Source organism: Equus caballus, chromosome 15 (genome assembly GCF_041296265.1).
Source record: "Equus caballus isolate H_3958 breed thoroughbred chromosome 15, TB-T2T, whole genome shotgun sequence".
NCBI lineage: Eukaryota > Metazoa > Chordata > Mammalia > Perissodactyla > Equidae > Equus > Equus caballus.
In genome coordinates, this window is record NC_091698.1 from 52,811,830 (window position 1) to 52,956,008 (window position 144,179).

General features: G+C 41.2%; 2 protein-coding genes and 3 long non-coding RNA genes across 12 annotated transcripts in view; 4 read left to right on the top strand and 1 right to left on the bottom strand.

The window, feature by feature from the left end:
• Positions 1 to 10,307: 10,307 nt before the first annotated feature.
• LOC111768088 (uncharacterized) lies at positions 10,308 to 24,992 on the top strand. The gene is made up of 3 exons (XR_002800125.2): positions 10,308 to 10,529; positions 23,667 to 23,788; positions 24,784 to 24,992. It is a non-coding gene; the product is annotated as an uncharacterized lncRNA (long non-coding RNA).
• A 1,264-nt stretch (positions 24,993 to 26,256) lies between these two features.
• On the bottom strand, positions 26,257 to 94,117 carry AFTPH (aftiphilin). 8 transcript variants are annotated; one of them, XM_070235367.1, is made up of 11 exons: positions 93,813 to 94,062; positions 80,976 to 81,101; positions 64,307 to 66,264; positions 51,748 to 51,899; positions 49,450 to 49,576; positions 48,978 to 49,034; positions 45,718 to 45,834; positions 40,189 to 40,249; positions 38,581 to 38,664; positions 34,601 to 34,724; positions 26,257 to 27,391 (listed from the first exon to the last, which is right to left on the bottom strand). In XM_070235367.1, exons 3-11 carry the CDS (start codon positions 66,230 to 66,232, stop codon positions 27,235 to 27,237), a joined length of 2,805 nt encoding a protein of 934 aa, XP_070091468.1. In that variant the 5' UTR covers positions 66,233 to 66,264; positions 80,976 to 81,101; positions 93,813 to 94,062; the 3' UTR covers positions 26,257 to 27,234. The 8 variants fall into 8 exon arrangements, 6 of the variants coding, with proteins under 6 accessions (XP_070091468.1, XP_070091470.1, XP_070091469.1 ...); XM_070235369.1 differs by lacking the exon at positions 80,976 to 81,101 and adding an exon at positions 32,186 to 32,284 and having other exon boundaries at positions 93,813 to 93,950; XM_070235368.1 differs by lacking the exon at positions 38,581 to 38,664 and having other exon boundaries at positions 93,813 to 94,074.
• Positions 61,199 to 72,994, top strand: LOC111768087 (uncharacterized). Its single transcript, XR_002800124.2, has 3 exons — positions 61,199 to 61,285; positions 67,961 to 67,995; positions 72,729 to 72,994. It is a non-coding gene; the product is annotated as an uncharacterized lncRNA (long non-coding RNA).
• On the top strand, positions 93,260 to 94,396 carry LOC138917611 (transcription initiation factor TFIID subunit 4-like). Its single transcript, XM_070234841.1, has one exon. The coding sequence runs from the start codon at positions 93,260 to 93,262 to the stop codon at positions 94,394 to 94,396; it is 1,137 nt and encodes a 378-aa protein (XP_070090942.1).
• A 48,631-nt stretch (positions 94,397 to 143,027) lies between these two features.
• Positions 143,028 to 144,179, top strand: part of LOC138917671 (uncharacterized) — a 4,064-nt gene continuing 2,912 nt past the window's right edge. The window contains exons 1-2 of the long non-coding RNA XR_011426015.1: positions 143,028 to 143,311; positions 143,926 to 144,155. This is a non-coding gene — a long non-coding RNA (uncharacterized lncRNA). The remainder of the gene's footprint in view (positions 143,312 to 143,925; positions 144,156 to 144,179) is intronic.

A 144,179-nucleotide genomic window follows, 5' to 3' on the forward strand; every position in this document is an offset into this window, starting at 1 on the left:
TTCCCCTATTATTAATATTTTGCATTATTTTGTTATATTGGTTACAACTGATAAGCCAATATCGATACATTATTACCTAAAGTCCACAGTTTCCTTCAGGGCTCGCTCTTTGTGTTGTACAGTCCTCTGGGCTTTGACAAATGAATAATATCACATCCGCCCTTACAGCGTCATACAGAAGTTTCACCACGCTGAAATGCCCTGTGCTCCACCTATTCACCCCTCTCCCCTCCCCTGAGCCCCTGGAAACCCCTGATCTTGTTACTGTCTCCATAGCTTTGCCTTGTCCAGAATGTCATATAATTGGAATCATACAGTATATACCCTGAAAGACTGGCTCCTTCCATTTAGCAATACACATTTAAGATTCCTCCATGTCTTTTCATGGCTTGATAGCTCATTTCTTTTTCTTGTAAGATTCTGCTGTCTGGATGTACAATCATTGTTTATCCATTCACCCGTGGAAGGGCATCTTGGTTGCTTCTAATTTTTGACAGTTATGGATAAAACTGCTATAAACATTTGCATGCAGGGTTTTGTGTGGACATGAGATTTCAACTCCTTTGGATAAATACCTGTGGGCATGATTGCTGGATCATATGGTAAGAGGATTTGAAAGAAGCTGACAAACTGTCTTCCAAAGTGGCTGTACCACTTGCATTCCCACCAGCAATGAATGAGAGACCCTGCTGCTCCACATCCTCGCAAGCATTTGGTGTTGTCGGTGTTTTGGATTTTAGCCATTCTGATAGGTGTGTAGTAGTATCTCATTGTTGTTTTAATTTACATTTCCCCAAAGACATATGATATTGACCATATCATATGATCATTCATATGCTTATCTGTCATCTGTATATCTTCTTTGATGAGGCATCTGTTCATATCTTTTGCCCATTTTAATTGGATTTTTGCTTTCTTATTGTTGAGAAGTTCTTTGTGTATTCTGCATGCCAGTCCTTTATCAGATATGTGTTTAGCTAAGATTTTCTTTCAGTCTGTCTTCTTTTCATTCTCTCTCTTTTTTTTAAAGATTTTATTTTTCCTTTTTCTCCCCAAAGCCCCCCAGTACATAGTTGTGTATTTTTAGTTGTGGATCCTTCTAGTTGTGGTGTGTGGGACGCCACCTCAGCATGGCTTGATGAGTGGTGCCATGTCCGAGCCCAGGACCCGAACCAGCAAAACACTGGGCCATCGAAATGGAGCGTGTGAACTTACCCACTAGGCCACGGGCCCAGCCCCTCATTCTCTTAATAATGTCTGTCACAGAGCAGAAATCTTAAATTTTAATGAAGTCCAACTTATTAAATTTTTCTTTCATGGATCATACTTTTAGTGTTATATCTAAAAAGTCATCACCAGACTCAAGGTCACCTAGATTTTCCCCAATGTTATCTTGTAGAAGTTTTAAATAGTTTTGCACTTTACATTTAAGTCTATGATCTGTTTTAATTTTTGTGAAGAGTGTAAGGTCTGTGTTTAGATTCCTTTCTTTGTTCCTGTCTGTTCTGTTGTCCCAGTACCATTTGTTGAAAAGACTATCTTTTCTCCATTTTTGCTCTTTTGTCAAAAGTTAGTTGACTCTATTTGTGGGTCTATTTCGGGGCACTCTGTTCTCTTCCATTCATCTATTTGTTTATTCTTCTTCCTTTACTAGCTGTCTTGATCACTGTATCTTTGTAATAAGTCTGAAAGTCAGGTAGTCAATCCTCCAACTTTGTTTTCCTCCTTCATTATTGCCTTGGCTGTTCTGGGTTTTTCGCCTCTCCATATAAACTTAGAATCAGATTGTCAATATCCACAAACTAACTTACTGGGGTTTTGACTGGAATTGTGTTGATCCTGTAGGTCAGGTTGGGAAGAACCAACATCTGAACAATATTGAGTCTTCCTCTCCATGAACATGGAACATCTCTCCATTTATTTAGATCTTCTTTGATTTCTTTCATCAGCATTTTCCTGTTTTCCTCATACGGATTTTGTACGTACTTTGTTAGTTTTACACTTAAGTGTAAAGTGCTGATGCAAATGGTGTTATGTTTTAAATTTCAAATTCCAAACAGTCAACATTTCAACATTCCAGGCAAGAATGAGGCGACATCCTGCCCCTCTGACAACTTCCCATTGACGTTACACTCTCACCTCCTTCGCTGGCCAGTCGGCCCCTCCAACCTCATTTTTCCTAAGCATTCTCTTGCTTGGTGCCTGTGCTGCACCAGCCTCTCTGACCTCGGGCCACCACTCCATACTTGGTTCTGCCTCATGACCTTTGTATTTGCTGTTCCCTTCCCCTCTATCTTTATATTTCATTGAACTCTATGAAATTACCCTTTTTTGTGGACCAAAAAAAGGTTAAATATCAGTGATTGCATAGGGTTCTCCTAATAGGTCCCACTCCTGCTCATCCTCCAAATCTCAGCTCAAATGCCACCACCTCGGAGTGGCTTTCCCTGACCCTCCCCCACCCCCCACCTGCCAACCAGGCCAGTCACTCTCTACTCCCTTCCTAGCGTTCTCACCATGTGAACTCATCTCATTTATTGGTTTGCTTCTTTGTTTCTACCTGTTTTCTTTCCTGTAGCATATAAACCTCCTGACAGCAGGGACCTTGTCTTGCTCAACAAGCTTCTCAGCGACCACATGGGCTGGGGGACCCCAGATATTTGTACCACCCTAGAGAGGGGAAGCCACTCCACCACCCTCAAAACTTGACTGATGTAATTCCAACCAGCTCTCCTGTTGGGAGTGGAGCCTGATTTACCTGACACAGAACAATAGGGAAACATGATATTTTTCTCCTAAGTGTTCAGGACCAAATTCAAACCCACCACAACTGTGTGGCTGAGCAGGAGCATGGACTGTTCAGCAAAGGGATTCTCTTGGAGGCAAAGAGGACCGAGAACCAGCTCCGCCCCAGCAACTCCCATGTGTTTCCTTGGCCGACACCTCCTCCAGCCTGTCCCCTACTCAACAACAGAATAGTGCTCCTTACACCCCACTGTGTTCTTCTAGTTCCTACTCTGATCCGCAACCTTTAGTGGCTGCCTATTGCCATGAGGAAATATCCAAGCCCCTTTTCCAGGCTTCTGAGGCCCTGCTCTCTCCTGCCCACAGACTCTTTCTGGAGTCCCCTTGCCTAGGATGCCTCATGCCCTCCCTGCCTACCAGACCCTGCCCATCCTCTGGAGTTCTGCCATACCTCCTCCCAGAACCTTCCCTGTGGCCTGCGCATACAAGCTCCTGGGGGCCTCCTGTCAGTGCCCCGTTAGTTTGCTCAGCTCACAGGGTTTCTTTGAGGATTGCTGGGGCCTGTTTCAGAGCTCAGGCTCCAGAAGAACAGGGACCGAGTCCAGGGACTGTGAGCGCCAGCCAGCCGCTGAGTGTGACTTGTTGGAAGGGGAAGGAGGGGAGGCTGAGGGGCCTCCCAGCGGGAGAGGACCTTTGTCTCCTCCTTGGTGGGGCCAGATACCCAAGAGCACACCAGCTCAGAGAGGTGGGGCGTGGCGCCCTCGAGGGGGATCCAGGCAGCAGTCTCCCCCCCTCTCCAATCTCTCCCTCCCCCAGTGTGGAGCTGGCGGGGTTGACTCAAGTGGCAGGAAAAATGTCCCCCCCTTCCAAGCTGCTGCACATCTGTGCCCAGACAAAGCCAGCTATTAATCCTAGCCTTTGTGTGAGTGTTTGGGTGTTGAATTCCACTTGGATCTGCCGGCTTTTGGAAGGGGAGATTGGAGGGGATTTAGTGACAACAAAAGGAACCCACTGAGGGGCATGGGAGGGGGCCAGGGGAGCTAAGAAACCCGAGTGCATTCACTCTGAGCCTGGTGAGGGCTCCTGGGAGTCCAGCTTCGGCCAGAGCCTAGCAGGGCTCCCAGATTCCCAGGGTCTGAGTCACAAAAAGGGGCCACTCCCCAGAAGAAAAACACCAACTTTGCAGGCTTACCTTCCACTCCAGATGCTGCCTGGGGCCATGGCCCCAACCTGACAGGGCCTGGGCACTGCCCCTTTCAGACTGGGACAGCCCATTGCCCAGCCGAGTCCAAAGGTGGGAGACAGTAGATAGGGACCAGGCGGAATGCTGGAGCCCCATGGACTCATCTAGATCAGGCAGAACCTCAAAGCCACCAGGAGTCCCCAGTAGAGTCCGCAACACAGCAATAAGGCCAGAGGGCCTGAGGCAACAGGGAATTCTTAGGTACCTGGTCCCAGCCAGAAGCCCAACCTGCAGGGAATTCACCCTACACAAACCCTAACAATGGCTCAAGCACCAAACACTCAGATTAGCCTAGGACAGGGTCCCCATGGGTGTGTGTGTGTGTGTGTGGTGGTGGTGGGGGCTGAAGACCTGTAGCACTGGCAGGTGTGACTTGACTAGATCACTGGGAGAGCAGCCTGGGGCATAGACTGACCCCTCCTGGGTGCGTGTGCCCCTTTGCTTTGTTAATTTCACTTTTTTAAATAAATGAGCTTCCCTCTGTGGGTGCTTGACTCCAAGGTTCACCGAGCTGTCAGGTCTCACCACCAAGGACAAGTGGAGACACACCCAGAACTTCCTCTCCTTTCCCGTACGACTGGTAATATCAATAGTTGACTGAACTATCACACTGTGGGCCAAGTTCTGGTTTAGCTGCTGGGCAGGAATGCAAAATGGGGCTGCCTCCTGACACGTGTGTGCTCAGCTAAGCTTCCAGGCTTATATAACTATTTTCTAGTGGCTGTTAGCACATCCATGGATGTTTTGTTGTTGTTGTTTTTTGAGGAAGATTAGCTCTGAGCTAACTACTGCCAATCCTCCTCTTTTTGCTGAGGAAGACTGGCCCTGAGCTAACATCTGTGCCCATCTTCCTCTACTTTATACATAGGACGCCTAGCAGAGCATGGCTTGCCAAGCGGTGCCATGTCCACACCTGAGATCTGAACCAGAGAACCCCGGGCCACCCGAAGCAGAAGGTGCGCACTTAACCACTGTGCCACTGGGCCAGCCCCTCCATAGATGTTTTATGTTATCTTAATTAACTCTAGAAATAAGAGAGTGAACTCGAATCGTTCATTCATTCATTCATTCATCCCCTCACTCATTCAGGAGAGGTGAAGTCATGCCAGCCCACCAGGTCCTCTGCGCGGAAAAACCCCAATGTTCCCCCAGCTCTTTCCTGGTCTTTGGGGAAGGGGATTTCACAGATGCCCCACGTGCTGCTGTAAAGGCTGTCTCCTACCTACACTGTGTCTGAGGACCCAGTCCCAGGCAGCCCTGCTCTGAGGAGGGGTGGAGGATATGTGGGCCAGGTGCTGCCTCCAGGGACCAGCGCCTCCTCTGGGTCAGAGAGCAAGCACAGCTTCTCCAACTCCCAGATAGAACCTTCTAGAAGACCATGAAACCACTCTGTTCCCGATTTTGTCAGAGGGCATCCTCACTGTTGCTGAGGAGCCTCCCCAAGCCTAGGTGACAGGCCCCGGCCGCTGCACTGACTGGGGAACTCTGTGCCTGGTGGACACCTCGCTCTTCACTGAAGAGCTGCGTCACCTTGGTGTGAGCTTTCCCCTGGGTCGACAGTGAGGGGCTTGGAGGCACGGAGGTGGTCATGGGGGTTGAGAAGGTGGGTGAGTGGAGGTGGTTTTTGATCTCTCAATCCTACATTGTTGTGGGGGCAGGGGGTGGTGAGGAAGTGGCAAGATGAGTTCACAGGCCTTGGGTGGCTCTCACACATCACCAAGTGGACCGCAATCAATGGAGTTACTATGAGAGGAAGGGTCAAGATGGCCACCAGTCTCTGAGTGTGTTTATGGACGGAGTGACAGGGCACATGGGGAAGGGGCTGGATCAGGAGCCCTTACCAGGTATGGCCTCCCAGGCAATAGGTCCAGGCACGGAGCCTAGGAAGACCCTTCTGGAGTCTGTGGCTCTGGGGCTTGGTTTCTATCTCCAGTTTCCCTGGTCACAAGGGCCTCACTGAGGGTCAGGACAACCAAAGGCTCCCTGTGTGTCTGCCCACCCCTTGGGCAGGGAAGGGTCTGGCTTCCCAAGTCAGAAACAAACAGAAGTGCCATTCATTGAGTGCCATGTGCCAGATGGCATGCTGAGCCCTTTACATTGCATTGCCTCAGGAAAGCCTCATAGCCACCCATGACGTCTGCACTATTATTGTTCTCATTTTACAGCTGTGCACACTGAGGCTTAGAGGGGGCATGGATCTGACCCGAGATCACATAGCTAAGCAGAGATGGAGCCAAGACTTCAAAGCCTGGGCTCTTCACTGTGATGGGGACCCCTCAGACCTCTGGATCCTCCTCTTCTCCCCCAGCTCCGCCTCCCTCAGCTGTTTCACTGTCTTCGTTGAAGACTTCACTTCCTTCAGCCCAACAATGTGGGAAAGGCCTGGAAGAAGAGGAAAAATCCGGTCTGAGCCTCTATTTTGGCTTCTTGGTCAAAGATGAGATGCGGAGAGCAGGACAAGTGGTCAGGGGACTATCTGGTGATTTCATTGCTCCAAGATGTTGACTCCTCCCCTCCCCAAACAAAATAGATTAGAAAATTTTGCTCCGGAAAGTAAATTTTTAAATTAAAAATACATTTTTTTTCCTTTTGACAAAACCAAGTATGTCCTTTGTAGGGAAAAACTGGAAAATACAGAGAAGCAAAAATAAAAATGTCAAATCCTCACCTTTTTATTACTCAGGTGATAACTGCTAAAACCTTGCATATATTTTTGTAAGTTCCTTTCTAAGTGCAGACACAAACACACAATACACTTTTTCATACTTTATTTTTCTAGCAAAGCAAAAATGTTATCATTATTATTTAGAAACTGCTTTTTTTCACTCAATAATTTATCTGAACATCTTCCCAAGTGGGGGCATATTTATTCATCTGCTACACCCACTCAATGGCTGTGCAGCATTCTCATCTATGGCTGCACATAATTCATTGAACTAACCTCCTAATGTTAATTAAATATTTAGGAATTTCCAATATTTTGTTCCTGCTATGATTAAGAACTCTAGTTAAAATCTTGGTATATCTTTATCTAGAATCTTGAAGTGAAACGGATGGCTCAAAAGGTGTGTCTGTTGCCTCCTTTAAAAGATCCTTGAAAAGTATCTTTTACTTTTAGAAGATGCCCTGGGGAAAGCTTGTAGCCATGTATTCTCATAGACCAGTTTAGACGTTCCATCCCACCTCAACACACACACACAGACACGCTGTTGCCATTCCTGGGAATATTCTTTCATTTAAAAAAACCAGGTTGACAATTTGATACATGAAATGCTATCTCATGATTGTTTTATTTAGCATTTCTTTCATAATTAATTGGGGTCAACAGTTTTTCATGTACCTATTAGCCATGTTTATTTCCTCTCTGTGGATTGCCCCCATTCATTTCCTTTGTCCATTTTTCTATTGGAGCATCTTTTTAACACAGTTGTCTTATTTAGGTGAGTAGTTCTCAACCCTGGTGTATTAGAATCACTGGGAAAGACTTTTTAAATGAATGAAACAGAGAGAAAGAGAAGGAGAGAGAGAGACAGAGAAAAAGGAAGGAAGGAATGGAGGGAGGGAGGGAAGGAAAAGGCCCCATCTTAGAGTAAATATTTGGTGGAGCCTGGGTATCAGAATTTTTTTAAGTGTCCTTGTGGTTCTAATTTGCAGCCATGGTCGTAAAAGGACCCTGGTTATACACTAGATTTTTCTCACTGTCTGGCTCCAAATGCTTTCATTGCAGAATCTATTTCATATCTCTGAAACCCAGTTTTCTCTTGTGAAAAACGGGCAGCAGAACTGGGAAGAAATACAGACCCCCTCCCGAATCTATAAGTCCTGCTGAATAGGCCCGAGTTTCAGGAAGAGGGCAAGGCAGACGCTGTGGTCAGGCTTCCTGCCAGGTGGATTGGAAAAATTAAAAATGCTCGCTCAGGCAATTAGACTTTCCCTGAAGACAGCCTGAGCTCTGAGTGGAGGGGGATAAGCCTGGGATTCCATGGACCATGTTTGTTTCTCTGTTGCACCCACCTTTAGATGCACAGCAATCTTGCCCGCTCTGGGGCTTCGAGGTTTAGAATTAAAGTCTTATCTGAGGCATTTCATCTCCTTTCAGATGTCAGCATGAGGGAAAGGAGTGCGGGCCCAAGGAATTGAGTCCTTCAGGGGAAGAACTATCCCCCTGGCTCACAGCCCTGCCAGGGTGTGGAAGGGCTCGTGGGGTGGCGCCGGGGCTGCCTCCACCTCCTCTAGTCCTCTCAAAGGGTTTATCATATTCTCAAAACAAACTTATTTGAACTCTGCTAAAACCCCAAGGATCTGCATACCTCCCCACCCCCACACCTCTGCTCCAGCCTAGTGCCGTTGTGCAGGTCCCACCTGGGGCACAGGACGGGATGAAAGGGTCTTTCTGGTGAATCAGTCAGGAAGGTCCCTGGAAACCCCAGGCTGGCTTGATGCCACTCCAGGTCACGCACTGCTGAGGCCTAGGAGGACAGGGACTCGGGTCTCCCAGGTGCTGCTGCACCTGGAGGTGAAAGAATGTGTTCAATGGTTTGAATCCTAGTCCACTTGGTGCCAGTGTGTGCTCCTGAGCCTCAGTTTCTTCATCTGTAAAATGGAGACAGTAATGCTGATATTCGGAGTGGCGGAGAGGACTAAGAGAGCCGTATGTGGCACATGGCAGACTCTCAGTAAATGCCAGGGGTGCTCTGTGGACACCCTTCACGCCCTTTCCCTACCCTCGCCACTCAGAGCGCCCCGTCCAGCTCCGGATCCTCTTTTTCATCCCCACGTCTCCCACTTGCTCCGTTGCTCAGGGGCAGAGAGGTTCGCTGAACCCATTCCACACCAGAAGCAGCACCCCTCCACCTGTGCCCAGCGCCCCGCCCCGGGCCACACCCAACCTCCCTGCCTTCTCTTTCGCCCTCTCCCTGTGAACCTGACACTCCCCCTCTCTGTTCCCCACAATCTTTGTGCTTTCCTGCCCAGACCTGACTTAAATTTTTCCTGTAAATCTAATTTTTTTTTTTTTTTGATGAGGAAGATTGTCCCTGAGCTAACATCTGTGCCAATCTTGCTCTATTTTATGTGGGATGCCGTCACAGCATGGCCTGACAAGAAGTGCTAGGTCTATGACCAGGACCCCAACCCGTGAACACCTGGCTGCCCAAGTGGAGCGCACAAACTTAACCACTATGCCACAGCGCTGGCCCTTAAATCTAATTTTTTTTTTTTTTTTGAGGAAGATTAGCCCTGAGCTAACTACTGCCAGTCCTCCTCTTTTTGCTGAGGAAGACTGGCCCTGAGCTAACATCCGTGCCCATCTTCCTCCACTTTCTATGTGGGACGCCTACCACAGCATGGCTTGACAAGCAGTGCCATGTCCACACCCGGGATCCGAACCGGTGAACCCCGGGTTGCCGAAGCGGAACCTGCGAATTTAACCGCTGCACCACCGGCCCGGCCCCCCTCTGCCCTTTCATACACTCAGAAGCAGGTGGGAGGGTCACCTGGGAGATGGGACTCGAGGGACCTGGCCAACCTAGCCCAAATCTCCCCCCCTCTCTGATCCGGACCCCATCATCAGAATTACTCCTTCAGGTGAAGGGCAGAGTGCCTCACAGGTTGCTGGTGGTAAAATGGACTTCCAGTTGGAGACATTCCGCTAAGCCACAGCCGCTGGGCTGACCTTCGCCGTCACCAGGTTAACGCCGAGACTTGGGCCTCAGGGACTGTGGGACACATTACAGAGTTACGCGTGTTTTAAATTTTACTGAAAACATGATGTAAAAAAAACCAAAGAATATTCTGGGGGAAAAGACAAAATATGTCCACATCTTTTTCACTTTTCCACATTTTTCTGGAACAGAGAAGTATTCTCTTCTTATGAAACGGGAATAACCTTTAGATCGCTATCTTCAAATGTATCCCAAACCTTCTTGGATAGATTTTCCTACAGCCGGTAAGTGACATCCACAAAGCAAGGGCGCATGGTCTCCGGCAGAAGGCTGGATGTGGGAGCCAGGCCAGGTGCGCGAGGCCATCACAGCGGAGTCAGTGCTTTTCCAGCTCCGTTGTAAACAATTTGGGATTTAATCTAAAGAGATGCTAAGTGGATCAATTCTTTGAGGAAATTTGTGTCAATCTCTAAGTCACTTCTGGTGATGATCCAGGAAAGACAATTTGTATTAAAGCTCGCAGGGCTGCCCGCAGGAACCGTTCTCCCTCCCTCACCAGTCAGCAATCAGCAGAGGTGAAGGGCTGCGCAGCACAGCCGCTAACTGAGGGAACAGAGACAGGAGCGGTGTCCTCAGGGAGCTCAGTCTACCCTCCCAGACGGAGTCGGACAGGCGGTGTCCGCGCTCCAGAGCAGCGGTTCTCAAACTTGGGCTAGCGCGACCATCTCCCGAGGGCCTGGGCCAGGCAGCTGGCTGGGTCCGGAGATTCTCACTCAGTAGGTCTGGGCTGGCCCGAGTCAGCATTTCTAACAAGTTCCGGGGGATGCTGCTGCTGCTGCCGGTCCCGGGGCCACACTTTGAGGACGCTGGCCCAGGAGGTCAGAGGGAGAGACCCGGGGATGGAGCGCTGAGGAGACGGGACCGGGCTCAGATCCCGGGTGGAGCGGGGAGCGAGGGCGCAGGCGGAGGGGCCGGCACGGAGGTGGCGGGGGGCGCGGACGCGGGCCCGGGGGCGCCGACAGGGAAGCGGCGGAGGGAGGCTGCCAGCCCGGGCGCCGCGGCTTGTGCGCCCCCGCGGCGCGGGGCTGAAAGGCGAGGCCGCCGGAGGCTCGGACGCTCGGATCCAGCGGCCGGGGCGGCCCGGGTGGCACGGGGGCTGCGGCAAGGCGAGCTGTGCCCAGGGAGCGGCGGGCAGGAGCCTCCCCGGGCCACCCAGGGCGCCGTGGGGGCCCGCGCGCCCTCCCCCCGGGCCCAGCGGCCAGCCCCGGCTGCGTGCCCCGCTCGGCTTCCAGTCCTCCGCGCCCCACCCCGGACAGAGGGGCCAGTTGGAGTCCCACGCGGCGGGACAAAGGCGCGAGGAGGGATGGCCGCTGAAGCTTCCCTCCAGAGCGTCCAGACTGACGCGGTCCCCGCCTCTCAAACGCTTCCTCTGTCCCAGCCGCCTGTCACTGGAGCTCAGGGCTCCGAGTCACACACTCCCCACCCCCAGACCACTGGCACGGGTCTAGAGACCTGGATTCTCTCTCCAGGGCTGCTCCTCCCAGCGACGTGGCCTTCAACAGCTCACTTCGCCTCCCTAGCCTCAGTTTCTCCTTGGGTAAAGCATATGGGCTGGAGGGGGATGGTTTCTGAGGTTCCTTCCAGCTCTAGAGAGCTTTGATTCTCCACTTTGGCGTTTAAGTGGCGGGTGCTGGGGTGCGGTCTGAGGCAGGGAGGGGACCAGTGATTGGAGACAGTCAGGGACTCTGCTGTGGTGCTGGCCTCCAAGAGTGGGCTGGCTGAGCCCACGCCCCTGCACCAGGAAGGCCCCATGGGAATCCCCTCACTATCTGGGTGCTTGGTTTGCAGTCACGTGTTGCCAGAGGATGAGGGAAGGAACAGGAAGGAACATGCAGGCTGGACTGGAAAATCCAGCCGGGCAGGAGATGGCCCATACCTGTCTCGCACTGGAGGCTGAAGTCTTGCTTGGCCGTGGCCTGGTCCAGGGATGTGGCTGGCACTGGGCTGAGAGCTCCTGAGCAGAAAGTCTAGTAGCTTTCAGCTTTGAGGCCTCACAAATGTGCTCCCAGGACTGTGTGGAAATGACATTATTTTAGACTTAAATCCATTTTCCTATAGATTTACTCAATGAGTTCAAAGATGCTAGTTCTTAATTTGAAAGCTTGGCAGCAGCTTTCAACACATTAACCCAAAGGCCTGCATGTCCTCCCCAGCCCACCACCTCCCCGGCCCCGCCCTGGCAGGGAGAGAAGCTCCCACAAAGTGTCCAGATGGTTCAGAGAAGTGTGTAAGACAGGCAGATTGCAAGTGGCAGAAATGTCTCTCCATGTAGCTTAAAGATATATGTACATATATAATATATAAATATATATAGTGTTTTATGTGTATATTTGGCTCACAGAATGTAGATAAAGGTTAAATACTGGTAGGAAGGGTAGAGATGTTGGGCCCTGAATGCAGTAGGACCCTTTGATGGCAGCTCCCAAGCTTAACAACTTGAAGTCTCATTGCAACTTTTCTCCAAAAATCTAGAGCAAACCACACAGAACATTTGGGAAAGGTCTGTGGAGGCCCAGCCTCTTTCACCCAGGGCCTGAGTCCAAGGAGAGGCTCCTGTGGACCAGAGCCTGGGCAGGGCACGGAGAGCCTGCTTTCTGGTAATGGCTCTGAGATACAAAGACCTCCACTCCCCAGGACTGATGAAGTGCACACAGTTCTCAAGCTGGGATATGCCGGCCAATTCTGCTGGACAACTGGGACCAGAGGAGCAGGGACAGTTTCCCTGAAGGGCTGGCCACGTGGGAATGTGACCTGTTCGGCACAAGTGTCCAAGGCCATTGTGTGTAGTGGTGCGGATTGTGCACTGCAGCTCCAGGGCTGCCATTGGTGCTGTTGACTCTGTGAAGGCGCCCCCTGGAGTTGTGCGGTACACAGTGCATGTGGCCCTGGAGGCATTCTTGTTTCTTGTCCGGATGACTGGGCAGTCTGATGATCTTTAGAAACAGAGCTTCCTGTGGTAGCTGCACACACGTGGTCTCATGAAAGAGACACCAGGCAATGGGACGGTGACTTGATTTCTCTAGGAGCCACGCCATGCTCTCCAGGCTTGATGCGCTGTGCTGGCCATGGCTGTAAACGCGGGTGGAGGCCTTGCCTCTAGCCCTGCCTGCCCTGTGAAGCCCTGAGAGCTGCCTCGTGGCAGCTGGGGACATTCCAGGAGTGGAACAAGTGCTGGATTGGTAGATGGAAACCCCGTCTTCATGACAGAGGAGCCATGTGACCTTGGTCACGTGTTATTATCCATATTAGTTTCCTAGGGCTGAGTAACAAATTGCCACGACCTAGGGGGCTTAAAACAACAGAAGTTCTTGCTTTCACAGTTCTGGAGGCTGGAGGATAAACTCAGAGTGCCAGTGGGGTTGGCTCCTCCTGGAGTCTCTGAGGGAGAAACTGCCCTGTGCCTTTCTCCTAGCTTCTGGCGGTTGCCAGCAATCCTTGCATTCCCTGACCGGCAGACACACCTCTCCAATCTCTGCCTCCATCTTCACATTCCCTTCTCTGTGTGTCTCTCCTCCCTTCTTCTTCTCCCTCTTTAAAAAAATTGAATGGAGTTGAGTTTTTAATTTTGGAAAAATATCCACAGAGTAAATTAAATCCATTACCATTTTAACCAATTTTAAATGTATGTTCAATGGCATTAAGTGCATTCACATCCCTTCCTCTTTTACAAAAACACTTGTCATTGGATTTGGAACCCACCCTAATCCTGGATGATCTCATTTTGAGATCTTTAAATTAATTACATCTGCAGAGGCTTTTTCCAAGTATGGTCATATTCACAAAGAGACATCTCTTTTGAGGGGGCCACCAGTCAACCTAGTCCAGCCTCCAAACCTCAGGTTTCTCATCTGTGAAATGGGAATCTTCGTACTTGCTTCTCTGCCTCCTTTGTAGGATGGTTATAGGGACTGAGGTGCCGTCTGTGCCGAGGGGTTGGTGGCAGTAGGCCTGACCTGTCCTGTGTGTGGCCCCTAATGAGCCTGGTCTCCACACAGCCTGAGTTCTGGCCCTGAGGAGATTCCCTCTCCCCACGAGAGAGGCCTCTTCTGCAGAACTGTAAACAACAGGCCACTTTGGGTGGGGGCAGGCTGGGGGAACTGCTTCATTGATCTCTCTACCCATAAAAGGCTCTCCTGGGGGGACCCCCATGACTTTGATGCCAAAGGGGGAACGAGAGTACATGTTAACCTTGAGGCCAGGGCTCCATGCCCACCTCCACAAGCCACCACTCCTGGGCTGGGGGCTCTGGAAGGAGGCAAAATGATGGGGCCGGGGATAGGACCCCTGCTTTTTGGCCCCCAGAAGCTGTCCCTCAGGCACATTCATCTGAGCTTGGTGGCCTTCCAGATTCCCACTGATCTGTGCTCGACTCCTACCCTGGTCACCCCTGCCCAGAGTGACCTCTCATCCCTCTGAATCCCTCTGACTTTTCTTTGGCTCTCAGCCCTCACCTCAGGGGGTGTGCAAAGCATGAGATGACCCTGGGCAAGTTGCCCAACCTCAGTTTTATCACCTGCTGAATGGAGATAATCACAGTAGATACTGCAGGGGCGTGGTTGTGAGGCTCAAGTGAGATAACAGAGTTTCAGAGGTCCCATGGGCACACAGACCTGGAGCCAGATCCTCGGGGTTCAAATCTGGTGTGCTGAGGGTTTGGGACAAGTTAACAACTTTTCTGGGCCTCACTTTAAACATCTGTAAGGTGAGATGAGAATAATGCTGCCGACCTCATAGGACTGTTGGGGGATTCAATGAGCTAACACACGGAAAGCACTTTGAATAGTGCCTGACACTCACTACATACTAGGTAAGAGCCAGCTATTATTGTTGTTGTTGTCGTTGTTATAGAGCTTAACGCCAACCTGTGCAGATAGGAAGCCTTCAAGAAATAACTTAAAAAAAAAACCCAAAACCAAAACACCCCAACCTGCATCCTCCTATTGGGCCAGGCTTCTGGGTGGGATAGGGGTACAGCAGGAGTTTGACACAACTCTGTTGATTTACTTGTCCCAAAAGGCTGGCAGTGCTGTCTCTGTTTTTCTTTTGGTGGGGGGTGGGGGGTGGGGGTACACTGATGAAAGGTGCGAAACTGAGAAAGCTCTCCCCAGAAAGAAGCTCAGAAGCAAATAGTCACAACACGTTGCACAGACTTTCAGGGGATCCCGGGACCCCCTGAGGGCCAGGGTGAGAAGCCCCTATTTAGATGACACACCCTCCCATGTCTCATTTGTTGTTTTACTCCAACAAACGAAAGCTGGCCGTCCTCATCGGGGCGGCACCCGCACCTCCCCCGAGGCTCCCACGTCTCCCACTCCCTCTCCCCAGGCCCCCGGCTCAGGGCCCACTCCAAGCCACAACCCTTGGCTGGGAGTTGAATACAGCACCTGCTCAGCACTTGAGGGCTAAAACAGAAAAAGAAATAGCAGACTCAACTTTTAAAAAATCAGACAGAAGGAGTCATCCTCCAACCCAGACGCCATAATTCACAGGCTCTTATTTGCTGAGTGGGACTAAATGGTATTTATGGCCAAGAGGCCCTGGACTCACCCCGAGTTGAGCGATCCAGGAGGTGCCCAAAGTCTGGCGGCAGTGAGGAGAGACCCAAGGGCTGGGGAGATCAGACGACTCGCACGGGAGATGTTATTGTTGTTAACAACTCATGTGATGTTTTACCCACTTAATGTTAGTGTGGCTTCAGCATTTCAGTATATGTTCCTGGGAACATAATAACCTCAAACAATATCTGTTTACTTGAGGTCAATTGTGTGCTTGATATTGGGCTGTTTGCTGTGGGGCCCATTCATTCATTCATTCATTCACTCAGGGTTTATTAGGTCCTTCCTTCTATGAGAAGCTGGTCTAGGCACTGCGGATAAACAGTGAGCAAGGCAACAAAGGGCTCTGTCCTAATGACGTTTACAGTCTTGGCCAGAGAGACAAATAGCACAAAGTAAACAGTAAACATATGTCGGATGGTAATACGTGCTGAGAAGAACACAGCAGGCAGGGGCTAGAGATGGCTGATGCACTGTTTGAGCTGGTGTTCAGGAAAGGCTCCTTTGAGCAGAGGCCTAAAGGAGTGAGGGAGGGAGCGATGAGGAGGTCTGGGGAAGGGCACAGGGAGGAAGGAGGGCCATCCACCAGGTGGCCAGTCCTGGTTGAGTTGGGACAGCCCAGCATGACTGATGACCGGCAAGGTTGGTTCCCACAGCTGGGGTTTCTGGATGACAAGGCTGCTGACCACCCCAGCCCTCTGCTGGGACTCCGCCTGGGGCACACAGGTCCTGCCTGGCTGTGAGCTGGGCCTCGCTGCCATGCTGAGAGCACCCCGAGGGCTGTTTCTTCCTCAGCCTTACCCCTTCCTATTGTACCTACACTTTGCTGAGCCCCCAAACTTCTGCTGAAAACTGGATGAAGTTGGCAATATCTCAAGACGTTAGGAAGGCTGTACTTTTTGCTGTGGACTGAATGTTGGTGTCCTCTCAAAATTTATATGTTGAAATCCTAACCCCAAGGGTGATGGCAGTGGATGTGGGACCTTTTGGTGAGTAGGTCCTGAGGCTGGAGCCCTCACGATGGCAGTAGGGCCCTTCTAAGAGACTCCAGAGAGCTCCCCTACCCCTTCCTCCGTGTGAGGATGCAGCAGAAGACAGCTGTCTGTGAGCTGGGAAGCAGGCGGGCTCTCAGCAGAACCCTGCCAAGCTGATGCCTTCATCTTGGACTTTTCAGCCTCCAGAACTGTGAGAAATAAGTTTCTGTTGTTTATAAGCCACTCAGTGTATGGTATTTTTGTCAAAGCAGATTGAAGGGACTAGACACTGTTGGAGGAAATATAGGGGATAGGGGGACAAGCCAAATGACACCAGGAGGAAACAATCAGGTAAATCCAGAATGTGAGAGAGTCTGCAAGACAATCGGCCCAGCCTCTTCAATGTATATATCGATGTAATAAAAAATACAAGGATGGGAAACTATTCTAGATGAAAAGGAACATACAATCAAATAGGAAGAATCATCCTTGAGCAAACCCTGGGTTTTGTTTTGCTTTTTTTTAAAGATTGGCACCTGCGCTAACATCTGTTGCCAATCTTCTTTGTTGTTGTTGTTTTTCTTCTCCCCAAAGCCCCCCAGTACATAGTTATATATTCTAGTTGTGAGTGCCTCTGGTTGTGGCATGTGGGACACTGCCTCAGCATGGCCTGATGAGCAGTGCCAGGTCTGCGCCCAGGATCTGAACCTGTGAAACCCTGGGCCACCCAAGTGGAGCATGCAAACTTAACCACTTGGCCACAAGGCCGGCCCCCAAACCCTGGTTTGAACAGGCAAGTGATAAAAGGCCCTTTAGAGACTCTTTGCGGAATTCCAATAGACTGAATTTCAAATGACTTTCAGAAATTATTGTGAATTTTCTTAGGTGTGATATGGTATTGCAGTGAGATAGGAGGATATCCCTTGATTTTGATATGATGGTGGTGTGTGGGGGTGACACGCAATGATGTCCATAATTTATTCTGAAGTTGTTCAGCAAAGTAAATAAGTAAGTAAATAAAATCTGAGCTTTTTTTTTAAGGTTAGGGATGGCTCAAGGGAGGAGAATGAGATGCCCCAAGGGATGTGGCTCACCTTCCTGGCCTTGGCTGAGCCCCAAATACGTGACAAACCCCAGGGCATGCACTTGCTGTGTGTTCATGAAGGGAATGTGCACCAGCACCGGCACAGAGGTGCTTAATCGAAGCTGAATGAATGAATGGGTAGTCTTTGTGGGGTTTGCCTCCTAGGATGGGCTCTAGCTGAGCACCCCCTGCCACTCCACATGTTTACATCCCACCCAGCCTTCAAGCCACCACGAGACTGTCACCGGAGTGCCTGGGAGGGCCCTTGGAGGTCTCCCTGGGTGATTCCAGGCACCGCTGCCATCTCCCCTCCCTGACCCTCCTCCGCGTCTCCTGGCAGCCCCAACACGGGGCTCAGTCACTGTTCGGGTCAAGAGTGGCTTGCTCATAATCACCCGATCACGAGCGGCTGGCCTGCTGGTCGCTAAGTATTTCATTGACTCGGGTGCTGCACCTTCAACAGCCTTGTACCCAAAAAGGCTCCCTAGTCAGGCGAGACATATTGTAGGGACCCAGCGAGAACTCGGTGTCCTAAATAATAATAATGATAATGATTATCATAAAAATACCTAAGCTTACCGAGCATTTAGTATTTCCAAATGTCACACTAAGTGTTTAACACAAGTTCTCTCTTTAATTCTCCTAAGAAGCCTGTTTTGGTGTCTTTTTCGTTAACTCCTATCCCGTCTTACAGCCTGGTTCATAGTCTCACACTTATGAGGTGGCAGTGCCGGGATTCAAACTCTGGTTGCCTCTTTCCTGTTTCTCCCCTAGGAGCGATGTTCAAGCCACGTCGTCTGTGGCCCTCGAGGGCTCAGGCTTCCTCTGTGGTGGGTTGGTGATGCTTGGGGGCAGCTACGAGGAAAGCCAAGCGCCACTAGGGCCCACGAGCTGCAACTCCAAGTACGTTCTTTGTTCCCCACCAAGCTCCATGTTGAAATGATTATTTAAAATAATGGCTCTTCCCCTTCTTTTGCAATCCTTCAGAAGCACACCACAAGGTAACTGAAAGTTGGGCACACTGACAAGTGTCGCCTTTTATGAAAGTGCCTGGAAGGACCCGGAAGGACCCTTTCCTCAGAGGTCAGCTCCATGGAGGTACCACGGTGGCAGATGCTCCACTTAAGCTGGGAAAATCGTCATGTCTTCAAGCACCTTTGGCTCTCCTGTCATTCATTCGGGAAAGGGATTCCTGGTGTGTCCCCACCAGCATCCGAGTTAGGACGGATGGCCGTTTCTCGTCTTTGCTCCTCTCTTGGGGCCAGTTGCCCATCCATCTCCTGGTGGGTGGAAGCTGATATTGGATAAATACCAGTTGTCACTGCTGGGCTCTGCCCAGATTTTCTACCCCTGAAGGCATCCTGTCAACAGGTGTCTGGTGACACAGGGCCCATGAGGTCCTGCCTGCTTCACAGATGTTAGGTTCCAGCCGCAAAACCAAAGAAACTTGGGGTGGGAAAGAAGAGTCTAGATTTCTCTAAATGTGAAGCTTTCCAGGGCTGCTGACTAAGGAGTTTTCTTTCCAAACATCTGAAACAGCAAACAGATTGTAAATGAAGAGGGAGTTACGAGATAGCTAAGGGAAGCAACACCTCCCTGTCTTCTGGGTTGTAGCTGTTCCCGCACCGGCAGGACCTTGGCAGCCAAGAAAGGTGATTAAACAGGGTGCCGGTGGGGGGGGGGTCAGAATGGAATTGGGGTGCCTGGCAAATATTAGGATACTGGGGAGAGTTCAGCCCTCTTCTCTGAGCCAAGGGAGAGCAGCTGATTCTGACAAGAGGTGGAACGCTGGTCTGTGTCATTCTTTTGAGCTAATGACTTAATGATTCCCACCCAGATCAAAGTTCAGGATCCCAAAGCAGCTCAGCAAAAATAAAGTGAAATAAATTGTAACCCCTCTCGAAGGGATGCTTCCCACGGCCACAGCATGAAGCGAGGGGCTGGCCGGTCCTTGGGCCACGCTTCTCTCCTCCTGCTGAGTAAAAGTAAATTTCAGTAAAGTGTCTCCAGTCAAGGCTGGAGTTTATATTGAAAGGAGAGCCCCTCGTGTAGCTTGCTCTGGCAATAACCCTGCTGCATTTGGGGTCCTGGGGCCACGATGAGGAGCCTGGGCCCAGAACCTCAAAGTTAGGAGCAAGTCACCCTGCCACGCCCCCACCACCTCCAGCCTCAACATGGAAGTCCCGCTCTGGATAACAGACAAGAGGAAAGCAGGTGCAGTGAATGGGATGTTGAAAGCTGACAGATGGCTGGACAGCTTTCAACATGGAGCTCACCCTCAGGTACCCTTGTTGTATCACTCGAGTTTAATGACCATCAGTGTGACATCCTCTGTCACAAGTATCAAGATTTGTCTGAGGACCCAACAGTGTGGTCATCTGAGTCCCTCTGAGCCACCCTCAGCCTTGCTCAGGGACCCAGAGGCATCTTTACTGATTTCCCCTAACCATCCAGTCAGGACACCCTCTGCGGAATGATCAGGACAATTCTAGGTTTGGGAGTCTCCTGGAGAGCTGCGTACTTTTCAGCCAGGGCCTGCCTGGTGGTGTGGGCTACAGAGCTGTGCCCCAGGAGTGGCCAAGGTTGCCCACTCTCCAGCCCCTACTTGCCACTTGCACGAGGCAGGGATTCAGGCCAAACCAAACCAACTAAAACAAACAGCTGTTGGCAAAATGGAAACCCCATGGGGTTGGGGTTCCGAGGCTGCTTCAGAGCTTGGAAAACCGAGTCAGTGATTGATAGAATAGGATATTTTTGGGATAAATTCAGATGGGGCTTGAGGTGGCGTTCATGGTATTTGTAGGCAAAAACAAAGCACAAATTCTAGGAGGATCCCTGTCTATTTCTCTGAGGGGCTCATGCATAAACTGGTTTAGGAAGCAAATAGGGTGAAAGTCTGCCTGCATGCCAGGCACTGTGCCAGGGACCAGGGGGACAAACCTGAGCCAGACACGGGCCCTGCCCTCAAGGAGTTCACAGCCTGAGGGAGACAGATGAGCAAATCGGTCTCACAAAGCAAGGCGACACTCTCACCAAGTCGAGAGGTTTATAGTCTGCGGTTAAGCATTCAGCCTGTGGGATCAGACAGACCTGGGTTCTAGACTCTTCTGCTTTCTGGCTGAGTGGCCTTGGGGAAGTTACATGATGTTCCAAGTCTCGGTTTCCTCGCCAGTAAACTGGGAATAAGTACAGTTCAGGGACCTCTTAGGCTTGCCAGGAGGATTCAGAGAGAGGATGTGTGCAAAGCGACGTGTCTGGCACTCAGCAGCGCTCTGAATAAATGTTAACCAGGTTTATCGTGAGTGTTATGTTATCAGAGGGGTTGGCAAGCACTCTGGGAGGCTGGAGAGCTGGCTGTCTTGGGGGATAGGGGTCCAGAAAGGCTCCCGGGGAAGCGATGCTGGCCGGAAGGTGAGAAAGAGCCTCTCTGGGAGGGGGGCTTTCGGTTACTGGCGAGGAGCTGGCCGTGCAGGCAGGAGCCACGGGCACAGAGGGGATGGTGGCCCCAGGTGCTATGCGACACGCCGAGAAGTTCAGACCTTGCCGGGAAGGCAAAGGGTATCGTAAAGGATTTTTAACAGGAAAAGAGCACTCTGTCGTCAGAGCGGAAGATTCGATGGGCAGGGAGGAAAGGCGCGGAAGGCCAGCGTGGAGGCCGTTGCCGTAGTCACGTGAGCGACTGGTGGGCCTGAAGGAGGGAATGGATATTTAGGAGGGGTAATTGCTAGGACTCTAGAACCAACAGGACCAGGGACGAGGAAGGGGAGCAGGCCAAGAGCGAGTTTGGAGTTTGGGCAGTTAATGGAGAAAGGGCCACCAAGGCCAGCGGTGGGATGGACGTGTGGGTGGAGGGCTGGGGACGCAGGTGCGCACAAGGATCTGCGATGCACAGACTTGGTGTGGGGAGTCTGTGGGACGTCTGGGTGGGGAGGGCGGGGGGCACTCAGAATCGTGGAGCGGTGAGGATGCGATCTCGATCGAGAACATTCATTACCTGCTTTGATGGAGGATGTTGTGTAGGAAATACTATGAAGACCAGAGCAGCGCCTTTTCTGAGTCAGACACAGCCCTGATGACACAAGACCCCCTCATTCTCACTCCTTGACCCTGTGACCTTTTGTAACCCTAGTCACTGACCCTCAGGAGAGAGACAGTCACACGGAGAGGAGCATAGGCTCGGGTCAAAGCTGAGGCCAGCAGGTGAAAGCCAAAGGAGCTAAAGTCACAATTCATAGCATAACTCAGGGCGTAGACAAGGTGACCATCATTTTAGTCCCCGAATGCTCCTTTCCCATGGAAGAAGGGAGCAGTTTTTGAAAGAAGCGAATTTAAAATAAAATGTTATGTGAAGTGATTGGAAGTGCTATCCTCAGAGATAGTCCAGGCTGAAAAGAGGAGCTAAAATGATGGCTAATGAAAGGTCAGCTATATTAAGGGTGACTTGAGGATTCTGGAGGGCAGGCTGGCTTTTGACTTACTGTCGGGAAGACAACCACTTCTCCTGCCTTTGATCTGCATTGTCAGTGACGGAGCACTGACCTGGATGACCGATGAAAATACAAAGTTATTCACTGAGTGCTTACGACATGCCCACAATTACGTGGATTATCTGCATCTACTCTCCAGACCTGAGCAGTCGTCATGTTATCTTCCACCTGTTTTGTCACTCTTACGCTTCTTTTGAAGCACTAGGTCACAGAAATTTTCAAGCTGGTTGAGGTGCTGGAGATCACCTGCAGAAATGCTCAGGAGGCCCATGAAAGGCCACAGGTGTCATGTGGCCACATTTGGCGAGGCTTCACCTGTTCTTAGGATCTGTGGGCAAAATGGAGAGATGTGGGTGTCACTATGTTGAGAAGCCACATGCAGAGTCTTCTGGCTCACTGGGAGGGCAGGTGCCGAGATTTCTGCTGGTCAACACTTGTGTTGATGATTTGGATCACGAAGGGTATTTATCAATCTGTGGGTGACAAAGCTGAGGAAGGAGGCAGAGGCTATACGCTAGATGGTAGAATTAAGATTTGATGGGGAGGCATGGGTGAAGGGGGTTGAAAGGTAAAAAAAACCAGAAGAAAAGATTTGATGAGATGGATAGGCTGAAATAGTCGTCTAAAGCTAGTAAAGTGGTAAAAGGATAAATGTAGAACTGTTTTTAGATTTAAAAATGCACTGATCACAAGTAGATAAGTGGATGACAGAGAAAATCTGAGTTGATGGCAGTTACGGAGAAAAGGCTGTTCACACAGTAAATTAAAGACATAACGTTTTTGCCATATACAGTAATGCGATTTTAGGCCACTTTTAAAAGAAGTGTGTGAAATAAAATAAATGTGAGCCCCATACCAGTGATGAAACAACATCTGATGCAGTCTGGGGAGCACACTTTAGGAGGAACTTTGGCAAACTGAAACAATATCCAGAGGAGAATGCTGTTTATGGGAAAGGCCTGGAAACCATGTCATCATGGGAGACCTGGTGGAAGGTGGGGATGGGGAACATGGTAGTGATCTTCAGGTATTTACAGAAAAGGGATTAGGTTTCTCATGCAGCTTGAGAGGAGATATCTTGAGCCAACAGGAGGTGATGGGGAAGCAGGTTTCTACTCAAGAGAAGTCCTAACAATCAATAGTGGTCATCAAAGCATGTGTGGTTTGTGAGGGGGCTGCCTTGCAAACTTCTGAGCCCAAACAAACATTTGCATTGAGCCCTGCAAATGTTCAGGCAAAGGCTGGACTGGCTACCCATTCAGAGGGGAGATGCAGGAGAGTATAAATGAAAAGGCCAAGAGTCAGGAAAACTGGATTCAGGTTCTGGTCTGGTTATAAGATGCGTAATGTTGTGCTAATCAATTTCCTTTTCCGGGCTTCACTTTCTTCAGCTCTGAGAATTTAATCATCATTGGCTTTGAACTTTTGGTAGCAATGGAACCATTCTATCAAATGAAATCTTCTGCCATTCCCCCCTCTGCCAATATATAAGCCCAGCGCGTTAGTACTGGACATCCCCCTCACTGCAGGCGAGCCCTCCCCCCGCAAACCCTGCACCAGGGCTCCTGGGAGTGGTTTGCAAAGCACTGGACCAGCTGATCTTCCTGCCCTAAAATCCCATGATTCCCTAAGGTTTCGTCCTACCTTAGTTTTCTATTCTATAGATGCCAACCCCTCATTTTATGCGTGAAGTACCTGACACTTAGAAAGGGGATTTAGCCAAGATCTTACAGCTGACTAGTGGTAGAGCTATATCTAGAGCACACAGCTCCTAGCCTATCTGGGGCCCCTTCCATCTCGCCAGGCTGTTCCCTACATGATTGTCTTAGCATTAACCCTGTGCTGCCCTCCACAGATTCTTTCCTCCTTGGGAAAGCACCAGGAAGGCAACAGGTCCAGTCCGAGGCATTGCTGCAGCGTGAGACAATGAGCTTGGACTTCGCTTCTCTACGTATTACTTTAGCTCAATGAAATCCTGTGAGTATGAGATGAGAAGGGAAATATAAGTGTGGCCCCGACTTCCGGTTGTCCTACATTATCTGTTCATGCCTTCTTCCTTACAACTAGAATCTCTTCTAGATGGCCACCCAGAATAAAGGTATTTCCCAGTCTCTTCTGCAGCTAGATATGGTGTTGCAACTAAGTTCTGGCCGACAGACAGTAATTAGAAATCTTGCTTATCCCTTATGGTAAGTGTGCTTAACGAGAAGGAGAAGGCCCTTCTTCACCCTTTCTTCCATGATGGCTGGAGCGTAGGCATGGTGGCTGTCCTATCAACAGCCACGTTGGATCATATGGTAGAAACCATGTATTGAGAAAAGTAAAAGTGGAACAAGATAGTAAGAACTTCAGTCTCTGATGATCCTATGAAGCCACATTACCATTCCCAGGCTGCTTCCTTGTGTTTTCCAGGCAAGAGAAATAAACTATTGTTTAAGACACCATTACCATTTTTCATTAACTCTGTCATTGATTCTAAGACAGCATCATTTTATACATGGCTAAGAAAAAGAAACCACCCCATCCAACTGTATGATACGTTCCAATTTCAGAGAAGTTCAAATGTGACAAAAGTATGAGTCTTATTACATGAAAGGAAGTATTTTGGGTTTCTGTTACTCACAGCCAAGCCTAACCCTGATTCAAGAAACATGAGGGAACGAAAAGACGACAAGTTCTAAATAAAGAACACGATAATCATGTAGAGGGAAGAACAAGTTTCCATATAAAAGAATGAGTCATAAAAATACTAGTGACACATGACTCAATTTAGGGACATTTCTCCTCTACTTCCCAGTCTGGCTTGGAGTGACTGGGGAATTATGCATGCCTATTTGGATGTGACCATCAAGTGAGACGAGACTCAAGGGGATGAGTGAGCGGGCTTTCAGATGTCAAGGACACGAAGCTGATTGTGTGCGATTTGGCTTTTAGGGTCTCTGACTCTTGGTTTCTTCTCCTCAACCCTGCAGAGTCCTCCTGGTTGACTTTGAGAAAGACAAATGGGCAGCTGCCGTCTGAAGCAGATGATGACCGAGCCAAGCTTGGAGCCAGCAGGCTTTCCCTTAGCTGAGACCCCAGGGAGATGCTCAAGGCTCTTCCTGCACCAGCCACCGCGATCGCTTTCTAGTGCAACTTGAGCCCTGGTCTGGTGCACAGCTGAGCACTTCTGGTCCTCAAGGTGAGTCCTGACTTAACCCTGTGACAATCCAATATTAATGTGCCTGCTGTGATTAAAACATCAACAGCCAATATGACAAATGAAAGGGAAATCTAAAAGTGGATGTAAGATGAAGTATCCATTCTCTGTGTCATTAAAGCAGGGTCACTTTCATGAGGAAGGCCCACTTGCTTGTTTTTAAATAATGCAGTAACTTCTTATTTTAAGTGATCCTTTCTCCTGTGACTGCTTCTTGAATCTACTGGGACTCCACAGACCTTCATAGGTTTTGCTGACTCTGCATTCTGGCTATCATTTATTGACTGTCTCCTCATGTGACAAGCGTTTGACATTTATTATTAAATATATCACCACCACAGGTAGGCAATATCATTCCCATTTTTAAAGATAATGCAATGAAGGCTCAGAGAAGTTGATTAACTTTCTCATAATAACACAGCTAATAAATGGGCTCTGAACTTAGGGTGGTGAAGGCTGTCATTATGATTTAGTCGTAACATACTGTAGAAGCAGCCTTTTAAGCTTCAGTTACTGGAACGTGTAAAGTTCTGCTGAGGAATACTTTTATCCTTCCACTCAGAAGGTCCACTGGGCACTGAAAACTTGTGACTATTCTGAAGGAAAGCCTTCTCTGAAAAACACAAAAAGAAAGTGGGGGAAATGGTGGGAGATGGACTGGATAAGCATCGTCACCCCAGGCCATACTTAAATTACACTCAGACAACTGTTTCAATGGCCTGTGTATAACTTGGTAACCCAGAATCTCTGTCAATGATGGAGATGCAAAAGGGCTCCACAGGAACATTCCCACAGCAGAGGAGGGGACCACTGCCCGGCTGGCTGCCTACTTCTAATGAAATACGCCATGTGACTTTTTGCTGAAGCAATTTGTAATAACAAAATTTTAAAGTTACTTTCAGAAATTTTCTGCTCACCTTAATTTCATACATATATTTTTTCATAAAGAAAAAATTCTTTATAAATCCCTATTTAACCCTTGCCAATTCTGATGAAGATATGTCATAATGAATCACGGGAATTTCTTTTATGATCTCATGTTCTACATAAAAACAGCTCAGCTACTAAAAGTACTGATCTAATTCTTAGGGGCCAGGATCTAATTCCTTCTGGTTTCAAACAAAGCAGAAGCCCTACCAAGTGATTTCCTGTGGATTGAAATATTCCATTAAAACGGAATAAAACTTCACCTCCACACTCATTACACTGTCCCTCAGATACTAAAGTACAAAGACGCCAGGCAAAATTTCTTTTAAATTATTTTATTTTTGTGTAAGCTAAAAGGAAATTTACACACTGAAATCTCAAAAGACCTTGGGCATGCACGGTAACCTTGTTAGAGGCTCTTCTACATGTCTCTCTTTTTTCCATAGGAATTTCCCCAAACATTTAAAACCCATAGTTTTTACTGTATATACAGCCTAAACCATAGCAATCTATGATTATGTCATTTTACACTGTGCAAAATCCTCAAAAAATAGTGGTAGGATAGAACAAAGAAATCAGTAACGAGTAAATTTCATCGTAAGACATTCATATATTTTGGTCCTTCTCCAAACCAAACTGATTTTAAACAGACGCAATCTCTTTAAACCCCTCCAATCAAATTCTGACAATGATCCATACCCCATAACAAAAGAGCAATCGATGAAGTACCTTGCAAGAGGTCAAACAGCAATATGCCAGATTGAAAAGATTAAAAAAAGAGCGCAAAAACGTTAACAAAAGCCAGATCTGAAACAAACTCACCACATATAAAATCTTAAAAAAAGAAATTTAAACGGGGACTTTGGAGCTTATTTATGATAGTAAAAGTAATTCAACATATGATATGAGAAATTAATAGGACATTCAATGCAATCTGAAAAGACTGAAGGGGATTTTACAGACAGTGGAGATTTGAGTTTTTAATTTTCTTTTTTTTATTTCAAAAGTTTTGTAAGAAGGACACCACCAGTGTATTTCACAAAGACATAAATGTATACACCCCAGCAACACAAAAAGAATAAATCTTCAAAAATGTTCACCCCTGATTATTTACATTTTTTTCTAATATAAATTTAGGACTTCAGTATGTAAATAAATATACATTACTATGTATACCTTTCTAGTGCGGCTTACCAACAAATCAGCTGAACTTGAATTTTTTGTTTTAATTAGAGCAGGTATGCTTTTGATGGTCGGGAAGGGACGGAGGAAGGAGAAGCAATCGGAACCGTCCAGTTCACACCAGCTCTCGGTCTGCCTTCTCTTGGGAGCTGGCGGAAGGTGTCAGTGTGGCCGGGAACATCAACACCTTGGCATGCATGAACGTTAGGTCGGGAAGGCTAGCGATCACCTTGATGGCTTCTTCACTCAGGTGCTCTTCTCTTTTCGGTTTCCTATTGACAAAGGAAAAAAGAGAAGCGGGTTAACGTGACTTTGCTGTAGGTCAAATAGGCGAAAACCCATTCTCAAGGTAGACAGCTTTTCCTCTGCCAGTTCCTGAACCTCGTAATACTTGTGTGTTGTGTGCTTCCTGTACCAGATGCCACACCTCCTCTGAAGACGTGTGCCCTGTTTACGTATGTTCATTACTGCCAGGCACGTACATACAGATATCAACATGGACCTGTGTACAGCCCACAGCTTTACTGAAGGCTAGAAGCATCTACCCAGGCATACTTGCAAAATGTTACTAATACAATGCTGAAGCCCTAATAACACTCCGCCCAACTGGATTTCCCCCTGCCCCTCTGTGAAACTCCAAAATTACCTCAATGTAAAACAACGTATGTCTGGCACAAGACCTTGTAAGTCATTTTAACCTCAGGCTTTTTTCATCCCCAACGGGGAATTCCAGGAGAGAAAGCCCTCAGCTGAAAAACACCCAGTCTCGGCCCGCTGGGACACAGACGCAGCTCCCAAAGCAGCAGCGCGAAGGCCGGCCGCCACTGTTGAGAACGTACACAGGCACGAAGGGCTGGGGGAGAGGGGAGATCTTGAACTCCTACAGGTCCTGTAGATAAAGTACATTTACTACACTGGCCCCGGGTATAAGAAGTGAGCAGTTTGGTGCCCAGCACAGATGGGAAGAACTCCTAGTGACCCAGGTCTTCCCAGCAGGTGAGCTGCAAAAAATGCTACCTGAGTCTCAAATGTGGCTCAAATTGAGCACATGACTGTAAACCAATCTTTATTTTTTCTAAGATGTTAATTATATGAAAGAATAGCTGTAGTTATATAGATATAAATTTTAGACAAAATTCATTTAAAATTATTGACTCTCAAAAGCCCAATTTTCTTTTATGGTAAAGGACAGTTGGTTTTAGCTGTGACACAAGTTATTTCTTCCACCTACATATTTTCTTTGTCATGGGGATGGGAAGCAGGAAGTCAGGCAATGAAGCAAGAAAGGAAAGACACATATAGGCCTTTATTTTATACCTAGACTTTTCTGTTACCACTTTTGAATTTAGGCTGAAATAAAAGGATTTTATAGAATGAATAAAAAATCAAACATCAGGCTTTCAGGAGCAAAGTTCTCCAGCAGGGGTCAGCTTCAGGCACACTGGAAGCATGAGCAGATCAACCAGTGCTGAGCTCAGCCTAGGGTTTCCCAGAAGAATGGAACAGCACTTCAAAATTTTTCTGATTAAAGTCTACATTTTTAAATTGCATTTAAATGGTGGCAAAACTATTAGGTGGCAGTTTGATGGGGAATTGGATATCTCCATCATTCCAGAGATAGTTCATTTTTTAGTCTCAAAGTGAAAAACTGGAAGTGGATAATGGAAAAGGTCAGCCTCTCACCAAATGTCAGTCCTAGCATCACTAACAATGCAGTCAACCAGACATTATGTATCTTCTGATGCGATACAGCACCTATGATGTATTCTAGCCAAAATGTTTTGCCTGAATCCATCAAACTTGTGGATATAATTTTCAGTTTACAGGAAATCAGGGGAATAGAGAAACATATTAAATACTACTTGAATATTTTTTTGAATATTTTTTGAAGGAAGCAAATAGACAAAAAGGTTGTCTGCAGGACAACTGGAGTGATCTTTTTAACAAGCTAGTATTAAACTGAAAAACAAACAAAAAGAGATGTGGGTAGATATGCTAGGTTAAAGGAGACTTAAGAGCCATGAGAGGTGCCGGCCCGGTGGCGCAGTGGTTAAGTTCGCATGTTCCGCTTCTTGGCGGCCCGGGGTTCGCTGGTTCAGTTCGGATCCCAGGTGTGGACATGGCACCGCTTGGCACGCCATGCTGTGGTAGGTGTCCCACATATAAAGTAGAGGAAGATGGGCACGAGGTTAGCTCAGGGCCAGGCTTCCTCAGCAAAAAGAGGAGGATTGGCAATAGTTAGCTCAGGACTAATCTTCCTCGGGAAAAAAAAAAAAAAGAGCCATGAGAGCGAGGTACAACAGTCCTCTGCTCTGTCCAAACCAATATTCAACCTACAGGAAACTGGAATATAGCCTGAGTATTAGAGGAAATGAAAATTTATTGAAATTGACAGGTGGAGATCACCGACTGCAAGAGTAGGTTCAATTCAGTACAGACTATAAAATCTCATTTTTGGTTAAAACAAAACATATAGGTGTATATTTGCATAGAAAAAGATCTGAAAGAATACGCACTAAGGCGTTATACTCATCTGAGTGGTAAGAATGTGATACTTTAATGTTTAATTTTTGTTTGTATTTTTTAACTTTCTGTAATATATTTTATTGCTTCTTTAATGATAAAAGGTTACTAAAAACAGTAACAAAAAAATTGCACTTAAATGGACTTCCTCATTTGTGGAGTACAGTTTGGGTGTGGGAAAGGAGAGCAAGAGAGAAGCTTTCCCCCAAGGAATGGTTGGTAAAGATTATTCTATGGGCCAGCCCTGCGGCCGAGTGGTTAAGTTTGCACGCTCCGCTTTGGCGGCCCAGGGTTTCACCGGTTCGAATCCTGGGTGTGGACATGGCACTGCTTATCAGGCCATGCTGAGACGGCGTCCCACATGCCACAACTAGAAGGACCCACAACTAAAAATACACTTTTGGGGATTTTGGGGAGAAAAAGGAAAAATAAAATCTTAAAAAAAAAAAGATTATTCTAGAGTTTCTATCAATGGCCTTATTTCAGAGGCACTACTTGGAAGCATGTGAAATTGTATTTAAAAATAAGAAAAAAGTTTACATATTTTATGGTTTGTGCATTTATCTATAGTCACTGTGCAATTGGTGTGATCTAGTTTTTTTTAGAATACATGAAGAAAATGCTTGAGGAGAATTTGAAAATAAAAAGTTATACTATGAACTTTTCTCAAGCCCAAAGGCAGTGGGCTAATTTTGATATATATTCTCTCTAGCTAAGCTGTACCTTTTTTGTCAATGGAATATAATGGAAAAGTCCAGAAATAAACCCATACATTTATGGTAAATTGATTTTTAACAAGGGTGCCAAGACCATTCAATGGGGAAATAGTAGTCTTTTCAACAAACAGTGCTAGATATCCACATGCAAAAGAATGAAGATGGACCCCTACCTCATACCATATTAGAAAACTCAAAATGGATCAAAGACCTAAATGTAAGAGTTGAAGCTATAAAACTCTTAGAAGCAAACCTAGGTGTAAATCTTCCTGACCTTTAAGTAGGCAATGGTTTCTGGGATGGCTATACCCAAAAAGTCACAAAGTAACAAGCCTTGGTGAGAATGTGGAGAAATTGGAACCCATGTACATTACTGGTGGAATGTAAGATGGTGCAGCCACTTTGGAAAACAGTTTGGCAGTTCCTCAAAAGTTAAACATAGAGTCACCATATGACCCAGCAGTTTCACTCCCAAGAAAATTGAAAACATTTGCCCATGTAAGAACTTGTACATGAGTGTTCACAGCAGCATTATTTGTAATAGTCAAAACAACCCAAATATCCACCAATTGATTAATGGATAAGCAAAATGCGGTATATCTATAAAATGGAATATTATGTGGCCATAAAAAGAAACGAAAAGTACTGATACACACAACAACATGGCAGAACTTGAAAACATTATGCTAAGTGAAAGAGGCTAGACACAAAAGGTCGCATGTTCTATGATTCCATTTATATGAAATAACCAGATTAGCAAAGCTATAGGGATAGAAGGCAGATTAGTGGTTGCCAGGGGCTGGGAAAAGTGACAGATAGGGAGGGACTACTAATAGGTATGAAATTTCTTTCTGGTGATAAAAATGCTCTGGAACTAGATAGTGGCGATGGTTGCACAACCTTGTGAATATACTAAGAACCACTGCACTGTACACTTGAGAAGGGTGCATTTTATGGCATGTAAATTATATATCAATTAAAAGGTCAAAAAAAGAAAAAACAATGTATCCCTTTGGACAACTAGTCCTTTGGCTTGTATAAACTTCAGTTGGAGATCTGTAGCTACTAAGTAGGTAGCCACCCACTGATTAAGATTAGGAAGTAATTTTTCTCTATATTAGAAAAGGTGGGCAAGAAGATGGAACTATTTTGTTTTATTTTTTAAGGAAGATTAGCCCTGAGCTAACATCCACCACCAATCCTCCTGTTTGCTGAGGAAGACTGGCCCTGAGCTCATATCCATGCCCATCTTCCTCTACTTTATATGTGGGACGCCTGCCACAGCATGGCATGCCAAGCACTGCATAGGTCCATGCCCGGGATCCAAACTGGTGAACCCTGGGCTGCGTAAGTGGAATGTGTGAACTTCACCGCCGCGCCACTGGGCTGGCCCCAAGGTGGAACTACTTTAAAATGAAGAACTGGCATTTCCTTATAAAGTGAGAAGGTGCTTTCACACCCTGCGCGTGGAGGGAGATGAGCACACGTGCTTTCTCTCTTTTTTTTTTTTTTTAAAGATTTTATTTTTTCCTTTTTCTCCCCAAAGCCCCCCGGTACATAGTTGTGTATTCTTCGTTGTGGGTTCTCCTAGTTGTGGCACGTGGGATGCTGCCTCAGCGTGGTCTGATGAGCAGTGCCATGTCCGCGCCCAGGATTCGAACTAACGAAACACTGGGCCGCCTGCAGCAGAGCGCGCGAACTTAACCACTCGGCCACGGGGCCAGCCCCACACGTGCTTTCTCTTACATATGCAAAGGCACTTAGAAAACAGCATGGGATGTTGTTGGTTACACATCAGATTCCTCTACCTAGACCACTGTTTCTTACCTTTTCTTACCCTACAGTCCTTCAATGCTTTTTCATTCTATCTTCTGTGTGCTGTCCATAGCCAAGAAGATTTTGCTGAGCTTTACTTTCTGTAGTTTACTTTATTCAAAAACAAAAAGAAAAAACCTAAAACAACAAAGACCTGAAATTTTCTGAAACTATGTATGTCACCACCTTTCTCTTCCCTGTACAATTGAGAATCATTCATGGGACAATTTACAGTATTACCTTCTCATTATAAGACTTGTGAGTATCTGCACTACTCACCATTTTAAAATAATTTCTCAAAACAGAAAATACAAAGTTGGCAACTTGCTTTCTTTTCAATTTGTTGTTGTTTTAAATATGAAGCTGGATAGACACTAGAGAGTAATTTAATGCAGTTACAACACTGATCCTAGGATACAAACTATAGTTTTAGTTCATTCCATAATAGTAAAGAATAAGGGAAAAAATGAAATAACTTCTTAAAGTGATAGGAGTTATAAAAGTTCCCTAGTGTACAGCATGTTTCAAGCACGAGTTAAAAAGTTAGGAGAGCAAGCAAGTTAATATGGATTAGAGCTCCTCCTAATGGCATAAAGAATGAACTCTCATCATCGGGATTTTCGAACTCTACTATAGTTCCTTCAGTGAGAGTGCAGAGGAGAAAAAGTAAGGAAACGGTAGGACTGTCCTTAGAAGAGACTGTAAAAAGAGCAGGGGAAATCCAAACAATAATAAGTTCTTTCGTTTTTAAAGTCAAATGTGCATTACCTTTTAGTTAACATATACAGAAAAAATGGATGAGAAATTTGTATGAGAAGAATTTCAATTTGAAAATATGATTTGGAAAGAGAAAAAATTAGAAAGCAAGCAAAAGAAATCCCCAAGAGCGTCATTACAAGTAGGTTCCCTTGGTAGGAGGCTTTGGCAGGGCCAGGCGGTGTCACCGCAAAGCAGCAGGGGCAGTGAGGGAGCGGAGAGAATCTGTGGACGGACAGGGACGTGCATGCGCACAGCCAGTCCAGGGAGAAGGTACAGGGATCCATAACGACAAAACAAATAACCACGGCTTTTCATAATTATAATCGTTAATAATAATATCTGTTGAATGAATAGATACTTAAGTACACAATACAGTTTAAAAGGCAATGTGATAACTCAAGCCAAAGTTTTAAGACAGGTAAGCATTTATTATTCACAAGAAAAAAAGGCTTTTTCTTTTTAAAGATTGGCACCTGTGCTAACACCTGTTGCCAATCTTATTTTCTTTCCTTCTTCTCCCCAAAGCCCCCCAGTACATGGCTGTATATTCTAGTTGTGAGTGCCTCTGGCTGTGCTATGTGGGACGCCACCTCAGCATGGCCTGATGAGCGGTGCCATGTCCGAGCCCAGGATCCGAACTGGTGAAACCCTGGGCCACCGAAGTGGAACGCGCACACTTAACCACTCGGTCACGGGGCCAGCCCCAAAAATGCTTTTTTAAATAGATGTTTTTCCACAGAAGAATTGATTTAAAAGGTAAATTTGAATTTGACATGTACGTGGAATGTATTTATTTACGAGAAAGAGCTATAATACTTCTGCCAAAGTGGATGACTTTGTAAACAGGTAAATATTTCAGCTTGAAAATGCTAAGGAATCACGGAGCTGGAACAGCGGGGTTGGTGTGCCGATCAGCCAGTATTTGGTCTTGCAGTAGTGATTTCCTGGTTTACAATGACTACCTTCGTATTAGGAACAGCATATTCTTATGGCTAACGTGTCGAAATAATGGCTTATTCCAGCGCTTAATTATGTAAAACTAAAAGTTTCCTGAATCCTAAACACAAGGCCCAAGTGACGTTCCTTGTTTCCGGTTGTGACAGCAAGAGATGACAACTGCTTTTCTAAAGGTCGTGTCCCGAAGGGCCTCCCAGAAAGCTTGGTAAAGCAAGGCTTTCATGTTCCAAATCAGAGGTGCTGCACATCAGCAAAAGTTCAGAAAATGAAACAGCGGCCGTCCTCCACTCTATCTTAGCCGGGAGCGAAAAGATTAGCCTGTGACTCCGGGAGTGTGAAACTGATTCCCAAAGATGAGCATCTCAACAGTTATGAAGGGAAAAGGAGAGTGTTTCCACAGTGGCTGTATGATCTCAGTACTTAATCAGAATTCTCTTGGAGTAGGAGGTGGGGAGGAGGGAAGGGGGGCCAAAGAGAGAAAACTACGTCTGTCAGCTCTTTCCAGTCTCTTATGAAATAGCTCTGCTCTAATAAAGTTTATAATTAAACATAATTTGACACTATTTTCTGGAATTAGGCATTAATTGGTTTTTACAAATATAAAGTCAATACAATATATTGAAATACTGCCAACTTATTTGCTTTCCCATTTCGGCTGTTCTGTTTAACACAGAATTCAAAATTAGGGTGTAATCAGCACTAGCCATTTACCTGGTAGATGTGCTTGTCTTCTCTACTGTGGACATGAGTCTCGCAAATGCGTCAGTCACTTTGAGGCTTGAGGTGGAGATTTCCAGCTTAGAAGTCGTTAACTCATACAACTCTGGATCCACACCTTATAGTATAAAATGACAGTCAGTGATGGCAAGCTGCAATAGGTTACTTCAATTAGCCACAATCCAAGATGCAAAAGGCAATTATCTGTAAACATCTGAGTCTTTTACAAGCACAACACATCTTTAGAACATTGTAACATTGTATTTATTTTTTAAATTATAAATTCCACTTTTAAGAGTTTTTATAAAGTAGGAAAATATTTTTAAAATTCCACTTTGGTATCAATATAGCCTTAATTAATCTAATACTTATGTAGTAGATACCATGCAAATACTTTTAAAATTTCTATTCGCTATAGAAAACTCTCTCAATTTTGGATTAGTGATATGAAAGTCATCAATGTTTTATAAATAGAGCGCACATAATTTGTTATGTGACACCTCAATTTTTAAATTGATTGATTAACCTCATTTTTTTGAAACTTTCTCTCGCCCTCCCCCCCCAACTCCCTGACCATTTTTTTCTCCATTATTTTCTTCTACACCAGAAGATCTGGAAGCTAATATAAAGTCTCAAATATGGTAAATGATTTAGTTAGGTTAAATATATTCTGAGCATCTGAGGACATGAAATATTACTCAAATGCATCAAATCATTACTAAAGATAAATTATAGCACATTGTTCTTTCTTCAGGTAAGAAGGAGGGAGGGTAAAGTATTCTCAGAAAAAGTAATAAAAGCACTACTTTGGAACAAAATGAAAATTGTCTCAAGGGGTAATTCCTATTTCCATAGTTTCATATCTGAATAGTAGATAATAGCTCAAACACCTTGCTAGAGGAATTCAACACAAAGCTGAGTTAGATCTATTGCAGTCTGTAAAAATCCTCCCCCACCTGACTTCACTAAAATATACATATTTTTGTATTTCCCTTGAATATAGACTTAACCATGATGACTACAAAAACACTGAAAATAACAATTAAGTATTTTAAACTCAGCTAAATTTTGGATAATAATCAGATAAAAAAATATTAATCCTACCCTCTCTTTGGTACCAACAAATTAACTTGAGATAAAAAGTTCAGCAGTTTCAGGGTAGAACAGAAAAGCAGATTGTAAAAAGAATGTCTTACAGTTTCATCAATTTTTACTTATTATTTCTAAAAAATCCCTGAAGGTCAGCAAAAAAATATATATATACTAATGCAAATATTGATAATAACAAGTTTCCTCCTTTTAGGATATCTCAAGGTCAAGAAAAAATAAGGAAGTGCCTTCTATTAACCAAGTGTGCAGATGATTAGCAGACGTAGATCTAGGTCTCAGATGTTTACAGAAATCAGACCAGCAAAAGCAGCTTCCACAGTTACCATGTCCAACCAGGGAGGAAGGCTATAGAAAATCTTTGTTGACTCTCTCAAGTTCTTAATATTTTATTAAGATACAGTTTCAAAATACATTTGAAAAGGGCTTTTCTTTGTATTTCTCTAAGTATATACATTGCAATTAAATGTAAAAAATTGTAGATGCCTATAAGGGACCAAATGAACCCAAAGTACGTTCTTCCTCCACTGTGAAAGGTTAGATTCCAAGTAACCACACAATTTAAGTTGATGTCTAATAAATAATGCAGAATAAAAACTGCATTCTGATTGGCAACAGGAAAGTGCTAGTAAAAACTTGGTTGGGTTTGTAAAATACTGGGCTCTTGGCTGTCAAACAGTGAAGTGGGAGATTTAAAAAAAAAGCAACAAAAAAATGACACCCCCAAAAAAGGTACTATGACTATATTATATATTTTTCAAAAACAAGATAACTACTTTACACTAATAATTGGAGAGTAATTTTTTTAATGGAAGAGATTGTTTTTAAGAACCTTAATGAGGCATAGTTTAGTTTACATAACTAAAGCTAGCCAACCAAGTTCTATGCCAACCTCCTAAGTCTCACACACAAAATAATTAAATAACTGCAAGCTAAGACAAAATGACTTTCCCAGAAACAAGTCAGAAAAAGTGCAAGCAAGTGGTGAAATGGAATACTAAGAAAAGTGTTGATACCTGTAGCTTGATGTAAGTTTTAACAAAACCCAATAACAATAAAAAGCCAAAGCAAATTTATAGGAATCAAGTTTATACAGCAGCTAGAGCGTATTAATGAAAATGGAACAAAAATATTTAAAAGGTTCCAAAGTAATGAGGACTGCATTTGAGCATGCTAATTTCACTTCCATTACAGCTCTAAGCTTCTGAAACCACTTGCTCTTCTTGAAGCTGTGTACACTGAGCCTGGTTATCAGGTCATTTCTGTACTTCTTTATGAAATGATCAGATTATTTGTCTCCTATGGATGTTTTTAACTGAGTTTGAAATGTCACCAAAAATTAAACTTAAACCAGGTTTTAGGCATCCAAAAATAATGATCTCGTTTAAATTATAATACAGTTCATGACAAAACAAAGCTGAGAGCAAATTAAAAATGGGAGTTTGGTAATTCATTCTTGGGAATACAGTAATAAGGAAACTGATACACAAGTTCTTGGGTTTTTTCCCCCCCCATTAAGTATTTAAACCAAGTAATCAGCTCACCCAGGTCATTCCATAGCTCAAATGTATTTGGAAATAATTTAAGTAATAGCAAAATATCATTTTGAAGTCAAACCAGACACAGATTGGCTTTTCGTATGCTTGCAAAATCTTGCAAACAATGAAAATGACAAACAGGGGCTTAGACTTGAGGAATTCAGTCATTCTATCAAATGACCTTGGAACTTCCTAATAGCAGGATCAGATTTCCAGAACCAAATTTTGGAGAAGGGCATCCTGGGTCCCAGGCTTACCCTTAGCTGACTCTCTGTCTTTCCCATTTCCCACCTTGGCTCCCAAACTGCTGGGAATGGGTGGCAGGGTAGTGGAATAGAACAAAACCAGCAAATTCTCAGGGACCAGGCTGGCTGTGTAACTGGCCACTAATAGGGACAGAGAGGGATCCTCACTGTGCATTCTGGGCATCAGCATCTATATAGCACCCCAACAGCTGTCTGGTAATCAATGGGCATGATTACCAGGTCACAAGTTGGGATGACAGGAACTCATTAAAATCATATTAAATAAAATGTAAACATAAAAATGTCATTATATTTTAATCTTTTATTCAATTAGAAAATGACAAAGTACATTAGTGCTTTGGTCAATGAACTGAACTTTTGCAGGGCTGAAAATTAACAGGCACTCCAGTAAGTTTTAATTTCTAGCTTTTAGTATCTCATAGCAATTATTTTCTACTATTAACTTTTGTAACATTTTTTTTTTTTTGCCGTGGAAAACTAACAGTATACTTTCTATTTAAGAGTGACATAAAAACAGTAATAGTTCTACGTGGGACTATATAACTAAGTGCTAGACTCCAACATTTTGGAACCTCATTATACCTTTAGCAGCACTAATAAACAACAAATTGAATGCTAGAATTTGTAAAGGTTCTATTACCACAGGCACTACAATGTAAAGTCACCTTTATATACTAAAATATTCTTATATCTCTAAACTTGTATTTTTCAAATGGCTTTATAGAATATGCTTTTAAAAATAAGCATATAAAATATCACAATTTCCACTTACAGGAAAAAAAACCAACCCTGCCTTTAACTATGTAAGAACATTAGGGCTGTTTTACTCCTAGAAACTACTTTTAGCTCTGAATAGTACACTCCGAGTAAGATTTCCTTAAAATATATTTCACTGAAGTCATTTGTTATAGATAACAAGAAAATAACGATAGATGAAATAAAATTATTGGAAAGACATTATAGAGAATACAATATAGTTGTTTCCTTGTTTATAGGAAAGTCAATTGATGTGGTCATGCTTTTAGTAAATAAACTAGAATTGTGGTTTTAACACTCTGCTGACCTGGGATTGTGGTGCTGCTGCTAGAGCTACTGTCATCCACGGGCCCAAAGAAATCAAGGTTCAGAAGAGTGGAACCTCCACTAGCTTGAAATTCAGTGACCGTGTTGGTAGGCAGCCACACAGAAGGTAAGCCAAGGGAGGAGGGGTTATGTGTAAAAAGGGGTAAGACACACACTTGAACATGCAGGTTATAATTAGTAATCATTACACATTTTAAAATCAACATTAAAACAATGTGTACAGTATTAGTTTTTCATTACTAAGGACATTTCTAAAGTAACAATTTAATTCAATGTACATCTTCTCATGTACAATATAAATAATTTAACACTTAGTAAGGTTTTAGTTAGGAGTTCAGTTCTTTCAATAAAACTTGAAGCCATACCAGAAAGACCAAGGGGAAAGTGTACCCGTTAAAGGGAAACAATACTTTAATCTCAACCCAACATTAAATCACTGTACATGCCCAAATCAATATTTCATGTTAGTAATGTTGGTTTCTAATTAATGATGTTTTAGAAGTGACAAAGTTGTCAGTTTCAGGACACGCACCAATACATTCACTTAATTGAAAATAAAATAACATAATAAGGAAGGTCATAACTGCCCTACCCTGATGTGCAACCTCAAGCTGTACTGTTCCCCTTTAACTCTGAAACAGTAATCAGAAATAGTATACATTTTTAAAGAAGTTGTTTGTTAATAAAAAGCACGATGATTTGACTGAATAAGACACCAGACAACAGCAAAAGGTGCATCCAGGCTTTCCTTCAGCACTGTTATTCAATTGGATGCTTTCCAGATATCCTAGGACCCCCACTCTAAGGCAAAGCTGACAGAATGACAAGTGTTTTAGACAATGGCTCAAACAGCTGATGAAGGATAAGGAGTAAGAGTCTGTTAGGGTCCACTTAAAACTTGTGGTGTCAACACTGTGGAAAACTAGCATTTGTGTTCTTTATGTTAAAGACCCCATATTACTGGAATAAGTTACTCCTTTTTCAGTATTCTCTCTTAAAGCCATGAGTGAAACCAATTATTTCTGGAACTACCTACTAGTATTTTGAGATAAGTTTTAGAAAAAGATCATGAAAATCATTCATTTTCCATTTATATATAAGTGCTCTATAAAATATTATTAAATCTGAAAACTACTTTGAGTCAAATATGGACCTATTTGCACATTGTTTTTGGTTAAATAATTGTGTTTTGTGCTTTAAAGCAGCCTCTAGCCACAAGACTTTGCATCCAAGAAAATTCCATAAATTAAAACTAAAGAAACAAATTTCAAGTAAATTGATCCTACCTAAAATATCATTTAAACTACCTAGATACTTGTAAAAAACAAAGAAGCCTGTTTATGACAAGATAAAGAAACTAAAATTTTACCTAGCTACTACTACCTATATTTGGACATTAATACTATTAATAATAGTAAAGGCTGGTTTCTTGAGCAATTACTTTTCAGAAAGAAAGCCTGAATTTCCAAAGATAAGAATAAGAAGTTATGTTCAAACAAAAAAGGAAATCAGCAGAGAGAAGTTTGTCTGAACTTTGTAGCTTTCTTAACTCTAGCTCTGGTGCTAGAGGCTCTACGGAGAGACGTACCATCTAAAGGGTTAGTAAGGCCACTGCTACTCCAGTCAAACTGGACGGGTGGTAGAGACTCCTAGAGTTGAAAACCAAAAAAATCAAAATTAATCAGTACAGGTTGCAGCAACGTAAAGAATCCTTAAAAAAAAGCTATTATAGCAAGATCATTAGGCAATAAAATACCTAAAGACAAAATTGGGATAATTTACAATTTCAGAAGGTTACCCGCAAATATTAACACAAACTGAAATTGCAAAATTTACAAACAGTACAGCTTGTTGACAATAAAAAAGTTGTATCTGAGAAATGGACTTATCTTTACATTTCAAACAGAAGTTTACGGAATGATTCTGTCAATATTTCAATCTATTCTCAAATCATAACTTAAACTATTGCCTTGATTAAAATAAAAATATTAAAAAAACATCACTGACTTTTCACTAAAGAATGATCTACTTTACTTTAAATGACTAGCCACTTAAAGTTTTTTAATAGACAGTGTAATGCAGTAGAGAAGGTAGCACACTGAAGGTGAGGAGATGTGGGTTATTCAAGGCCAAGTAACTACCAGGTAACTAGTTGTATGACAGTGTACAGTTAACTTAGTTGGTCTCTTTATATATAAAATGAGAAGGTTCAAAGTCCAAGGTCTCTGGTTCTTTACAATTTTCCAAATTATAAGGGAAATTATGGGCCAGTAAATGGGAACTACATTTACAAATTAAAAAAATTTTTTTATCAACTTCTCTAATTTAGAAATTACTTATAATCAGTATCAGAATTTAGTTTTTAAGATAATATACTAAAAAGTATACTCAGAACTCATTTGAATATTCTAGGTTTTTAAAGTTTGTTAATTGCCAAACAGAAAGATAAAATGAACAAATGGTATATACATAAGATGGAAGGTAGTACAAAACATTTTAAAAAGAAGCATTGCTTTATTTAAAGAATATTCTTGATGAGAAAAAATTGGGTTTTTCGCTTTTCTTTCTTTTTTATTTTGGGAGTGGTGTTGACAACACTTATTAAGTAACCGGTATTTTATTAGACTCTTAATATCAACATGTCTTTTTTTTTTTTATTGCTTACACCACTGTGCTTTACTGTAAGGTAGGTACTATTAAAACGTTATACCTCTTTTTTTTGTGTAGATAAAGACATTGTTCCTTGTAGGGAAGGAGCATGAATCAGTTATTTAGGAAAATCTAATCCCATGATATCATAATATAATTGCCTTGCTAATTGGGATACCAATGATAGGAATGTTACTAGAAGCATTTAGTCTCCCCAAATTCAGGTCAGGCCTGGAGGTTGAGGGGGGAAGGTATAAACAAAGCAAAATGCTAACATTAATGCTTGCCAGGGGTTAGGGACAGCTGTGGGGGGTGGGAATGCAGGGGTACAGTTAAGGGTGCTCTTTGTGGTGATGGAGGAGTTCTGTATCTTGATTGTGGTGGTGGTTACATGAATCTATCCAAGTGAAGGAGGACATATAACTATTCACACATGTTGTACAAATGCCATATTCCTGATTTTGATACTATACTATAATTACATAAGATGTAATCATGGGGAAGACTGGTGAAGGGTACAAAGCACCTCTTCTGTACTTCTTTGCAACTTCCTGTGAATCTATAATTATTTCAAATAAAATAAAAAAAAATGCTGGTGAATTTCTATTTTATAACCTACCTGCAAAACTAGTTAACAACACTTAGAAAAGATCAAACAAACAAAAAGCTCTAGGCATTCCAACAGATTCAACTTATATTATTCTAGATCAATAACAGCTTTAGTCATATTCAGCACTGACTGGATGGACAAAACCCAGGTTCATGCCATAACAAAATTTCTGGGTAAATGGAGCAAAGCTCTTTCGTTAATATGTTTTATCTAAATGATATCAAGTGGCTGGATGCTTAGAAATATTTCAGTGATTTGCTGGAATTTTAGCTTCTCATACAGGTGGATGGCATTTTGAAGACACAGCCAATATTATAATGAGGTGCTAAAACATGAATCAACATTTAGTGGAAATGAGACAGATGAAAAACAGGATATCTAAGCAATTACAGGCTAACTAATGGCATTGATGAGTAAGGCAACTCAAAGAGCAGGCAGTGGAATGAAGCGTTTTAAAACAACTTAGAGTAACGTGGTGTGAATGATTACTGTGAGGAAACAAGGTCATAATAAAAAGAGCAAAAACATGGAGATGAGACTGGGGTTCTAGTCCTAGCTGTACCATTGATGAGTGATTTTGGGTAAATCTACTTAGCTTTTCCAAATATGTTTTCTTATTGTAAAAGGAGAGCACAGGACTAGATAACTATTTTTTCTTTCTTCAAACTCTAATTCTGATTCACAACTGAAATAGCCACATCAAGTAGCGTAAGAGGGGACGTTTACTAGTGGTGACTAGTTGGATAACTGCTGGACAGAGAGTTGACTCTACTCAGCAGCGAATAAAGTAAAGTTAAAGTATTGATCTTACTAAGAGGGGAATCAGTAATGGCACCATGAATGGTGTGACTTTGAAATTCAGTGGATAAAGATTAACAACAACAAAAAAAGTATCACTATTGTTTTTTACCTATAAGCAGCCTTTTTAGGTAAATGTATCTTAGAAAAAACACCATTAACAGTTGTTAATAGTTATTAAATTCCTAAACAAGAGATGCAATGGTTACAAGATTAATGACAACAAACTAATTTGGAAGAAAAAAAAATCCAATGGGTACCAAAATTGAGATAAAATAGACAGATAAAAAATTATGCAGTCATAATTAGAATTATATAATTATGCTAAGTTTGAAAGTCACTGTTTAGTGATGCCAAATACAAAAACATAAAAGGAATGTTTGGTATATGTTTTTTGGGGAAAAAAATCAGGTATTGAATAGGTCTGTCTTGACAAATTTTTCTAAACTTCTAGCAAAGCTGATTGTCTAGCAAAGTTGACTATGGCTGTCTAATCTGAAAATTATAACTAGTGGGAAGACGTCATAGTATAACTGCATGGCCCAAAAGTCAAGTAAAAATAATAGATATATTGTTTGCCAAAGAATAGTGGTAAAAAATATCACTTTACATAAAGAGAATCTTACAATGTGTATTAGATGCTTTTTAAATATTTTAACCTGAATCAGAAGTATGGAAACAAGCAAAGATCACACCATTTAGTGATGGAGGTCAGGCTCCATTCTCAGCACAAAATTCTGATATGCATACTGAAATCTTCAGTTTCAGTGCATGTGTAGTGGGTATGTTAGAATGAAGACCTGCATGTGTTCAAGTCAATTCAGAAATAATTTTGAAAAACAACCTCCATTGGGAAATATTATTTTCATTGGTACCCCCAAAAGCCTAAAAACTAAAGCTAATGAGGATCACAAACTACCACAAAAAAAGTACAAAATAAACTTGTTAATTCAATATTTATATGTGTATTTTTAATTAATTTATTTTTTAATATGTGTATTTTTAAAAAAAATAAATGTGTGCACTAAACAGAATAAAAGTATGTATTCAAAAAGTTTTTTATATCTAAGTTCCATCCAAGTTCCATCTTCTAGCAAAAAAGTTAGATATGCTTAAATGTTGCAGAAAATTTCTATATTTGCCTATAAATAAGGAGACAGTAGTGCCTTGATCACAAGTATATAGGAGTGTACATATATGCACAGAGATGGCAGTAGACGAATGCATATCATGGAGCTGTGACTAACCTCCATTAAATTAACACACATTAATTTCCATTAAAAGTTTTGCATTAAATTAACACATGTTTTTTATTAGGTCATCTAGACTACTTTTGGTCAAGTTTATAATTAATTATATAAGATAGATGGTAAGTATGAGGTGCGACTAGAATGAAATATATAAGATCGATCAAATCAGCTGGGGCAAAAACGACAGGTGAGAGCTAACTCTGATAAAATAAGCAATACCTTAGCTTCTGGGCTCTAACACATGGAAGTGATTGCATGGAGGAGAAGAGGGGAAGGAGGCAAGCAAAACTAGCAACAAGTGACCTCAAATAAGAAGAGCTCCATTTTCAGTAAACGTCCCAGGTAGTTACTCAAATTACTTTCCTAATACCTACCGCTGTAGGAGTAAGAATGATGATTGAGGCAGAAGTGGTAATGTGCTCTGGGAGAAGTACTTTTGGAATCTGAATAGACAGGGCAGGCTTGCAAGAGCAGCTGAGAGCCAGAGGACAATATAAGGGCAATGAAAGGAAGATAACTAAGAACGGATTCTACCTACTGAGACATTTTGCCCAAGCCACCTTGCCTGTTGCCCAACCATCAATAAGGCCAGCCATTTTATGCATCAGGCCCCTTTGCCCACTAATTCAGTGCTAGTAATAAACTGGCTTCAAAGGGATGTTTAAGCTATGCCCAAGAGTAAACCAAGTGGTACACAGCAGTAATATTAGATGTTTCCTGAAACACACCTGAAAGGGTAGAACCTTGCTTTACATCATTATTTTCTAACGTATGTTTTTCAAAACACTAGTTCCAAAAGGATTATGACTCTTCTCCCTTGGTCCCTGGAGAAAAGGGTCCTGTGGTCAAGTAAATTTGAGAAATGAATTAAAATTAAAGAGAGTTATTCACCGCAGGATTCTTCAGAGTCCTTAATGTGTGTGTTGTGAATCTCCAAGGGTGGTTGTAGGGGATGATATGAAGTATTCCCAAACTCAGTTCACCCTAGAACCCTTCTTTAGTGGAGTGTCTCTGGGGATTAGTGTCCAATGGAACACACATTTTGTGAAAGGTTGTCTAAATATATGTTTTTGTGTTAGAAATAACTGACAATGATACTTAAATGACAAACACAGCAAGAACCTGTTTTAGGAATGGTAATATTCACTTAAAAATATTAATCTTCAGAAAAACAATGTTTAACTAGCACTGAGTCAGTTTCTTATTTGATGTGGGAAGTGAGAGGGAAGGCTTTGATAGTAAATATATTAGACTGAAATGAAATTTGTGCTTAAATGTGCCAAGGAGGTAAATGATAAGAAAGGTAAGAGAGCTTTCTTTTTTCCTAATCCATAGGATATTTTGTTAAATGCCATATCATTTGCCATTTAAATAAGAGTTTTATTCAAACTCTCCAAACAGCAGTTTTTGATGTAATAAACACACCTACATTTTATTACTTTGTTTCCCATTTTTTTGAAAATCTAGCACTTACCAGATTTGTGTCAGTAATTATGATCATACTTTTAGAGATGCTTGCTTCAAAGTCGTCATTGTATAGGTAAAGAGACTAATACCTGTATAGGTATAAAGGACTTACCCATAACCAGCCAGTTCTCAAATTGTGCCTTTCTTTTTTTGAAAATTAAAGATAATTTGTTCTTTGTATTCCAAAGGATGTTAAGTAATCAAAATCATGTCCATCATGAAATCAAATTTTAAAAATATTTTAAACACCAGAAGTTTTATATATTAAGGGAAACAACAGTGTGTGTAGACACATGTATATATACATGCATAAACATATCTATACACAGACAGATTCTTTTACCTGGAATTGGTCAGATGTATTCACTTCTGGTGACATGGTGGTTGTCTGACCAATGGAAGCAATTTTTTCTGCAGCAGATAGTGGTTTCAATGGTTCCTTGGTGGGCTCCAACATACCCTGAAAAAGGCATGTTAGCCATTAATTGTATGTAGGGGGGAATCAACTCATAAACTTTGCAAGAAAGTTAACCTACCAGAAAGCAGAAAGGAAAAAATGGGTCATTTCGAAAGTACTAAAGACAAAAAGGAACTATTCTTAAATTTTGTTTAGAGAAAATCTTATAGCACTATAATGGGAAATGTTTCACAATAACACCTTTGGAACCCAAACTTTCTGAAGAAAGACCTTGTATTTTAAATCAGATTTGTTTTAAAGTGCCTGGTTATCACTGTCACACAAAAGATTACGCACAATTTGGGATGGCGTGGGTGAGGAAGAGGCAAACACAACACTATATTACATCCAGGCCCTTAGAATCCAACACTTTTATGATGTTTCAGACACTGAAGCTGCAGGAAAAGACACCCTTTGTACACAGTACACCATGGTGGTGCTTGGAGAAGTGAGAGCTGATTCTAAAACACACCAGATGATGTGATGATGTCCACGTGCTTCAGTGTGAATTTAGTGTTTGGCCCTATCCCCGCCAAAGGATGGGGGCCTTCATACTTAGTTCCTTGGACTGGCAAAGCAGGGACACAGCCATTTCAGAGGAGAAAACATCTTACATGCTCTACCAGGTGTGTTACAAATCTAACACACTTTTTGAATAAGAAAGGAAGACAATCAGGATGGGTGCAGAAACAAAGAAGAAAAATAAGCATTGTGCACCAACACTCTACCAAACATTAATAATAATGGGTAATAATCCAGGTTAATAGCCTGAAAAAAGTCAAGCTTTTGCACATTTAAAAATAATACTCAATAAGCTCTTGAATATTTATTAACTAGACTAAACAAAAGTCTCCCTTTACTGGGAGAAACAAAATCAAAGTTGCTAAGTCAGTAAGGTTAGAATCTGTAAATTTCTAAAAATAAGTTTTCAGGAGAATCTCTCCTCCCCCCTTAAAATAGGGCACACACTAACTAAAGCAATGTACAGATTCGATTCTTAACAATGGTACATATGAAAAGCTTTAATCCAGCAGCTTGAAAAACAAAAGTAAATTCATGGTTTAACTCCATACCATATACATTATATAGGCTTTCTAGTGTGCCCTTATGAAAGAAGACAATGCATCTGGCAAGCAATTACTAGTCTTAGCCAAATTTTCTAAAGTGAACTATCATTTAAACCAGTGGTTCTCAAAGTGGTCCCCAATCAGTAGTTTTGCATCACCCGGGAACTTGTCAGATGTGCAAATTCTCAAGCCACTCTCCAGACCCACTGATTAAGAAATTCTGGGGGTGGTGCCCAGCATTTTGGGTTTTAACAAGTCTTCTATGCAATTTGGATGCATGTTAAGTCTGAGAACCAGCGACTTAAATGATCACTTCAGGTCCTATTCCTCCTGATGAGATCAAAAGATACTGAGCCTCTCATATGTATCATCATGGGAAAAATTCAGGTATAATTAAAAATTTGAAACCAGATATGTAAAATAAGTTTCTAAATGTAAAGCATCACTAAGATGGAGGAGGAAAGATGCATTTATTACATCAACTTTGGTATTAAAAGCCCACAAAAATGGTAAAATTAGTACTAATAAAGGTTGTAATTAAAAAAGGAAAATACAGCATAGATATTAGTCTCTAACTCCTCACACAACTTAAACAACTAGTTTATGTGCTGGGCCTGGAATAAGTAGGTTAGTGTCCCCAACATGCTGAAAGCTCCTACAAATTAAATTCCTGCTTCCTACTCAGAATGTGACAATACCACCACCAACAATCTTTAGAAAGCTACTCCTTGAGGAAAAAAAGACATCCAAATAACCAAAAAGTTAAAGAAATGTTCTGGATTATATCTAGAAAAGAGTGTAAGGATGATCAAGGTGTTTTGAAAATACAAGATAACCTTTTACAAAGGAGCAGAAACTGATGAAAAAGCTCACAGAGAAAGTTTTTGTCTAATTCCACAAAACAAACTACAAAAGCAAAACAAAGCAAAATGTTCCAATTCAACATTAAGAATTAGAGCATATGCATGGAAAACGTTTGTAGATTACAAAAAGGATCAAGTTCCACATCAAATTCATTTTCACATGCACATACAGGGTTATATAATTTAAATTCTATACCAACGGTTCCCACTCCCTTAGTTGTTTTGCGTGTGTGTGAGGAAGACTGGCTTGAGCTAACATCTGTTGCCAATATTCCCCTTCTTTTTGTCTGAGGAAGATTGTTGCTGAGCTAACATCTGTGCCAATCTTCCTTTACTTTGTATGTGGGATGCCGCCACAGCATGGCTTGGTGACCACTGTGTAGGTCCACACCCAGGATCTGACCCCACAAACCCCAGGCCACAGAGCAGAGCGTGTGGGCTTAACCACTATGCCACTGGGATGGCCCTGTCCTCATTTTTTTCTTTCTTTCTTAAACACAGTATTTTTTCCTTATTTTCAAGTTATTGGTGAAAGAACTTTAAAATATTTTTAGTTTAATAGGACATTTTTATTCACCAATAACTCAAAGACACACCAAAAAACACAAACACATCAAAGTTTAAAATGTGACTGAATCTTGATAAGGTACAGAACGAAAATTCCTCACTTATTCTGGACTACCTGGCACATCTGAAAAAACAAAATTCAACACATTTAAAACATTAATGGAAAAACTAAGGACCAATTATGTGTCCTGGCTCATTTTCACTTACTATAATTTGGTATTTCCAAGATTTTATATACATCCATAGCCTCAATATTTCATTATTTAAATTTTATCACAACTGGACTAAAACAAATGATATCTAAGCCTTCAGATACTTCAGGTTCTTTTCAAAAGCAAACAGAGAAAAAAAGAGAGCGAGCGACCTCCAGTGGTGCATTTTACAAAGAGTTATGAGCATGAATATTACTAAGACAAAAACAATTTTTACTCTAAAACAATACAGTGTCTAACTAATGGAATAGACAAAAATGTCCTCAGATCAGGACTGGAAGGGATTTATGAGAGCAAAACGGATAGTGTATTTATTCCCTTGATGTTCTCACACTAAATGCCCCTTAAAATATACCTTCCATGTCATGCTATGTAAAATGATTTTACAAAATAAATGCAAGAATGATAAATACATGCAGAGACATTTTTGTACTTACCAATCCTGCTGCATACATGGGCACTATAACAGGCTGCTTCTTATTGCCCGTGAAGAGCTATACACATGTTAGAGAGAAAGAACATATTTAGAGAGCGATCTGTAATTCAATGAAACAGTTTCCAAAATATGCTTGCAATGCTTTATTACATATATTGTGAATGATAAATTGAAGAAATTGTTAAATTGCCCTTATGAGGTTATATTTTTGATCTCCTAGTTTAGTTCTTTCATTTTATAGTTAAGGAAAAACATTAAAACAACTTTTCTAAAAATAAGAAATATCGATTAGGCAAAAATTTAGACAGATTTATGTTTTAAAAGTTTGCATATCCAAAATACATGAACATTTAAACCAACTAATATTTATTTTTCTGAGGAACTAGTTTATCCCAGCTTGAACAGAAGTGTAACAGTTTTAAAACTACCCCATAGGTTGATTAAAAGATTTTCCAAGGTACTAACAAACTCACAATGTTTCGAGTGTCTATTCCCAAGGAGCACAAAAGCTTCTTGTTGCTATGGGAGCCGCCCCACTGATATCTCAAGCCATGTGCATCATGGATATCCTGTAGCTCGGTCCACACATCCAGCAGTTCCCTGCAAAGTTCATGATGAAGCCACCAACAATGGGTTACTCAATAGCTTTCACCACGAATTCTACTTTTAATGTGACTGTGAAATATTATACATTCCAATTAATCTTGTGTCTAACATGAGTATACAACTACTATCTGAATGAAATCAGTAGCCAACACTTACAGTCATTTGAAAAGTAACTAAGTTAAACTCATTTGAAACAATATGCCAGTAATCAAGGAAAACTTTAGCCTGTATGTTATTCTTTTTTTTTAATTGTAAAACAAAAATATTTAAAAGAAAGAAATCATTTGGCTTTCCACCATTTTACTACAGCTATTTAACATTTGGGCATTCTGTTTGAGCCTTGATCCACAAATGCACAGTTGCAATTACAGTATATATGTAATTTTGTATTGTCTTTTCAGATTTTAAGCATTTCCTCATCTTCATATGTATCTTTTTCAATGGCTGTGTAATGTTCTACTAGACTGATGCACCATGATTTATTCAGCCACAATCCTACAGTTTTAAATAAGCTGTTTTTACTCTGTGGCTTCTGTTGTTAGTAAGGCAAGAATATCTTCCTGTATTTTACGGTGTGTGTTTTTGTAGAGTTGTGTTGTTTCCTTAGAATGAATCTCTTGGAGAGATATTCCTGGGTCTAAGAGTATAAACTCTAGACAACTAGGATATTTTGAAAAAGTACATCTAAATAGTTTTAAGATGGTATAACATAAAGCTTTTTGTCCTCTTCTTTTCTCTGAAATCACACCAAAACAAAAATCAAGAAGCAAAAATAATCTCCATCTTTAATGAAATTAAGAGATACTTAAAATTCTGCACTACAAATATTGAGGTCACAAAGAGGGACGAAGGAGAGATCTGCAGAGAGAAAATGTCTCCACATGTGGACAGTAATGAAATATGAGTCCAGGAATAAGAATCACTTTGAAATTAAAGTTAAGCAAATCAATCTAGACCCTCTAAAATCTAATAATTTTGTTTCATTTTGTTTTTTGTTTTTCTTTTCTTTTTTTTTGAGGAAGATTAGCCCTGAGCTAACTGCTGCCAATCCTCCTCTATTTGCTGAGGAAGACTGGCCCTGAGCTAACGTCTGTGCCCATCTTCCTCTACGATATATGTGGGATGCCTGCCACAGCATGGCTTGCCAAGCGGTGCCATGTCCGCACCTGGGATCCAAACCGGTGAACCCTGGGCCACCAAAGCAGAACGTGCACACTTAACCACTGCGCCACAGGGTCGGCCCCTAAAATCTAATAATTAATAGCAGCTCCAGAAAGAAAACGGAGACTATGGAGGGAAGGTCAGGGTCTACACAAGAGAATGCTCAATACTGAAGAAAACAGAAGCCTCCAGATTGGAAGGCTCTACTTAGTGCTCAGTCCAATGAATGAAAAAAAACTCATCAAGATACTTCACTGCGAATTTCGGAACACCAGCAACAAAAGATCCTAAATTATAAATTTAATGTGAGGGTAGAATAAAGTAAAAGTTTACGTCCCATGTACCTTTTTTTCTCAGGAGGCTATCAGAGGATGTGATCCACCAAAATGGGGTCTAAGTTAAGGGAAGTCCCAAGACAACAGGTGTTTAAGAGACCTAGACTGAATCCATTCCAGATTGGAATAGGAAGATGGAGACTCCAGGAAAAAAATGGAATGTCCAGCCCGATAGGTTTGATCACAAGTAAGATTGTATTAACAGGCTGTTGGAGGGTAAGGAAAGAATTATTAAATGAAAAAGAGAGGCAATTATTAAGTCCAGGAAAAAGCTGTACTGTAAAGGAAATAGTGGCTTAGTGAACACTGTCTACATGATTCAATAATGAAAATATCAAATAACAATTTAACCAAAAACTATGCTCTAAGTCCACTGAGAAGATGAAGGGAGGAGAATAGCAGATGTAAGATCTAAATTCTCATCTATCATCCTAGGAAGTCAAAAGATACTATATAAAATTGACTGATTAGAATATTGATTCAGAAATATCAAAAAGAAAAAATAATGGAGAAGCAGGGAGTTTTGTAAATCATATCTTGTAGCACAATATAATTTTTTAAACTTTAACACAATAATGTTTTAGAATCAATGTTTTAAGCTAACTTTATAAGTCAGAACAGTTGAAACTAACAAATACACATGCTATCTAAAAACTGTCTACTACTTACCCACTTTCAGTTAAGGCCTCTCTTGTTTTTATTGGCAAGGTGCTTGTTTCCAGCAAGTGCTTCAGGGAAGTCACTTCCTCTTCAGTATCAGCGACAAATATGGAAGGAAAACATGCTTCGAAAATTCGCTCCAGGCGGTTTAGTAAAGCTGTCTGCATCAAAACACCCCCCAAAGGTTCATTTTCATTTCTCTAATTTTAATGATGCCATAGTTTTATCATTAACACCCCCCACCCCCACCCCTGTACCCTGTCCACTACCGTAAGGGAGAGAGGGAATACCGGTCAGGTATAGGGAACACCAGGTGAAAGGAGCCTAACTACTCAGAGAGCAGCTGCTCTAAATGATTACCTTAAACAATCATGGTGATACATCCATGGTGACAAATAAAGGCAGTTATAGGCCAAGCACCATACCTGGTGTTTTACAAACATTATCTTATTTAATCCATTACACAATTCTACAAAGAAGAAATTATCACCCAATTGTATAGTGAGAAAGCAATCTCCAAGTCTGAATAATCTGCCTAAAGCAAAAACAAAAACAAAAAAGAAGACAGTATTCATATTCTTTCCACCACACTGGGATGTTTCTCACTACCACTCATGTACTCCAGATTTAGGAACAAGAAGATTGGAAGCTTGTAAAAAGCATTATACAGAACCTTTTTCTTGGACATAAATACCTGAATTTTGAAAGCCTTTTAGAAATATCTCTGCTGTTAATAAAACAAACCAAAGTAGGAAAGAATGTCTCAATTTTTGCTAAAATTCAATAGCTCACTTATCATTTTGATGATATGTGTTATCTTTTAGAAATTCCATTTCTCTACTCTTCTATGGCGTGTGTAGACGTATTTTTCAATAGAACACTGCCTCTCCTCCAAGCAAAGCTTGCATATTCCCTAGAGTATTTTCACTGAAAATAACTGGCATTTTGGAGTATTTTCATTAATTAAAACATTGCATTTAGATTAACTTACATTTTTTGGACACTACCAGGTTTATTCTACATGTGCAACCTACAATGACATTTATCCCTACTTTCCTAACTGTATTTCAGATACAAGTAAAATATTTTCAACTTAATTTACTACTTAAACCTCAAATACAAATACAAAGTGCTAATAAGTTAAAGCTCGTTGGAACATTAAATGTACTACTGAAATGACACCCAGCGTACAAGGAAATGCCACAGCATGGTGGTACTTCCTGCCAAATAACAACAACGTTGGATTTCTGTTGTTTAGTATAGTCAGCAAACAGGAAAATGAAAAACAAAAGGAAAAATTTTCACCAAAGTATTTTCCAAACTAAAATCTCTCTTTCGGAAGCAGTATCAGAGCAAAAAACTTCACACTGCATAATTAGTCTCAGGGTACTCTTCTGCTATCTCTGCAAAAGGTATTCTAACACTTTCATTATATTCATGTGTGTGATATGGGAAAAGGTTCTCAGTATGAATTATGAAACCTACAGTCAAGAGGAGACTCAAGATCCCAAGGCTTGTGAAACCTGAGTGTGTCAAGGGGATCCCACTTACCTGCTTCAACAGAGGGAATGGACAGATACTACTTTTAAAGGGATCGGATAACCATCTAATTGGAAACATGATAAGCGTTGGCTCCTCCTGGGCAGGGAATGTAAACAAAAACTCACATATGACCAAATTTTATTTCTCTGCAAATTAAAATAGAATCTTTCTTGTATCCTCTTTGTTATCCTTTTAACGGGACAGAAAAAATATTTGTCAAAGGAAAAAAGAAATGACCCCAAAGCACACTGAATCATTTGGCCAATACTACACAGAGCCACCCACTCTTTGGTACACCAGGGAGCAAATTCTTGAGCAAAAAAAACCTTGAGGAAACAGAACATGGCATTAAAGCTAATCACCTCAATTTTTTTACTTCTTCCCCAATCTTTTCTCATAAAGAATATAAATTACATGGAAACTTTAAAAGAAAGTTCCATATGTCTTTAGGATTAGACATGACATTCAATTGCTTCAAATCCTTTGAGGGAGGTAGAGCAGGTCGGCAATTTTCTCTATACAGGGCCAGATAGTACATATTTTCAGCTTTGCAGGCCATCCATCAACAATAAGTGTGGGTGTGTTCTGATGAAACCTTATTACTACAACAGGCAGCAGGATAGATTTGCCTCGTAGGCCACAGTTTGCAGATCCCTGAGGTGGAGTAACAAATAAATAACAGAGATTCAAATAACCAGAATCCACTAATTGAAAAGCACTGCCCAGCACAAGGAGGAACTCCAGCAATTCAACAAGAAAGCAGCTAATAGAATTAACAAAGATTTTGATTAAAATTAAGTTTCCTCTGTCATTTTACTTTTAAAACTTTATCAATTTCCAACTAGCCACAAAACCAGTTTGATGGTAAAAGGGCATCCTCTAAAAAGAGTTTCCTGGGGCTGGCCCCGTGGCCGAGTGGTTAAGTTCGCGCGCTCCGCTGCAGGCGGCCCAGTGTTTCGTTAGTTCGAATCCTGGGCGCGGACATGGCACTGCTCCTCAGACCACGCTGAGGCAGCGTCCCACATGCCACAACTAGAAGAACCCACAACGAAGAATACACAACTATGTACTGGGGGGGCTTTGGGGAGAAAAAGGAAAAAATAAAATCTTTAAAAAAAAAAAAAAGAAAAAAGAGTTTCCTACTACTATCTTGTTCACGACAGTAAGCAATGCCAAATCTCATTTACTCCTAGCTCATTCCAGTAAGCAAATGCTTGATGTAATTACAACACTTCAATAGAGAACTGTGAACCCAAGAGGCTGAGACTCAGTTTCTGGAGTTATAAACTGGAGATTTCAGGGCCTACCTCACACAGTGGATAACAAATTAGAAGATTAAATACTTGGCACTCAGTGCCTGCTCAAGAAGGGGTAGCTTGTATCACTACTATTGTTAGTGTATAGATGATACACATGGACACAGTAGCCTGCCAGGGAATAAAATAAATGTCAAAACTAGGTTCAAATCTCACTAAGGATGTTTCTCTACCACTATTTAGCATTCTAAAGCATTATGAAAATATTTGTCTTACTCTACCAATTTCTACCATATTACAACAAGAAATTAAATAATCCAAGTATTTTGCATCCTCCCTGATTCTCCTATGGAGTTGGAAAAGAAGTATCTAATTTAAAAATATCTATCCTTAAGAGCCACTGTATAAATAGAACCTGTTACTGCCACTGCTTGTGGATTTTGAACTTTGGAAATCGAAGAAGATTTTGGTTGACTTATTTGTGACTTAAATCTTGATCATGTTATGAAATACAAAGTGTGTAAGCCATGCTTTAGGTGTGTTTAAGACTGCTTTACTTCCCAAGAAGCGCACTGAAGTTGAAAGTTCGAAAATGTGATGGAACACAGTCCAAGTAACTTGGTAAGTAGAACAGGTAGAAGAATATGACTAAAAACGCTCAGAAGAGAAGTTCAACAACCTACTGCGAGAACAGCTTGTCTTGTGACCAAACAGGTTTCTTTCAAGAAACAGATTTTCCAAAACAGATTATAATCAGACATTAAATTAAAAAAAAAATCATTCCTCTCGAGCATAAAATTTGAGCATGATATAAAAGGTATATCAAAACTGTGACATTGGTAGAGGTATTGAGTTTTTCGTTTTTAAGAAATTATTAAAGGATTTTAACTGTTTTAAAATATATACAATTTTTTCCTCAACACTATCAGCCAGGATAGTTTAATATATGTAACAGCCTTAAACCAAATCAGTAACAAAATTAATAGCACATCAAAACTAGAGTCAATAAAGTAAAATATTATTTAAACTTGGATTTATTCTACTGTGCATGAATAAAAAATTTTATTTATATTAACTTGCTTAGATGAACTCTTGTTTTTATATGGAGTGTATCTAGCTATAATAAAAAATCTGCTTCTGGTTTTGATTAAATGGGAGCACCGCTCAGTTTTTAAACTAGTTGTAGCTGATTAACTCAGAAAAAGAAGATATAAACTGAATAGTGAGGTTGATTAACATGTTACAGTATATTTGGACTTGTATTAGATGTTCAATTCCAAAAGATATTATTTTATTACTTGGAATTAGTGGTAAAGTCAGACTGGCTGAACTCTAGTTTTCCTAGGCCGATAAGGCAGCATACAGAAAGTAAACAATATCAGCATAACCCAGTGCAGGGAAGTGAGGGCTGAAATTCAGCAAAAGACCAAAAGATGTTGTCTGAAACACAGTCAGAAACTGCAAAAGCCTGATATGGTGCATTATGATTCTTATTGAACACTTACATAGTGCTTACCATGTGTCAGGCATTAATCTACATGCTTTACAAATATGAGCTCATTTAAGTTGCATAAGAACCAGATGAAGGAGGTAACAGTAATATTATTATCCCCATTTTCTTTTATTATTTTTTTTGCTGAGGAAGATTAGCCCTGAGCTAACATCTGTTGCCAACTTTCCTTTTTTTTTGGTTTGCTTGAGGAAGATGCGCCCTGAGCTAACATCTGTCCCAGTCTTCCTCCACTTTTTATGTGGGTTGCTGCCACAGCATGGCTGATGAGTGGTGTAGGTCTGCAGCCAAGACCTGAACACGTGAACTTGGGCTGCCAAAGTGAAGTGCCCCAAACTTAACCACTATGTCATGGGCCCAGCCCCATCCCCATTTTCTAGATGAGAAAAATGGAACATTGAGAGGTTAAGTTAACTTGCCCACAGTCACATGAATATTACACGAAGAGGCCGAATCCTAACCTAGGAAGCATAGCCTCACAGTCTGTGCTCTTAATCACTATATTATGTTGTTATCAAAGCAGTTCTAAGTTTAGTTTCTAAAAATCACAGGAGCTTCGAGGGCAGGGACTATGTCTTATCTTGACTCCCCAGTACATAGGTTCCTGCATATAGTTGATACAGGAATGTTAACTAAATGCGCACTAGATTAGGGAAAAAAAAGCACTTCATTTTTATTTAAGACTGCAGGGGGCATATTTGTTTTACTTACAAACGTATATCTTATTGTAAGCCATCTAAATCCCTGTTGTACATAGGTTGGATATATTTATATAATTATAATATGTCTAAATGATAGCTGAATGCCCTTATGTACTGGTTACTATGCTTGAGGCTCTACATGTATTACTTGATGAATCTTCTAAAATAAACCCTGAATGATAATATAATTGTTTCAATATCACTGACGGAGAAACTAAAGCTCAAGCAGATTAAGATAAGCACAGTCTCACGCTGGGATGGTGCACAGTAAGGATTTGATCCAAAGTCTGACTCTAGAGCCCACTTTCTTTTCATCAAATCATGCTTTTACCCACTTTTTATGGTTTTTCAAACATTTCTAGCCATTAGATATTCATTAGATATTAGGGATTCAACTGTTAACTGCCAAGGTGGTGACTACATTTAAAAAAGCAAATTATTTCTTCTAACACTACAATTCATAGTTTTCAACAAAGCAAATTGTAAATTTTTACTGAAGAGTCAGTGCTGCACTCTGAATTAATGTGAGGGTAACAAATAAGTGTGCACTTAGCATACTTAATATTTGGCTGTGGTTAAAATAGTAACTAAATAAAATAATATCCAATTACTTGAATTTTAAACACCTTCAACTCCAAAGTTAAAGCAGAAAAATCGTCATCAGTTCTCCCTTGAATTTGGGGTTAGGAAACTGGTGACTGGTAGGGGAATACCTGTTTATATAGCTCAGTCATGTCCTTCAATTCATACAGGTATCAAATTCTATGTCCAGCAAACAGCAGCACATCTGGCCATTAAACATTTTAAGAACAGGGGGCTCTGATACATGTAGGGTTGAAAGTCAAATGCTCTTTAAGGCAAGTGTCAGACTCCCTTTTTCTTTCCTCTATTCGTGTCCGTGCTGCAAAGCCACAGCAGGAGGTCTGCTGCTTGCACAGAAGAGCACTTGTGCTCAGAAGAGATCCTAGCTGTCAAAACTATCCTGAGATGGGAAACTAGCCCAAAGCAGCAGATCTGCTATCAAAATAATTTGACAGGTGAGTACATAGTCAGAATTGGGGGTATTCCCACCCGAATTCTCATTTGTCCCCCTTTTACTTTCTGATATTCACCAAAAAATTCATTTGGCAACGATATTTCTTATACCTTTGAAGACCATTTTCCAAGAAGTTTGTTTCTGAGGTGATTCAGTAACAGCTAATATTTATTGAGCATGTATTATGTGCAAGGCACGGAGCTAAGCACTTTTACATGCACAATTTCATTTTATCTTCATAATGAGAGTTTTGAAGAAAGTACTAATACTATTCTCTAAATCTGAGGTTCAGAGAAGTGGCTAATGCAAGTCAGTGCTGAACCTGGGTCTGAATCTAGCAGCGCAACTCAGGAGCCTGGCTTTTAAGCAGCATACTATACCCCGGGCCAACTTATGCAGTAGGTGTAGCGCCTAGGGCTCACAATAATTTTAGGGGTTCGCAAAAATGTTTTAATAGCTAATATTAACATTGTCATCTTTATAGTAAGTTATAAAGTAGAATTTTAAATCTCTTTATGGGGAAAGGGCTCACAAAAGTCATATGTGGCTTTGGCTATACTACTCTCCAAAGGTACAGTGGCTTTTATAGCATCTTTCAATCTTTCCCAATTTTCTCATTTCTCATATATTACCTAATACGGAGCTTCCTAACTGGTATGCCTGAGTCACAAACAAGTTACAACTCTTCTAAAAATCCTGAAAGCTATATATGAATATATGGTGTTCCCTCTTGTGATGGGTAATTTTATGTGTCAACTTGACTGGGCCATGAGGTGCCCAGGCAACCTTTGGTCAAACATTGTTCTGGGCATGCCTTCGAAGGCGTTTCTGGATGAGATTAACGTTTGAATTGGTAGACTGAGTAAAGCAGACTGTCTTCCCTAATATGGGTAGGCCTCATCCAATCAACTGAAGACAGCTTGTGGAGTGTAGATCCTGGGACTTCTCAGCTGCCATAATTGCACGAGCCACTTCCTTATAATAAATCTTCTCTCCTTAATCCATCCTCCTGGTTCTATTTCTCTGGAGAACCCTGACTAATACACCTCTATTTCATAAATGACTACATTGGAGTATAAAAAGATTAAGTGTTGAGAGTCTCATTCAGTTTCCCAAAAGGCTGTGTAAGACCAGCACCCAGGATCCTAGATTCTGGTTCTTATGCCACTCAAACGCATAGCTCCTTCAAAGCATCTTGTACTTAAGGTAATTCCTAAAATTCCTTCAAGATATTTCTAGTTAGTTTTCCTTTCTTCCTTAGGAACAGAACTTGACTAATGTGAATAGTTTTTAATATTGATAGCATTAGTTAGGTCTTGCTCTTAAGTGGAAGTTTAGAAGAAACATAAAATCCACCGGTAACTTAACCTTCCATTTAAGAGGATACCTTATGCCTCATCACCATGAAATATTAAGTAACATATCAAGTACAATCTATAACTGTATACTTATCAATCCCCCATTTCAAGCTATATAAGAAGAGTGACCAATTGTAATATTCATCATGCTCTAAAAAGATGGTTTGCCCCCTTTGCACAATTACTGGATACATTTAATAAAGTATTTCTATCTATTTTGGAATTAAAAACTAGAATTTCAGATTTTCTGAGGGAAAAATAACAAAAGGTATTCCTATCCAAAATACTTCAAATAAGCAAAGAACTATCAGGTCAAAATCTTAATTTCTTTCTTTTTTTAAAAAATTGAGATATACTTGACATATAACATTATATTTGTTTTAAGTGTACAACAATAATGATTCAATATATGAATATAATGCAAAATGATCACCACCATAAGTCTAGTTAACATCCATCATCACACATAGTCACAAATTTTTTTTCCTGTGATGAGAACTTTTAATACCTATTCTCTTAGCAACTTTCAAATATAGTAAACAATATTACTAACTATAGTCGCCATGTCGTACATTACATCCCCAGGACTTATTTTTGTTGCTTACTTCTGTGTTCAGTCGTAAGTTGTGTTCACCCACAGAAAGGAAAACTTGCACAAATCTTAGGCAGATGATTAAATAAATGAAGGTGAAAATATAGGACTAGTTACACTCAGTTTGAGAATGCTGACTTTCTGGTGAACAAACCAATAACTTAGTCTCAAAATAACATAAGACAAAGTATTAGTGATTCTCTTCTTTTTACTCTTTGTGATACTCCTAATTTTTAAAGCTCTCAAAACAAACCTTCATCTAATAACATTTTCCCAGTAGCAGTATCAATTAGACGGCTAATAAGAAAAAATGACTCGTAGCTTCCTTTTCTATAGCCAATTAATATAAAGAGATTACTTACCATTTACCTAAATTCTCAAATAAGGTCCAGAGTAATATTTCTTAAATTTTACATAAGCTCAAGAGTTAAATGCAGTGCTTATGACATTATCTCCTTTACCATACATCTAAGAAAAAGTCATCTTGGCTATTCCAATCAAGGTTCTTTTCTGAAACATTAGCAGGTTAAAAAAAAGAAAGAAAACTGTTCAAAAAATATACATAATGGTCTTTTAGAAAAAAGGAATGCTTTAAAAGTAAGGAGCATTTTGTTTTTTGTTGTCATCATTTTGTTTTGTTTTAAATCTTAGCCCAAAAAGTGAAGAAGAGTTTTGACCTCTTCCTAATTTGTACAACAGAGATACCACTACTTGCTTTTCTTTACAATTTATAAGAATGTTAACAAAAGGATGAAATATACTGAACTCTGGGTTCTCAGAAAAAAATATTTACTGAAGGGGAAGAATACTTCTCAATAAATGGTCATGTACTTTTACATAGTCAAGGCTTTTACATCAAGGCTTGAAACCTTTGAGGTTTGCTGGACTCACATCTGAGAATTAGTTTGACTAAGAACATTTTATAAATTTGAAAGGTTTCTTCTTGGTTGACTTTTCCCTACCTAAGTAACAAATTATTGCTGTAAAGCTATAATAATTGATTGTCTCTTGAGCCAAGGAAGATTTACTTTATTCAAATGTTAAGATACCCTTTTGGTAGGCTGAAAAAAAGAAAGTACTAAAAAATATGGACCAGGGGCCAGCCCGGTGGCGTAGTGGTTAAGTGTGCACGTTCTGCTTTGGCGGCCCAGGCTTCACCGGTTTGGATCCTGGGTGCAGACATGGCACCACTTGGCAAGCCATGCTGTGGCAGGCGTCTCACATATAAACTAGAGGAAGATGGGCATGGATGTTAGCTCAGGGCCAGTCTTCCTCAGCAAAAAGAGGAGGATTGGCAGCAGTTAGCTCAGGGCTAATCTTCCTTAAAAACGTCACAATGTCACATACCAAAAATAGTGAAAAGTAGAAGAATTCTGAAATGACAACTAGAGCATTTGTCTGACTTCACAAAACAAAGAACTGTTCCCCATGTTTGTTTAATTGAATTAACTGAGCTCTGAATTCTAAAAGACTCTTACAACATTCTGTCAAAGCAGGATTTGGACAAAACCACTCAATGGCACTCTGTTCAAGACAGAATTGTTGCATCCAGGTAAAATTCAACAGGAATAAATAATTTTTAAATTTAACATTAAAAAACCTAACGTTTATTACTGTTATTAATATGTGAGGATTTCTGTGTTGTCTCCAACACTGTAGCAACTAGGAGAAATATTTTAAGAAAAATATTAATAAATCTTGGGGCTGGCCCCATGGCATAGTGGTCAAGTGTGGCACATTCTGCGTCGGCTGGGGTTAGCCAATTTGGATCTTGGGCGTGGACCTGCACTAGTGGACCACTAGTCAGCCATGTTGTGGTGTCAACCCACATACAAAGGGGAAGAAGACTGGCACAGATGTTAGCTCAGGGCTAACCTTCCTCAAGCAAAAAAAAGAAAAAAAAAAAAGAGGAAGTGTAGCAATACATGTTACCTCAGGGCTAATCTTCCTCAGGAAAAAAAATTAATAAATCTAATCATCTTCTAGAAGACTAATGTACTTTTCCAGCAGATTCTGGAAAAGGAAGAAACTGCAGGGCACAAGCCTCCTTCACAACAGCATGATAAGAACGAATGTCACTTCCAACTCAGTCACTTACTCAGCAGGGCTTAGCTATTTCCCTACCTCAACTTCCTTTCAAACTTCTCCTTCAGTGCATTCCAGCAGTTTCTCCTTTCCAACATCTATTTCCAACTTCTACTCATTTTATATAACCCATTCAACAGAAATAGAAGCCTGAGGACTGAGCCAAACAAATCTCAAGAAGTCTTAAGCCATCTTGCCACATCTATACAGTTTTTGTTTTATTTTTACAAAATAGAATCATACTACAAAATTCTTATTTTTCAGTATTTTTTTGTTCATTTTAAAGTTTACTGTCATTTTTACCTTACAAAAGTCCTCTGAAGTAGATTTTACCTCTGTTTTACAGACAACTGAGTTCAGAAGTAACCTGTCCAAAAATCAGAAAGCTTCTGCGAGGCTGAGTCAAGATTTAAACTCAGCTCTGTACGATTCCATAAAGCCTATACACTTTATTACCTCCTATATCCAGTTATCAAATTATTTGTAACTTCAATCAACTTGTGTGATGCAAAAATTTCCTTTTCGAAGTGGTCATACATTTAAAAATTCATTATTGATGTTAAAAGTTCTAAGGCTATAAATTAAAGATCATCCAATACTGGTGTCACCCTATACTCCAGTAAGATGAAACTAAATAGAGAAAGGATTAGGTCAAAACTAACAGCCTTCTCTTTGCATTATATAATTAGAACACTCCTTGTTTAAAATTGCAAGCTTCTCCCTCAATAATAAATTACTCAACAGGAATAATACATTAGCCAAACCATGTAAAAACTGAATTAGTAAATTAAGCTATTCGGACACTCATAGTCAAGTGAAAAGTGATTAGCTGGGCACACCAACTGGTAATAAGATAATTTCTACAATATCTTAATGTATCAAAGGCATCAAAGCATGATGTATAAACATTTAAATTAACACAGACTTTGGAAGTATTTCCAATTGAAAAAGGTTTGCTTAGAACAAAAGATAACTGGAGAAGTAGAGTTTGTAGATTCTGACTTTATTATAGGTACCCTTAAAGTAAGCCTGTGGACCAAGTGTTATATATATCAGTTGTCAGTGTAAAGCAATGATTTTCAAGGGAGTGCTCTCTTCCACATCCCTGGGGTTGAGGAAAGGTTAAATTTAGCACAGGGTACAACTCAGGGCTGGGAACAACCTGGATGTCAAGCTGCACCTCTAGGGGCGACTTCAGGTCAAAATCAATCTTAACGAATCTTCTCTGAAAGAGTCTGAACTAGAAAAGGATAAAGTACAGGAGCTGGGGGCAAAAATATTCTCCCTGACATACTTACTCCCTGAGAACAGTAAACATAAATGTACATTCGCAAGAAATTATAAGCAAATAAATATAGCCACGATGAGTCAACCTATGGCTGTTGCTTGTTCTAGGTCTAAACTTTAATCTGTCTTATACCCTCACCACAGGTCTTTTAGTAGCTGTTAAATTATGAGCTCCACAGCTGCTTTTTTCAAATTCTTTTTCTAACCTTCAATGCCGTATAGGCTTTAGCACAGGGTGAGGTTTCAAATTCTGCCTGCTGTCTCCTGCAATGGGAATTATACTTCAATTTCCTAGGTATTCAATAGACAAAATTAAGAGACACAATTTTCTGAAGCTTAAAAAACGCCTTCTAAATTTCAGTGTAACCTTCTTTTAAAATCACTGTAAAGGTAAAAACTGAAGGATTCACCGGAATAGTTAATTAGCTAATTAATGAATTTTTACATAAGTTGTATTTATATTCGTCAAAAAACCAAGTTTGTGAATTTCTGTAAATATTAAAGAAACTCATTGAGATATAGAAAAATCTTTTTTTCTTTTTGAGGAAAGTGCCCATCTTCCTCCACTTTATATGTGGGATGCCTGCCACAGCATGGCTTGCCAAGTGGTGCCATGTCCACACCTGGGATCTGAACCGGTGAATGCCAGGCCACCAAAGTGGAACCTGTGAACTAACCGCTGTGCCACCGGGCTGGCCCCAATATACAAAAATCTGTTTTTTAAAAGAATAATTTTTTTTCTTCTGGGAAAGATTCACCCTGAGCTAACATCTTTTGCCAATCTTCCTCTCTCTTTATTTTTCCTCCCCAAAGCCCCAGTACATAGTTGTATATTCTAGTTATAAGTCCTTCGAGTTCTGCTAATGTGAGTTGCTACCACAGAATGGCTACTGACAGACAAGTGATATGGTTCCGCACCCGGGAACTGAACCCAGGCCACTGAAGTGGAGTGTGCCAAACTTTAACCACTAGGCCATCAGGGTTGGCTCATAAAGAAAAATATTAACAGGCATTATTATAGAACTGTCTATTTAAAGTTTACCAAAGGGTGGTGAAAAATTTAATTAATCTACAAATCAGGCAAGCATCATATATCATAAAGACTCCTTCAACAGAGACCCAATTTATTTTTTGAAAAGCTGAATTAGAAGCCTCCACAGCAATTAATATGTTATACAAAATAGAGAAAATCAGTAAATACCTGAACTGAAGTGGCTGTTTCCTGTAAATGGCCACCAGCAACTGCTCCTTTGGAAGTTGCTAAAGAGACACTGTGGGTTTTGGGGGTTCCGGGAGTATCAATCTTTTCATCTGTCCTATGTGACTGCCAGGCTTCCTTTCGATGATGAGATTCGGCAGCCTGCTGGTCTCCAAAAGCAGCCCAAGAGGAACTATCTTTCTGTCCATCTTCAAATGCATTCCAATCTACAACTTGGCTAGGACCAGCTGAACTGAAGTCCGCAAAATCATCAGAGTCTTGATAAGCAGTGCAGTCATCTTGAATATTTGGCACAGAATCAAAATCTCCAAACTCACCTTCTTGCCCAATTTTCAGTTTTGAAACAGGTTCAATGCCTATCCCAGTAGACCTTCTTGCCAACTTACATCCCTCTGATAAACTATCAGAAGTCTGTTTTAGGTCTGACTCAGTAAATATAACTTCCTCTTGGCAAGAAAGAGCATTTGTATCCCCAAATTCTCCAAAGTCATCACCTGGTTCACTAAAATGTGGAAAGTGCTCTGAGGACTCTTCAAAAGTGACATCACTCATTGAATCTTGAGTACCAGCAACGAGAGATGGAGTTGTGCCACTGGCTGTGCCAAAGTCACCAAAATCATCCTCATTAGTATCATTGCAAGTCACAAAGTCGCTACTACTATCACCATTTTTTACACTTATAGAATCATCCAAAACATTTTCTTCTGTAGGATCAATGCTGGGGCTTTGGGAATCAGTAAACTTTCTACTTTCTTCTTTGGAAGAACCAACTTCATCATCAGCATCAGAAGTTTTAATAGAATCCATGCATAGGTCAGCACATTTAGAAGTAAATAAATCAAGTTTTTCCTCAGTTTCATATTGTTCTCTCCTGGCCTCTGAATTATCAGCTGAGTCTACCAAACTCCAAGCCTCTGACTGAACACTTGAATTTAAAAATTCATCCTGTTGCAGTGTTACAAGGCCTTGTTTTTCAGTACTGAAACCTCTGGTACTCATTAGGCTTATTTCTGAAACATAAACCTGATCCTCTCCATCAGTGTCTCCTTTATCTTCAAAGCTTCTACTCAAAGACAAGTCTTTTACAGAACTCAGTTCATTGACTCTATTAATTTTATTGTTTTCCTGAATGGTTAGTGCTTCTCTGTCATTTAAAACTGCACATTCAATTTCTTCTAGTTGTATCCTTTCCTTTTTGGAAAATGTGGCAAAATCTGCAAATTCCTCAGCAGGACTAGGGACACAGTCTAAATCATACTCAGTACTATGAGTGCTAAGAGGCTTTTGTCCTTCTGAATCGGCTACAGTGTCCAGATCATCTATTCCCTGAGGATTTACAGTTTCCAATACTGTAAACCCATTTGTTAGAATCTCCAGACAAGGAGGCTTTTCACCATTGCAGCTCTCTAACTGCTTGTTTTGATGAACATTCCTATCAGTTCTAAAATCTCCCGGAGAGAAACTTTCAGGTGTTCCAATGTTCTGTCTCTGCTCCTCTACTTTATTTAAATCTCCTGGACTTTCTATGCCCTCAGTGGAAGTATCTAAAGTTTTAGATGAAATTATTTCTCTGCTGGTGGTAGAAAGTAAAACATCAGACTGTCCTTTCACAGGAGGAGAAAGTTCAGCAGTGCTGTCCTTACCATTATCAGTTTTAATGGACTTAAAGCTTGTAAGGCTATCTACTTTTTCTGAGAAATCATGAATTGGCATAAAATGGTTTGAAGGTACAAACTCTTCCTTGGGACGAGTATAATCTGGTGTATCAAAATCAACAAACCCTACACCAGAAGGGCTAACTTCTGAAAACCCACCAAATTCCCCAAATTCATCGTCATCATCATCCTCAGCTCCATTGTCTAGTGGTGGTGGGGATGAAGAGTACATTCGAATGATGTCTGGCTCCATTGTTCAACTGCTTTCAAATAATTAATTTACACCTGAAAAAAAAAAAGATTTTTGTTTTGGAGAGGACATTACATATAACAAGGTCTTTCAAAATTCTCTCAAAGCTACCTCAAAACAATGCAAATTTACAGTGCTCTCTTTTGTATCTTTTAAACAAGTTTTCTCTTAGGTAGGATTACTTTACACAGCTATACTACAACGGCGAAAAACAAAAATTCTCTCTTCTAGTGTACGCTCCCAAGGGTTTTGGTAGTACACTACTGAATTTGGGGATTCCAGAAATTTTTGAATAAACACTTACAAAAGGCCATCTACAAAATTCTCTCTTGGAGCACTTGCTTGTTCTCTTAAGCTCTTTCCTGTTCATTGGGGACTCAGGGCTTGCTTTATGGATTTATATGGGTTTTTTTCAAACAAAAGACATGAAAATTTTATCTTTAATAATTGCTACAAATATTTTTCTTACTTTGCTTTTCAATGTTTGTTTCTGACCCAAGTTAATTTGTTTTAGTAGACTTTATTTTTTAGAGCAGTTTTAGAATTGCAGCAGAAGGTGTGGAGATATCCCGTATGCCCTTACCCCCATGCATGTAGAGCCCCCTTTATTATGAACATCCTCCACCAGAGTAGTACATTCGTTACAGCTGATGAACCTACACTAACACATCATTACTACTTAGTCCACAGTTTATATTAGGGTTCACTCTTGGTATACATTCTATGGGTCTGGGCAAATATATAAAGACATGTATCCACCAATATAGTGTTACACATAATTTCACTGTCCTAAAAATCCTGTGTTCCCCTATTCATCCCTCCCTCTCCCCTGCCCCTGACAACCACTGATCTTTCACTGTCTCCACAGTCTTGCCTTTTACGGAATGTCATACAGTTAGAAAATACAGTATGTAGGCCACATATTGTATGACACGCGTCTAAGGTTCCTCCATGTCTTTTCATGGCTTGATAGCTCATTTCTTTATAGGACTGAATAATATTCCACTGTCAGGATGTACCACAGCTTAGTCTTTTATAACTTTCAATTTTGAAATCATGTAGGACTCATAAGAATTTGCAAAAATAGTACAGAGTTCTCACGTATATTCCACCCAGTTTTCTCCAATAATATGGTAAATAATGATAATATGTGATCAAATGAGGAAACTGATGTCAGTACAACAGTATTAACTCAGCTACAGACCTAGTTTAGATTTCACCAGTTTTTCCTTTGTGTGTGTGCGTGTACGTAATTCTATGAAATTTTATCACATGTGCAGATTAGATTTGAGTAACCATCACAACAATCGGGATAAGAACTGCTGCAAAAACAGTTCAATAATATTCATCTATATAAAGAAACTCCTTAATAGTCACATCCTTCCCTAAACCCTAACTCTTGACAGCCACTTACCTGTTCTCCATCTTTATAATTTTGCTACTTCGTGAGTGTTACGTAAATGAAACCATACAATATGTAACCCTTGGAAGCTAGCTTTTTTCACTCAGCTTAATGCCCTTGAGATCCATCCATGTTGTTGCATGTATACACAGTTCATTCCTTTTTATTGCTAAGTAGTATTCCACTATATAGATATACCACAGTTTATTTCTCCATTCGCTCCCTGAAGGACATTTGGGTTGTTTCCTGTATCTTACAATTACAAATATAGTTGCTGTGAACATTTGTGTACAGACTGTAACATGAACTTGAATTTTCATTTCTCTAAGATAAATACCGAGGAATGTGAATCCTGGGTCACACGGTAAGTGTATGTTTAACTTGATAAGAAACTGCCAAACTGTTTGCCCAAGTTAATTTTTAAGGTGTCAAAGCAATTGATCTTTTCATTACTAATTTTCTTCATTAAGCTCTACATGATATATTTATATATTTTATAAATTACATATTAACTCTATATTATATATTAACATATATTAACTCTATAATGTATATTGTATTAACTTTATAGTATATATTAACTATCATATAAGCTTAGGATTTAATAAATATTCACTTTTATTTTCTTCTACTTTTAGTGGGGTTTTTTACATTTAATTTTTAGTATGTCTAGAACTTATTTTGGTGTATGATCTAAAGCAAGGGTCTAAGTGATTTTTTTTCCTAAATAGCCAAGCAATTATCATAATCCCATTTATTGAATAATCCTTCTCACACTCATTAGTTTATGATATCTTCTCTTCTTATATTCTTAATATTTCTAACATTCTAATTCTTAAATGGAATCTATGTCTGGGTTACTCTCTTCCTCCATACCAAACAGTCAAAAGTGCCACAAGACAGATTTAACATTAAAAGCAAAGGGAGGATTAACAACCAAAGTCCTAGAATAAAACCAGCCCATAAACAATGAATTAATACTTCCTGCAATTCAGTTGCCAAGTTAGATACATGAAGAAATTCAACCAGTTTTGCAAGTCAGTTTTGCAGATTTTTAATAAAAAAATCACTTTCTTCCAACTCTCAGAATAAAATTCAGTAAGATCTTCCAGTTTTAGGGAGAAGGTACATTAGAAACCATATAATTTAATTTGGAAATGAGGAACATGAGGCCTACTGGTGATCAACTTTCCCAAAGGTCACACAGCTGGTTAGTAGAGAATGACTTCAGAATTTTGAAAAGGATCTTTGAGGTCAATGACCGGTCAGCACTGAGAGTTATTTCAAAGAAATGAGCAAGTCATGAGAAAAGTAAAGACTACATTGTAATATATCTACTTTAAACTGTCTTCCTCACAAAATCAGCATCATAAAGAAGGAAATAACTGCTTTAGTTCTGGGATACCTTCTTTACGATGCTGCTTTAAAGAGAAAAGCAAAAAACTAGTAAAAGATACATATAAACTCTATTTTCTTCCTTTGTCTAGAGTCCTGATAACTCCTTCTAATGTTTATTGTACAGGCTAATTTGATCTCTAACAGTTTCCTTGTAATTATGAAGTTAAAAATACCCTCTGATTGTTAATGAGAGTGTGGAGAAAAGGATACTTGTACACACACACTGCTGGTGGGTGTGTAAATTGTTACAAGGCTGCCAGAAGGCAATCTGGCTATACTGTACAAAAAAAGTAAAAGAAAATGCTCTAATGGAATTATTTAACTAAATTATGCTATATCCTTAAAACAGCATACTATGTAGCCCATAATATCATGATTCCTTTTTTCCCCCATTTAAAAGCACTCATAATGATGGGAACATGTCAAAAAGACAAAAAAGACAGCTTGAAGGGGCTTCTGGTTAAATTTGGGACAATTTGAATGTCAAAATAAACATAATAATAGATTATAATACACTGAACAAAATAATAAATTATCAGTCCTTAGATATAAACATGTAAGTGACTAAGCTGAAAGTTAGATGAGGAAGAAGACATTTGCAGTTTCAAAATACCTTCCCACAGCATACTTAATTACATAAAGCATTATCATCATCATCATCATCTTTTTTTGGTGCAGAAGATTGGCCTTGAACTAACATCTGTGCCAATCTTTCTCTATTTTGTATGTGGGATGCTGCCACAGCATAGCTTGATGAGTGGTATGTAGGTCTGTGCCCAGGATCTGAACCTGTGAACCCGGGCTGCCGAGACAGAGCGTGCGAACTTAATTACTACACCACAGGGCTGGCCCAGCATACTTAACTACAAAGAGAAAAAGTGCCAAAGCCTAACATTTAATCAAGTGATCAAAGTGAACATCATTAGTAATAGGAATATAGAAATCATGCATCACCTGACAAGATGCAATGAGAAGAACATGGGATCACTTCTGGAATATTCCTGCCAAAATACATAAGCTGAATTGATTCATGAGGAAACTTCAGACAAACTCACACTGAGAGACAGTCACAAAACAACAGGCCTGTAATCTTCAAAAATATCAACGTCATGAAAGTTAAAGAGAAATTCAAGAACTGTTCCAGATTAAAGATGACTGAAGAGATATGACAAGTAAATGCAAGACTTGATTCTCACCTGGCTCCCCTTTCCATAAAAGTCATTATTGAGACAACTGTGAAACCTGAATAGAGTGCAGGGATCAGACAGCAGCAAGGTGTTGATGCTAATTTCTTGATTTTGAGGGTAGTACTGTGGTTATGTAAGAGAATGTCCTTGGTTGTAGGAAATACACAGTGAAATCTTTGGAAGAGATGGGACATCAGCTTGGTAAAAGTCTCAAATTGTTCCAGAAAAAAACTTATTTGTGGGGCTGGCCCCGTGGCCGAGTGGTTAAGTTCGCGCGCTCCGCTGCAGGCGGCCCAGTGTTTCGTTGGTTCGAATCCTGGGCGCGGACATGGCACTGCTCATCAGACCACGCTGAGGCAGCGTCCCACATGCCACAACTAGAAGAACCCACCACGAAGAATACACAACTATGTACTGGGGGGCGTTGGGGAGAAAAAGGAAAAAAATAAAATCTTTAAAAAAAAAATTTAAAAAACCAAAAAACAAAAAACAAAAAAAAAACTTATTTGTACTGAACTTGCAACTTTTTATAAGTTTGTGATCTTTTCAAAATGAAAAGTGGAAAAATTAAAAGCATTCAAGGAGATTTACGTTTGCAATTAAATATGTATGTTTTATAATTAACATCTGCTACTTATATAATAATAATGCCTCTTTTAAATTGTGGCAAAATATATATAACATAAAATTTACCATTTTAACCATTTTTAAGTGTACAGTGCAGTGGCATTAAGGATATTCACACTGTTGTGCAACCATCACCACCATTCATCTTTAGAACGTTTTTTATCTTCCAAAATATCAAAATATCTTCTGTACCCATTAAACAATAACTTCCCATTTCCCTTCTCCCTCAGCTGCTGCAAGCACCCTTCTACTTTCTGTCTCTATAAATCTCACTACTCTAAGTACCTCATATAAGCAGAATCATAGTGGCTATCCTTTTGTGACTGGCTTATTTCACTTAGCATAATGTCCTCAAGGTTCATACATGTTGTAGCATGGGTTAGAATTTGATCCTTTTTGAGGCTGAATATTATTCCATTGCAAGTCTATACTATTGTCTGTCGATGGACAGTTGGGTTGCTTCCACTTTTTGGTTATTGTGAATAATGCTGCTATGAACAGGGGTATACAACATACCCAACTGTTTTACCTTTTTATTTTGAAATAACAATAGACTTAACAGAAAGTTGCAAAAATAGTAGAGTCCTGTGCACTCTTCACCCAGCTCTCCCTAATGGGGACATCTTATACAGCTCTAGTACAATAGCAAAACTGGAAATAACCTTGTTGGTATATTACTATTAGACTACAGACTTTATTCAGTTTTCACCACTTAAAAAAACCCAAACTTGCATTCATTTGTGCTTGTGTATAGTTCTGTTCAATTTTATCCCATGTACAGATCTGTGTAACTACTACCCCTTTCAAGACACAGAACTGCCCCCACTCGCCCACCCTAGCCCTGCCCCTGGGCAACCACTAATCTGTTCTCTATCTCCATAGTTCTGTCATTTCAAGAGCTTTATGTAAATGAAATCATACAGGATGTAATTTTTTGAGGTTGACTTTCTTTCACTCAGCATAATGTCCTTAACGTCCATCCTGGTTACTGCATGTATCAATAGGTCAATCATTTTTTTTTTTTTAAAGACTGGCACCTGAGCTAACAACTGTTCCCAATCTTCTTCTTTTTTTTTTTTTTCTGCTTTATCTTCCCAAACCCCCCTGTAAATAGTTGTATATCTTAGTTGCAGGTCCTTCTAGTTGTGGGATGCGGGACGCAGTCTCAACGTAGCCTGACGAGTGGTGCCATGTCCGCACCCAGGATCCGAACCCTGGGCCGCAGCAGCGGAGGGCGCGAACTTAACCACTCGGCCACGGAGCCGGCCCCCTTTTTTATTTTCCTGCTTTCTTATAGGTCAATCATTTTTATTGCTGAGTAGTATTCCACTGTACAGATATAACAGTTTGTTCAACAATTCACCAACTGAAGGAGATACGGATTATTTTCTACATTATCATCAATAGTATATGCTACATTAATAATATATATACTAATAGTATATTTCAATAGTGTGTATATAATAAGATACTAAGAACATTTACGTACAGGTTTTTGTGCAGACCTAAGTTCTCATCCCTCTGGGATAAAAGCCCAAGAGTGTGATTACTGGGTCTTATGGCAAGTGCATGTTGTGTAAAAAACTGCCAAACTATTTTCCAGAGTTCTGTACCATTTTACATTTCCATAACACTTTATTTTTAAAGAACCATCTGTGATTTTTGTTTTAGTAGAATCGTTCATGGTTAACCTAATGCTGTTTCTAAAACTTTTCATTGTTTGAAAAATGAAATATTTTACTGGTTCAAGGCCCATTTCAAACTCAGATGTTAAGGCAAATACGAAGACCTGAATCGGGAAATTTTTAACCAAACCAACAACACAGTAAGTAGTTTTTCTTCCTGTCACACCTTGGTAAGGTACTCTCTCTCTTTTTCCGGCTAGGTGCAATAGACTCTATCAGCCTCCTAGACTATGAACATTTCCATATTTCTCAAAACTGTGTCATCTACTCATGGGAAGAACTTGGGTTGCACATTCCCCTCCAGCAGATCTGGGCTCTGGCCCAACTCACCCTTCAGAAACTCAAGAGAGTGCCACTGCTCCCAAGTTTCAGCCAAGAATGCCAACCAGCCACTGTGGAAGAGACCTGAGACTTTCCAGAAAATTTTTCTGTGTCCAGGCCAACTCAATAAAATTTGTTAATTGAAGTATTATTTGTTAATTTTTAACTGAAGTATAATTTGTATAAAGAATTTATATACAGTCATGTGCCATATAATGAGGTTTTGGTCAACAAAGGACCACATATATGATGGTGGTCCCATAACATCAGTACCACATAGCCTAGGTTTCTGGTAGGTTATACTATCTGGGTTTGTGTAGCTACACTCTATGATGTTTGTACAATGACAAAATCGCCTACCAACACATTTCTCAGAATGTATCCCTGTTGTTAAGCAACAAATGACTGTATTAAGTTTGACTTAGACAAATCCACCTTTTTTTTTTTTTTACATAGAAAATATGGACTTTAAATAGCTATTCCTTCTTCACAGGAAAAAAGAAAAGGGATAGATGAGCTACTTTAATACTGTGCCTGGCACAAAGCAACCTCAATAAATGTTTTTTCATCTTCTTAATGGACTATTTACTCCATACCACAAGGAGTCTGAAATGACTTGTCCAATTTCTTTATAACCTAAACAAGCACTCGTGTGTGCGTGTCTGTGTGTGTGTTTGTGTGTGGTGTCTGCGGGGAAGGGGGTGTGTTCACCTTGCCATTTTTATGTCTGCTTATTCTAAGACCTGTTAGAGGGGAGTAAACAAGTAATGTGGGTACCTAGGAAAGATTCAAGCCATAGTATTTACAAACAGTAGACATGAGGCTCTCATGGTTGAGCAGTAAATGGGGTATGCTACAGATAGTGAGAGCATGGAGATAGAGAATTTCAGGGGACCTCCTGTACTTTGTAGATTTGTCCATGGGAAATCATATCCTTACAGAAAGACTAGGGGACAATCAGGTGAATAACAGCAATTAAATATCAAGCCAAAGAAGACCTTCAGGGCTACTAACCATGAAAATAAAAGGGTCTTTGGTTTGGAAATTCTGGTATAAGAGGTCCAATACAGAGGGGTTAGGGTAACAATCCACAAGTCCTGCAGCAATCAGCCGTGGAACTCTGAGCCCTGTGCCAGATCAGCAGCCAGGGTGACAGAGCATATGAAGGGTGAAAGTGATCCAGTATTAATCTCTCACAAGAACAGGAACTACACTTGCTTAAGGAGTTCTAGCCTCAAGTCTGAAATGGTCATGAAAAAGAAGAGATAAGTCTGTAGTTGAAAGCTTTCGGGCCAAATGGCAAGGTAGGTCTGGGAAGGCAGAAGAATGAAAAGAGGAATGGGCCCAACTATATGGCCATTTAAAAACAGTTTCTCAAGAAGAACAAAGTTTGAGGACTTAAACTATAAGATATTAAAGCTGGTTTAAAGCTACATGGTCATGTGATAACAAAGATACCACTGCAGTGTGGTGGGGAAAGGACAGTCTTTTCAACAAATGGTGCTAGGTCAACTGGATATCCACACGGGGAAAAGTCTTTGATTCTACCTAATATCTTAGACAAAATCAACTGCAGATAGATTGTAGACCTAAATGTGAAAAGTAAAACAACTAACCTTCTAGAAGATAACGTAAGAGATTATTTTCAAGACTTTAGGAAAGGCAAAATGTTTTAAATAAGACACAGAAAGCAGTAATCATAAAAGAAAAAATTGATAAATTGGACTTCATTAAGATTAAAAACTTCTGTTCCTCAAAAGAACATTAAGAGAGTGAAAAGGCAAGCCATTGCCTGGGAAAAGATATTTGCAATACATGTAATTGTCAAAGAACTCATATCCAGAATATGTAAAGAATTCCTACAAAGCTATGAGTCAACCCAATAGAAAAATGGCCAAAATATGTGAACAGATATTTCACAAAAGAGGATACTCAAATGGCCAATAAGTATACGAAAAGTCATCAGGGAAATGTACATTAAAACCACAATAAGACACACCCGCCAGAATGGCTAAAATTAAAACAATTTTAACCATACCTACTGACAGCAAAGATGTGGAACAACTAGGATTCTCATACTTTAATGGTGGGAGAGTAAAGTGGTATACCCATTTAGAGAATTGTTAGGCAGTAGCTACTAAAGCTGTATCAGGTATATAGCCCACAAAAGTGAGTACATTTTATGCACTAAAAAGATATGAAGATATGTACAGGACTGTTCACTGAAAGACATATACAAGACTGTTCATAACAACTTCATTCTTAACTGAATATAACCCAAATGTCTACCAACAGGAAAATGGTTAAAATAAATCGTGGTATATACATACTATGGGACACATGGCAATGAAATGAATTATTATGACAAGCAACAACATGGATGACTATTACTACATAATGTGTGAAAGAAAGATAAACACACCCAAAATACATATTATATGACTCCATTTCTGTGAGGTTCAAAACAGGCAAAACTAATCCATGGTGGTAATTGAGAATAGTGGTTACCTACAGGGTAGAGTATTGACTGGAAGGGGGCATAAAAGAGCCTGCTGGATGCTAATAGTGTCAACTATCTCTTGATCTGGGGAGTGGTTAGAAGGGCAAATAACATTTGTAAAGATTCATCCTGTCGTATACTTAAGATTTTTGAGCTTCGCTCTATGAATGCTATACATCAATAAAGAACAAAAAATGTTTCTCATAAAATCAATATATTTAGATTAACAGCAATTACATTACAAGTGAATGAACACATGACCATAGTTATAAATATACTATTTTATTAAAAAAAGTTTTGCTTATTCATCCCTTGCCTTATTCTGGGATTTAAGGCAATATATGAATGTCTCAAGACGTAGCATGGTATGGGGGAAAGATCTTTGACTTGAGGTCAGATAGATCCTAGGTTCAGATTCCAGTTTCCCCACTTACTATGTGAGTTTGCCCTCTCTGAGTTTCAGTTTCCTATCTATAAAAAGGGACTAGCAGTCCCTACCTTTCAATGCTGTTGTGAGGACTACAGATAACAGACCTTCAGTACCTGGCACATTCTGTGTACTCAGTAAGTTATCAACCATCATCACATTTTAACTTTCACGAAGTCTGTACCTCAAATAATCTCCCCTTAACAAAAATCTAAGTCAATGTTTGCTGAGTTGGCACAAACATTCACATGACTCTACATATACTTTAAAAGGTCACTGAAAGAATAGGTCATTTAAGAAAAATACTACCAGGGCCGGCCCCATGGCTGAGTGGTTAAGGTTCCGTGTGCTCTGCTTCAGCGGCCTGGGTTTGCAGGTTTGGATCCCAGATGCAGACCTATTCCACTCAGCAGGCATGCTGTGGAGGTATCCCATATGCAAAACACAGGAAGACTGGCACAGATGTTAGCTCAGGGCTAATCTTCCTCAAGCAAATAAAGAGGAAGATTGGCAACAGAGGTTAGCTCAGGGCAAATCTTCCTCATCAAAAAAAAAAAAAAAAAAAACTAAAGAAAGAAAACTATTACCAACCACACTAAAGATACACAAGGTTGACTTTATTGCTAATTTCTATAACCAATCCTAGAAAATACAATATAATACCCAAGGTTGAAGGACAAAGACCATAACCTCTGAACCAATTCAAGGGACCAGTCTGTTAAAAGATGGAGGTTATGAAGAGGAAAAGGACAATGCACCCCAGAAGCTCTCACCAGTACCTTGAAGTAAACTGACTATAGATACTATAGTTAGAGGAAAGACCACAAGAATAAAGAATTCTAAGAAGGTGCCTGGTTGGGATGGAAAGGATTCTATAGATTCCTCTAAGAGAGAGTTAATCCTTGACCATCACTCTACTCTCCATCATCCACACAAAGTATTAACTACCCTAAAAGTCTTTGAGCTCACATCTGGTGGTAGTGGTGGGATCTCTAAGAGGCCCTCTAGCAATCTCCTGGAATCAAACATTGAGAGTTCCTTCCAGACAAGCTAAAAACTCAACAGAGAGAAACTCCCAGCTTTCCCAGGGCACCAGCCCAGCTGCATCAATGAGTGCATCAACTTTGAAGGCCAGATAAGCACACCAAAATTACAATCCAGCTTTACTGAGGACCCTTCACCCCAAACTTATTTTTATAGGGACTGGGAGTGCAGGGGAGTGAAGGAGAACACAAGCAGAAAGGATGGTGTGGGAAGAAGAGGGAAAAGAAAGATAAACGACTGTATCTGAAGTTATGCCACTGACTTAAATAGTACAAACTACACCAGCAAGGTTTATTTAATGGATCACACCCAAAAAATTCACTACCTTTTTACCACAATATGTCTGAGGTTTATAATTAGTCACTTGTTAAATCATTTGAGTGAAAAAAAAATTTGCATTTTCTTTAGAAAAATCAATGACAATGTTACATAAGCAATTAAAAACATCAATTTGCATTACAAATGTTGCCTATTACAGTAGTTCAAATTATTCAAACCTATACTGTAAGATCCTCATGGGAGTTTTAAGATACTATTGAAATGTACTGTCAATGAATCTGCCCAGCCTACGTTCCTGTTTGATAGTCATCTTGTCATAAAGAAAGAGAAGAAAAAGCCCTTCTTTTGAGCTATATAAAGGTTTGGATTTTAGCTAACTTTCTGGTTTTCAACACATCTAGAGATGACTGGACCACAATGTCACAAAAGTTTTCATGCCTCTAAAATTTAAAATCTACAAAAATGATAATTTTCATTTTTTCTTTTTGAGTGTTTTGTCCTCAGCATATTAGCTCAAAGGCAGCTAACAAAACAGGGAGACCCTCTAAAAATAGACGTTTTTAAGTAAAGAATTGAGAAAGGCTTTGTTGTTGTTTATTTTTAGGACTATCATCCTCCCTTCAAGAGGCTGCAAACTTTAAGGCTACTTAATCAAACTCCCACAATCCTAAAGCTGAATATTTTTAAGAGATCTCATAATTCCTTCAAACTTGCCAATTTAAAAACAAAAACCCAAGACATCATAGACATCAACTGTATCAATATGTCTTCAACTGCATAATAATATGCAGTATTATTTAAGACATTTGTTAAATGGATAGTATATTCTATGTGCTTTCGTTCTCTGCTTATAGCAATATCAAGTTAATATTTATTCAGTGCTTACTATGTGTCGATACTACATGAAAAGCATTCACGAACTATCTCATTTAGTCCTCACACTATGCTATGAGGTAGGAATTATTATCTTCATTTTACAGCTAAGAAATAAAAACTTTAAGAGGTTAAATAATCCCTCATGGTAGTAAAACTAGTAGGTGGTAAATGAGTTACAAGCTAATAAAATATTTGAAAAGTTTCTTATTGCAGAAACAATTGACAGTAAATATTAGAATTACAAGAATCTTCCCTAAAAGGTTTCTGAGTTATTCAGAAAAATGTTTCTCAAACTTCCACAATAATTCGGAAGGAGAAACAAAGATGCTTACAAGCTAAGATGAAGAAAGCATAACCAACAAAAATACCAAGAAGTGAATCTCTTGTTTCAATATTAATGTATGTGGTGGTAAAAATGCAGTAAACAATGAAAATAAGCAGCAAAATATCTTTATACCTAAATTGATCAGCCTCGAAAGACCAGACTGCCAAAAGTGACACATTTTCTGTCTTCTTGGTTTTGATGTCAATTAGGATGATTCACAAAAGTACAAATATCATATACATAATGTAAAGGACAACAGGAGCAGTAACACACATTCCTACTCTTCAATGCACGTTGCTAAACCAGCAATAAGAGTTATCATTTTCTAGACGCTAGTTTTCAAAAATTCCTAACAGCTTTTCTTTTACTGTATATTTTAACCTTCTATGCAAATCCATAAGGCATTTTACTTATGTTTGTATAGTTTCAGAGTAAAAATCAAATAAGATAAATAAAAACATTAGAAACTGTTTCACCTTTTACTCGTCATATCAACTGACCACATGTGAGAGTTCACTACCTATTATTCCCAAAAGGTACTTTGACTTGAAATTGAATAAATGACATTGGATAACTGTTGATAACAAAGGCAACAAAACCAAATCAGCAATGAGGATAGATGCATTAGCCCTTGGAAAACAGTTTTTTCCCCCTAGTATTCTCTGCTCATATTATATAGCTGCTGAACAAATTAGCCACCCTAATTTCCCTGAAACCTTACAATGAAAACAGAATCAAAAAGTAGGAACTATATTTTAATTTCCTGTCCCTTCACTAAAATCTTGCTTACATCCACAATATCGTCTATAGATAACCCTTTCTGTTTTCTTTCTCAGTTGCTTGCTCAGGGGGCTCTCTGAATTTCTCCATTACTAACTGATGCTTTCTCATCAGCCTGGAAATGTTCAGGACGCTTCCATCCTCAAACAAATCAGAGCAAACAGACCCCTCCCCTCCATGCCCCGCTGGCTCTCCCTGCTCCTCACTACCAAGCTTTCTGAAAGGGCCCTGTCTATTCACTGTCTCTACCTCCTAACTTCCCACTCATTCCTCCACCCAGCACAATCTGGCTTCCCTCCTGCCACTCCACTGAAACTGCTCTTGCCAGTCACTTTACTTGAGCTCAAAAGACTGGAAATGTTGTGCATGCATAGGCCTCTGTTGTTGACCACTACATCCTCAGGGCCGGGCTCACAGCAGGAACTGAATACATCATTATTGTTCTTGCTGGGGCGTTTATTCCACTGACCAATCTTGCACTGCCTCCTTCTTCACCCCTCGACTAGGTTTCTATAATCCTAGCTCTGGTCTCCTAGTGCTCCACCAAACAAGTCAGGAAAATCTAAGTTCAATCAAGGTAAGTAAGTGTGATCGGAGAGACGCTGGCCTGAAATGTGACACATGAAAGAAAACAAATCCGATCGTTTGTGCTGCAATCTGTTTGAAGAAAGAATATTGAGAGGAGTAGTACTTACATGCAAGCTAGGAGAAAAAACAGCTACAGGACAGAAATTTGCTCGTGTGTTTTAACAGACCAGCTGAGATGAATATCTGCTTCGATATGAGGCAGTTTCTCAGCTTAAGTGGAGGTGTCAGCTGGTGTCTCAGAGTGTGATGCTCCTCTGGATAGTCCAACTAATTTCCCTCACCCTCGTTCTCTGCTCCCAGCAACTTTCTTTAGTACTTCATGTAAATTTTTCCACAGATTTTGCATTCAGCTGACATGCTCTGAAAGAAATTTCTTGCTATAAAGTTTTTTTTGAGGAAGATTAGTCCTGAGCTAACTACTGCCAATCTTTCTCTTTTTGCTGAGGAAGCCTGGCCCTGAGCTAACATCCATGCCCATCTTCCTCTACCTTATACATGGGACGCCTACCACTTTTGCCAAGTGGTGCCACATCCGCACCCGGGATCCGAACTGGTGAACCCCAGGCCGCTGAAGCGGAACGTGCGAACTTAACTGCTGCGCCACCGGGCCAGCCCCCTCTTGCTATAAAGTTTTAAATTAGCATTTCAGTCAAGACTGATGAGTTAAACCTAAAGAGCCTGAGGTGTCCTGGAAAAAAAAAAAATACTTTGTAGACTGTCAAAACTAAAGACAGCACTCTAGTCTCTAGTTAAAATATGTACACCTGGGCAGGCCCTTGGCAGCTGCCCTTCCTCTGACAGTGCCACTCACTATATTATAAATGCCCACCATGAGAGCAACTCATCTTTTAGAGAAAAAAGCATTTAGGAAAAGTTATAAAACTGCAACCAAATGCAGCTAAAATTCAATTATCTGAGCTAATGAAAAAGGAAGCAGAAAATGTCCTAGATAATCTATAACTCACAAATCTGGCCTCAAAATATGACCTATGTAACAGCAGATTTACCTCACAAATTATGTCTCTGCCAAGTGCTATTAGTTTTACTTTGATTTGTTCTCTGACCACCCATCAGCTGAAACAAGGGAGACCTAGAGACACGTGAGGCAACAGAAGGAAACCAGACAATGAACAAGGCTTAAAAATAGTCAGAAATCATGCACAGTTAATAACATATAATGACATTCTTGGGGTGAACTATCATAAAACAAAAGCTTTGCATATCTGAAAAATCAAATATAAACACATTCCAAAATGGTGCTCATGAGTGCATGTGGTATATGCAGGTAATGCCACAAGTGGGTATACCTGAATTGACAACTTCATGGAAACTATGGAAGGAATGCCCATGGCAAACAGATTTGTAGCCAGTTGACCTTTTAATGGTGTTGTTGCTTGGTTTAAAGTTTTACTTTCTCCTGAGAGGTAGAAAGACTAAAGGGTAAAAAGAAAAATAATAGTTAACATTTATTATTTGCAATGTACCATTATACCTTTGGTTAGAAATGATTTGAGAATTAGCCTGTCATATAAAGTGGAATTCTTCAAACTTTTTTCCCCCATAACCCACAGAAGAAATACATTTTGCACGATGACCCAATGTATACACACACATATTAAAAAAAAGTTTTCACCAAACCGTACTTACCTTTACTCTCTGTGCACTCTTGATATGTTTAGTTCTATTTCATTTTTTCTTACTAGGTGGGCATGACCCCCTAAATTGATTTTACGAACCTAAATTTACAAATCAGAAAGAGGTCATAACCCAAAATAAAGAAAAGTCTGACAAAAGGGACCCTGAAGATTTTAGAGAAAATGACCCAAACTAACAGTCAATTTCTCCCCAAAGACTATTAGTATCACTGAGGTTAGGCAAAGACAGTGGGTCCTTCCATACAGGTGTGGTGAAGAACGTCAGGTAATTAAAACCCAACAAAAAACAAGCTTGAAATTTGTCCACATTTTTTACCTTTAAGTTATGTAAGCAGTGCAATTTAAAGCAACTTAAAACTTCTGCAGTATTTCTACTCTGGGTATTTTCGAAGACATTGATGCTCCTATGATCAGTTTTACAAGAATAACTCATTTTACAGTCTTGGAGCCATTGCTTCAAGTTTGCTACAAGAAGCAAAAAAAAAAAAAAATTCAAAATATTTCTGTACAAAATCTTAGCACAGAATTTGTGTTGGTACTGTCAGTACGTCTACAATAATAACAAAAATTGTTTGCATGCATCCATTTTGTTCAAGGTTTAATCCACCTCACAATAATACTATCATTCTCTTTCCTTCTGATCCACTTCCTGTAAATCCAATTTATTGGTTCCAGCATATAAGAGGAGGGAACAGAGTTTCTTTTATTTATTTATTTATTTTTTTAGATTGGCACCTGAGCTAACAACTATTGCCAATATTCTTTTTTTTTCCTGCTTTTTCTCCCCATATCCCCCCAGTACATAGTTGCATATTTCAGTTGTGGGGCCTTCTAGTTGTGACATGTGGAAGGCTGCCTCAGCATGGCCTGATGAGTGGTGCCATGTCCACGCCCAGGCTTTGAACCCTTGAAACCCTGGGCCACCCAAACGGAGCATGCGAACTTAACCACTCGACCATGGGGCCAGGCCCCCAGAGCTGCTTTTAAAACAAAGAAAGAACTCCTCCTTGATCTGGTGCTTGCAAGGACAAAATGCATTCTTAAATTACACTGTTTGAATGAACCAAGTAATCTGATAAATGCAAGTTCCTCTTCTCTTTATAGAATTTTGCATAAAAGTAACAAAAAAATACTACTTATTTTTCAAATTCATACTACCCTCAATTTAGGAAGCAAACCACTTTAAGGATAAAATTAAAGATACTACTGGTGGGAGTATATACTGGTTCACATACTTCAGGCAATTTACTAATAGTTCAAAAATTTCAATGCACTTTCTTTTTTTTTTTTTTGAGGAAGATTAGCCCTGAGCTAACTCCAGCCAGCCCTCCTCTTTTTGCTGAGGAAGCCTGGTCCTGAGCTAGCATTCGTGCCCATCTTCCTCTACTTTATATGTGGGAGGCCTACCACAGCAGGGCGTGTGAAGCAGTGCCATGTCTGCATCCAAGATCTGATCCGGTGGACCCTGGGCCACAGAGAAGCGGAACATGCACACTTATCCACTGCGCCACTGGGCCGGCCCCTAATGCACTTTTTGATTAAGCAATTTAATCTATAGGAATGTATCCTAAAGATGCATTCATGTAAATATGCAAAGATATTTCCACAAAAATGTTAATTCCTACATTGTTTTAAAAAAAGCAACTGAAAACAAATATCTGTCAATAAGCAATAGGGTAAATAAAAAGTGTAGCCAGTTAAAAAAAAAGATAAAGCTATATTACTAATAGGGAAAGATGTCTAAAATACATTTTTAAGTGAAAAATCATTTCCGAGAGGCATTCTCTCCAGATTCTCCTCCTACCTATCACATCCTTTCTTTACCTTCCTTCAATGGATCTGCTTTTTTGGCTCGCCTCGTAAATGTCACCGTTCCCAGGCCTTGGCCTCCCTATAGCTACTATTTCTATCCCTGAGAGATCTCATCCACCTTTTGTTTTCATATGTTCATAATGCCCAAACCTCTATCTATTTGCAGGCTGCCCAAACTCCAGACCTACCTACCCAAAAAATGTCTTTTTAAATATCTCTATCTGGATGTCCCAAAGACATCTCAGATTCTCCAATTTCAAAACTGAAGTCAACCTCTACTCAAAGAACAAACTTATTCCTATACAATATTCTGAATCCTAAGTCCAGAAATCTGAGTGTTACCCCTGATTGCTCCCACTTTGCCATCCCGCTCCCATAAATTAAATCCTTAACATCTCTTACTACATTTAACATCCCATGACTAATACCTTATTTCAGGGCCTCATTACTTTTGGCTGGGATTACTGAAGTCCACTTGAAACTCCTTATCTTGCCAACATGGCCAAGATACTCCCTCTGCTCCAGCCAGACAAAACTACCCCCAGTTTCCACTGGCACCATGTTATCTCTAGGTTGACACATATGCCACTTCTGATTTCCTATTCTTATCTGTCCAGAGAATCCATTTTTACTAAGCCCTCAAAACTCTACTCAGGCATGAAATTTTCTGTGAAGTGAGATCACCAATATTTATCAAGTTATTACGTGACAGGTACTGTGCCTGGTACTTATTCATATACTATTCAATTTAAATTCAACAATCTAGGGGCCGGCCCCGTGGCCGAGTGGTTAAGTTCGTGTGCTCTGCTTCAGTGGCCCAGGGTTTCGCCGGTTCGGGTCCTGGGCGTGGACATGGCACTGCTCGTCCAGCCATGCTTGGGTGGCGTCCCACACAGCACAACCAGAGGCACTCACAACTAGAATATACAACTCTGTACTGGGGGGCTTTGGGGAGAAGAATAAAAATGAAAATAAATTTTTAAAAAAGGAAGATTGGGAACAGTTGTTAGCTCAGGTGCCAATCTCTAAAAAAAAAATTCAACCATCTATTTTATAGATGAAGGAACAGGCTCAGAGAGGTCAAATAATCTGTTCAAGGTCCCACAAAAAGTAAGTATGGAAAGTAGGGCTCTAACATTAAAGCCAGTGTTCTTTTCATTATGTCAGGCTGCCTGTCTGAATTAATCCTCCTCCTTTATATCTACCTCTTGTATTACGTTTAACAAAGTTAATCAACTTTGTTTCCATGTTTTTCTCCCCTAGTAGACTATAAACCAATGCTTCTCTGTTTTAGCTTTAGCTTTGTATTAAGTTTTTTTTTTAAATAGAATAGGCAGACCTGAATATCTGCATTCTAAAAAAAGTCTCAAAGATGATTCTGATGGTTAGTGAAGGCTGAGAACCACTGCGTTAAGCTTCCAGAGGATAAGGATATTACTGGACTTTATAAGTCTGGGGATGACATAAATGTCTCTAAACGTCACTGCTCAACTCATTAATACATGTAAATCAATGAAATAGTACTTTTTCTTATAAAAAGTTTTCCCTAACTTGCAGTGCTTTGATTGTACAATTTCCTTAAAGTTCTGTCATACACATCTACCTGAGAATATCACTAAGAAATTTAACGCTCTTAAGATTTCAAAAACGAGGAGTTCACAACATTAAATCTTCACTACTTCCCTCAAAAATGAAATTTGGAAGTTTTCCTTAAAGGATCAGATTTGAAGTACTGCAACAATCCTTGAAACAGATATAATTATGTATATAATTTAAATGTTATGGAATTCTTGGAAAAAACAAAACATTTAAAAAATTAATCAGTTTCACTTGTACTTGAACATTAAGAAATGAATATGTGAACAGCAGCAACAACAGAAACTTTCCTCCACTTCCAGGATTCCAAGTCACTGGTAATCTGATTAAAAATCTGCACTTTTTATTTAGGTGTAACACTTGCAGTATGTTTCAAGTAAACTTCTGAAACCTAAGACGACAGAAAGCTATCATCTGCTGGCTCATTACAATATAGGGGAATGAGTCTGAAATACGGAAAGGAGTAAGAAGAAATGGTGACTTAACTACAAGTATTAAGTAATGAACATTCAAAGTCTGTTTGGGCTTCAGCTAAGAAAAATTTAAATTTGATACCTGAAACTTTTTTTTTTTTCTGATGAAGATTTAACCTGAGCTAACATCTGTTGCCATCTTCCTCTTTTTTGCTTGAGGAAGATTTGCCCTGAGCTAACATCCGTTATCATTCTTCCTCTATTTTGTATGTGGGTCACCACCTCAACATGGCTGCCAACGAGTGGTGTAGGTCCACACCTAGCAACCAAACCCAGGCCACCAAAGCTGAGGGCACCAAACTTAACCACTAGGCCACAGGCTGGCCCTGAAACTGTTGGTATAAATTTTTTTTTAGGAGCAAAGATGCTATTAAAAATATCCAATGTAAAAAGAGTTAAATTATCTCTTAATGTTAGTTTTATACTATTTCATTACTTTTTATAAACAGCTGCTAAAAACAAAAGCCTTAAGAAAATAAATCAATGCTTCAGATTTTGAGTGTCACTGTAGCATACATGTCTTATCTACAAATACTCCAGGTCAAGATTTCTGCATCTACACAACAAACATTAAGTTGAGAGATGGTAAACTATAGCAAAACAGAAAATATTACAAAATATAAGCAATGACTAGGAAGAAAACTCCAACGAAAATACCCACTTAGGAGGGTGGGTGAGGCAGATACAGTATACATTTCATCCATTTAAAAAACTGTGGTCTCATTAAGATGTATGCAAATATTAAAGATCCTACTCATAGAAGTCTTGCTTTGAAAAGCATCAAAGTTAACATTTAAAGAAGAAGAAAATGTGACTTAGGAATGATCTCCTCTATTACCTAAACACAGAATTGTTAATTTTATTTAACATAAAACTTGAATCTTAGCAACATAGGGTTTTTACATTTGTTGTTAAATTTATTGTTGGGTATTTTACCTTTTTGTTTTTGCTACCCATGTAAAATGGGATCTCTACTTGTATTTTCTAACTGGTGAGTACTGTTCATACAATTGAAAGCTACTTGGTACTTGTATAAGTACAGCATTACACCATAAGCAAATTCAGGTAGTTTGACCTTTTCCTTTCCAATTCTTAGGTCTGTTTTTCCTTATTGGTTGTGCTGGCTAATGCCTCCAACACCAAATCTCATAGCAGTGGCGATGGCAGGCATCTAGTGTTCTCCCTTAATGAAGATACTGATATTTGGCTTGAGGTACATATGTTTTATCCTATTACAGAATTATCCAGTAATTCTTATTTTAAGTTGCTTTGTTAAAAAAAATCAAAAATGTGTTTTAAAATGTCTTTTCAGTATTTATGGAGATAATTACATAATTTTTCCTTACACCTCTTAATGTAGCAAAAACATCAATACTTACTCATAATTGTTTTCAGCCTGTTGTATAGTTTGGGAAGCCCAGTTTGTTTTCTGCTCCAAGAAAAAGGTATGTCTCCAAATCAAATAAACATTGTATCAGGTTATCTACTTGATAACACATATGTCAAAGAGAAGTATTTAACTTATTTGATCCAACTACTCCTTACTCTCACTTTTACAAGTAGTCTTCAAAACAAACTGAAAATTTCTCACAAGCATTAAACGTACTCAATTTAGTAGCACTTAAGTTCTTCCACGTTTCATGTAGGCTCTCTTCTTACTCAGCTCTCCCCAAAACTATCTCATATACTTAAGGCTTTAATGACCAATTTCTAGGATTCCCCGATTTATCCCTACAGGCCAGCCCTCAAAACTGAGCCCCAGTCCAGCCAAGTCAACTCTCTACCAGTCCTTTCCACTTGAACTTCTCAAAGACCTCAAACTGAACTTAACAAAAACAGAACTCAAGTTTTTCTTCCTCAAAACTGGTCCTCTTCCAGGGCTCTCTAACTCAGTGAATGGTCCTTCTACCCACCTGGGTATGAAGGCAAAAACTTAAGAGCCACCCTTGGCAAAGCTCTCCACCCTCCACTATCTCTAAAGAATGACTTTTACCTCAGAAATCCCTCAGTTCTGGTATATCTGTATCTCTTTCCAGCTTCCCTGACTCCATTCTGGTCTAAGCTGCCATTATCATCTAAACTAGTCTCCCTGACTGGTATTCAATCATACCCAACCGAAGTAATCTTTTTAAAAGTCAATCTGATCATATCAATCCCCTGGTTGTGATAAAGATCTTTAAAAACATCTTTAATAAAGTCTACAAGCTATTCCCATCTCTCCAGTCATGACTCCTCCTCCCTTCCCCCATTGTTTCCAATGCTCTAAGATGGGCCTGCTTTCAGCTTTTGAAAGGCAGACAATAACATTCTTTTGTGCCACAGGTTCTTTGCACCTGCAGTCCCAGTGCCTAAAACATTCTCACACATCCTTCAATTCTTAGATGAAGGATCAATTCCTCAGGTAAGTTTCTTAACACTCTTCCCAAGTCCTCCTATATGTCTTTCTTTCAGAGCACAAGAACTGCAGTAAGTTATAATTCGTAATCTAACACATAATTTGAAAAATGGCTGTGCGAACCATGTATACTATGAAAAACAAGATGACAGACTTAAATGTAAGAAGTGATTTTTAAAAACCTATTTACTACTTTCTAGAACAGTGAAGTTAATCTTATATATCTTTTCCATAAATAAAAACGTCAGTGTCACGCTTGAGAGCAGCACTGTCCAACTGAAATACAATATAAGCCACATAAACAATTTTAAATTTTCCAGCATCCAACTAAAAAAAGAAACAGCTAAAATTAATTATAATATATTTTACTTAACTTAAAGTACCCAAAACACTTTTCTAACATGTAATCAATGTAAAATATATATTTTACATTAGTTTTCAAAATCTGGTGTGTATTTTACACTTAAAGCACATCTTACTTTGGACTAGTTTTATTTCAAGTGCCACATGTGGCTAGTGGCTACTGTACTGCACAACATAGTTCTAGAAGATAATACTGTATTTCTTGTATTTAAATAGCTTGATAACAGAATCAAAGTTATTTTAAAAAGAGCCCGGCAATAAGCAATTTTAACCTCGTATCAAACAAAGACATGTCTCATGTTTAAATCCTTCAAAAAACTTTAAATTTGCAAACATTCCTCACTGCCAAAAAGCCTAAATCCAAAATAAAAATTCAGGAAAACAATTTTAAAACTGAGTCTTTACTGATCATGTGAGGAGATTACAGGAAGATGGGTACTCTCAGATTGCTGGTAGGAGCGATTTTATAACAACCTCTTGGAAAACAACTGGCTTTCCCCTTGATTTAGTAACTCCACTTCTAAGACTCAGTCCTATGGAAATAACCAGACAAAGATTTACATACAAACTTGTTCACCAAGATACAATATGATTCATACATACATACATGTGTGTGTGTACACCACTCATATATCCATAGGAAAAACCCCGAAACTGAATGTAAACCAAAATGTTTACAGTTGTCTCTCTGTACTGTGATGACTAGTGATATATTTCTTCTATTATTGCTTTTAATATATATTTATTGAGTGCTACTCTGTGTCAGGCATTAAAACAGATGGGTCTCTGCCATCATGGAGAATACCAGTTTACATTTTTCCAAATTTTCTATAGTAAGTATATTCTTCCATAATTTTAATTACGAGAAAAATAGAATATGGAATAGATGCTGATTTTGGCAAATCAGTTGTAAAGGGACATATTTGGGTCAACTGGGGAAGAATTTGAATATGGCCTTGAATATTAGTTTAGATGAAAATTTTCTGAAATAGTAAGGGGAGTCTAATTGACTAAAACAAAAAAACCTACATAACAGTCAGTATGAAAATATTTCATCTTGGTAAAAAGTGCATATATATAAATAAGTCCAAAAACGTGTGGAAAGATACGCACTAAACTGTTAATTGTGGGGATTTCTAGGTAGTGGGAATGTGATTTTTTTTTTTTTGCTTGCCTATTTTCTATGATGTGCCTGTATGCTTCTTTAATAAACTATTTTTAAAAATTAAAATGTATATAAACCCACTATTTACTGAGCATCTATTACATACAAAATTGTGCTAGGTTCTATGAGGGGTAGAACTGAGTAAAAGGAATCATAACCTTAAAGAAACTTACAATTAATTAGGGGGAACAATACAAGAAAACAGTAAGAGTAATTAATGCAAGGAGAATATAAACATCAAATGAAGTAAAATGCGGTTAAAAGGATTCTAAGAAAAAGATCTCGCTTGACTGGGAAGAGGAAGAATGGTGAAAATGAGGAAAAAGTTTCATGAAGGAGAAAGAATTTGAAATGGGAAGTATTTTAATAGACAGAGGAAATGGCAGGCACTAAAGATAAAGCATGGGGCAACTGTCAAGGAGCAGGAAGTCACATAATGGAGTTTGGTTAGAATGTAGGGTATATGAAAGGAGTAGACAATGTTGGGAAGGCAGGCTGTGAGGACCTTGAATTTTCAGAAGGGAGTACCTCTGTAAGTTTTTGAGTTTAGTAATGGGGAAATTAGTAAAGGATTCAAGTCAAGAAACTGTCCTACCACTTTTCATCACCTCTGTTGCTCCCATCTTCGTTCAAGCCACTACCATCCCTTAGCTGCATCACTGTAACCACCTCCTAAGAATCGTCCCGCTTCTACTCTTGCACGTCTGTAGTCTACTTTCTGTACAGCAGTCAGACAGATCCTTATAAAACACTATGTCACATCTCTACTCAAAAACTCTGCTGAGACTTCCCATCTCACACAGTAAAATGCCAACGTCATTAGAAGCCCTACAAAGCCCTACAAAGCCCTACAACCCTGCCCTCTCACTTGCTAACTCTCTGATCCATCTACCACTCTCCCACTTGCAATTCTTTCACTATTCCAGGCATACTTCTGCTTTTACCACTCTTCCCCTCCTTCAGGTCTTAAACCTTCTCTGACCCCATCCTACATAAAACAGCAAGCCCCAACAACCTCCCACTCCTGGCTCAAAGTCAAAAAGTCTATACTCCCCTATCCCCCCCAAATGGACTCTATTTCTCTATGATACTTAACATAATCTGCCATCTCCATATTCTGTCTATCCCCACACATACACACAAACATGCGTGTGTGCACACACATACAAATGCAAGAAACTGAAGCTCTACGAGGGCTATTCTTTTCCCCTTATTTGTTTACTTCAGTATCCCCAGCACCTAGAAGAAGACCTGACATATAGCAAGAAATCAGTAAGTATTTGCCGCACGAATGAAAGGAAGAGAATACTATGGTGTTAGCAGACATTTAGTTGAAATGGTTTGTGGCATATTGTAAATATTCACATAAATAGAACCTACAGTGAACTTACTCTAATTTACTACTTAATTTTCCTCTGGGAACTATTCACCAAAATAGAGCTTGTAAATTAAGCTTTGAGCATACAGACAACCTTTAACTTATTAGCAATTTATCTCTGCAAAGTTTACTTAAGTTAGTTTTTTGGAACAGGAGTGGTGGTGACTGAGGAATGATAGGACAGAGTCTTAAATCTCCTCTTTTCCTTCTCTTCTCACTTCTCCCAACATAATGAACAATGACTCCCCATCTTCCTACTTCCTCCCCACTATATAGTTTCTGACCTTTTGTCTTTCCCAGGACTAGGTCTAATCCAGACCTATGAGCCCCCACCGTAGGGTAAGGCCAGAAATAGAAGCTAGGAGTGCAACACAGGGCCATTGAGAGGGTTGGCAGCAGTTAGTGGTGAGCCCAGGCAAGGGAAGTTACTGCAGAGGAAGCTCTGCAGGGCAACGGTTCTTAATTCAAATATTTCCAAGTTAGAAGTTCTTTGTATTTTAAAAGGAAGTCAACACAAAATAACACTAGCTCCTTCCCTGTCCTCTTTCTAAATATACAATGGTGAAACAGAGGGATGCTTTATACATGTTCTTAAATGAAAAACCTGAACTTTTTATTTTATTATGATTTCAAGCATACAACAAAGTTTAGAAAAAAAAATATAATGAATGATCAAGTACCCAACACTTAGCTGGGTCAAACCTTAATCTTTTACCAAATCTGCTTCAGGTTACTTTAAAGACAGTACAGTCACTGCTGAGAAACCATGGGCCGTTCCTAGATCCTTTATTCCTCTCCAGTTCTCCAAAGGGAACTTTTACTCTGATTTGGTGTTTATCATTCCAGTGCATGTTTTTATACTTTTGCTACATACTCCACGATTCCAAGAAAATATACTGTATAGTGTTACATGTTTTTAAAACTATATAAATATGATAAATAAAACTATCACATATCCTGGCTCTGTCATGAGCTATCTGACCTTAGGCAAATTATTTAACATTTCTGTGCCTCAGCTTCCTCTCTGAAAAATGGGGATAATACCACCTACTAGCTTATAGAGTTGTTGTGAGGATTCAATAAGTTAACATGCTGTATATAAATCACTTAGAAAAGTACCTCATTCATAGGAATTAATGTACATCAGTGTTAGTAATTATCACATAAAGCCACAAAAGGACATGTGTGTATATACACTGATTGAGAAAAGATCAATTATCAAAATGATATATATATATATCACTCACATAATGCCAGATATTTTTGAAATTGTGTAAAAACCATAAATACGTATGACGTTCAGGCTGGAAAGGTTCACTAGCCTACTTAAAGAGGAACTGAAAGTGCTAAGCACAGAGAGAAAAAGTATTTTTAAACTTACAAATTGTAGTTAACATTAAATTAGAATATAAACATTTGATTTAAATAACATAACTGTTTAAAAGTATCTAAATACTTAATGGCCTCCTTTTATGAGTTTTGGGGGGTAGGATTGGTAGAGAAGGGGTAATTCCTCAATGAGATGCTATTTAGGCTGTTAAGAGAGACACTTAGATTTCACACAAAATAAAGCCTTATTTGATACTCAAATGTCACTACTTTTCTGATCTAGTTTTTAACTAAATGTAAGCAGAACAAATTAAAATTTAAAATGATGTTTTATAATAGGATTCACCCAGATTACAAGATTTTCATAAAGACAATTGGATTCTGCAAAATTTATCAATGCAATTACGGATACATTATCTTTGTTTTGATACAGGATTATTTTTATAATAGTCTCCACATCAAAAGATGAGAAAACATCAAAATTTAAATGCTCTACATATTATGTGAATTCTAGTGAATTTCTTTCAAGAGTTTTTTAAAGATTTAAAAATATATCTATGCTTTGAAGATCAATTAATATATCTAATTGATACATAAAACAGAGGAATTCGATCTAACGAGAATTTACCAGGTGTCATTTACTAGGCTAGATGTTTTACAGAGGATCTGTCTTTTAATCCATGTGAGATATCTTCATGGACAAAATTTAGAGGACTACCACAGATATTTTGTTTAAACACATAAACTTCTGCAAAGAGTTAAAAATGACTACTACAAAAGCCAACATTTAAGCCGACAAAGCATATAAAATGCAGATAGGCTGTGCAAATTATATGAACACAATTGTGTTGGAACATTTGCTTCCCCTAGAGTTTAGCACATATTTCTACGTCTAAAGGTTAACTGAAAGTAACAATTAAACGTAACACCAAGGATTCAACTGTCTCCCCATCCCACCCTCCAAAAAAACCCGCACTCGGAGCATGTAAACGTAGCTTGTGAAAGGGAGGATTAACGTTCAAAAGTAAAGTTTTACTTTTCTTCTTCTCAAGTGAGAACTCTGAAACGGAACCAATGCTTTTGTTTCACTTGCTCCCCCCTCCCGCCCCTAGTAAAATATTTACGCGTGTGACTTAGTCCTTCCCTCGACCCCAGTAGAAGATTCAGTGGGAAACCAAGCTATAACTTGTATTAACCACCGAGAGAAAAACCTACTTGGTCTCAGTACTTTCCTAATAATGGAGAAAGGACGCACCACCGTTCACCCTATACTCTGTCCCCTGCCCAAGCGAGACGCAGACCTGCCAAACCGGGCGCTTAAAGAATAATGGTCCAACTTTTCGAACGCGATCAGGCGAGGAGACGCAGATTATTTCTTGAGGAGAGCAAGAAGGGAGCAGAAAAGGTCCTCTCAGGAAGGGAGGCATGAGCTTTAGGGCTGTCTCCACTGCCTGCTGGAGCGGTCACAAGCCGCTTGCTTCAGAGACCCTGGGAAGCAGCGCACTCCGGCAGCGGCCGGCCTCGGGCCTGGGCGAAGCAGGCAGTGTTTACACCTGTCACGAGGGAGGGGGAGGAAGACAGAGGAAGCCCAGGCAAAGCCCCAAACTTCTCAACGGCTCCCGGGAGGGAGCGGCCGGCGCGGAGCTAAGGGCAGGTGGAAGCGGAGGGGCAGGGCGAGCCGGCGGCGGCCGGGGAGGTGGGAACGGCTCACTTTCCCGGCCGGTGCCCGGGATGGCGAGGAGGGGGCCGCGCGCTTCTGGCGCCGCCGCCGCCGCCGGCGTCCCCGCACCCGCCGCGGAAGAGGGCAGAGCCGAAGCCCGGAGCCCGCAGGCCCGCAGAGCCGGCACGGTCCCCGAAGCCCCCGGCTCCGCAGCAGGCAGGTGCCCCCGGCCCGGGGGAGGGTCCAGCCGGTGGGCCGGGCCGGGTCGCTGTACCCTCTTCCCCCGCGCGGCTCAGGGAGCGGAGCGGTGGCGCTCACCTGGCTCGTCCGGGGCGGCCGCGATGGGCATGGCTCAGGGGCCCGGGGAGGATCTGACTCCCCGGGGAAGGACCGGCTATTCCGATGCGAGGCTGCTGAGAGCGGAAGGCAGGCTGCTCACAGCCCTGTCAGCGAAGCAGCGCCATGGCCGCCCACCCGGAGTTTCAGCGCTGCCGCGGGACCCCCATCCCATTACCCTCCGCCCTCTTCCGCCGCCGCCACCTCCACCTCCTCCTCCGCGGAGACCCCCCGCCCACTCCACACACTCTCCCATCATGCAGCGCGGGGACCGCTGCCGCCGACACGTCACTTCCGGGCGCAGGTGGCTAGGTCGGGGCCGGGCGCTGGCGGGTGCTGAGGGGTGGGGGGAGGACACTCCAGGGGAATTAGTGTCACAGAAAGCTTACCCCTGCGCAGGCGCTGTCGCGCAGCGCGCCGGCCGCCATCTTGGGTGCGGGCAAGCTGCCCTTTTCCTTTGCTTCCTTGCCAGTCATCTAGCTGTAGGAGGGAAAGGCGTCCTCTCGCGCTCGCCGCCTGCGGAGGCGGCGCTCCAGGCAAGGGACAGGTGCTCCTCAGCCGGTTAACGTTAACGTTCAGCTCGGGACCGAGACTTCTCTTGCCTCCAAATAAAATTGCAAAGGTTTTGAAATACAGAACCTTATCTTCGTCACCAAAACCTACTGGAGAGCACTTATCACCTTGCCCTTTTCGCCCCGAAAACGACTTCTTCATTCACAGTCTTAAGTCCCTTCCTCTTTTTAATTTAATCTGACAGAAGAGGAAGCTGATATTTAACAAATAACGAAGAAGACTTTACTATAAATCAGACTTAGAATGGGAAGCAAGAAGGAAAGCAGCCGCCGAACTGATAAATCGTCTGCGAGGCTAACAAAAAAATTAAAATAATAATGATCATAACTGGGGATTTTGCTAACGGGTAGAGACGGTGGTCGTTTTTCATACGTGCTGCGGCAGAATAGCCAATGAAGCTAAAGAAATCAACTTCTGCATTTCTCGAAGAGTTCATAACATTCATTTTCTATCATCAGCCCTGAGCAGTTGGTCATTTGCGTTTTAATAGCCTTTCCCCTTTATCATGAATATCTGTTAGAACACCGTCCACTGGAAAAATTAGACTACAAGGATCATTGTTATCGTCCGGGATGAAGAGCCCAGGGTCCTACTCTGCAAATCATGAGCCCTGCGGGGTGCTCCTTCTGCTCACTTTTGCCAAACCTGCACCAGTAATTTGAATAATTTAAAATAGTTCCAAAACAGGAAAGCTCAGCAGGTACGCAAAGAAACAAGCATGGAAAACACCCCATCAGCCACGGAGAAGTGTCCACTCCTTTGAGTGGAGGAATTACACGAATCAGGGGAAGGATAAGGACAAAAGCAGTACATCACGGTTTATCCCGCCTCTGCAATGTTCTAGACAAATTAACTTGGAGCGCTAAAATAGACCCGCATTAGTCTCTTTACAACTCAATCGCTGTAAGATATAGGGAGACTGCATCACTTTAAATTGGAGTACCAATTGCTTTGTGGTGGGACTGGGATTTTTTGTTATTGCTCAGTCACTAAAGCGAGAAAAATCTATATGGCTTGTCAAATTTATTCCTATTGTATTTCGCCCCCTGCTGGTTTAGCCCGCGTGCTTGCTTGAATATATATATGTCACTATAAATGTTTATTGACCAGGAAGGAAAGAAACAAAAATATTTGTGTGCGTGTGTGTGTGCGCGCGCGCTCGCGGAGAAACTGGAAATGAATTGGTTTTAGATGAACACATCCTTGTTCTAATTTGATAGCTCTACTAAACAGAAATATCAGAATAGGAACACATGACAAAATCCTAAAGCAGACCAAGAAAATATTTAAACTGAAATAATGAATTTAAACATCAAAACATTAAAAAGAAAACCCTGCTTTTGGAAGAATTCCTCCTTGATTTCATACATAAGATATGATTACAAAATGATTTTTGTCAGATAAAAGCAGAAGCCAATTCTATTCACTTAAGGACAACAATTCAGAAATCAGCTTCCAACTTTGTTCATGGAAATTGAGAAGCTATCTGACCAGCTGATTTGTGAGTGCAATCAACCAACTTGTAATTGGTAATTTTACACCTAATTCTGAAGATACATTGCCTACAAAATTGTACTATGAAAGAAAGTCTTTATCTTTGAATGTTTTTAAGGTGATGAATCTGTGGGGAAATATACCTATTAATATGTATTGCATTTGGATTCAATGATAGTGTTGCTTTTGTTTACTTTTAAAAAATTATGACCATAACTACATTACCTAAGATTTTGCATCAAAAAGAGAAAAAAATGACCAGTTATCATTTGTTATATTTACTTCTAGTTTTGTCTCCTGTGCAGACTTTTTACAAAGTTGTAGTTATAATGTAAATTGATTTTGTATCCCTTTTTTCACTTAATATTATGTTATAAGAATTTCCTCCTATCTCTTAACATTTTATAAAACCTTAATTTTAATTGCCTACGTAGTATTCAGAGGAGTGGACATATTGTGATTTATAATGGATAAATTATCTGTTATCCTAATAATGGAAAATGGTGGAAAGTATTACAAATAATACTTTGATGAATATTTTGTACATGTGGCTTTGTCCAATTTTAGGAATTTTTTTCTCAATATAAAAATGATTGAATGCCATGACTAGAAGGACCCACAACTAAAATATACAACTATGTACTGGGGGGATTTGGGGAGAAAAAGAAAAAAGAAAAGAAGAAAAAAAAAAGATTGATCCAAAAGGCTATGAATGTTTTATTAGCACTTCATCATCTCATATTATTTTCCAAAAGACTATACCAATTTACGATGCCACCAGTAATACAAGAGTGTACCAGTTTTACCATCTCCTCGCCAGCAGTGGATAATAATTAAAAGAAAAAAAAGATTGAATTGAACTTTATAGATTAAAAGTTGAAAGGAACTTAACTCATATTATATTGTATAATATAATTATATTGTGTTGCAACAAATGAGCAAGCACAAAATCCCAGCAATGTGGTGTTCGGGAAAAGCAATATACGTAGATCTGTGGTTCTATGAACTGGCTCTATTATCACCACGATTTTGTATAAATTATTTAACCTCTCTGGACCTCAGTCTTATATGTCAAATGAGAGAGAATGGAACCTCACCACAGGTGCTCAACTCTCTTAGGATAAGCAACTATTTAGTACATGTATCTCTTTGAGAATATGGTCAAAGCTTTTGCACTTTCTGTGGAAAATGCTCATCCCACAGACACTCAAATTTCTTAGATATCCTAAAGTTCATTAGTGGGAGAAGGTATATGAACTGTAGGTTAAGAAACCCTGCACCAGATGATCTCCTAGATTCTTTCCATATCTAAACATTTTCCTATGGTTTTATTTTATAACCCAGTAAAGACTTTCTGGCTAAATAATACTTTTTAGTAGATAAATAAATTGTGATACATTCATAGATGGATTAGTATTCAGCACTTAAACTAGAGCTATAGGTATCAATGTGGTTAGATTATAGAAACAAAAGTGAGTGAAGTTGCAGAATGAGTAAAATATGATACGAATTTTACAATGTATTTGACTTTTAAAAACAAACCAATACTTTGTTATTTACGGATATACGTTTTGTGGGGGGTTGTTTTGGTCAGGAAGATTGGCCCTGAGCTAACTTCTGTGTCAATCTTCCTCTATTTTGTATATGGGATGCTGCCACAGCATGGCTTGATGAGCAGTGTGTAGGTCCACACCTGAGACCCAAACCTGCAAACCCCTGGCTGCTGAAGCTGAGCACGTGAACTTAACCACTATGCCATTAGACCAGCCCCAGGATATACGTTTTTATAGTAAAGTGTAAAAATATGAACTGGAATGATAAACACAAGATTCATTATGGGCTAGGAGGGAATGAATCAGCACTAAAGAGTACTTTATTTGTAATTGCAATGTTTTATATCTTTAAAAAATGTCTGAAGTAATATGACAAACCGTTTACTTTTTTTCCAGCTTTATTGAGATATAATTGACGAATAAAAATTGTATATATTTAAGGGACAACTTGATGTTTTGATCAAACTATTTACATTTAATTCTAGGTGAAATGTTCATGGGTGTTTGTTATATAATTCTCTGACATGTTCTGTATGTATTTTTTCATGGTCAAAAAATAACTTTTCCAGAACCGGTTAGTTTAAAACCATGAATTATGAACAGCATCCTAGAGAGAGTTCCCAATGCAGTATGCTAATGCTAATATCTTAGATTTGCACAACTTTTCAAAGTGCTTTTACGTATGTTATATCTTCTGATTCTCACACGGACCCCCGCGGAGCTGATTAATACCATTTTACAGAAGATATGATCGCAGACTTTGGGATTTGTATGAGATTAAAAAGCTAGAGATAGAATTAGGACTAGAGCCAGGATCTCCTGATTCACAAATCTTTCCCCCTACACCATTTGGCCTTCTCACTTTGTAGAAGAGTAATATGGTAGTCCTTCAGTTTCCTCATAGGTAAGGACAATTTGCCTAATTTTTCTTTTAATACACTTTCCTCATTTTCTTCATGTTTGAATTATTTTCTAGTGGAGTTTTTTTTTTTCTTCTCACAATGAGTGTGGTTAATAAATGGCACAAACCTTCACTATAATCTAAAATATTGTGTATATAGCATTTGAGCCATTGGAAAACTTGCTGAAAATTTTTCAACAACTTGAGAAATCATCTGGTCCAAAAGCAATCTCTTCCCCTCCTCCCCCTCCAATTTTACAGGTAGATTAATAATGTTCTAAGAGGTTAAATGACAATGATGTCCTTGGTCATCCAGTTGGTTTGTAGAGAACTAGGTACTAGAAGCCAGGTTTCATGTTCCTAATCCAGAGACACCTCCATTTTCACTCCACCTTATTTCTTGTTTGTTACAATCTTCCCTTTTCCCTAAAGCACATAAGAAACCAAAGTATTTGGGGCCCAAATTTCTATATCCTCAGCTCGCTGTGGCCATAATGTAAGATATGCTGAAGATAAACATTCATGTTACATATAAATTATGTTAATCATGTGGAATAAAAATGTAAAAAGAAGCTTGTTTTATAGTAAGAATACAGTCAAACGTTTTTTGTTGCTAATGTTTTTGCTGTCGGTTTGATAGGGATTTCACCATTTTACACTTGGTGAAAATGTGAGGAGCAACGGAGATTTTGTTTCTGAATCCTTCCAACTGGTCTTTCTTGGACTTGCTTATCAAGTTTATTGCATAAATAATGAAAATTACAATTTAATGTTGTACTTTCTGGACTACTGGATAGCAGGATAAAGTTTTAAAGATTTTTTATTTTTTTCCTTTTTCTCCCCAAAGCTCCCCGGTACATAGTTGTATATTCTTCGTTGTGGGTCCTTCTAGTTGTGGCATGTGGGACGCTGCGTCAGCGTGGTTTGATGAGCAGTGCCATGTCCGCGCCCAGGATTCGAACCCACGAAACACTGGGCCGCCTGCAGCGGAGTGCGCAAACTTAACCACTCGGCCATGAGGCCAGCCCCTGGGGTAGGAATTCACATTAATACATAACATTTAAAGTAAGGACCCCAAAGTCCTAGACATAGGGGAAGAGGGGCTAATGCCCAAACTTGACTCCTCTTCAGTTGGCTTTATTAACATGTTGAAATGACCATCACACAGGTGACTGGCTAATCAAATGTGCAACTTAAAAATAACATTATCCAATGAAGTCACCACTAGCCACGTGTGATTGCTGACCACTCAGAATGTGTGTACTCTGTATTGAGATATACTATAGCATGAAATACAGGATTTTGAAGACCTAGAACAAAAATAATGTAAATGATCTCATTAATAATATAAAGATATAATTACATGTTAAAATACTATGTTAGATATATTTAAAGACTTTTAAAATTAATTTTACCTGTTTCTGTTTACTTTTTTAAAAAATGTAGCTACTCAAACATTTGACATCACGTATGTAGTTCAAATTATATTTATATTGGAAAATGCTGAACTAGAGTATTACCTTTGTGAAAAACTTACATCTGTCTTTAACTTTGTGTAGTAGATCCAAGGAAATGTGACAGAGATATTTTCATGCAACTTATACTTGCATGAGGGCAGAAATTTCTGTCTTATTCACTTCTGTATTCCCAAATTCAAGAACATTGCCTGGCACATGGTTGATGACAACAAACATTTGCTGAATGAATAACATTCTCTTGAATCAGTGGAATGAGTGTTTTGAGAAAAAAATTTAAAAAATTTAATTGTTTTTAGCCTTCTTGAGCCTCTGCTATTTATCATATTCTTCAATGGTTTTATAGTTATCCTATCCTTGGTTATTTTTGTAGTTTGTCTTTTTAAATTAAAAATTTACTGAACACCTTTATGCACTCAGCATTGTGGTGAGAGACTATAAGGAAACAGTCCTTGGTTCTTTCCCATAAACAAAAGAGTTTATAGTCTGCTTAGGGAGACAAGACCAACATTCCTGAAGCAACCGCCACCTTGAAACTTCTGATTCTATAAGATGGAGAACAATTAAATGCTGAGCCGCATGCGACTGACAATAAAAGTAACTGGAGTCCAGAGAAGAGGAGGATCGGCTGGAATAGTTGGGAAGTGCTTCACCTGAGTTATGCGTTTGCCCCAGTATATCCAATTGGTTCTACTGGAGGGGCACTTCTCCAGACTCCTCCATGCCCAGTGCCTGAGGCCCTGCCCCTCCACAGCACCAGCCCTGCCTGGCTAGGTTGTCCAGTGAGCTTCTCTCAACTCTCTGCTGTTTCGGTGAAGTGTGGCTTGTCCAGGTTCCACTCTCACGCTGCAGCTCCCGAATTATCTCAGGCTTCTTTGCAGCCTTGGATTTTACATGTTACTTAAAGAACATCAGAATAATGCTCTCATTGTTGTTATTCCTCAGGGGACCACCACTGTTTTCCTCCATGTTTTTAACACGTTCCATGTTTTCCCAACAAAGCCAGGTCTTTGTGATCCTCTTGGCTATCTCTTCGTCATGTCTTTGGTCAGGTCAAGTAGCAGCAGCCCCATGAAGACCACCAGTGGAAACTTCCCTGTGCACCCTGACAACTCTGAGTAGATCATTACTGCTGGGCTGGAAGCTGCTCCCTGCCCCGAGCTGATGCTCCTTCAACACTGCCCTTCACACTCCTCGGCTGCATTGAAGTTCAGTGCCTACAACCGGGCCTGGTATGCTGGCATTCTGGAGGCTGCTCCCTGCTGTCAGAGAGAGGCAGCTTGGTATATGGGCAGAGAATTGGATTTAAAGTGGGATAGACCCAGGTCAGAACCTTAGCAACATCATAGAACCTTGCTGAGAACTTTCCTCAGCTGTAAAAATCAAGACTGGGCCCCTACCTCACAGAGCTGCTATCCAGATGAGATGAACCAATGTATGTAAGAGATTCCAACAGAGTCTGGTGTTAGTTCCTTATTGGAAAATCCTACTGCCACTCAACTGACCCTCCCCCTAGACCAGTGATTCAAAACCGGGGGCAGTTTTGCTCCCCTCCAGCCTGGACATTTGGCAATGTTTGGAGAAACTTTTGGTTGTCATAACTGGGCTGGGTGTGCAACTGGCATCTAGTGGGTAGAGGCCAGGGATGCCCCTAAACATCCTTAATGCAGAAGATGGCCCCACAACAAAGAATTATTTAGCCTGAAATGTCAGTCGTGCTGAGGTCGAGAAACTCTCCTTCAGACCACCCTGAAGATTCCAGTTGCTACTGTACTGCCTCAGCTAATTCTGTCTACTGGGGCTGCTAATCCTGGGTTCCTCAAGTATTTGCTTCTGCTCCTCCAAACTTAAAATCACTCTGGGAGCCAAATTGCCATACTGGCTTTCTGGAGAACTCCCTACTGCCATTTTGGGCCTCTGCTGGTGTGTTAGAGCTGAGAGGGCCAATAATTCTGGTGGTCTAGCCTATGGGCCCATATTAAGTACACCAGATCCTAAATTCTTATAATTCTGTAGATCCCAGGAAGTAAATGTTGCTATACTGCTTGCCCTATTAGGAAATCAGGCCAGACTTCTCCCAGAACAGGGCAAGAGAGACGTATGCACGGGCTATGCTGGGACCTTCCTCTTCTCGGAGGTAGAGGGGAACTTGTCCTCAGACCCCAAGCTGGATCTTTGCCCTCCTTCATTAACACCATCAAGATGGGTGTCTCTCATGGTTGAGAGCTTAAGGGCTGAGCAGCCCCAGCCTCACAGGCTGGCTATCACTTCTCTCCACATCTTTAGTCCTGCTGTGACCTTCTCTTAGACTGTTTTGCCTCATTCAACCTGGTGGACATTAATTTTGCTCCCCCCGTCAAACTGAAAGACAAAAACAATTGGACACAATGAGCCTCCTGATGTGATGCAACGTGAAATACACAGATTGCAGATGAAAGACACAGATCGCAGATGAAATACACAGATCACAGATGAAACACACAGATCGCAGATGAAACACACAGATCGCAGATGAAATACACAGATCGCAGATGAAACACACAGATCATGGAAGTGTGGGGATCGCAGAAGTACACTGTATTCTTGCCAGATATATTTAACCTGAATCTAAATAAGCCTTTAAATCTACCTTCCAGTTTACAGGAAACACTAGAGGAACAAGTTGAACAGGACTACAAAGAAACAATCACACTGATTCAGTACTCCCATTATTTTACAAAACAAAGAACTTGGTCTCTTCAAAAGGGGTAGTCTAGATTAAAAAAGATTTAAGAGAAATAACAACCAAATGCAATGCATGGTTCTTGATAGAATCCTGATTTGAATAAATCAGTTACAAAAGACATTTTGGGGATAATTGAGGAAATCTGAATATGGACTTGAGGGCTTAGTATTAATTTTTTGATATAATAATGAAATTATAGATATATTTGAGAATGCCCTTACTTTTTGAAGGTGCCTAAAATGTCATGCTGTGTGTAATTTGTTTTAAAATGGTTCATGAACCCCCCACATACATAAATATATGCAAATACGGCAAAATGCTAGTGATTATTTAATTGAATCTAGGTGGTGGATATCTTGGTCTTTATTGTACTATTCTTCCTACCTTTCTACTATTTTGAATATTTTCATAATGAAAATTAAAAGAATAGACTATTAAAAAATACCTGGGTATACAGATGATGTCTGAATTTCCCTTATCTTTATTTCTAAATTGCTGCATTCCCTAAGCAATCATAGTCAAATACACATTTCCAATTCTGGTGCAGCTCTTTTAAACAGTGATCTTGTAAAGGATTTTAAAGATGTAGAAAGGAGAAAACAAGCAAGGTGTGCAACTACCAAATCAATTGTAATTAGTTTAAACCCTCTAATATGCACAAATACAGTAGAATTACAACTCTGTTCAACAAGGAGCAGTTCTAATGCAGTGTTAGCAAGAGAACAGCAGGAATTATATTATCATGAGGAGTGCACTATTTAAGTGGCAGTGTTAGCTGAAGACCTCTGTGACTTTTCAATACTGTTCCTTCTGCTTGGAATGCCCTTCTTCCAGCTTCTTCCAGTAGACAATTATCTCTTTTTTTTTTTTTTTTTTTTTGAGAGCTCAGCATCTGAACCCCTTTTCTAAGTTTGGGAAAATCACCAACTTATGAGTATAGGTGGGAGGCAGAGCCTTCCTCCCATTATAAAGGCTGAAAGTGCCAGTGTGGAGAATTAAAGAGAGCTGCAGATTTTTTGCCACTCTTTGCATTTTGAGATGGGATTTTTCTCTTTTCCTTGAGTGTGTGCTAGCTTCTGGCTTGATTTGACCAATAGAATGGGTGGAAGTTGCGCTGTGTAACTTTTGAGGCTGAGTGTTAAGAGATCTGAAGCTTCTAACTTTGCTGGTTGGAATACCCTTGTCTTGGAAGAGAGACATCATGTAAAATGGACTATTCCCCTGAGAACACTATGCTGTGGGAAGCCCAATCTACGTGAAGAGGCCCCATGGAGAAGAATTGACATGTTCTGGCTGAGCTCCCAGCCAACAGCCAGCCATGTGAGTGAACCGTCTTGGACATTCCAGGGAGATGAGCCTTCAAATGATCTTAGACCCAGCAGACACCCTTGGAGCAGAAGAACGGTCCAGTTGATCCCAGTCACTCTACAGAATCTCGAGATGTAATAATGGTCATTGATGTTTTAAGCCACTAAGTTTTGGGGTGATTTGCTATGCAGCAATGGGTAATGAAAACAGGCAGATACTCACTTTCCTGGCTTCCTTTGCAGCTAGGTGTAGTATGTGACCTAGGTTTTCCTGAGTAGACGCCTCGCCCCAGACTTTGAATTAGAGCTAATGAAACATAGAAGCAAGAACCACAGAGAACTTTTTCTGACAGTGATGGTAGCAGTTGCAGCAAGACTGAACTGAGGCAGCAGGGGTGGTTGTGTTTAATGCCTATGGCCAGTGGCACAGGCAGTACCAGCTTCAGCAGCATCCTCACTGGACCAGATCTCTGGCATGATTTTGAGAGATGTTTCTGGCTGTGTGGACTCTGAGCCTGGTTCTTGAGTCATACAGGACATTCTGTGAGCTGCCTGACATCATTTTAATAAATTGCTTTTCTACTTAATCGGCTAATGTTGATTTCTGTTGCTTGTGACTAAGAACTCTGACAGATAATCCTCTCAAATTAGTTGGCTTCTATTTTTTCCTTAAGATAAAATTCAAAGCTCAAGAATTTCTTCTTGGAAACTTCACTGACATCTTCTGTGAACTTGCCCCCCAATTTCTTGCTCCTCTTCTAAGCCCCTGCAGTGCCTTGTGTGTATCCATAATATTGCTCTTATCATATCCATTGTAATTTCTAATTTCCTAAACCATCTACCCCATGAAACTGATAACTTTAAAGGAAAGAGTTGTATTTTTCATCTCTATCTCTAGTGCCTAGTATAGTGTTTATATAATATTTGTTGGATGAATGAGTAATTGAATGGATGAAATTGATGGTATTAAATTTAGTATGTTTATAACAGCTCTGGACATAAATAGGCATCATGTCAAAGTTTTTTTTTTACCATTTACATTCTTGTCATAATAGAACATTAATAAGGTTCTACTAACAATAAAAATAGAGCAAATTTTAGAGTATTGCTTTTATAAATTGTAAACTCTTTTGTAATTTCTTTGGATACTACTGACATCCATAATCTTAATGGATTCCTTCTCAGCCTAGTAACATTCTCCTTTTATGCACCACCAGAGAAATTTTCATTGTTATTCCTATGATTATTTTTATTATTTTTGATGTAAAAATGTTGAAAGTGTGGGTTTAAAAAATCCATTTAGTGACATTCCCTGGGTACTTTAAGTATTTGGGAGGAAAAGTTGTGTAAGAAAAATTGTTTAGAAGAAATGATAGATACACATCACGGAGCTTCTCTCCTAATGATTTAGTGAAGTGATGGCAAACATGTTTTCATTTGAGAAGAGGATGGAATTAAAGGTGAGTGAAAATATTTGTGTGGTCAAAAATCCAGCTACTGAATCAAGATTTTCCCCCTGCTTCAGGACCCTCAGGCTTGAGGCATCGGCAGCTGTCATTCAAAGTTCCACAGGTGTTGGTGAAGTGCACTACCAGTTGAGAACTATTAAGACAAAGGACCGTTTATTTTATTTTGGCTATTAGCTTATTATTTAACTACCTAACAACGTTAACTAGCATGTCAAGGCTCAGTCCCAGGTGCTGTGGGGGCATGAAGATGAATAAGACACTCCCTGTGCTCCAGGAATTTGCAGCCTGGTATCAGGTACATGCAAAGATTTTGGATGTTTCGTGCACTTTTCTATATATTTTATACTTCAATAAAACAATTGTTATAGTCTCCATCTCACGGATCTATATGAAGTCTAGGTGAGATGCTATAAATAAAGTATTGAACACAGGGCTTGAGACATAATCAGTACCAGCAATGTTAGCTATTGCTGATGATGTGGTTATTCATGGGTGTTGTGTCCCTACCAACGGGGAGATAGACCTACTCTCTTCCTGCTATATCAGCTGCATGGAGTTTGAGATTGACAAGTCATGCCAAGGAGAGGATGACACACCTCCAAATACTGTGGCTGATCTCAGGACTCCTGAGCACAGGTTCAAGTGGACCGGTGTTTCAGGTGTCCCAAGGCCCTTCCTTCCCTCTTGTCCTCAAAGCAGTTCCTGGAGTGGGGTGAGGCAGGGTTCATTCTGGGGTTGTCGTTGGATATAAAAGAGAATATAAAATCAATGCACTAAGAAATTGGGGTTGGTGATTCCAAGCCCCCTAGCTAGTGGCTCTCTCCTCTTTCTTTTTGACAATGAAGTTCTTATAAATAGCAAAGGCTTGTTTTTAAATTCTGAGTCTGACCTATTTTTTATCCCCACAACATCTATTTGTAATTTTCATACTTCTATATTACATAGTTAAAAAATAAAAATTAAATTGTAAAGTTATGGAAATGCAAAACATCCAGAAATATCTTTTCTCAGATAATACATCATAATGGAAAACAATACAAAAGGAAAGTGTCTGCTACCCTACCTCCACAATTCTCCTTCCTTAGCAATAAACAATGTTAGCAGCTTGATAATACATATGTGTGTGTGTGTGTAGTTATAGGCTCTTTTGCCTATATAAATACACACAAACATTTTTAAAAATAAAGGTAGCATAACATTATAAACACTATTTTATGATCTGCTTTTTTTCTATTAGAAATATGTTGGGTACCTATTTCCATATAAGTATATAAAAACCTATCCTAGTCTCTTCATAGCTGTGTCATATTTCATCAAATGGAAACACCTAATTAATTTAACCAGTCCCCTGTTGAGGTATATTTATGCTTCAATTTTAAAGATATTACAAATAGCATTGCAACATTTCTACGCATGCACCTTTGAGGACTTGTCTTACCATTTCCTAGAATTAGAACCGCAAGATCAAAGGGTGGACACATTTTGGATGATCTACATTCTAAAAATCAGGGGAAATAAAATTGCCTATGAGTGTCAACCCATAAAATCAACACACTATAGATCAAAGTAGAAATATATGGAGTTCTCCTCAAAATAGTCAGAATAGGTCTCAATATGATTGAAGGTACAAGCATACCACAGGACATGCCATGCAGAAAAGGGCTGGTCAGCAATGGACACATGGAAAACAGAGAGTTAGGAGAAGCAGACAGAGCATTACCTTGTCAGGGAAGAGGAACCTTGGCTCTTGACCATGTGTTAATTACATTGGTCTTTTCCTGTGGAGAGAAAACCATTACAGTTTGATAACACTTCAGCTTACTATTTCCACACACTAAACGACTTTCTGATGATCATTTGGTTTCTCAGAAAGGTTTGGCAACAGACAAAATACACCAGTAGCTGTTCCACCTGCTATTTATCCTTCTTGTTATAAAGTAATTAGTTGACACTCTATTCAGTTTTTTGTGAGTGTGGTTAGCATGTGTCATATTACTGGGCCCTAAATATCCCTAGATGTCCATGGAAAAAGGAACAAGAATGTAGACCCTCCTCTCTGAGGGAGAAGAACATGAAACTAGGGTATCCACAAAACCTGCCACAAATATTAAATGTAGCAACATTTTAGAAGCATTCTCTTTAAAATCAGGAACAAGACAAACATGCCTACTATCACTGCTTTATTCTGCATTGCATTGAAGGTCCTAGACCACATGGTAAGATAATAAATGAACATATATTATGATTGGAAAGAAAAAGTAGAGACAATATGAATGGCAATATAGAAAACCCAAAATACTTTATAGACAAATTATTGGAGTTCAAAGTTTGCTGGATATAAGATTAAATCATGTTACCAACAGTGAAAAAAGTGCAACTTAAACATATATGTCATTCAGAACAGCAACAAAAATATAAAGATTTCTTGGAGAAAAAACCTAATAAAAGAAGGGCAAGATCCTATGGAGGAAAATCATAAATCTTTATTGAAATGTACTAAAGCCAACCTAAATAAATAAAGAGGTATATTGTGTTTATAGAAAAAAATCTAAATATGGTAAAGAAGCCAATTTTCCATGAATAAATTTACAAATTTCATGAATTTCCAACAAAAATCCAAATTTTTTTTTTGCAAAAAATTTAGCAAGCTGATTAAAAAATTTGTTTGGAAGAGCACAGGGCCAAGAAAAAGTAAAAATTTGAAGAACAAGGTGGAGTAATACACCCTGTCAGATGCTCAGCGTTAATAGAAAGCTACAGTTTTTAAAACAATTTGCATTAGCTCAGACATACACAGGTGAACCAATGCAAAAATCAGAGAGCCCAGGAACAGCTCTGTGCAAATACAGAAACATGATCTATGACAGAGCTATCATTGCAGACCAGTAAAAGAAAGAATAGACAATGGGCTAAACGGTGCTGACAAAATTGCTTATCTGAATTTTCAATTTAGATGTAAAATTAGAACCATACTTCAAAATAAATTAAAAATAAATCCCAGATAGATTAAAAACGTGAATATGAAAAGCAATATTTTAAAACTTTTAGGAAAAATATAGGAGAATATCTTTACGACCTCATGATAAGGAAATATCTCTTAAATAAAATGTAAGAAGCACAAACCATAAGTAAAAAGATTGATAAATTTGATTACATTGAGATTTAAAGCCTCAATAAATTAAAAGACATCATATTTTAAAAGCATAAAGTTACACCAAAAACAGAGAAGATAATTTCAATGCATATAACAAAATATTAATATCCAGAACATATAAAGAATTCTTACAAATAAATAGGGGGAAGGTAACTATTCCAATATAGAATGAACAAATAATATTAACAGGTAATTCACAGAAGAAAAAGATTTAGATGACCAATATACATAAAAGGATTCCCAACTTTGTTGGTCGTCAGGAAAAAAATATTAAAAACACAGTAAGACACAATTTAACACCTATTAGTTTGCTAAATTAAAAAAAAAAATTGACAGTACTGAATCTTGGTAAGAATGTGTAGCAACATGAATTCTCATTTTCCTGCTGGTAGGAATTTAAATTGGTACATCCATTCTGGACAGGAATTTGCCAATATCCGATAAAACGAATAACACATACCCCATGAACTAGCTGCAACTCTACCTCAGAAGTACATCTCAGAGAAACTCTTGCAAGCCAGCATAAGGAGACAAGAATATGAATGTTGATGGCAACATCATTTGTAATAGCAAAAATTTGGAAACAACTTATGTCACCATCCAAGAGGATGGATAAATAAATCATGGTAAAGTTATATAACATAAAACAGTTGAAATGAATGAGCTACATGGAGCTACATGTACAAACAGTAAATGCAATGTTGAGTGAAAAAAAATAAGCTGCCAAAGGATACATACAATATGATACTATATGCATAATATCTGAAAACCCTACTTTATCATTTATCATTTAGGGGTACTTAACATAAACATCCAATACAGGAAAATGGTTTTCATTGGCTGTGGATCAAAGAGGGGAGCGTAATTGTGGAAACGTTATACAGAGGGCTTCAGCTGTGTTTGTAAAGTTTTGTACGTTTTGATGTTGTATACACGGGTATGCAGTATATTACCCTCTATGCCTTTTTGTCTTTTTGAAATTTTTTGTAAAGAAAAAAAGCCTTTAAGAAGGCTTAGTCCGTGGGAGCATAGATTTGGAGATGGCGACGGGGAGAGGTAGGGGCAGGTGGTGGCAGGGTCAGATCAGAACTGTGGAGCTGGCCTGGACCACACTTGAGGATTTGGAGGAGCCACCGACCGGCTTTAAGCAGCAATGTGGAGATTAGCATGGAGGTTGGTGGTGAGTTAGATGGATGCTGTGCCATTCAAGTAGGAGATGACAGCGTGTAGGTTAAACTAGGAATGGACACAGTGCCTCAATGGTCCCTTGCTTATTTGTCAGGCCCCTTTGCCGGTGGCTGCTGGGTAGCTCCACTTCAGTTCATGGGAGGCACTGGTGAGAGGTCAGCGGGTGGAAGGGAGAAGCCTAGGTATTTCTCCTCCATCCCTTTATCTGCTTCAAGTGGGCTCTCCAACAGGGGCTGTGCCTCCTCCGTAGTTCAGATCCTATGAGAAACCCCTCTCTCTGTGGAGCCCCCTCTCACCAGGCAGCCCTGGTAATAATTTTGTCCCTCTTGCCTAGAGGAGGTGGTGGCTTCCAACTATTGCCAAGACCTAGGCTGCAGCACTGCCCCTGCTTCATATCTCAGCTCTTCCAACACCTTGGTGGCTGGTTCTCTGTATTAGGTCCCACCTATTGGTCTACTGTTTCTCTGTTTGGACCCTGACTGATAAATAAACTTTTTGGAGCTTCACACTCTGTCTTCTGTGGGAATGAGAGGCTATGGTGACAAAATGAGCAGGCGCTGGAGGCAACTAAATCTCTGACTGAGGTACTTTTTTTTTTAACAAAACATGGAAACTTCTGAGATGACATAGCTTCTTTTGGGGATATCAACAACTGACGTCAGTCCAGCTAGGCAGATCTAGTCGCCAAAGGTGACCTTGCCATTAAAATGAGCTTTCTTGTTTGAGGAGACACCTTGATGCTTCTTTGGGAAGACATAGCCGTGGGGAATCAGGAAACAGACTGAAGCTTCTTAAAAGCCATTTCTTTTTGTTATTGGTCTCTATTATTTTTAAAAATATTTTTTATGGTTACCAATTAAAACACATTTATTATAAACATTTTGGATAATTCAGAAAAGACTACATTTAAATCTGAAACAAAAAAAACCCAGAAGTATATTTTCCTTTAAGAAGGGAATCAGTTTTTATGAAACGGAATCTATGAAACAAATCACTCGGATCTAAAATATTTTGTTTATTCAGTGTTCTGTTGTAAACGAGCTGCTCTTTGCTGATAAGGAAGCTGAAATGAGGACCTAATGAACTAAACAAAAAGCCTTTGTTAGCTGACTACTGGGATAGCAATGAAGGTCTCAAATTAGAATACATTCGTCTGTACACTGATATCCATCAAAGTACAGATTTTCTCATTAATTACAAAGGGATAAAAACACCATTGTTGTCAAATGGTTTTTCTACAGAGCCTTATCCATGTCAGATGTAAACCTGTTACATCAATGGAAATAAAGGCTTATGATAAAGACTTAGACAGCCGTGGAAGGACATAAAACAATTGTAAGAGATGATGATGGTTCACAAATCGCCTATTATTAATCACATGGAGATATATACATGAACTTCCATTAAATGCAAAGCATTGTTTTTCTTCTCCTCTCTCACCTTTCTCTGGGTTTTTCTTCCTTAAGACCACACAGTGTGATTGCAGGTGTTTGAGGCAGCAAACACCAGCTCTGTTATCTTCCTTCTGCAGTGGAGCAAAAATAAATAAATATAAGTTCTTCTGACACTTCATAAACCCAAAACTCAGTGAGGAGTTTTGTTTTTCCGCAGTGTGCAAAAAAATATTCTAAGCTGAGAAACTGGCTCTAGAAATTGGCTGTCCCACCACAGCCCTCCCCGACTTCCAGAGCAGCTGGCAGGACCTCCCCAAAGCAGCTCCTCTCCCTATGGCACCTCTCTCACCCTGTCTTTTCTCCTGCCGAGCCTTCTCCCAACCTGCCTCCTCCCAACCTCTCTGAGCCAAAACTGGCTCTGGTTCTCCACCAGCTCCACCTCCAGATCTGCTCAGTGCGGGTATGTTCAACCCAACCCAGCGAGGTGAGTCTTTGGCCTTAGTGAAGCAGACCACCTGTTGTTCCTTAAGCACACCTTTGTGGTCTCAACACATCTATGAATTTTTTTGTTTTGTTTTGTTTTATCTATTTTACAAAGATGGAATCATCTGACTCCGGACTTAGTTTTGGGGAAATTACCTTTTTTTCTTTTTTGAACATCTTTCACTGTCAATTCATACAGCTCTTTCCCCCTTCCTTTTTATGGCCATATAGTACTCCATAGTGTGCCAACCATAATTTTTTTTAACCAGTTCCCATGTTGACTAACATTAAGGTGTCTCTACTCTGCTTTGCTGTGACAAACAATGCTGTGGTTCCTGGATGGATTTCTCTGGGGAGTTGGGTAGAAAGTAGAAGGAAAGGAGGCTAGTAAGTTTGGAGCATGTCAAAGGGCTGTAAGCCTGGTTTTGTATGTGATGATACCTTCACTAGGCCAAGAGCGCCTCCAGAGCACAACTGGATGCCTTGGGAATGGGGTGAGAGTGAGGGAGGGAGGGAGTGGAGAGGACAGCAGAGGAGATGGGACAATGCCCCAACCCATGGGCGGCCCTTGTTCTTCCCACCACCTCTCTCGTTTTTAGACAACCAGTAATTTCTATCGATTACCAACGTGGTGTTAAAGAGACCCAATGTTAACTCATCTTTTCCCAACCTAATGCTTTAACTACTGGCTCTTCTATGCCTTAGTTTGGGAAGGCAGGCTGAGACCCATTTGTGGAGGGTCTTGAATTCTGCACCAAGGGGTCTACAGCAATAGGGAGGCTGTAAGGAGATTGTGTTTGAGTGGAGACTTCAGCACAATTAAAGAACAGCCAGCCTTGGGAAAGGACACAATATATCACGTGTTTGGTTGTGCTTCAACTCAATTGTTTACCTTTATCTCCCAGGGGTAGCCCCATTCTATTCATTTCATTCCATATTCTTTGTACTCCTTAACTGTCCATAACTATGTCCCCAGAGCATCTCCCATCCCCATAGCCCTGCTGGTTCCTTCTCTTTTTTACCATTGGTGGATTGAAAATGCACACTTGCATCATGTATCCAGCGTACGTTCTAAAGATAAATACAACTTGGCCCCCAAGCCTGACTTTTTCTAAAGCATTTAATCTTACAGTTACTCCACCGCCCCCCCCCCCCCCCCCCCCCCCCCCCCCACACACACACAGAATCACTCCTGGAGTCATCACTTATTTGGGAAGATGGTTACATCCTACAAGGCACATTTTACAAACAGCAAAGTAACTCTAATAATTTATAGCACTACGTAATATGATATGATCTCTATATACTAAACTACACATCCAACTGCAATCTATCCTCAGCCCCCAAATAACAAAATGCTGCAGATTCTAAATTTGCTAGAGTATATTTGTGTCTCTTAACTTTAAGAATTCAGTCTTCTATTCAGGGATGACTGCACAGGAAGGCTTTTATTCCTTTTCCTTCTATTGTTGTTCACCTTTTCATCAAAACATAGCTCTGCTTCCAAAACCTCCTCCAACCTCCACTCTGTTCTTAGGTTCCCTTTTGGGCAACCTGCCTGGGGGCTTCTGTTCGACCTGGGGCTTCCCAAGCTGTGTTACTCTTGTCTTTGTTCTCAGGACCAAGTGAGAGCAACTCTCCTCACTGCCTGGCGCAGGCTGCCATCTGCTGAGAGCTCAAGTCCATGGAGAAGCCCTTTAGTGCCTGGGAAAGGTGCCGTCGACACTCGGTACCTTGCTTCTGGAATCAGTCCCTTGCATCTCTCCCCCTGCCAACCTTTTCCTACCCCTCTCTGGACCACTGTCTCTTTTCCTGCCAGGGCTTTCAGCCTTCATTTCCTCAGGAAATAATTTTCTCGGTCTCTCCACAAAAGCCCAGGAGGAAAGGAACTGGCCTTTCATTCATAATTGGCCCCAGTGTGGTATGGGAGGCAGTGGGAGTAGGAGTAAATGTTCTCCATAGTTGACACGAATGCATCTTCCAGCAAAAGCCAGCTGCCGCTGTCACTGGAATGGGTAGAAAGCTGACTTTGTTTGGAATGATCAATGATGGGATTACCAGAAAGTCAATGTGTCAAGGAGTGACTTAGAGTATCTTACTGGATAAGGAAATGAAGATCGATTTATTTTATTCGTGGTGTGTATGAATGGGTACTTTGTGTGTGTAATTTTCTTCCTTTGTAAAGGAGCTAGTTTCTGAAATTGAGAGGGCCAGGCTTCAAGGGGATAATTAGGATTTTAACAGCTTACTGTGAGTGGAAAATTTCATTTCTCGAGGTATTAAGAAGTGCTTGCTAATAGTTATCCCAGCCATTAGTTAGTCTGCCAAAGATTTCTATCAGCCATAGACATTCAGACAGATGTTCCAAGAAGCAGTACAATCAGCAGAGACCTGTAAGGACTTTTCTGGAGGAAATCAATCTGTACCCAATGCATTATCCAGGCATGTTTATTTTTCAGTCTCTTAACTCATTTTGTTGTCAGAGCAGCCTTTTTATTCCTCTTAACTTTCCACTGAATTCTTCAAGGCAGCTGTTCTAAATCCTTTTCACTCTTCTCAATGAACTTCTGACCTCCTCCACCCCTCCACAGATGACCTCTACACCTAATTTCCTGGGAAGGTCAAGGCCTCAGCTCTCTTCTCCACTGTCTTAATTTTGTCTGCATTATCATCTGTCCGTCCTTTGCTTTTTCCTTCCTTTTTTTTTTTTATTTTTTATTTTTTGCTGAGGAAGATTAGCCCTGAGCTAACATCTGTTGCCAATCTTCCTCTTTTTGCTTGAGGAAGATTCGCCCTGAGCTAACCCTGTGCCAGTCTTCCTCTATTTTGTATGTGGGTCACCTCCACAGCATGGCTGCTGATGAGTGGTGTAGGTCCATGCCAGGGAACAGAACCTGGGCTGCCAAAGCAGAGTGTGCCAAACTTAACCACTAGCCCATGGGGCTGGCCACTCCTTCATTCTTTCTACCTGTTTCCAGAGAAGCCACATCGTATCTTTGTTCCCAAAGCTAACCTTTTCTGGGGTTCTTGATTTTACCAATAATTCTCCACCTTCACCCACCACTGACCATTATCTCCCTCTTTCTGGCATCTTCAAGGTCTTATTCTCCTCTAGCTCCTTGAAAACACACCCCAACTTCTTGACTGCAAAAACCTGTGCCATGACTATGCTTCCCTATCAGATTGCTAACCTGTCTTTCTGGGAAGTGTAGGCTATAGTCAATTTATCTAGAACTATCACAATTTTTATTAAAATGAGCCTCTCAGAAATCATCAGTGAACTGCTTAAACTCTACAGCCAACGAGCTCATCCTGCTGCTTTCTGTCACTCTTGACCCTCCTGACTGTAGACCATGCTTAGAAATGTGGGGCACTGGAGATTAGGGAGTAAGAAGGAGGGAAATGAGGTTCCAGAAGGGAAGTGCAGCTTTTGCAAGCAGCCACTGAAGAAGTGAAGCTGAGTCAAACACACCAGTACCTTGGGCTTGGTTCCTTTGTGTGGAGGGTGGCGGGGGCAGAGTTGGCTACCAGGCCCTTCTGTCAGAGCCAGGACAGCAGGTCCTATACATCCTGGTGGGCTTGGGTGCAGTGTTGCTCGGGCAGAAGATTGGCCGTGTGGCTTTTGTTTCGGGGAAAGGAGTTGGACAGACATTCCAGAGCCCACAGGAAAGTTTCCCCTTACTTTACAGTTTTAGGCATATTGATAATGCTCACCCCAAGTTTTTCTAATCTAAAGAACCCGAGTTACTCCAAATCCAAGACTATCCCAAGGAGTGGAAAATTACCTTGGATGCTCTCTCTTTCGTCAGATTCTTAACCACGGTTTTCATAACATCATACCATTTCTCCTTGTCTGGCCTTTCTCTCTCACTGGCTCATCTGTTGCATGTGCTGTACGAGTCAAACATTTCTAGGTTCCCCTTCAGGCTGATTCCTCTTCTCTCAGTACATCTAATTTTGATTTCTCATTCATTCCCATGCTGTTTGAAAGCGGAGTGAAGCTGCCTCCTGCTTTGATGTGACCAAGAGTATACGAAATCCTCGGAGGCACAGTTTATTTTGGATAATTTTAAAAGGTACGCAAACTTGCGTTAGGCTACCCCACCTTACCTTCACCACTTTGGAAGGCTGTGGGTGGTGAGGGTGGCCACATTCATTCATGTTAGAGATTACATCATCAATTCCTATAGAAACAATAGTGCCTTTCATTGGTCCCTTGATGTTGCTACATTCTTTCATTGTTCATGACCTTCAATTGAATGGCAAGTCTCCCAGTCCCACCAGAGGGCCTTTTCCTTTGAAAGGCTCAAGATGCACTAATATGCAGTGATAACTAACGAGGAAATGTACAAGGAATGATGGCACTAGGAAATTACCATTTGGCTACCACCACAGTAATAACTGCTTCAGGCAAGATTCATCAGTAAAAGGTATAATTAGTGGACATGATGAGTACGGGTACGATGAGAAACAGGATATTTATACAATCTCAAAGTATCTCCCCATAAGATACTTATTAAAAAGGTAAAATTAATAATTTTACAATGGAGAACCCTGGCAGATACCACCTTAACCAAGTGATCAAAGAGAACATGACTGTTAATGGGTCAAATAGGCATCATGTGCCTCTTGACATGAAGCACTGAGAAGGCCACTACATGCTTCTGGAAAATCTCTGACAAAAATGCATAACTTAAATCTAATCATGAGGAAACATCAGACAAACCCACTCTGAGGAACATTCTACAGAACAATGAGTCTGTACTTTTAAAAAATGTCAAGGTCATGAAAGACGAAGAAAGAGAAACTGTTTCAAATTAAAAGGGCTTAAAGAAACATGACAACTAAACACACTATCTGATTATGAACCTGATCCTGGACCAGAAAAAGGACACTAGTGGGGCAATTGGTAAAATCTGAATAAGGTTTGTAGATTAGATAATACTATTGTTTCAACGCCAATTTCTTGATTGTGGCCATGGTACTATGGTTATGTAAGAAAATGTCCTTGATTTTTAGAAACTAGACACTGAAATATTTAGAGGTAAAGGGGCGTCATGTCTGTAATTTATTATCAAATATTTCAGGAAAAAATTGCATGTGTCTAGAGAGAGAGAGATTAATAAAGTGTGATAATGTATTAACATTTGAAGAATTTGGGAAGAATACACAGAAATTATTTGTGCTAATTTTGCTACTTATCAGTTTGGAATTATTTCATAATATAAAGTTTAAAAACATCCCATAATAATAACACTAACATTTATTGAAGACTTGATGGATCCAAAGCAAGGACTTACTAAGTTCCCTTCAAAGCACCTTGTATGTATAATCTCTTTTAATCTTCATATTAACCCTATGTGGTGGGTACTTTTATTATCTTCAAGTTTAAAGATGAGGAAACAGATTTAGAGAGGTTAAAACACTTGGCCAAAGTCACACTGTTAGCAGTGGTTGAGCCATAACTTAAAGAGAGGCTGTCCGATCGCAGAGCTCACGCACTTCACCTCTGTGTCATGCCTAATTTATGGAAGATTGCCTAGATAGATCAGCCACCTGGCCGGCTAGCTCAGCTCTCGGGAAAGTTTCTCAACAGCATCACATCATATAGATATAACCAGGTGGCTCTCGCTGAGACCAGATGAACAGTTTTAATCAGGGGTAGGGAAGAGACTAATATTTCTTCTCTCTCTCTGGTTCTTTCTCCTTCCCTGGACACATCGACACACTTCCCAGCCTTCTTGCAGTTAGGCAAGGCCATGTGACTAGTTCTAGCCAATAAAATGTGAGCAGGAGTGATCTGTATCATTTCCAAGGTGAAGCATTTAAAGGCAAGTGTGTCCCTTCCATGCTCTCTCTTCCTTGTCTACGGTGATTATGAAGCCCACAAGTTGACATGACAGAGCTGCAAGATGGAAATAACCTGGATCCTGGAGTCACTGCATGAAGGACAGATGCCTGGAGGAATCTCACCCCACGCTTGTTGGATTTTGTGTGAACAAGAAATACATCTGTTAAATTAAGCCACTGAGCTGCCAGGGTTTACTTACGATCATCACCTAACCTAGTTTATGTAGGCTACAAGTGCTTAAATGCCTGCAGAAACTTGACCAGCAGGCTATTAAAATGAAGAAAGTAGCTAAGAGTGAGACTGAGAGGAAGGAGCAGGGGTGGGAAGGGACTATGTTGCATTGGAGATGCATGTCCCATTACAGAAGAGCTGCTGCTCAGGTCTAGCTCCCTCTCTTATGAAATAATTTGGGACCAGCATTGCCAGATCTTAAGCGAATATTTTTTTCAAGAAAGGCTGGAAATCTGGATGTTGATGTGTAATCTCCCAATTTATAAGAGTTGGTAAATGCATACAAATTAACAAAACAAAACAAAACAAAATCCAAAAGAAAAAACAGGCATCCTTGGGGCTGGTCTGGTGTCACAGCAGTTAAGTTGGCCCTCTCTGCTGTGGCGGACCGGGTTCGCGGGTTTGGATCCCAGGTGCGAACCTGTGTACCACTTTTCATGCCATGCTGTGGCAGGCGTCCCACATATAAAATAGAGGAAGATAGGCATGGGTGTTAGCTCAGGGCCAATCTTCCTCAAAACAAAAACAAAAACGCCCCCAGATATACTTGCTATTTCCTAAACATCATAGGTATGCTTCTGCCTCAAGGTTTTTGCACTTGCTGGTCCTTCTGCCTGCCTGAATGTTCTTCCTCTAGACGCTTGCAAGTCTTGCTCCTTCTTCTCTTCAGGTCTTTGCCCAAATATCTTCTCAGCAAAGCCTCTCCTGACCACCCTCTTTAAAATCACAACACTCTCTCCCTCCCACCTTCTACTCTCTCTCCCTTTCCTGTTTTCTTTTCTTCTCCATACTCTTCGTCACCTTCTAAATAAATAATTTTTAAAACTTATTGATTGACTTGCCTATTTCCTACCACTATAATCAAAGTACACGAGGGCGAGGATTTTTCGTCTTGTTTTGTTCACTTGTGTATGCCAGGTACCTAGAATAGTCCCTGGCACATAGAAAGTTCTCAACATTTATTTGCTAGGTAAATGAATGTTTCAAAACACCCCCCCTACCCCACGTGGGTCAGACAAAGCCCAGCTAGAAATTTGATTCAGTTCATGGGCCATCAGTTTATAAATTCTGTTTTAGACCTATATTGAGCAGTCCTTGGAGAAAAGTGCCAATAAGAGTTACAAGCATTTCCTGCCTCCCACAAAGCAGATGTTTGATTAATTTTGTTCTGGGAAATGGACCACAATGAGTTTTGGGAAAATTCTTTTAAATTCCAGGGCGCCTCATGCCTGCCTATGTCTTCACAGAACACTGTGAAAGCAGTCTACTTTCCATCTTGTCTCTGCTACAAATCCTGGCTTTGTTCACACCCAAATTTCTGTCTCAGTCCTGGAGTGTGGACCAGTCCTGGTCTTCACGGTTACATGAGCCAACACATTGCCTTCTGCTTATTAAGTGGGTTTGAGTTGGGTTTCTGTCACTGTGGATGAAAGAGTCCTGACAAGTTTAATGTGACTTTGGGCAAGCTGCTTTATGTTTCTGAGTCTCAGTTTCCTCACTGATAATAAAGAGGGAGTCAGATTAGCTAAACAAGAAAGGCTTTTCCAGGATTTTAATAGTTCAGGATTCTATGGAGCCCAAACATTTTCGGCTGTGGGTGAACTTGGTTCCCTGGAGCCACATGCCACTCTCTGCTCCTACTACCACCAGCCCCTCTGATTTATGATGTCTACTGCTCCCACCTCCTTTGGGGCTTGATTGTTCTGGCCACATGTTCAGGATCTACCCCTGTTGGTACAGCCACTTGCATTTTACTTCTACTATCTCCAAATGTCCTTCAACATGATCCTTCTTGGCACATTTGGCACATTTTTCTTCTCTCTGACCCTGACTCCTTTTTGCCTCTCACTGCCTTTTTCCTCCTCTCTTGTTCTGTCCCTTGCTGAAGTCATGTTTACTTGCTGATCTGCAGCATTGAGACATTTTTAGATCTTCTGTGCCAGGACCCTATTGTATGTCTAGATTGTTCTTCCCTTCTGTGCCTCCTTCCATCTGTCTCTGGGATGGGTAGGAATCTCACTTTATCAACTCAGGCTAGAAAGCTACATTATTTTCTTTAAATCATAACAGAATCTGACTCTGAGTCCCCATTTGGCAGGACTGGAGAGAAATTCAGCCTTGGTCATTTCTAGGTATTCCTTCCCTCACCTCAGAGTCAGACAAAGGTCCTGGGGATCTTACCCAGAGCAAAACAGTGGGAGGCGATCCCCCAGTTCAGAACATGCTGGTTACTGTGGACATGCTCATTTTCCTAACCCACACGGCATGCCAGTGTCTGGTAGTTGCTGGGCCACACACTAGAGCATGAAACTCATAACAACCATTAATGTTTCTGGAATGTTACTAAAGTGCCAGGGAGTTAGCAGTGCGCTACCTAGATAACTGCCGATGAGCCAATCACTCTTTGACGTAGAACACAGTTTTCCTGGATAACTCACAGTTCTCCCTCAACTCTTTCAAGTCTTTGCCCAAATATGACCTTCTCAGTGAGGCCTGTCCTGACTACTTACATCTGTGCCTCATCCCTCACAACTCTCCATCCTTTTTCCCTGCTCTACTTTTGTCCTATAGCACTTATCTTTTAACACACCATACTACATGATTTATATACTAACAGTGTTTTCTATCTGCCTCCCCCGACTAGAATAGTAAGCTCCATAAGGGTAGGACCCTTATTTTGTTTACTTCTGTCTCTCAAGCCCGTAAAACAGTACCTGGCATATAGTTCAATAAATGCTTGTGGAGTATGTAAATAATTTTCATCTTACAGATGAGGAAACTGAAGCACATAAAGGGAAGTAAATATCTCAGGTCACATAGCCAGCAAGTGGCAGAGCTTGGCTTCAAGCCCAGGCCATTCGATTTTTTTAAACCACTACACCATCTTTGTGTGGACTGGGTATGCCCAGACCTAGATCTAGCCTTCCTAGGCGCATCACTCCTCTCAGAGGCCCTGCCGTACCCCTGGGGCACCGAGAGAGCACAGGGTGTAGGTCCCAACCTTCAGTGAACCCATGAATCTTCTTCCTCCTTCAGCTCAACCCCCATCCCTTCCCAAACACCACCCACTTGCAGAATAATATAATATCCTCAATGAGATTAAACTTTCTTTTGGGCCAGAAAGGGTTCATCTGCCAGAAACAACAGCTTTCCAACGAGCAAGTGCTCCTGAGGCTAAGAAATATAAGGATTGGCCACTTTTTGGAATAAGGAGGTGGATTATCCAGAAAACAAAACAGAATTAGCTTCTAGTGTGCGTGTGTGTGTGTTTGATGAGCACATTTTTTTATACCCCGAGCTCCCCTTCCTACACCAGCTGCAAGATTCTCTCCTCTTCTTTTAATTCTAGTCCTGACATCCAACCAACACCTGCGGAAACACCTTTGAACGGAGCAGGCCTGCGCCAAGCCCACCTCCCGAGAAGGCTGGAGGCAGTGGAGCTCCCACTGCAAGAGTGAAGGACTGTCCTTCTATTACTGGACAATTTCCCCTGGTGCTTCCTCAGTACCTTCAACTGCAGCATTCAATTACTGCCTCTGTGAAAATGACTCCTCCATGTTTGGTGAAAAAGGATAGCTTTTCCTTTGTGTAAGTACCCTCTGCTCCTCACCCCACCCTCTGGGTAAAGATGGCAGAGTATGCATGGGGATGTTTTGCAACAAAGGAGCACAGGATCTCTTGCAAAGGTCATAACAAGTGGAGAGGTAGGGAAAGACCTTCTGTGGCTGACTGCAGCACTATGTGGACGGTGCTTAGAAAAGGGGCGATCATTTTTCTGCTCTTTGAGACAAAGCTCAGTCTTCAAAGCACAATCTCCCCTTTGGGACCCAACCCCTCTGGTGATGTTAACAAATATACTAATATTAATGAAGATGCTATTCTTTTCTCTTTTACTCCTCCTCCACCCCTCGCTTCTAGAAAATCAACACTTGTAAATACTGTGGGGAGGGAAAGGCAGAACATTTCCTTAATTCCAGCCTGCCAAAAAGACCCTGGCACTTATCTGGAAAGACATCTGTGCCATATGACTGGCTGAGTAGGATGTATTTCCATCCTTGAATGTTTCCTGTCTTTCTAGTGACTTTCTATCTCTCTGTGATTGACAAGTATTTTTGAATGCTGGAGATTGATTAAAAACCAAACCAAATCCTGTTGTGATCCTTTCACAGCTAGGCCCTTCATGTTCCATCTCTGAGTGAGTGGCAGGCAGGACCAGTGTGATCAAAGATGAGAAAGCTGAATGCAACATCACCCCCGAGGAGAGGAATACAAGGCAATGGGCCAAGACTGCCGTGGGCCCAGAGCTCTGAGGCGCTCCAGTCCAGCCTGGGACAAGCAGACCTGCACCAGAGGCTGTGCAAAGCCGTGAAAACCACAGCAGGTAAGTCTGAAGAACCCCAGGAGGGTCACTTTTACTGGCCTCTCTTTTCCTCTCATGTAATTTGGGGGAAAATTCCCTGACAGGATTGCCTTGGGCAAACCATGCATCTCACTGTTACCATATGTAAAGGGAAGGGGTGTGCAATAGGTACTCTGAAATGCTGTGGTTCTGAGGCTGACAGCATGCAGGAGGGACCAAGTCTCATGAAGCCAAGCTATTAACTGGGGCTCCAGAGGTGGCCACACAGGTCTCAAACTTGAGAGTGAGCCAGAATTTCCTGGAGGGCTTGCTAAAGCTCAGACTGCGGGCCCCACCTCCGGAGTTGCCTTACAATAGGCCTGGGGTGGAGGCTGGGAACTTACATTTCTAACAGTTCCCCGGTGCTGCTGCCGCCGCAGTGTCTGCAGATCACGCGTAAAGCAGCACTGCTGCGGTCGTCCCCAGCCAAGGGGCAGGAAGCCCTCGGAGATGATCACCAGGCGGAGCCCAGCCCAGCAGGGGGGCCGCTTTCCGTATGCGAGCCTTTCCCTCCCACCTGTAGGGGGCAGCCTGGTCCTGCCTCAGCCTAGAAGAAGGAGCCGGATAACTGCGGAGTTAATTCCTGAGAAAATACTCCCGTTTTCTGAAAATCCTAGACGGTGTTAGGGCGACCTCACGGGCCTGGGTTTAGGCCCTTCGCTGGAGAGCCCCTTTAGTCTGAGCGTTCCCAACCTGGGCTGGCAGGGCTTTCCTAGCCGACAGAGGGCAGCTCTGCAAGTGCTGGTCCCCGGAGGCAGCGAGTGTGTCTCCTTCGTCTTAATGTTCTCACTGCTCGCAAAGCGCTGGCTCAGCGTCAGGGCCCAAGAAAGGCTCTACAAACGAACAAACGAAGACCCTGATATTGATGCACGAGCTAGTGAAAGAGAAGGGCAGGAAGTGGTGGAATGAGCTTTAAACATGGTCAGTATACCAGGGACACTGACCATCGTTTCTGAAAGCAAGAGTATCTTCTGAAGCTGGGTGATTCTGTCTCCTCCGAAAGCGCGCTGGACCTCACAAGGGCTAGAGCGCTGGGACCCGCAGAGCGCGGCGGGAGCAAAACCAGCCAGCAGGGGGAGCCTCTACATTTGACCCGTAGGCTCAGCCCAAGCAAGGCATCTCCCAGTCCGTCTGTTCTTATATATATAAAATCCTGTTGTACTGCAGGATGCCTCAAAGCTTTATTTAAAACAAGGTGAAAATAAATAAGCAATACATAAAAAATTCCCAAGCTGAACGAAAGCCTTCTATTTGTGCAGGAATCAGAGACAGCCTACCAAGGCCAGGGGTAGACGGTTCCAGCAGATAACAACTCTCCCACTCAGGAAGCTGCCTGGTAATAGACTTGCCAGGTGCGGAAAAGAAAGGCATTCTGGGGGCATGGAAGGAGCAGCAGAGGCTCTGAGATGAGCAGAAGGTGTTTTGGGAGAAAAGAGAGAAGACTAGGCTGATTGGAAAGATTCCTCTCCCACCTCCATCCCTCAGGCTGGGAGGTCAGATTTGGGCAGTGACTCGAGGTAAGGCCTGAGGATGATCACGGTGGTCGTCTCTCCTCTACCCTAGAACACTCAGTTCTCCACTACCAGTAGATTTCTGTCCAACCTCTAGATGTTTAGAAGATGTGGCGGTACCCACTATCATAGGACACCCCTGCTGGTTGGGTCTCTATAAGGGTGGCCCTAGGCTTGTACTGCTCCATTTCCACATTCTCTCAAAGTTCCTCTAGTGACCATAGTGATCATGGAGCAAGATCAGCCTGTAAGAGAAGCTGTGGATGCAGGACAGAGCAACTTCAAGTGATGCAGCTGGAGATCAACCCACAACGGACCACTGGGGCAAGAACTGACCCTCATTAGCAACATTATCTGTTCCCTACAGTGGTAACTGGACACATCATTATATAGCATTTTTCACTCAAGTAGTTCCTCAAGCTTTTTATCACCCCCTCTCCAAAACTGGTCCTCCTCCTGTACTGTCAGTTTGCTTTTAGTAGTGTCATCATTTACAAAGTCATCTAAATAAGAAATTTCTAGTTATTTTTCACTCTCTCTCTACCATACACATTCAACCAGCCAAGACATCCTGATCATTCTACCTCTTAAACAATCTCTCTCTTCTCCCCTGCACAGCCATAGTTAGGACTCACCCGGAGGGCTACTAGTCTCTGTCTTCTCTAATTCCATCCTCCACACTGATTCCAGATGAGCTAAAAATTGTCTTTGATAAAGGAGTTCTCCTGCTTAAAAACCATTGATAGCTCCCCAGTGCCTACAGAGTATGAGGCTGCTTGCTTTCAGGAACAAGGCAGAGTATGTATGAAGGAATGAATGAATAGAAACAAACAAGAGAAGAGGAATTGGGACTAAGAGAGTTTTTTGAATTCCTGTCATGTGGGAGCCCACGCACTGCAATCCTGTAAGCCCTGTCATGCCCTGTTGTTGAATTCCAATCAATACAGGGGAATAAAAATTGTATTTAAAATCCTTTATTCCGTTATTCACGCCACCCCAGCCAGGCATGCTTCTCGTTTCCTTCTCCACTCTCCATATAGATTCCAAAAGCACTTGTACTGCTTCCCTAAGATATACACTAACAAGAAATGGGGTGCCACATGGTCAGCCCCACATGGCATAGCAGACTGTCCACCAGTGGGCCTTTCTCTGGTCAGTAGGCTGGGTACTCCCAACACGTTTTCCCTTCTAGCCCAACCCAGCCTCTGGGTGGAGAAAAAAAATGCAGTCTCAGAAGTAGAGAGATGTTTCCTTTTTTGACACAGGCTCTTGTTTTATACTAACCTTAGAAAAATCTCTCTTGTTCTGAACACTCACACACAAACACACACACACTGTTTAGCTCCTTATAAAAACACTGTTACTGTGTTTTTGCCCTTAATGTCTGCATTTTGGGGGTGGTTGGCCCTTGCTGCTGCACTTGACGGGAGCTGACAACCGCTTGTGGGTGTCACCGATGCTGTGACTGGAGTGTCTCAGGGATGAGCTGATGAGGAGCTGGTTTAGTGTTTGTGCACCTGGGCAACCATCGTGTTTACTGTCTCTTTGGTCATCTTCCAAACCAGCAGCACCGCACCCGTTAACACGGGCCTCCACGCTGGTTACTGACAGGCTGGCCTGCCAGTTATGAGGAATTGTTACTTCTAACTTGAGCAATTGGTGATTTCATTTGAGGAGCAGTTTTACAAACACACATCAGAGTTTCACCTGACAAAAGTCCTTAATGCCCGATGAGGCAGTGAAACCAAAAGGTGTGGCCCTATCCCAGTCTGACTGTCTGCTCCTCTTCTTGAGAGACTGATAAATATTGTGTTTGTCAATCCACTTGGCTTTGTTGAGATCCTGCTGTGTGTTTGGCTTTGATCTAGACTTCAGGAAGCCAAAGATAAATAAGGTATGGTCTCCCAGGAGTGATAAATATCCAAACAGGTAAATGTAAAGCAGGGCCTTAGGGCTAGAACAGCAGCCAGGAGTAAAGCGCTGTGGGAGTACAGAGAAGGCGGAGGGCAAGTGGGGAAGGTTTTTGGACTGGACGATATTTGAGCTGGGTGTAAAAGGCAAGGAAGAACATCTTAAGAAGGACAGCACGTGCCAGACACTGTGCTTGGTGCTTTCCCTGCACTGACTCATATGGAATGCTCACAACAGCCCTGTGAGAAGGGAACTATTATTACCCCCAATTTATAGATGAGGAAGCAGAGACACAATGAGGTTAAGTCGCTTGCGTAAGGTCACATACCTAGTAAGTCAAAGAGCTAGGACGTGAGGTACTGCCAGGTACAGAGTGAGCACTAAGGAAGCATTAGCCATTATTATTATGATCATTAAACCCGGGGCTACTGCTTCTAAAGCCCGTGTTCCTGGTACTGTGCTGTCATGGCCCCAGCAGCATGTAAAAGAAGCATGTGTTTAAGTCTTTCCCTGGATCACTGGAGGCATGAGTCCTTTCTGGTGGCATTCTTAAAGTTCTGAGTTAAAACTTGGCGCCTTGCCTAGATGAGGAAGAATGCCGAGTTGGTCTTTGGCTCCCACTGGTCGCAGGAGCGCCGCTCTCTCCCTCTTATGTGCTCCTCTTCTTTCAGGCTGCTCCTCCTGCTCTTTCCCCACTTTTGGGACTAAACAGTTTAAGTCCAAATCTTAGAACTTCAAATGTAGAGAACCCATGCAGATCATTTATTTCAGCTCCTCGATTTTACAGATGCAAAACTGAGGCTGAATTAACCAAGATTCTTTTTGCTTCAAGAGACACAACCCCATTTAAACTCTCTCAAGTGAAAAAGAGATAAATTAGCTTTCAGGATTAGAACAAGCTTCATGGATTAAAAACAATGTGACCAATTTATTTGTGCTCTCTTTTTAATCTCAAATCTTTGTCTCTACTACAAAATGTGATGGCTTCAATTGTTCCTGTTATAGTTGGAATTCCTTTATATGGTTGGTAGAAGATATGGCCATGGGAAACCCTGGGCTACATCATTCCATGTTAGTCATTTTAGGTGAAAAAGAGAACTTCTGTCTCCTGGTTTCAGTCTATATATAAATCACAGGGACAGACTCTAATTGGCCGAGCTTGGGTCACATGGCTACTTCTTGGATCAATCACTGTGGCCAACTGGATGTGCTATGATGACTGACCAGACCTGGGTCTCACATTATCCCAGTGAGGGGTTGGGGAGGGGATGGCAGATATTATGAGCAGCCCCACCAGATTCACATGTGCCTTCATGGAGGAAGGAGGGTTGCTCTTACCAGAAAGGCAATGAGATAATCAGCCTTCCAAGATGGTCCCCAGTGATCACTGCCTCCTGGTATCCAGGCCCCTCCCCTTGAGTGTGAGCTTGACCTAGTGACTCACTTCTAGTGAGTAGAATATGGCAAAAGTGATGGGATATCACTTCTGACATTATTTTTTCAAAGTCTGTAGTCCTTCTTTTCCCTTGCTCACTTGGATAAAGCCAGCTCCCAGGTTGTCAGCTGCCCTTGGAAAGGCTCATGTGGTAAGAAACTAAGGGTCGTCTCTGGCTGATGGACAGCAACGAACTGAGACCCCTGATCCCAAGCCCACAGGAAGTGAGTCCTGCCAATGGCCACTGAGTGAGCTTGGAAGTGGATGCTTCCCCGTCCCTGCCTTGAGCGAGGGCAACCCTGGCCAACTCCTTGACTGCAGCCTGTGACGGCCCTGAGCTGGATGATCTAGCTAAGCCACACCCACATTCCTGACCAACAGAAACTGTGAGGTAATAAATGTGCATTGCTTTAAGCTGCTAAGTTTGGGGGTAATTTATTATACAGCAATAGAAAACTAATACAGGGAGGAAGGACATTGAATAGACAAAACAAAACAAAACAAAAAACCCACAGATATCCACCACAGAACCTACTGGAACACAAAATACCCTCATTGTTCTGGTTTCTGAATGTCCTAAGCTTTCCTTCTCAAACTTTCCTTCGAGCTCTGTCTTCCTCCCTGCCTGGATTACCCTTTTTCTTCGTATCTTTTATTTCTTTCCATTCTCTGTTTTCATAAGAACCAGCAGGAAAAGGAAAAGAACAGAGAAGAGAAATATATTAAGAAACTAGCAAGAATGAGGGCCTACTAAGTGTCAAGCACTTTGCAGGCCACTTTCCATGACTGATCTCATGTAATCATTCCTCTAAACCCTATGTGGCTGGTTTTATTAGGATTTTACGGATAAGAACATCGAAGCCTGGAGAGCTGACATAACTTGCTCAAGATCACTTATCAGGGAAGAGGCGGAGCTAGGACACAAGCAAAGCATTTTCATTCCACTGCAGCCTGCTGCCTCCTGGCATGCAGGTAATTGTTTGTATCCAATAATAGGTCCACTCATTCCTGCTGATGGGGCACAGGGCTGATGCCGACCTCAGGCCTTCCCTCAGAGAGGGCTGACCAGCTTGATTGTACAGCTTTCACAGAATTACTCTGTTCTTTTCTATCTGTGCCAACAGGTAACTTTCTAACCAGAACTGCTGCCAGCTAAACAAATCCCCTAGGAAGGAAACCCTTCTTCACTCTCCAAGTCAAATTGCTTCTGTGTTAAACCAGAGGCTGTGCATGCCAGGGAGAATGCAGTGCCACCTGCTTCCACAGGCACCTGCCACAGCTCCTATTTACTGAGGAGGGCTGCCCACCTGGAGAAGGCCAGCCAGGAATTTTGGGGCCCAGAGAGGATGTCTCAGTCCTCTACACCAAGAAGTGGGAAATCTCAGCCTCGGCTTCCCCTGCCACACCAAACCGAGACACACGATGGAGTGGAGAAGTTCTATGTGCAGATATAACTCTGGTTCCTTCACCAAGATGGTGCCACAAAGTCTCATCGGCCGAACAAGAGAAACCTGTAACAGAGACTAGACTACAGGCCTAGTTTCAGAGACAGAGAAAAATAATTTCCCTGAAATGCTATTCTGCGCTGTGTGAGTCATAGCCGAACTGCCAAGGGAAGCATTTTTAGAACACCCCAGAGGGGACAGTCATAGGTCTAAACCTTTAAAGGACTGCATTTTAAAGGTCAACTTCCTTTTCCCTGGAGGGGGTCCTTCTAATAGGGACTATAGCAATGGGCAAATAATAATTATGATATTGAGAAAGTGGCCTGAAAAAGGAAAAATTTACTTGGAACCAGCTTCTCATCCAAGATGTGCCGCCTCCCTCCCTGCGTGGCTCTGATCCAGGGAGGCAGTGATGCTTAGTAGGTTTCCAGGCCTTCCTGACTCGAGGTTGCATTTTAGTATTAATCCAATTTATAGAGCTGAGAATCACATTTTAGCAGGGACCGCTACCATGGAAATGTATCACAAACTCTTTTTCCTCCATTTGTATTTTCAATATTCTGCATTAATTGCCATAATCTTTTCCTCATGACAAACCTTGATGTATTTGTGCACAAACCAATATTGAGCACATACCTGGTGTGTACTAGTAGCCTAATAAAAAAAAATTGGGGGTAGGAATTGGATGCATGAGGTTTGAAGGCAGAACTGCCTCTCCATTTCTGGGACAGTCACTCATTTTCAGCTTCCATCCTCACTTGAAGGATTTCTCCCAGGCTGGTCATCGACCCTCACTGCCCCTGAATTCCAAGCTTTGCTGTCCTTCTCCTTGGGCTGTTCTGCCGCTTCTTACCAGATTCTCCAAGGCTCCCTCTCTGCTGGGACTCTGATCTGCTGAGGCCACATCTTCCCAATATTGTAGCTGACTCCAGAATGGATTACTTTTTGTTCAGCTCACGCAGCTGGAGGTGTTCTTGTAACAACTCCAAGAGTTGGTAAGAATGAGCTCCCTTATTGAGCACTTAGAATATGCTCGGCTTGTGCTAAGCTCTTTGTGTGCATTGTCTTCATTAATCCTCACAAGGAGTGTGTCCCTCTTGTCATCCTGCTTTATGAATGAGGACACTGAGGAACAGAGAGGTTAAATCACATGCACAGTCACAAATCTTATAGTGGTGCTGGAATTCGAACCCAGTCAACCTGGCTCCAGAGGCTGTGTTCTTTGCCACAATGCTATTGGTTAGTTCCAGATCTTAGCCCATTTCTTGCAGAGTCCTTTGGGTCCTAGTTATTTGGGTCAGGTACAGCTGCATCATGAGATAAGACAGGTATTCAACAAATTCTATTCAAGAATCATGTGTTGGGGGCCGGCCCGGTTGCATAGTGGTTAAGTTCACATATTCCACTTTGGCAGCCCAGGGTTCACAGGTTCAGATCCCAGGCGGGGCCTACATACTGCTGATCAAGCCACGCTGTGGCAGCATCCCACATACAAAATAGAGGAAGATTGGCACAGGTGTTAGCTCAGGGCCAATCTTCCTCACCAAAAAAAGAGAGAGAGAGAGAGAATCATGTGTTGAACATCTATTGGATGTGGGGCACTGCTAACTCACAAACCTGGGGGGTGGGTTTTGGAGTGGACATGAAGCATGCTAGTCTTTTACTGAATGACTGGGAAGGGAATCCTTTTGCTGGCTAGAATAGTAGATCTGACCTGAAGCAAAACTGTGAGGTCTCTGTGTCCCATTGTCTGGCCCTTGTTCTGTTCTTTCTTCAGCTTAGGAAGTTTCTCCTCCTGTACCCGGCATCTTCTCTGTGCCTCTGCACGCAGCAGTGCTGCACGCAGAAGTAGGTCACGCGCACCTCACTGCATCTTTGATGTAAGCTTTATCTTCGGATTATCCAGGAGTGCACACTTCAACACCTGAAAAGGCCATGACAGGTCACAGGTATCAGTATCCCCAACCTCACCGGGCTTATACTTTGGTAGGTGAAGGCAGACACAAGTGCCTATAATAGGGTAAAATGAAATAAGAACTCTAAAGGGGAATACATAAACTGAGGTAGGACCCCAAGTCTTAATTGATAAAAGGCATTGTTCTTTTCTGGGATGATGGAAATATTATACATCTTGGTTGGAGTGTTGGTTGCATAGGGAATATATTTTTCAAAGCTCATCAAATTGTGCATGGAAGATCTGCGCATTTCTCTGTGTGTAAGTTTTACCTAAATAAAATCTTTTTTGTCTAAGAAATGGAAAAAGACATAGTTCTAAAGGAACACCAGTAAGCAGACACAGAGTCATTCCCAAGTGTCATATAGGCAAATCATCTAAGAGCCATTCATTCAAAAGTCCTTGTTGACCACTTAACATGCACTGGGACTGTCCTAGGATCCATCAGTGAAGAGAGAAAGGTCCCTGTCTTCATGGAACTTACATTCTGGCAGAACCCTCGAAGGGGTGGAGGTGGGGGAGATGTTTACTGGTCTCAGCAGGAACAACTGGAAGCCCTGTTCTCAGATGTCCTCAGTGATCCATGAAAAAGAAGATTTGTGAAAAAGTCTCAGAAAGCAGAATGCAAAAGACCTTACACACTTCAGAGACTAGAACTGCTCTTTCAGGGGGGGCCCAGAGCCTGCAAGTCTTCCAGCCCCAACCCCAGAGAGTCCCTGCGGCTTGACAGGGCAGTGTCCACACCTCCTCCCCACCGGCAACTCCGTGGGCTGAGAGGGCAGCATTCCCGCCAGAGATCCCAGGCTGCCTTCCGGAACATCTGTGAACAGGGCATGGGCTCTGGCCAAAGCCAGCAAACCAGGAGGTTGGAAACATTTTCTGAGCGCTGGGAGAAGCAAGGAGGGGTCAGTGCTTTTTGAAACCAAACCTATGTCCTTAGAAACACGGCAGAAGGCTTGGCAGAGCCCCAGGAGTTGGATGCTGCTGCTGCGAATCCCAGGAACCCCAGGCGAGAAGAGCCCATCTGAGAGGGCTTGCAGGTTCTTTTGAAGTCTCAAAATCTTATAAAATAAAGGGTCCAGGAAACCCTGATCATAGAGCAAAGTTTAATAACATTATATATAATAAAGGATAGTGAAGCAACATAGAGTTGTTGATTAAAATGATGTAAGTCACATATACCCTCTGAATTTACAAAGATAGCACAACTTATACAGTGAATCATGTCTGCAGTCTTTTTTTAGTAACAACAGTAAGATAGATGATATTAGAGGGGTAGAGTTGAGGTTGCAGGTAGTGAGACTCATAGCACTTCTCATCTCTCTTCTCAATTTTTGCTCCTCCTATAACCCATTTTTTTGTCCTTGAGTGGACCACACTCATTTGGTTTGCTTTCTGTTCCATTAGTTGAAAACATATTTAGCACTCCCAGGGTGGTACGGGAACTTCATTTGGAGGTTGAACAAGAGAAAATAATTAAATTCAGAAAGTTTCCTTAAACTGAAAAACTCCAGCAACGTTCCACAAAAGACCAAAATGCCCCAGTGAATCCCAGGAATAAGCGAGCATCCAAGTTCCTCCCTAGAGCACTGGGACTCTTCTCTAGAGATTGTCTCAGCTGGTGGCTTGCCCAGTGTAGCATGGTGACCCACAATGGGAAAGAAACAGGAGAGGAAAAGACACAGTCAAGGGAGACCAGCACGCTTTTGGAATTTGGAAGGCTGATGCATTTTTGCAGGCATCGTCAAATTTTTTCTGTAACGGTCCAGATAGTAATAGTTTAGGCTTTGTGGGCTATATGATCTGCGTCAAAACGATTCAACTCTGCCGTTATAGCATGAAGGCAGCCATAGACAGTAAGTAAACAAGTGAGTGTGGTTGTGTTCCAATAAAACTTTATTTACAAAAATAGCCCCTGGGTTAGATTTGGCCCACAGACTGGTTTTTCCCAGTCCCTGCGTTATTGGTTAAATGACAACAGGCCAGAGACAACTAAAAATAGGAGTGGGGGAAAGGGGGCTGGAAAATGGTGTCAAGAACAGCTACTTGTTCACTAAACCCCATTTCCGTACAGACATGTAGATAGCCTACATTTTTCCAGCCTTTCTCAGGGGGGACCATGTGACTGAATTCTGAACAGTGGAATGTGGGCAGAAGTAAGGTATGTCAGTTTCAGGCCTGGCCTGTTAAAAACCTCCCAGGAGATCTCTGTGTTCTCACCTGCTCTTTCTTTAACTGCTGGCTGGGTACAGAGGATCCAGTGGAAAACCCTGAGGCCCTGGAAATTGCAAAGTCACTTGGCTGAAGGAATCTGGGTTCCCAGATAGTGGGGTTGGGCAGAGCTTCGCTGCCAGCATCATCAGACATTGACATGAGCTGGGCATTAACTTTTTATTTTGCTAAGTCACTGAGAATTAGGGATTTCTTTGTTACAGGAGCCACGTTTACTTACTGGAACCAACACAGAATCCAAGGACCATTACTTTGTGCCACAGATGCCCAGAAAGCCCAGGAACTCGATGTAACACATCGGGGGAGGGTGGGGTTGAAATCAGCAGAACTGTTTGAATTTGGGAATAAAAAAACCCAGGGAGACCCTGAGATCCTACCCTAACTTTGCAAAGTCAGGGGACAGCCTTTTTAAAGGAGTTTTCAAATGTCTCAAACAAAATGAGTCTATTTGATTCTCATAGAAGCTTTGTGGAGCAAAGGTACTAGTTAGAACCCTTTAGTTAGGAGAAGCAGAGGCCATTTAAACTAGCTTAAGCAAAATTGGGGAATTTATGATAAAAATATTGGGGCATTTTCCCAGACTTGAAAATAGGAATAAAGCCCAGCTGTAGGTTAGGCCAGTGTTCCAGAACTGGAAATCCATCAGGACCCTGTCTCAGCTCTGCTTCTCTCCGCTGCTTTGTTCTTCTGTAATCTAGCTTCCTCTATCAAAGATGGCCAAGCCCAGAAACTGAGGTTTTTCATTTCCTCTTTTCAAAAAACCCAGCCCAGACTGAACCTGAGTCACCTGGTGCTCATTCTAAAATCCCAGGAGAGGAGAGGAAGTCTGACTGGCCCTGCTAGAGGCTAGTGGCCGTTCGTGGTCCAATCTGCTGTGGACGTGGGATACAAACACGGCTGTTGAGGCCCATCACGGAGCGACGTTGGCTCTTACGCGGTTCAGCGTGAGCTGAGAGGACTCCCCAGGCAGGTAGGCAGGGCAGACGCTTTTTCCTCATTTTACACGTGTAGCGATATAGGCAGGGCAGATGTTATTGTCCCGATTTTTCCCACAAGGAAAGTGTGGCATGGAGAGGTTAATGAATCTCTGAAAGCCACCGAGATGCCTCAGCGGGCTGTACCATAGTCACCCTTGCTCTTGCTTCAATTGCTCCATCCGCTCACCACAGGTATCCTCCTGCTTCCAGCATAAATCAGAAATTGCCTTTCGATATTTAACAAAAGGATAGCTTTCTCTAAAAACAGGTCTGGCTTTCCCTACTTCCCTCCCAAAGATTTTGCTTGACTTGCCATGGTGAGCATGTGTGGGGTGTGGGAGAAAGATCCAGGCGAGCCATGCGTGGTTAGCACTACTAAGGTAGTTTGAAGATTACAGCTATTTGAAAGCCTCTGATATAACTCACTCCCTGGACTCTGGGCTGAAAACTACCTAAATGGTATGATTACTACTATTAGGACAATAGGACTAAATAGTATGATTAAAAAAATAATTGTAAAAATTGCACAATAGCAATAGACCAAAAAGTTCTGGTGGAAAGGAATCTGATCTCTCAGTACCAACCTAGCACAGCCCTTGATACCTAGTAGTTACTCAAGAAATATTTGTTGAAACATTGAAGGAATTTATGTTTCCTGCAGAAAAATATTAAATACTGAGCAGCAAAAGGAAGACAATAAGATTCACACAGAATCCCACCACTACCTCTTGAAATGTGTCCTTATACATTTTTATAAAAATAGGATTTTATTGTGCATAGTTTTGTTTTCTTTCTTTCTTCTTTCCTTCCTTCCTTCTTTTCTTTCTCTTTATAATTCTTAGGGACATCATTTGTAGTGGCAGCCTAGGATTCCATCTTATGATCACACTTATTTATTGAAGCTGCTCTCCTTTTAGGGTGTTTCCGTTTTTTTCCCCATTCAAAACAGGCTATAATAAATTCCCTGGCATCTCAATCTTTAGGCATATCTCAGACTATTTCCTGGGGTAAGTTCCTAGAAGTGGAATTCCTGGCTCAAATGGCATATGCACTTTTGATGCAATTTGCCAAATGGCTTGACAACAAAGCTCCTCCAACACACTCTTCTACCAGCACTGTTCGAGAGTATCTACAATCATGCGTTGCTTAATAACAGAGACGCATTATGAAAAATGCATCATTCAGCAATTTTGTCATTGTGCAAACGTCATAGAGTGTACTTACATAAACTTAGATGGAATAACCTACCACATGCCTAGACTATACTGTACGAACCTTATGGGACCACCGTCATATTTGTGGTCCATCGTTGACTGAAACATCATTATGCGGTCCATGACTGTATTTTCAAAGGTCTGATTTTTAAAAAGTGTTCTTTTCTACTTTATCAAATGCTTTGGGAAGCCTGTCGGTTCTTCCTGTCCAGGTGAGACTCCTGACAGGAAAGACTGGCTTGGGCATTTTAGTGCTTCAGGAGGTGGCGTGCTGGCAGGTACATGGGAAGCCTGTCAGGAGAGTTTTGATCTGGAACAGCCTTTTTGGTCCATGAGCTGCCCTTTGCAGTTCAGACAATGAGTAGAAAAAGCGAAGTCTCAGTGTTCACATACTCTGAATCTCGCAAAGTATCGTTTGACAAGCAGAGGGACTTCTTCTTACAGTGTTTTCACCAGAAACTGAGCCCTTTTGAGACCAGAGCCACAGGACATAATAGCTGCAGGAGCGTGACATCGACCAAGTGCAGTATGGTGTGAGTCCAAGGAGTACACATGGCTGCCGCCTGGCTCCTTCCCACCTGGGGAAGGAGATGGGCCCAAGTCCCGCTTGGGCCAAAGTCCTAGATGAGCATGCTCATTATCAATGACCCGAGTACCATTCACAAATTGAGAACCAAAATGTATTATGCCTGATGACAAAGCCTACAGCTTAAAGCATGTTCACATTGAAGATAATTTAATCATGATGATGACCAAAATCAAGGCCACAGAAACTGTTCATCACATGTACAAATTGTCCTAGGTCACACAGCTAGTAACCAGTAGGTTTAATGTTGGGAACCAGTTTCCTGAATCTTTATTGTTTGGCTTTTCCACTGCCCTGTGATGAATATTCTCATCCTGTCCATCCCGGGTTATACCATCTTCAACAGAACCATACCATGGGGAAAAGCAACTCCAGAATAAAAACATTTCTATTTATTAAGTGCTTACTGCCAGGCTGACTGGTGACTTTCTAAATGATGGAAGTTCCATCAGCCTGGATCTCTGAATGAGGATAATGCAGAGCCCAACACCCTCCAACCTGAGATAGCAACGAGCAAGAAATAAACTTTTGTTGTTTGCAGTCACTAAAATTCAAGAATTATTTATGACTGCAGCATGCTATCTAAAATGAAGGGGGCCAGGAAGGTTGGTGGGGCGAGATGGAGAGAAAGTTGCCCAGCAGCAAAGCCAAGCCATTCTTACCACCTTTTCCCTCAACACCCAGGTTACATTTGGCCTTCATGTCTACTACCACATGCAACTCCACATTATCAGTCGGTTACTGGAAGGAGAAGTGAAAAGCTCATGTTCTTGGGAATGTGGTGGTGAAGAGAAGCCTAGAAACTGGAGGGTCTGGCTGTGAGGACAAATGTCTACCTCATAGAAGCACAGACGACCCAATCGAAGGTGTGTGGAACTGCAGACTCCAGTGCCCTCTCTCTGTTCTCCTCAGCCTCAGTGACTCATGCAGATGCTTCCGACTCTGTAGCAGGCCCTGAAATTCAGCCTCCTGCCCACCAGGGAGCCAGATACACACACAGTCCCTCCCTCACATGGACTATTCAGGGCCCTGCTTCACAGAGTGTGAGTGGGGACCCAATACGCTTAGGGAAACTTGCAGTCCAGCCTCCCTATCCTCTGCATCATCCCTAGTCCCTACCCCATGTCCTCTCAGGGTCCACATTCCCATTTGCTGACCTAGCAAGGAAGGCCCTTTAGAAACTCTTGCCCTTCCTCCTTTTGTAGGGATGAACAGTCCTCCACAAGGTGGAGAATCCCAGGACCCATGAGTGAGCCAGCCCCGCAAACCAATGCCTGTTTGGAATGTGGGCAATGGGCACCCGTGACAAAGTTGGCCCTTGGCACCTCTCTTTGGATAATTCTGTCATTTCTACATACCACAGATGATAAATTTATCCCTGTTCTCTTTCAGCAGACTTTCTGCTGGAAGCATCTCTGTAGATCTGAACTGTCTTCGAAGCTTCCAGCAGACTACTGTATTTGCATACTGCTTTCCAAGTTCAGCTGACAGTGCTTCATCTCTGCTCTTCTCTTTTGTAGGGCATCTAACTAAATTGAATAGGCCCTTCTCTCTTTCTGCATCTTTTTTCCTTACCCTTGAAGCAAAATTCAATTTCTTGAAGGGTCACCTTCATTACTCTCTAAACTAGGATAATCCTTGGAAAACATGTGACATATTTGGAGTACTCAACTCCTTGCCTTTCAGTACCTCTCCAGTAGCTTTGGAAACTCCCATCTCCCCTCTACTTCTCATGCTGCCTCCTCCTGCTGCTGGCCTTTCTCCCGCAAAGAGTCCTGTCCTAGGAACCAGGAGATCTGCATTCCATCTCTGCATCTAACTTGGGCAAACTGTGTGATTTTAAGCAATTGACTTCATCTCCCTGGGCCTCAGTTTTCTCATCTGTAAAATGGCAATATTAGGTCACTTCAGAATGAGCTCCATGCCCCCTGTCAGTTCCCTCTGTCCATTTAGACTTAGCCTTCCAAGTCCCAGGCTACAGGGCTGATATGCTATCCTTCCAGATATTTTCTTTGAATTTTTCCCAGGTGCCTTCTAGAGGCAGGGACTCACCTCAGATTGTGACTCTCTTGGTGGGAACACCGCACCCTCCATCAAGTGGGTGAGTGATATTCTGGAGCATGATTTTGCAGCGTCTACCACCCACTGCAAGCAATCAGTCACCCAGAACTTGCTTGTCTAAGCGGTAGTCTTTTGTGACCAGACAGTTCACTTCTAGTGAACTTAGCACCTGTGTGGGAGTTTTCCCTCTTTTGGGCCACAGATGGTGTAGGGTGTCCCTTGAACCTAGTAGTGTGAACTCAGGTTGAATTTTCATTTATCCTTCATGGTGGTGTCCCATATGCAGAGTTTTTCTAGAAAGCCTATGACAGGCACTACACCCCACCCTCCTGACCTAAAAAGGGTTGGGTGCTTTGTTCATGGCTCAACCAGAGAGTTACTTATTTGTGGAAATGAGAAAATCTGGCCCCTTTCTCCTCTAGAGCCTTGGGTTGGTTGTAATATGTTCTAGAAGGGATTTTAAAAAAAATAAGAGTGTGCTCTTTGGGTTAAACATATAAGCCATTCAGGTGAATTAAAGAGAACTTGAAACTAGGCCAGTACAAACAGTCTCATAATCTTGTGTTTGCAAATGACTGAAAATGTCAGAAAGATGCCAGAAACACCAGAAAGTAGGATGTGAAAGTTTAGATAACTAATTAAAGCAGGAGCCTGCCCAATGAGGAAAACCATAAAAAAAAAAAAAAAAGCCATAACCATCAAAAAAATAACAAAACGAAAAACCCAAACAACAACAACAACAAGATGGGAGATAACTAGTAAGACTCTCAGGACTCCCCGGAATTATAGCTGAGCAAGCTCATTAAGGCCTAAGTGGTTGTTTTCCATCTGGCTTTAGCTGCTGGATGCATTCGGGTGGCTTACTGGAATAAGGATGCCCTGTCACTGCTGTTTTACCAGCCACTGATGAATCGTTTCACAGGGTCACTGGGAGGTGGGTCAGGCACATGAACCTCCCCCAAAGAATCAACCAAGACATTAACCAGAGTCCCAGCTCACCCTAGAATGGCCTTGGGGAGCCCAGACAGGACACTGCTGTCCTGGGCCACTCATCTGGAGCTGCTGTGTCTCCTTGGAGAGCCTTGCCCAGGGTCCTGACAAGAGTGATGAGCAAAGTCACACTGCGGATGTCACCTAAGCTCTCTGGACTGGTTTTTCTCATCTGCAACGTGAGAACCCTGCAAGCTCTACTATTCAGACAGCCTCAGAACTGCTGAACTGAGGTCTAGAATATAAAATATCAGGTGAGGGAGTGGTCACTCTGATGCAGTGCTTACAACAACCGTTTATTGAGCTCTCATTACAAGCCGGGCACTATGCTAAGTGCCTCATGGACCTTCTTCTGCTTAATCCTTACAATAATCTTGCAAAGAAGATTTTTGCAACCCCTATTACAACAGGGAAAAATGAGACCGAGACTGATCAAAACTTATCCAAGGAGATCACAGAGCAGGCAAGTGGCAAGATTTGAACCCCAATCTGTCTGTCCTAATGCTCTTTTCCTTTGCACAGTATCTATGAGTGGAGAGAAACTGATTCCCCTTAAAAACCACATACAAAGAAGGCACACCAATTACAGAGGCCCAGTCAAGCCTTCAGATGACTGCAGCCCTGGCTGCCAGCTTAGCTGTAGCATCATCAGAGACCCTGAGTTAGAACCACCCAGCTAAGCTGCTCCTAAATTCCTGACCAACAGAAACTGTATGAGATGATAAATCTTTATTGTTAAGTCTCTAAATTTGGGATGGTTTGTTGCATGGCAATAGAGAACTAATACAGCATCTTGACTACCATTCATTCATCCAGTAAACACTTCTTCATTATTTATTGTGATAAGCACCATGCTACCTGCTCAGGATGCAGTAGTGAACAAGATTAGTATGGTACCTGCCCTGATGGAAATTATCATCTGGCAGGAAAGATGGACATGAAACAAGGAAACAAACAGATAAGAGAACATTGAGAGGGAGGAGACACATTCCTCAAAATTAAGTTGTTGGGGAAGTTGAAGAGGAGACATTAAACCTGAGTATTGAGGATAGAAAGAACCAGGAGGTTCTGTTTTTTCCCTCCCTACCTGTTTTGATGTTCTCACTTTTTGCTGCTGGGGTCTTTTGGAAATGAGGCAGGGTGTTAAAGAGACTAACAAATGAGTCAATAGAGAATTCTTCTTTGTCTTAGGGGCAGAATCTCCCCTATGTAGAAAACAGCCTTTGTTGAGTGAATGTTTCAAAAAGCCCACTGGGAGAGCTGGTCCAGGCCATACAGCTCTGCATGAAGAAGGGAACTGGGCAGACTCAGAAGCTGTCAAGGAGAGGGCTGGAGAGGGCTAGAAGCTAACATGGATTTTTATGTCTTTATTTATTGAGCAGTATGTGGTGAAATGCTCTTCTTCCCACAAAATGGCCAGTAAAATTTCTTGCTCCCGAATGCTTTCTGGAACTCAGAAGGTTGGCTTTTTGAGGCTATGACAAAGCACTGCATCCTCCTTCGAGACTGGCTTCAGGTAAACCCAAGGCTGTTCACAGGAGTCTGGCCACTTACGGGTTAGACAAACATGTAAACACAATACTATTAGTCATAGAAATAAATGAATGCTTCTGATCATCACTGCAATTCCAAAATGGACAGCTACACTCCTGACGCTCATCAGTGGCATCAGTGTTACTGCTGACCTCTGTCAGAGGTTGCTGAAGACTGAGGTCCAGGCAGGGGCTACAGCAGCTGCCAAAACTGCTGCCGGCATCCAGCACCATGCCTGACTCTTAGGAGGTGCTTTGGAAACGTTGGCTGGATGCACGACTGAACGCCACCCATGCGGCCACTACCTTACCCTTCAGTGCTCCAGGGAATGGGGTTCATGGGAAGCATGGTGCTCATTGCAGCCCCTTGTTCTAGGATTCAGGTGTGGCTCCACTCAGCTGGGCCTGGGACAGTGTGAGTGACAACACAGAACTGACCGCAGACTTGCCACTTTCTTCTGAAGTTTGCCTGCCTTCCTGAAACAAACGGCCCTGTGGACTCTTTCTTCCTCTGGGCTGAGTTCTCTCCCAGGGGCACCTTGGTCTCTCACATGAATAGGCCTCCATTACCCTTCAGAAAATGTCCAGACTTTCCTGAATTTGATGGTGAGCATGGCTTAGGTTCAAATAGGAATTCTGCTATGTACAATATTCCCTGAGGATCTAGACCAAACATAAGCTCAGCAGGATCTGATGTTCGAGACCTGCACTGGCCAATATGGTGGCCCCTAGCCATGGGTGGCTACTTAAAGATAAATTAATTAAAACTAAATAAAGTTTAAAATTCAGCTCCTCAGTGGCATTAGCCACATTTTAAGTGCTTAATAGCCACATGTGGGTAGTGGCTGCCACACTGGACAGTGTGGATTATAGAACCTCTTCAACAACACAGAAAGGTTATCGGACAACCCTGTGTCTAGAGCCAGAGCCCATAAAATGGATTCTGCTATCAAGGAACTGGCTATCGTGTATAAACAAGAAAATTATCCGCTCAGGATAAACAGTGGAAGTCTGTCTCATTCATGGGTTAGGCACAAAATTCTGCTAGCATACAAGGCAAAAATAGCTTATTGTCAAAATTTCCCTTGAAAAATCCCTTAGGAAGGGGTCACTTTGGAGTCTAGTTCTCAGTAAATCCAACCCTGAAGTTTTTCATCCAGTGTTGGAGCAGATCTTTGATTCTTTGGTTGAGCACAAGAAGGATCTGGTTTGTAGTTAGGAGCAATGCCCGAGAAATATCAACATCTTTAAACATGGGTCTGACTCTGCAAGGAGCTGGAGGGTTCAACTATGAGACTCAGAGCAAAACCAACTGAAGGCACATTGGAATCATACTTCTGTTCTCAGGCTTTTTGCTTTTTCCAAGGGATGCCAGGTGGAATTGCTCACAGTATTTAACAGTTCTTTTCTACCTATGGTGTGTTTTGTTCTGTTTTGTGTTTTGGTGCCAAATGTGTGGAGCTGAAGTTGAGTACGTGAAATGCATTTACGATACGATTTCCCCATAGATATTCCCTGAAGTGGCCCTTTCTTTGCTGGGGGCTTCATTAAATGAAAAGTCTCCTCTCTACCAGAGACCTGTGTGTTGTGTAATTAAAGAACACCAAGTTCCTCCTTGAACTCTTCCTTTGGGAGGCCAGAATTTCAACTACATCAGATCAAACCCGAAGTTGGTATATACCGGGGAGTTGGGGTGCAGCGCAGAGGTGCAAAGGGCATTCAGGCCTTTGGAAGCCCAGCTGATGTCCTTTAGACACAGATGCCCTCCCAGGTCACCCCAGTGAGTGGCAAGCTCTGTCCTCTGGAACTCCTGTAGCATGCAATGTTCTGCCCACTCAGTGTGGCCCTATTTATTGACATTCATCTTTATGTGTGTTTTATATACACATGAGCTGTCTTTCCAGTTAGATCATAAATTCTTCAAGGGCAGACGGCCTATGTCTTTTATCTCTTTTTATCACCCACAGTGTCTAACATGGTGCCTTCATATAAAAGAGCCCCATTCATATCTAGCTTTGTTAGCATCTGTTATGAGCAATTCTCTTATAGGAGGGGGGAACTATGGACATGAACTAACTATCCAGACATGCTTTAAGAGCACCAACTATTTAAAGGCCAGCATTTGCCCTTTTGACTTAGTAAGCTGAATTTTTTAAATCATTTACTTAATTTTAAAGTTATTGAGGATTGCAAGGGGACTCCCAAGTCAGGAATTTATATCGTTTACAAAGCAAAGAGAACGTCACATGCCTTAAAAAACACCCAAACTGTGAAGTAACCCCAATATTTACTTTAATCAGAGCCTTATGAGAGCAGGTCTATTTTCAGTATTTTCAAATAAAGAGACTCTGGCCTTGTGCTCCAGAGTGTGTATGAGTTTTCTGTTTATTTGAGGATTTAAAAAATGTAGGATAAATGAATGGTTAATTAGAATCTTATAGTAACAGACCACACTACTCCATCAAGATTCTCATTTAAAAAAAATTGTTTTCAGTAGTTCCTCATGTTGTACATATCTTCCTTGTTCACTTTTTAATATAACACTAAAAGTCATTTTATGTTGAACTAAAGATCATTTTTACTGCATTAGGAGAAAGCCATGCTTTCTAATATTGGAACAGCTGTAATAATTCAGAGTTAAAAAAAATCCCTAAGTATATTTTGCAAACATCATTCTAAATATTGCCTAATACACTGCTAATTTTGGTTAGATTTTAAATAAAATAGACTTCAATGAAATTATATGAAAAGGATATTCCAATGGATTAGACACAGTCTCAAGGATTAGCACTTTTAATACTGTTTCTTTATAAAATTGTGGAGGATTATTATAGAAATTGGTACCATGGTTACTTTAACTCTGGCTTTATCAAGTGTCAGAAATGCTTTACTCCTGCACAACCTGTTGTCACCTCTGGCTCTCCAAACACAATGCCACAGTGTCATTATTTCCATTTCCCATGGGAGGCAAATTAAGACTGGAGGTTTACAGAGCCGCCTGAGCACACACAACAAATCTCTGGGGCCCGGGTGTTCCACTCCCACTCCTCGTCCTCATCACAGCCCATTGCTTTTCTTCCTCCTGTTCCCAGACCAACTGTTCAGGTAAGTTTGATTATTTGCACCTGTCTTTTTGGAATTAATGACAGAACGCTGACAGAAAGGAGGTGCCGGAGTTATTAGCAAACGTTTGTTATCGTTCTTACTCATGAAAGCTTGGAAGGTCCCCAAAACCCCACAGCAGCCTCAAGGCGTGTGGCCAGCTTGCCGCTTCGCAGGGCCTATTATTTAGGGACTGTCTGCGGTGCCCTATCACACAGTGATGCCTCCCTACCTTCCCTGTCTGCTCACCTAGTCACTGTCTCCCCTGGGAGGTGGAAGGGCGTATCAAAGAGAGAGAAAGCGTCAGTGGCTGTTTCTTCCCCTTCTGTTTCGGGTGAGTATTGTTTCGGAACTCTGTGTACACCACTTTCTTTAATTATGAAGTACATGTTTTGCAAGGCAGTTCTTTGCCTTTTGCAGGAGACTTTTTTTGGGGGGGAAATCACTGTGAAATGAACATGCTGATTAGGAAGCACGGCAAGCAGGCAGCATCGCTTATAAAGTCAGCTGCATCTTCTTGTGAAAGGAAGACTAAATTCATTTCCAAAACGCCATAAAAAGCTTATTTGGGCCATTACCACTTGCCCTCTGCCCTCTTCACAAGTTATAAGCCACACCGTGTATTTGCCTTGTAGAACAATTGGGCCCTGCCCTGGCGATTCTCCAGTGAAGAACTAATTGAAATGCTTACCAAGAAGGAAGGCAGGCTTCCCTCAGAACCTCAGTCTTTCTAGGAGAATCCACTGTTAAATAGGTGTCAGGGTGCTACTGAGGTCCTAAACCTACCCAATAAGGAGGATTTTTACAAAGCTCGGCTGAAAGGCACTTTCACTGTGGTGTTTTATATTTGGGGTAGGGACCGGAGCAAGGCAAGGAGGAAGTTCCATCAGAGATGATGACGCATAGTTGTAATGTTATAATGACAGCTGCACGATTTTTTTTTGACAGAGCAGGATGCCCCAGTGTTAAAATGAAGTTTTCACAGAAAGATATCCACAAATCAGAATCTCCAGCCCTGCATAATTCAACAGTTTGACTCAGTAAATGTTTATGGAATTCCCGAAGGCAGAGCTGCTTGATTTGGGATCTAGGACCACCTACACCATCTGAGATGTTTCTTAAAAAGACAAACTCCTGGGACCTACTCCAGACCTACTGAAAAACATCATCTCCCAGGGGTGAGGCGGGACTTGAGCCTAAGG

Excerpts from the sequence above, each read along its gene's own strand:
- AFTPH (XM_070235367.1), bottom strand. The coding sequence starts at position 66,232 with ATGGAGCCAGACATCATTCGAATGTACTCTTCATCCCCACCACCACTA. Across the intron at positions 45,835-48,977 it reads CCATGTATGCAGCAGGATTG|GGTATGTTGGAGCCCACCAA; the intron begins GTAAGTACAAAA and ends TGCCTTTTTCAG. Across the intron at positions 38,665-40,188 it reads CCTTACTAACCCTTTAGATG|CTAGTGGAGGTTCCACTCTT; the intron begins GTACGTCTCTCC and ends CTGAATTTCAAG.
- LOC138917611 (XM_070234841.1), top strand. The coding sequence starts at position 93,260 with ATGAGCTTTAGGGCTGTCTCCACTGCCTGCTGGAGCGGTCACAAGCCG.